Source organism: Macaca thibetana, chromosome 13, assembly GCF_024542745.1.
Source record: "Macaca thibetana thibetana isolate TM-01 chromosome 13, ASM2454274v1, whole genome shotgun sequence".
Taxonomy (NCBI): domain Eukaryota; kingdom Metazoa; phylum Chordata; class Mammalia; order Primates; family Cercopithecidae; genus Macaca; species Macaca thibetana.
Window position 1 is genome coordinate 73,489,627 of NC_065590.1, and position 144,179 is coordinate 73,633,805.

A 144,179-nucleotide genomic window follows, 5' to 3' on the forward strand; every position below is an offset into this window, starting at 1 on the left:
GACTTAAAGCCTGTCACTTGTTATTGCTGATTTTTAATAATAGATTCCAGGTATTCTAGTGATGCTACTGTGCTGCTTACCTACCCTGAACACATTGTTTTTTCACTGTATTAATGGTATTGTAGCAGGAAGAGCCACAGACAAAACTCCTCAGACACTGAGTTAAAGAAGGAAGGGGTTTATTCAGCCGGGAGCATCGGCAAGACTCCTGTCTCAAGAGCCAAGCTCCCCGAGTGAGCAATTCCTGTCCCTTCTAAGGGCTCACAACTCTAAAGGGGTCCATGAGAGGGTCATGATTGATTGAGCAACCAGGGGATACATGACTGGGGGCTGCATGCACCAGTAATCAGAACAGAACAGAAAAGGACAGGGAATTTTACAGTGCTTTTCCATACAATGTCTGGAATCTATAGATAACACAGCAGGTTAAGTCAGGAGTTGATCTTTAACTACCAGGCCCAGGACGCAGCACCAGGCTGTCTGCCTGTGGATTTCATTCCTGCCTTTTAGTTTGTACTTCTTCTTTCTTTGGAGGCAGAAATTGGGCATAAGACAATATGAAGGGTGGTCTCCTCCCTTATTCCCCTCCTTTGAGACGCTCATTTTATTAGTGGGAGTTCTCCCCTTCATCCTCACTACCTATGTCTTCTAGCACGACAGATCGAAAGTGATTCATGTAGTACACCTGTGCTGAAGCATTCTGGTGAACTAGAGTAGCAATGGAACCTTCCACCATTTGAATGAGTACACGTAGTAAACAAGAGATCAGTAAGCAGGTTCCTATTACTACTATAATTTAAAGAGTCTTAAATCCTTCTATTGCTGGGAACCATTTTCAAACATGGCCTCAGGGTCAAATCCGTGCCACACTTGTATAGGCACATGTGCCAGTGTCGTCATGTCTTTAACTATATCTTCGATTACTTGCTCTTGATCATCTATGTGCAGGCAGCAATTGGTAAGGTTAAATTTTCTACAGACTTCTCCTTCAGCTGCTAGCAAGTAGTCGAGAGTTAATCTATTTTGATAGATAGGATTGCTCATCATAGTTTCTTGCTGGGCCGGAACAGTCAAGGCTTTACCGGTTTTATTAGTGATGATCTCCAAGACAGCTTGCAACCGTATGATTCGGTTGAGCATGTAAATGGTGGTCCGGTATCCCCATGAGCCATCTTGTGCCTAAGTAGCAGGCCCATGGTACTGTATAATTTTTTCAGGAGGCTATTCATCATGTTTTTAATTACCTATGGCTATGTTTCACATTTCACGGGAAGCATAGACAGGGAAGCCCAGGAGTTCACCTGATTTTGTGGGCAGTAGGAAGACAGATGGTTTAATAGTGCCAATAACATAACTACCTGTCCACTGGTCAGGCAGCTTAGAGTAAGCTCTACGTCCACATATCCAGTATAGCCCAGTGGGGGCCGCCCAGTCCCAGTGGGATTCTGGATGGGCCCAAATGGTCTGCAACTTTGGAAATTTACTGAATGGATTTTTCTTAGTGTGGTTTGAAGTCCACTAGGTGGCTGTTTCTGTGGTACTATTACACAGTTTCTGTCCCGGACAACTAAGTTGTCCTACAGGATGAGAGAATGTTTTTCTTTAGCTATGCAATATTGTCCAATAATTGAGATTTTTAGAACTCAGAAATTATCAGGGTGATTCTTTTGGGCTGGGAATTCATCAGGCACTGGGCCTATAGGCACTAATTCTCAGGCTTCCTATGGCCACTAATCTCCCATTACAGTTCCTCCACAAACATAACATGAAGTGACATTTAGCGACTGGGCTACATACCTTGGATAGAATAGCATTATATAAACAAGTTTCTTTTAAAGTCCTGGTACACGTATAATAACTATAAAATAATAGGACTGTAGCAATCTTTTGTCCTACCTCAGTGACTTGATGTATGTACTGGGAACAGTTCCCAGTCTGAGGAAGGTCAGTTGAAGTCCTTACTGTACAGGTCCAAATTTTAAGGAAAATGAGTCTCACGATCAGTTTCCTCATGCTTCAGCCATACGTGGACCAGTCAGCTTCCAGGTGTGACTGGAGTAGGGCTTGTCATCTTCTTCAGAGTCACTTTGCAGGAGTTGGAGAAGCTGCTCTCATCCACGTACAGCTCCCAGTCTACTGATGTTTAAGGATAGTCTCAGAGGTTGGGCCCACTAGAATAAACTGAGTCCAATACCTCTACACAGTTATGTTCAACTGGGCTCTCTGATACCGGGAGCAAGGTGGTGGCGTTTAGGGTGTTATAAACTGTAATGGTTATGTGGGGATTTTCACAGAGCAAGCTTTGGTATCTAGTCTAGCATTCATTAGCTAATGATGTCCTTTGGTATTTATTAAAGTCGCCACAGCATGGGGGACTTTATGTTTAGGTTTTGCCCAAGAGTTAGCTTATCTGCTTCTTGTGCTAACAGGGCCATTGCAGCCAGGGCCCTTAGACATGGGGGCCAGCCTTTGGATACCCCATCTAGTTGTGTTGAGAAATAGGCCACTGGCCTTGGCCAGGAACCCACAGTCTGGGTTAAAACTCCAACTGCCTTTTGTTTTTCTTTTTGACACATACAGTGTAAAAGTTTTGTCAGGTTAGGTAGCCCCAGGGCTGGGGCCGACTTGAGTTTTTAACTCATGAAAAGTTCATTGCTATTGGTTGTAATAGATGTAGTTTATCCAATCTACATTTTTATTAATTGTCACCCACTAAAATATTGACTTAAATCCTGTAGCTATTTGATTTCAAGCTTTAAATTGATCTGGTATTCCTTGCAGGGCTCCAACTGCATCTAAATAGATGTGAGAGTCAAAAGACCCATAAGGGGCTTCTCTCGCTTTACAATGTCTTATTTTTCTCTCCCTCTGGTTGATTAAATGCCAGAGTGAAAGGGATAGCCAAATGGACTAAAGTACAAGTGCCACTCCAGTTATTCAGCAGAGTGCTCAGTAAAGGTCCACCACAATACCACCCCACATCCACTTGGGGATGAACAAGGGCTGACTGATAAGTTCTTTGAAATTCTTAAGCTCATCGCATTCCTTCAGGTCTCCAAGGAATGCTAAGTTTCCTCCCTGTTGTGGGAGACATGAAGTGAACTTAGTGTCAGGAGACGGAAGCTGGATGGCCCTTGGGGGCTGACCCACAAGGTGCCGGACTTCGGGATATAGCAGAGAGAGCTTGGCATGACTTATTACTCCAGGCTGTAGAATCCTGGAAAACAGCTACCATGCAGCCTACTCCTGGTCAACTGGCAAACCACCTTAGTGGAAGGGGGACAATCTGGGCCTCTGGCCTGCCATGTACACAAGCATAACAACTGCTTTTGTTTAACGTGCAGATGAAATATTTGATCCATTTTAACCACGCATTTGCATCTTGGTATCCTGTCTTAATTGCTAAAGTTTAAGTCTTTAACTTCTATGATCCTCTAGTAAAATGAACATATGGTTTTAGGAAATTATAGAAACTGGTTGGGGCAGTCCATCCTTGGTCTTTAGTGGTCCACAGACCATTTGACCAACTATGGCATGAAAGCTCTACATCGGGGGGCAAGATTCCTGGTTGGCACTGGGGTCTTTATCGAAATCTCCCCAGATTAAATGGTCCTAGTTTACTAATGCCCAGTCTGAGGAGATTTAAGAGCGACAGAAGTACTTTTCTGAAGTAAAAAGCTGTCTTTGATTTGGCAAGTCTCTACAGGGTATAACAAGGCAGCATTAAATGCAATAGTTTGAGGAGAGATTGACTTGGTTATGTTAATAACTAGACAGTCGGTAATAGAATGAGGAAAGAAGAAAGAGTAATAGAATGGATGAACAGAGTTAAATTTTTCTTAGCTTTAGTTTGGTAGGGTTTTCCCCATGGGACTATGGCCCACGACTCTGGAGGGGGTGGCACTTTCTTGACACGGGTGGGATGAGTTCATCCTTTTTTGCTGTACGAACAGAAGTCTTGGTGGTTAGCAGCACAAGGTAGGGTCTTTCCCAGGCTGGCTCGAGTTTTTCTTCTTTCCACCCTTTGATGAGAATATGATCTTCAGGCTGGTGCTGGTTTACTGGAAATTCTAGGGGTGGTACATGTGCTAAAAGACTTTTAGTTTTGAGGGAAAGGAAAGTAGAAGATAAACTAAGTATATAATTTCTAAGAAACTGACCTTTTGTTTTAAATGTGGGGACATCAACAGTGGACTTTATAGTCTTTGGTGCCTTCTTACTGAGAAATTTCCTTTAGCACCTATTTTTATCAGTTTCTAGACCAAAGAAATCCAAACACCATTTTATATTTAATAATGCTTTTAGTATGATTTTTATACCTGATAAGCTAAATTTTACCTTTACATTAGTGTATTATTGTTAAAACTAATTTTAATAAAACCTTGTAGACATATTTATCTAATTTTTAATGTTTGACCATAAAGTAAGATTTTACAGACTCTTTTTAACCTTTTATAATTTTTGCTAAAGAGCAGGTTGGTGCTTTAAGAAAAACCTATTATAATTTTATTTTAATGTCCAGTTTACAGAAAAACTGGATGATACCTCTTTAACTTTAGCTAATATGTTTACACACAGAATTTACACACAATTAACATTTTAAAACTTGCTTAAACAATTAAAACAATTTTTTAACCTTTTAATGTAGGTAAAAATCCACATTCTTATGCCTCCTTACAATCCCTTTACCAAAGGTATACTTTACTTTCCTTATACACCGTGCACATAAACTGTCTCTTCAATAGTTTTATATTCAGGAGGACTAATTACTTTTAAATTATGCAACATTTCTTGAATAAATTCTTTTTCTAACACACATTTTTTAAATAACTTTTTTTTTCTTTCACAACTTTTATGGGCAATTTTTCGACATGCCTTAACTTTCTGACTTATTACAAACATTTCTTTCTTTAAACAACCAGTTAATTTATTTCAGGACAAGAATTTACCATATAACATTCTTTTTACATAAACTTCCCCCCCCTCTTTTTTTTCCCCCGAAGATAACCATTCTTTTCCAAAGTGAACTTCCTTTGTGTCTGTGGACTAGACTGTCTAAGGCCACAAGATTAGAAGTTACTATAATACATGCTACACTGTTAACTTTCAGCAAATTTTACTTTTGTTGAAAACTTTGTAAGTTTGGGATTTCAATTATCCTTTGCTATTAATAAGACCTTGTTTAGTCTAAATTAACTTAGAATTGGTATAGATGGGTTTTTTTTTTTTTTTCCTTCAGTTACACGGGAGAAAGCACCAATCATCCTGTCCGGAGGGAGTTCCTCCTAGGTCTGGTAGGACCTTTGTATGCTAATTAAGATTTAGATCTCCTGTTAGGAAACCTGCTGGGTTAAGGGAATTTTCAGTGGTTAATGTTAAATCATCTTTTTTTTCCCCCCTTAGGATACTTCTGAACTGGTGAGGTATACTCACAATGAGGTTTCCTCTAAAAGTTATTTTTCTACTTTCTTCTGTTAGCAAAGCAGTTGCTGCTACAGACTGAATGCATTTTGGCCATCCACAGATAGGTTAAGAGTTTTTTGATAGGAAGGCTACAGGTTGTCAGTGACCTCAGTGCTTTCGGGCTATGCCCTTGTTTATGCTGACAACAAAGTGGTACTGGGGTGTTATAGGATTATGGAGAATACCTTTAATTATCAATTATAGGTTTCAAATTTACCCTGGCTTTTAAAGGAATATGGTATACCTTTTTTTAACTACTTGTATATCTCTCTTTCTCTGACTTTGTCTCTATCTTTGACTTTCCTTTTGCCTGTCTCTTTCTCTCTCTCTGCCTCTCTCTTTCTCCCTCTCTTTCTCTCCTTGACTCCTTCTTTGTTTCTCTGTCTCTTCCTCTCTCTCTTTGCCTCTTGTCCTCTCTGTCTCTTTCCTTTCTCTCTCTCTGCTGGTCTTTGCTTGCCTCTGCCAGCCGCTTATGCTGCTGTTCTCTCAACCACTGTGGGATGGAGGGTCTAAAACCAGCTGTAATCAAGTGTCTATGTATGAGAACTGGTCTGGGTGCCCTGGCTTACAGGTTACCTTGTGCCATACCTTTGAAACAAGGGACCAGGCTTCCTTCTGATGGCCAATCTACCTCTAATGCTGGCCAGTCTATCTTACACAAAGTTTTAAGTTTTCCTGGTGTCCCAGTACTCTATAGTCTCCCTTAAATCCTTTTTTGAAAATTTTCAACACCGTTCCTGGTGGGGTGGGCTTACTTTGCACCTGATCCATGCTTCCTCAAGAAAAAACACCACACTCACAACACACACGTACCACAAAACAAAAAACCAGTAAAAAGGGCATACACACACTTTTACAGTTTATACCAAACCAGAATCAAAACCAAAATCAGAGTATCAAGAAATCCAAGCCAGGCCAAAACCCAAAACCAAAGTATCAAGCAATCCAAGTTAAGTCAAAAACAAAAACCAAAGTGCTGCTACAGGCACGTCATGGGTGATCAGGCCACGCTTCCACTCAAATAGAGTGGGCAAGTTCCCAAGACCAGTCCTGTCAAGCAATTCAAACCAAGTCAAAACCAAAACCAAAGTGCCAATAAAGGCACGCCGTGCGTGATCAGGCCACGTTTCCACTCAAATGGAGTGGGTAAGTTCCAAAGACCAGTGTTACCAAGTTTTAGATGTCCGGACTCTAAGTGCCAGTTCCTTTCTAGTGTTCAGTCACTGCGTTGATCCTCCACAGTGGCCAGTCACACACTGCTCTGGCAAGGCATCCCACTGGGGGCAAATGCCTACCCAGGAGTGCTCTCAGGATCCGCGTCACTTGGGCTGGTCGGAGTCCCCTGCAGGGATGTTCCACAGGGCAGGCTTAAGCCGCCTAAGGAGCTATCTCGACCACCCACCAATCACCTCGGTTCCCAGTCAAGGAACGAAGAAATGTAGCAGGAAGAGCCACAGACAAACCCCTCGACACCGAGTTAAAGAAGGAAGGGGTTTATTCAGCCAGGAGCATCAGCAAGACTCCTGTCTCAAGAGCCAAGCTCCCTGAGTGAGCAATTCCTGTCCCTTTTAAAGGCTCACAACTGTAAGGGGGTCCATGTGAGAGGGTCATGATCGATTGAGCAAGCCAGGGGTACCTGACTGGGGACTGCATGCACCAGTAATTAGAACGGAACACAATAGTACAGGGATTTTCACAGTGCTTTTCCATACAATGTCTGGAATCTATAGATAACATAACCGGTTACGTCAGGGGTTGCTCCTTAACTACCAGGCCCAGGGCGCAGCACGGGGCTGTCTGCCTGTAGATTTCATTTCTGCCTTTTAGTTTTTACTTCTTCTTTCTTTGGAGGCAGAAATTGGGCATAAGACAATATAAGGGGTAGTCTCCTCCCTTAGTGTATCATACTTTTTATGGTTAAGTACTTATATGTGAATAAGTATAAGAAAATGATTGCTTATCAGTAGCTTATAAATTCAGAGTCAGGAATTATGATGAGGCCAAACAACCACATATTGTCCAAAAGGGTTGCATTCTGATGGATCAATGCACACAAACTTTGTTTCGTGCACAAAATTATTTAAAATATTATATAAAATTACCTTCAAGATACATATATATGATACATATAAAACATAAATAAACATTAAGTTTAGACTTGGGTCCTGTCCTCAAGATATTGAATTATATTAATACATATGCAAGTAACTGAAACTATCCAAAATCTAAAATACTCTACTCCCAAGCATTTCGGATAAGGGTTATTCAACCTGTATAACAAGTGTGCAGTGGGTTCTTATCTAACTTGCAGATTTCCCCCACTATAACCCAGCATTTGACCCTAAGAAGTGGGATGCTAAGTTCAAGTCAAGTCTACAACTTCCACAATTCTCATGCTTATCTTGTCCCACAAATGGAATGACCAGACTTAGTAGGTAATGATACAGGAAATGCAGTTAAATTTGAATTTCAGACAAACAATTAATGATTTTTTAGTATAAATGTCTCAAATGTTATATTTAGTATATTTAGTTTTATTTAGTATGTCTATACTAAATAAGAATCATGCAACATTTGGCCCATACTTATATTAAAGAAATTATTTGTTTATTTAAATTTAGCTGGGGGTCCTATATTTTATCTGGCAACCCTACTCCCATGAGGTCTGTACTAGGCTGGAAGGCCACCTTCTGGCCTCATATCCCTTATTATGAAGACTTAGTAAGTGCCCATGTTCAACGCACAACCACAGGGTACTGCATATTTATTGACAGATTTCTAACAAAGCCCTGACTCCACTCCAATATGCTCTCCAAAAAAAAAAAAAATGGCCTCAATCCTGAAATCCTACAGCTCTTCCCCTAACTCCCCAAGTAACCTGTATCTGAATTTGTTTTCTATGCACATACTGTCACCCAAGGAATCAGCATCTTTCTGCTCTATGGTAATAAGCAAGCCAGATTAAATCCTTTTACTTAGGAAAGTTCCTGTTGGGAGTGAACCAACTCCATTTGCACCTATTCTATCTGGGTAATATCCACCCTCCATCTCCAGCAATAACTGAGGCAAGGATTTAATGACCAGTATCTGTGGTAAATACAAAAAAAACCAAAAACCTACAAACACATATGAAAATAATGTGAGTACAAAATATACATTAAGTGGCCATTTTTAAGTTTAACTTCAGCCATCAGCTGCGGTTAAAATGTCAATTGCCAAAAACCTATAGTCTCTAATTTTTTTTTTTTTTTTTTTTTTTTTTGCAACAGAGTCTTGCTCTGTTGTCCAGGCCAGAGTGCAGTGGCACAATCTCATGTCACTGCCAGCTCTACCTCCTGGGTTCACGCCATTCTCCTGCCTCAGCCTTCTGAGTAGCTGGGACTGCAGGCGCCCGCCACCATGCCCAGCTAATTTTTTGTATTTTTAGTAAAAACTGGGTTTCACCATGTTAGCCAGGATGGTCTTGATCTCCTGACCTCATGATCTGTCCGCCTTGGCCTCCCAAAGTGTTGGGATTACGGGCATGAGCCACTGCACTGCACCTGGCCAGAATACAGTAAATATTAAACATACAATTATGTAAACATCATAAATCTATCTGGAATTTAATATGCAAAAGCAGCTCATTACTATTCAGTTTGGTATTTTCCCATTCTTTTAGAAACGTTATTCAGTCAGGAGGTTTCTCACCTTTTTAGCAAATGTTTCAACACTGTGAACCTCAGAGACAGGTGAGAATCTGAATTTTACTCAAAGCAAGCAATTGTCTCATGTCAGTCATGGACTACTGGAGTCATAAATTATCCTATTGTTTTTAATCTCAAAAGTATCACTATCAGGACTAGCTACATAATTAGCAGAACCTGGCCCATAATGAAAATGCATTAGCAATTTCAAGATGGTGAGAGCAGAGCATTAAGCCAACCATGGGGAGCTCAGTGTGACTTTGCAGGTAACATGCCCAGGAAGCAGCCATGACCACAGAAATCATAAAAGCTAAACTGAATCAACACTTTGGGAGTGCGATTATTGGCATTCCTCTTTCCCTAAGCCAAGTGTTGAAATCATCAGATAAATTGTACTTATTTTTTCTTGCTCTCATTTGATGGTTTCACCTAATCCCCAAGACCCTACAAAAAGATTGTAAGCACGGTGGCTCACGCCTGTAATCCCAGCACTTTGGGAGGCCAAGGCAGGTGGATCATGAGGTCAGGAGATCAAGACTATCCTGGCTAACACAGTGAAACCCAGTCTCTACTCAAAATACAAAAAAATCAGCTGGGCGTGGTGGCGAGCGCCTGTAGTCCCAGCTACTCAGAAGGCTGAGGCAGGAGAATGGCGTGAACCTGGGAGGCAGAGCTTGCAGTGAGCAGGGATTGTGCCACTGCACTCCAGCCTGGGTGACAGAGCAAGACTCCGTCTCAAAAAAAAAAAAAAAGATTGGGTGACATGGGTTTCCTCTGGCGCAGGAACTGAGTGACTGTGGGGCAGAGATGAGAGGAAGATGTTTACTATATGTCCTTTTGTGCCTTGTGTGTTTTGAAACATGTGATGTGAATATATCATCTAGTCAAAACTGAATACATATATTTAAAGAGAGGTTTGGAGTCTCAGATCACACCCAGATGAACAAACCATAGACATTTTGAACGTGCAGTGGAGGTCACCATTTCTATGTTTTACTTTTCTGTTTTTCATGGAGTATGCCTCAGTGGAAAGATAGTCATAAAATATTCTAGGATTCCTTTAATCATCAACAATCATAAAATATTCCAGGATGCCTTTAGTAAAATTTCAAGGGTAGGCCGAATAAGGTAAAACTATTTCTGTGCTTCACAAATTGCTTTAACCCATAATGCAGGGTTCGTTTTCAGTTCGAGATTATTGTGAATTATGTGACAGAACATTGTTCTCATTTTGATCTAGCAGTTCAGAGCCTAATTCAAGCTCAACATTCGTAACCATTGGGGCCATCTGGGCCACATGTCTGTGTTTCTAAAGCTTTCCCTTAGATTTCAACTCTTATCTTAGTCAGGATTTATTTTTCATGATTCCATTTTGATTTGTCTTTTTATTTTCTTCTTTTATTTTATGATTCTTTTAAATCATAAGAACTACTTCATGGAATGAGGTGGACTATTCTCAGTATTTATTCCAGAAAGTAACCATAAGTATAGGAGAATACACTTGAAAGGTTTTATACTGTTTTCTACAGTATTATCTGGTCCTTTTGGGTCTTAAAGAGTAGCTCACTAAGCAAAGAAGTAGAATACTGAATTAAGAATATGACTACATTCACTAAAAAACTGATTGCTTTGTAATCTTACGAACAAACTTCAAACCAAGCTACATATTAATTATGAGACAAAAGTTAGTCATAATGCACAAACTTCTAACCTTCTACTAACTGTGAGGGGCAGAGCCTGGGCTGGAACCGAGTATGTCCTGAAGTTAAGGAAAGATTTTCCCAGGATGGAGGCAGATGAGAGAAGTGATGTGGGAGCCAGAACCAAAGACAGGCAGGAAAGATAGATTTGGGAGGGGACCAAAATCCAGATTAGGACTAGCATGTTGGAATATTATCCAGATTAGGATTTTGCCATAATCCAGATTAATACCAACATCTTAGAATACTATTAGTAGCATCTATAAATCACACCTGCACTTATTTTCTATTTGTAACATTGTCAATAATTGCAAAAAAACTCAGGAACAATTGAAATGACCAAACATAAGTGATAAATGGTAAACTATCTATCCAAAGAACAGAACGTTATGCAGCCACTAAAAATAACTGTTTCAAAAAGTATGATGAGCCAGGCACAGTGGCTCATGCCTGTAATTTCAGCACTTTGGGAGGCTGAGGCAGGAGGATCATTTGAGGCCAGGTGTTCAACACTAGCCTGAGCAACATAACAAGAGCTTGTCTCAAAAAAAAAATTTTTTTTTTAATTAGCTTGGCATAGTGGCATGCCCCTGTAGTTTCAGCTACTTGGGAGGCTGAGGCAGAAAGATTGCTTGAGCTCAGGAGTTCAAGGCTGCAATGAGCTATGATTGTGCTGCTGCACTCCAGCCTGAGTAACAGGGCAAGACCCAAGACCCAAGACTGCCTCTAAATATACATACATATATATATATATGTATATGAGATACATATATTTGAATATATATATATAAAAGCTGCACAAAGCAGATGCATTATATATATATATATAATGATATAGTTAAACTTTCAAATTTTCAAATACAATGCTGAGTGAGCAAGGAGAATATAATTTTGCTAAATTGACCCAGGGAAGAGGTGTTAAGGGAGGTAATAGTTACATGTGTTTAGTAATAGTTACATGTGTTTACATACACAGTCAGATTGTAATTTTATTTTCTTTTTTATAATTTCTTCTACTTGAAAACATTTTACAATAAATATCTACTATGTTTTAAAGCTAGAAAAATTATTTTGTAAGGTTTTCCACAACAAAGTCCTTGACTACAATAAGTCTGCCAGTGTGCAGGCATCCTTGCTGAATCATAGGTCCATTCTGGTCCCTCAAGGTAGAGCTAAGAACTAAACTCCTAATGCTTGACAATATAATGCACACAGAAGATGTGTCCCAGAGACCTATAGAAACATGACATCCAAATCAATTAAGGCAACATATATGAAAGCACTTCTTAAAATCAGCAATGCAGGTGAATATCAGATACATTTAAAAGAACAAGCAAACTGACCAAATTGAACATTTTACAATTGTCAGTAATGTATTCTCATATATATGTCTTTTAAAGAGAACACTGGCGAATAAGGGCATCTTTTGTAAACTAGGGCCCTCAGATGTTCTCTTTAGTCACTAGATTCCACATAGAAAGGACTGGAAGAGCTTTTTGCAGCAACTTTGCATTATGTGGGTAACACTAGCAGCAGCCTGTCACTTCCTGCAGCACCCAGTGCAGTGACCATATTGAAAGTTTGACCTAGATTTGCTGACCATCAATGAGCAAGAACCTCAGTGGTACAAAAGCAACAAATACAAGTTTACAAACTTTCTTCATCCTTTTGCTCTATGGAAATAACATTTTCTACTTGGGACTTCAAACCCAATGACTCAAATGAAATTCTCACCCCATGTAATCTGGTCACACCTTCAAACAAATAATTTATATTGAGCACGGCTATCTGCCCAATAATGTAATGAATGCAGATGCTCATTTAATGTAAACATACAGTGAAGAGAAGTAGCATGAGCAAGTGTCTGCCATGTGCTGGGCAGAACCTGGACTCTGCAGTCTGGGTGCTGCTGGTATCTCCCAGTACCCCAGTGAGGCAACTGCTCCCACACATGGTTTGGACCGTGAGGGAGTTTCCATGGCATATGTAAACTGTCATGGTGCCTGTGGGAGTGTAGCAGTGAGGACGACCAGGACACTCTCATCACCATCTTGGTTTTGGTGGGTTTTATTTAGCTGGCTTCTTTACTGCTTCCACAGCCTCAAAGAATCAACATGCAGTTTTCTCTGAGATCTTTCTTTCTTTTAAAAACATACTTTCACTCTCAAAACAGCAGAGAATGAAACCATAACTGTTTATATGCTCGAATACAAATTATTTCTGCCTCAGGAAAGAAACTTTTCAGTATATATTTAATTCATAAGTATCGCTTTGAATGAGGAAGTACATAAATGAATGAATTTATGAATGAACAAATGCATGAATATGAAGAACTTTGAAACTGGAGTCTATAAGAGAGCCAGGGCACTTATTCATCCAAGGACAGATGGCCTCAGAGAGCAGAGCTGCACAAAGCAGATGCAAAGAAAGGGTGAAGCTGAATGCATGGCTTCTCAGCCCTCCACTTCCCCACAGCTTGTGGCCCCTAGAGACTAGGCTTTGGGTGTGAACCTCGAAGAATGACAAGCAACAGAATGACTGCAGATTTTCCTGGAGCAAGTCTTGGTCATAGATCAATAATAATAACAACAGCCAGGCATGGTGAGTCTTGCCTGTAATCCCATTGTTACCAGAAAGGGGTGGCGATCTGGACCCCAAGAGAGGGCTCTTGGATCTTGCTCAAGAAATAATTCAAAGAGTCCGTACAGTAAAGTGAAAGCAAGGTGATTAGGAAATTAAAGGAATAAATGTATGGCTACTCCAAAGAAAGCAAGTTGATTAGGAAAGTAAAGGAATAAAAGAATGGCTACTCCATAGAGCAGCCCAGAGGGCTGCTGGTTAACTATTTTTATGGTTTTCTGATTATATGCACAACAAGGGGTGGATTATTCATGTCTCCCCTTTTTAGACCATATAGGGTAACTTACTGAGGTTTCCATGGCATTTGTAAACTGTCATGGCGCTGTTGGGAGTGTGGCAGTGAGGGTGACCAGGACACTTTCATCACCATCTTGGTTTTGGTGGGTTTTGGCCGGCTTCTTTACGGCAACCTGTTTTATCTGCAAGGTCTTTATGACCTATATCTTGTGCTGACGTCCTGTCTCATCCTGTGACTTAGAATGCCTAACCTCTGGGAATGCAGCCCAGTAGGTTTCAGCCTTTTTTTTACCCAGCTCCTATTCAAGATGAAGTTGCTCTGGTTCCAACGCCTCTGACCCCAGCACTTTAGAAAGCTGAGGTAGGTGGATCACTTGAGCCCCGGAGTTCAAGACCAGCCTGGGCAACATGGCGAAACCCCGCTTCTACTAAAAACACAAAAAATTAGCCAGGCAGGTGGTGCCTGTAGTCCCAGCGACCTGGGAGGCTGAAGTGGGAGGATCACCTAAGCCTGGGATGTCAAGGCTGCAGTAAGCCCTGACTGTGCCACTGCACTCCAGCCTGGGCAACAGGGTGAGACACTATCTCAAAAAAACTAAAAATTAAAAATGGTTAGGCTGACTTGAAGCCTTTATAAGGAGGGAGAGCCGGGCCTTGCCAGGCCACCGGCCCCGCAGCGCCGCCCCAGGCCCTGCCGCCACCACCGCCTGCCCCTGGTCCCTGCCGGAGCAGGGTTACCTTCACACACGCGCCCACGCCTACCGCCGGCGTCCACTTCCGCTGGGTTCCCTCCGCCGCAGCCCACACAGGTACTGGAACCAGTGGAAGGAGACGGGCGGGACTTCCCGCGGTCAAGGTGAGGCCTCTTCCGGAGTTGGCGGTGCCCTGTTCCTGTTCCACGGGGTGTCGGGTCCTGGGAGGGAGGAGCCAAGTCCCAGTGAATACTGACGTTGTCTCTCGCTCTCTGGCGCTTTTCCCAGCCTTTTCCAGGTGTGTGACTTAATCCGTTTCCACAGCCAGACCTTTCTCTGTGAGTTCCTCAGCCGGGACTGCCGCCATGCCGGTGACTGTTACCCACCCAACCGTCACAACCACTGTGGGGTCCCCCACCGTCATAGGGTCCCCTAGGGCCCTGACCCAGCCCCTGGGCCTCCTCCGCCTGCTGCAGCTGGTGTCCACCTGCATGGCTTTCTCGCTGGTAGCCAGCGCAGGCGCCTGGAGGGGATATATGGGTAACTGGTCCATGTTCACCTGGTGTTTCTGCTTTGCCGTGACCTTGGTCATACTTCTCGTGGAGCTGGGCGGGTTCCAGGCCCGCTTCCCCTTTTTTTGGCGCAACTTCCCCATCACCATCGCCTGCTATGCGGCCCTCCTGTGCCTCTCGGCCTCCATCATGTACCCCATCACCTACGTGCAGTTCCTATCCCACGGCCCTTCCCGCGACCACGCTGTCGCCGCCACTGTCTTCTCTGGCATCGCGTGTCTGGCTTACGCCACCGAAGTAGCCTGGACCCGGGCCCGGCCCGGCGAGATCACTGGCTACATGGCCTCTGAGCCGGGGCTGCTGAAGGTGCTGGAGACCTTCGTGGCCTGCCTCATCTTCGTGTTCATCAGCAGCCCCTACCTGTACCACAACTGGCTGGCCCTGGAGTGGTGCGTGGCGGTGTACGCCCTCTGCTTCGTCCTGGCAGCCCTCACTATCCTGCTGAACCTGGGACACTGCACCAACATGCTGCCCATCCCCTTCCACAGTTTCCTGTTGGGGCTGGCCTTGCTGTCCGTCCTCCTCTATGCCACTGCCCTTGTCCTCTGGCCCCTCTACCAGTTCAACGAGAATTATGGTGTCCAGTCCTGGCAGGCGAGAGATGTGAGCTGCAGCGACAGAAACCCCTACCTTGTGTGTATCTGGGACCGCCGACTGGCTGTGACCATCCTGACAGCCATCAACTTGCTGGCCTATGTGGGCGACCTGGTGTACTCTGCCCACCTGGTTTTTGTCAAGGTCTAAGACTCCCAAGGGGCCCCATTTGCCTCTCCAACCTCTTCATCCTTCTTTCCCGAGTTTTCTTACTGAGTATTCGTTTCCTGTGTTTTCTTCTTCCCTATCTCCCCTCCTCCCCCTTTTTCTTTCCTTCCCAATTCATCGCACTCTTTCCCAGTTCTCTGATGTATGTTCTTCCCTTTCCTCTGCTGTTTCCTTGCTATTTTGTTCTGTTGCCCACAACCTGTTTTCACCCCTAAGCTGTTTCTCTTTTTCCACTCTCTTCTTTCCTTCCTCATCTCTTTTCTAGGTTTGCTTTTGGTTTTCTCATCTGCCTGTTTCCCAACCATCTTCTCCTATTTCCTTGGAAGCCCTGAGGCTTTTCTTCTCCTGCCCCCATGCACCTCCAGAGGTGATGAGCTCCAGATCTCCACACCCCTTGCAGCTGTCGGTGCCACGTCCTCCCAAGGGGACTTCTGCCCACGCCTGCCCTAGCTGTGCCTTAGTCAATGTGTACCTGTGTGTGTTTGGGGGAGTGGGAATTGGGCCCCCTTTCTCCCAGTGGAGGAAGGTGTGCTGTGCATCTCCCCTTTAAATTAAAAAATATTTGTGTATCTCCGGAGGTCAATAATTTCCAGTGAGCGAGAGGCTTTAAGCACAGACCCTGGGTCCCTAGGCCTTGCCTGGCACTCTGCTTTGCCAGAGATTGGCTCCAGAATTTGTGCCAGACTTATAGAAAACCCATTGCCTAGAGACCATCTTAAAGGAAGCAAGGGATGGATCCCTTTCATCCCTCCTGTTCTTCGTGGTATCAAAAAAAAAAATGTCAGGCAAAGAACCATAGGATCTTGAAGACAACTGTTTGAAGTATTTGTGAGGGACAATAACGTGGCCTTCCAGCCTCAGTGTTAAAAATAACTTTTAACACTGTGTCCTTTTAACTTTTAACACAGTGTCCTTCAGAACATGTGGAAAGAGATAATAAGTAAATAAATGAATAAACAACATGTCCTGCTTTGGCAGAGAGGAGAAAATGGCCACTGCCGGCCTTCAAGGCAGTATCAGCTTGGGGTTTTTTCTTTCTTTCTTTTCTGTTTCCTGGTCATGAGGGCAGAAATTACTGGGTGGCCCTTAAAAAAAAAAAAAAAAAAGAAGTTTCAGTCTGGCAGGGTGGCTCACACCTGTAATCCCAGCACTTTGGGAGGCCGAAGTGGGTGGATCACTTGAGGTCACAAGTTCGAGACCAGCCTGGGCAACATGGCAAAAATTTGTCTCTACTAAAAATACAAAAATTAGCCCGGCATGGTGGAGGGTGCCTGTAGTCCCAGCTACTCGGGAGGCTTAGGCAGGAGACTGACTTGAACCCAGGAGGTGGAGTTGCAGTGAGCCGAGATTGTGCCACTGCACTCCAGCTTGGGCAACAAAGCCAGACTCTGTCTCAAAAAAAAGCTGGTCACAGTGTCTCATACCTGTAATCCCAGCACTTTGGGAGGCCAAGGTGGGTGGATCACCTGATGTCAGGAGTTTGAGATCAGCCTGGCCAACATGGTGAAACCCCATCTCTACTAAAAATACAAGTGGGAGGCATGGTGGCGGACCCCTGTAATCCCGGCTACCTGGGAGGCTGAGGGACAAGAATCGCTTTGTTTGAAAGTGGGAGGTGGAGGTTGCAGTGAGCTGAGATCATGCCATTGCACTCTAGCCTGGGCAACAAGAGCGAAACTCAGTCTCAAAAAAAAAAAGGAAGTTTATTTTTTCTCTATTGTGAGCTGATGTGAAGGTGAGGATTGCTGCTGCCCTAGCCAGAGGAATGGCTTTGCTTGAGTGTGTGGTGCACATACCCAGGTGTTGCTGTGTGCTAGTTGCTTCTTGCTGCTGCTTCCTGCTTCTCTGGGACTCACATGCATAGTGCAGTATATATAAATGTGTGTTTGTGTCTGTGTGTGTATATATATATATGTATATATTTTTTAATCCCCTGGAACTTTTGGTTCCCATCAGCTCCTGCTGTTAATCATAGAAAAGAAAGCTTGCACCTTCTCTGACACCCACATCCATAATGTTTTTTTAAATATCAATATAAAGGTAAAAAACGGAAAAAATAATAATATAACAATAGTGATAGTATAGTTTTAGTAATAATAGGTAACATTTTTGAGTGTTTACCATGTTCCAGGCACTAAATTAAGCTCATTTCCTCAATCATCTCAACTAAGCTTCACTATAATCCAATTAAAAGGTACTATTATTAGCTCCATGTTACAGATCAAAATTCTGGCACAGAGAACACATTTAACTAGCCTAAACTACACAGCTAGTCTTATGCTATACATATGGTAATTAAATTACAAGGTGCCAATTATATTTTACATTTTATAAGAAATTAGATTGTATTAGTGTGGTCAATGTTTCTCAACCCAGCTGCACATTAGCACCACCTAGCATCCTTCACGCTTGGAGTTCTGTGCAATGATTCTTACATGTCAAGTTAAAGGACTTCTATTCAGTAGTGCTCAGATGATTCTGGGTCCTAATCTTAGTGCTGAGGCAGGACTACCCTTGAGGGAGTCAGCCAGGCCCTTGGGTCACAGACACACTGGTCGAGTAACTGACAGGCATTGGAGACCACCCCTCATTTGCATATAGACTCACAGCCCAGCTAACACCAAAAATGCCCTCCTCTCCAGCTCTGTGTTGTTAGAAACCTCAAGTACAAAATTTTGATGTTTATTTCTTCAAATTACCTAAATAATGTTTACATTGAGAAATAAACAAGGGAAATGCCACCAAAAATTTGAATAAAAAGACTGCAGTATAATACAAACTTTCTTCCAGGGAAAACATGCTGAAATAATTCATAGACTGTGAAAGCTGGTAAAACATGTATAGATCATCCAGTCTAATGGTCTCAATCCTGGCTGCACAGTAAAATCATTTTGAGAAGCTATTAAATAATACAATGCCAGCTCCCACCCCACAATGTCTGATTTAATTGATCTGGGGTAGTACCTGAAAAAATGGTACTTTTAAAAGCTCCCAAGGGGATTTTTAATTTTTCAGCCATCATGGGAAAGCACTGATTTAGCCCAGCCCCTCATTACCTGTAAAATGGCTTGCCCAAGGCCACCTAGAATGTCTTAGGCAGTGCCACATATCTCTCTCTAGTCTTCTTTGAATCTATATTGAATCAGAACTATAGTTACTTTCTGAAAATACTCAAGAAATCTTCTTAGAAAAAGTGCTAACTGTAAGACAAAGAAAATCAAAATCAAACATGATTACAAATATATACACTAATACCTAACATATCACAATTGTGACTTTTCAGTGAGTCGGTGTGTTAATTGTAATTGCTCATTAAAGGTGTTCTATTTTCTTTGCTTCAGTTATAGAGAGTGTGAAATGTTTCAGAGAAACCACATGGAAAGGTGATTGTCCAGATGCTGGCTAATGGGCAATGTCTTTGACCACATAGGGTTACATGCTCAGTGTGATGCTCTGAAAACCATTGCAGTTAATGAGCTGATCCTAATTGTGCTCATTTTCCAGCAACCTCAATAGGCTTGTATCCTGGGAGACAGAATGTGTTTCTGGTCACTCATTCTAACCCCAGAAATCAAGGAAAATAACAGACTTCCACAGAAGCTGAACTGACCAGGCGATACTGTGACTAGGCAAGCATGGGCTTTTGACAGTAAATCCCAGAGAGGAACAGAGAGATGCAGATACTTGATCATTCTTTGCCTATAAACACAATGCTTACATACCCCCAAATCTGACTGTGAGTATATGTTTTGGGCAAACAAAATAAATATTTCTGTTTGCAAGCTAAAGAAAATAAAATATCAAAGCTAAATCCTATATGAGCTTAGTATCTTCAGTCAGCCACATAGAAATAGGCCAGTTTTGTGTGGAAAATGTTTCAGACAAATTAAGAATATTAAAAACAGTGAAGTTAAAGGTAATGTTTAATTTTACTTTCCAGACCACAAATTTTTAAGGCCTCTAGCCCAACCATTTATGCAAAGTGCTAATTAAAAATGTTATCTGTATATTAAAGGAGTTTCTTATATAGTGTTAGAATCCAGTGCATTCAGCAAATGTGGATTGAGTGTTTACGACATGACTTATTGAAAATATTATACAGCAGGGTGACCAGCTGGGAAATTAATTTGTGCTTTTTTTTGTTCTCAGTTGCTGCAGAGCCATCTGAAAGGAAGGAATCAAGCCTCTGTGTTCTGGAAGTCAGGTACTTTTCACTCCCAAAAACACAGGTTCATTTGTGGTGGGTCTGAGGCTAGGTGCTCTGGGTTATCCAGTGCTTCCTGAAGCCCTAGTTTTGAAAGAAGAAGCAGGATGAATTTTTCTGTATGGGAGATTGGCAGGGGAGGATTAGGCGTTGCTCCACTTGATAGTGATGCAGAATTGTGAATAAGGACAAGGTTTGCAGATTCTGCAGCAGCTCAGTGGCAGGGTCTTGATGGTGTCAGGCACTTAAAGGGTACAGGGCAGGACATCAGGAGCCCAGTCTGGAGACCTACCCAAGATGCTCTCATGTGGAGTTTCCACAGAACCTGAGCAAGGACCTGGACCTGGAGATGTGGAATAGCAATACTGGGCCCATAAATGGGACAACAAATGGACCCAACATCTGAGCCACAGCATCCTGTGACCATAAGAATAACAGTCATAAATGGATGAGACCAGGGATTTGCCCCACTCAAGAACGGGGAGGCTGCAGGACCACTTTATAAGGATGACACAAGCCTATAGCATGACTGTACAAAACAAGGTTGGACATCTTTTAAAATGATTAATATTGGATTTTTCACTGGTTTGCACATGTGGGAGCTAATACCAGTTCTCATAAAATCCTTCTTAAGAAAGATAAAATTATTCCCTCAATGTCAGGAAAAAAAATTGGTATCTATTACATATGTGTAAGAAGCTTTATTAACAAATAATTTGTGTCACTAAATCACTTGAATGTAATGCAATTATATTTTTTCAGCCATAATCTAATTCAGATGTTTTGTGACAATGCAAGGAAAAAAATGGATGTCTGGGTGGATATCATTAAAGACTCTTCTCCACATAAATCCCTATCTCTCATTGAATTAGAAAAGGATTTCCTGAGATCTTGCTAAAGAAATCTAAAAGGTAGTTAGTTTAAATTTGAACACTCTCTCATACACAATCTCATTTATTTATTCTTTCAATAAATATATGTATTACATTCCCACTGCCTGGCAGGCATATCTGTATTCAACTCTTCTTTGACGCTGGGCTGTACAGGTATTGGGGATACAATAGAGAGAATGAGCAATATGGTTGCTTTCCTCATGGAGTTTTTAGTTAAGTGAAACAACAAGAAAACTTATCAAAAAATAAAATTTGGTAGGTGGCATAACAGGAGAAGTACGTGTTCTGTATTAGCAAATAGCAGAACATAATTTAGATGAGGGTGGTATCTCAAGGAAGTGATAAACTGAGAGTAAAAGGATAGGAAGAGTCAGCCAGGCGACCATTGCATAAGTTACAGCTTCTCACTATCTCTTCCACCACCAAATTGAGAACATGTAGTGAATTTCAACATTATAAGATCCTTCAAATCCAGGTAAGCATCCATATCAAGAATGTATTTGAAACTAGAGAATTGTCCATAGGATAAAAGAGGGGATGCTGCCTCATCCAGAGCCCAAGCTCTCTATTAGCCATGCTGCCCTCTGTGTCACTTCACTCAAGAAAAATCCTCCACTTGAGCTATGAATCCCATCCTCTCTGGCCATCTCAAGGCTTCACTTCTCGAATTTTCCTATCTCTACCACCTCAACAATGCCTCCTCTCTACTGGGTCTTTCCCTTTGGTGGCACACATGTCATAATAACATACCCATATTTGTTTGCTTTTTAAAGAAGAGGAAAAGAAAGCAAAACAACCTCCTTTGTCCATAGGTAGACACACACACACACACACACACACACACACAGTATACCCTGCTACCACCTCACTTCTCTGCCCCCTTTCACAGCAAAACTCCTTGGAAAAGTGCTATATATTTACCACCCACACTTCCTCATTCCTTCTCCAACCACTTTAGTCAGGCTTTCTACTCCTCCACGGAATTTTGCCTCTTACCAAGATCAGCAATTATCTCCTTTTTTCCAAAGCCAGTTGACAGTTCCCAGTCCTCATCTTCCTCATCCTCTTGGCCACATTTGACATGCTTGTCTACACTCTCCTTGAAACACTTTCTGCGTCAAGTTCCGACACCCAAACCCTCCCCTGGTTTGGCACTCTTCGGTCTCACGCTGGCTCTGCCTTCTCTACAAATCTATGAATGCTGGCATATCCCCAGGGCTCAGTCCTCAGGTCTCACCTCCTTTCAATCTAACCTTACTCCCTCAGAGATCTCATACACTTTCTTGGGTGCAAATCACATTCACACACTGATGACTCTCAAGTTTCTGTGTCAGGCTTACTCCTCTCCCACAAACTCCAGATTCCTCAAACCTCCTGCCTCCTTCACAGCCCTTCTGTAAAGTGAGTGGCCAAAACAGAACTGTTGATTTCCACTACCCTGTAAATCTACCCCCCTTTCAACTAACCATCTACATACTCCTAATCTCCTTTGCCTTGCCACACCTTTTATTTTTCCATAGCACTTATCACCGTCTAACATATTGTATGATTTTATTTAACCCATTATTCATTGTCTACCTCCAATAAAATGTAAGTTCCACAAGGGCAGAGATCTTTGTTTCATTAGCTGTTATATCCTAAGAGCCTAAAGAACTGTCTTATATATATTAGACCCTCAAATATTAAGTATATGAACTAATGAGAGATAAGTGACTTGCATAAGGTAGTATGCAGTGCATTATATAAGAATATATCCAGGGATTTCTATATTACAAAGATGTAAATCAACACAAATTTAAGACTCTGACTGAGGCCCTAGAGAAAGCCAGAGATATAAGAAAGGAGTATGAGTCCTTAAAAGCTACCCTCCTGCTGAACAAGAACAACCACATTGCTGTTATATGAATAAAAAATAAAATTCCACTTGGTTAAACCTCTGAAATTTTGGAATTTGTTACAGAAACTAGCTAATATACATTTGAACGTGAAATTTTTTAGCATGAAATGAATTAATGTGCTTTGAGGGAATTTACATTATTCATTCAACAAACATGCTGAGCTCTTGCTGTGGGCCAAGAACTCTGATGGGCATAGGGGGTTCAAAGATGAGTAATAGAAAATCATTTCCCTTCAGGAAACCCAAAATTTACAATATCATGTTGTAAGTTTTATTTCACAGGAAAGGAAAAGGGGCTGTTTCAGCCCAGAGGAAAAAGCCTAATTCTGCCAGGCAGAGAAGAGACGAATCAGAACAGGGGAAGTGACATTTGGACTCAGTTTTGAATTGTGAGTATGATGAAGAATGAAAAAAGAAAATATGTCACTTTTGTAAAATGTTACTTGACAAATTCGATTCCAAATTATTTGACCTTTTCACTCTGTACAACTCTTCTTAGAGTTTCATTAAATACAATTCATATTCACTTCAGAGGTGAAATTGAACTTTAGTGTAGATATATCACTCAAATAGATTGGGATATAATATTTTTCTGTTTGCTAGTACAGTGGTAACATGCAATAGAAAATATCAAAGTGCAAAAGACTGTCCCTCATTATTGATATTTTCCAAATAGTTAATTTACCCCAAAAGATAAATAAAAGCCCTTTTTAATTGTCAAAGACAGCACCACTCAGTATTTCACAATCTTTTACACTGGCTAGGTGATAAGCTGCACTGTTTTATGGGTCTTACAGTATTTGAAATCTATGAACCAGAAAGACCTTTTGTTTGTCTTCCAAATGTCCTATGACATTTGTTTTAATAATATTTATAAAGGTCTTCCTAATGAAGCAGGTATGCTTTCAAGAACTAGTTAATTTCAACATTTATTAAGTAATTGCTTTTACTTAAAGACTGATTGAGATTCAATGTGGACAAATACTACGTAATACACTAAGTAAGGTAGAAGTTTCTGCAAACACATGGGATAATATCTGGAAGTGGTCCAGCAGACATCCCATGGAGTTGTGCGTGTAGCAAAAACAAATCTATCTCATTGTATCTGGCACTGATTAGATCCTTTGCTAACATGTCTTACCTAGTTCTCATTTTTACAAATAAGAGAAATATATGAAACTTAAAGTGAGGGCCAAAGAAAACGTAGGTATAATGATAATAATGACATAAATCCCTTTTGAGAGACCTTTTTCTCACACAAATATTTTTATATTTGCTATCTCATTTGTTTTTCATACAACTTAGAAAAAATATTAGAAGATGGAGGTAAAAATCTTTCCTAAGCCTACTTTTTTTTCTTTTTTTGAGATGGAGTCTCACTCTATTGCCCAGGCTGGAGTGCAGTGGTGCAATCTCGGCTCACTGCAACCTGCGCCTCTTGGGTTCAAGCTATTCCACTGCCTCAGCCTCCTGAGTAGCTGAGATTACAGGCACATGCCACCACGCCCGGCTATTTTTTTGTATTTTTAGTAGAGACAGGGTTTCACTGTGTTAGCCAAGATGGTCTCGATCTCCTGACCTTGTGATCTGCCCACCTTGTCCTCCCAAAGTGCTGGGATTACAGGTGTGAGCCACTGCGCCCAGCCACCTATTTTTTGTTTAAGTCCAACTCTCAGTCATATTCCAGTTTCCAAAATCAGAATCAAGCATTATCTCTTCCTTCCACTGGTATAAACACTGGACTGGACACTTTGAGGACAGGAGGATCTGCAAATACAGAGATGAAGCATATTCTCTCCTTCACCTATGCTTGTAATTTAGTGGGGAGAGTCAGATAAAAGCATATGCAAAACAGCACATTTTGGCTTGCATTATTCTTTTATGTCCTAAAAGAGGAGACAATGTTCTCATTTCAGTGAATCAACATCCACGCCTTTGAACAAGCCAGAAATCCAGGAATCTTCCCCCATTATTCCCTCTCCCTTACCAGCCACATCTAGTCCATCAAGTCCTGTCAATTTTACCTTCTAAATATTTTTCAAACATTCTTTCTATCACCATTGCCATAGCCTGAGTTCGAGCTGTCATTATCTCCCATAGGCATGAATTGCACTGCCCCCTAAATAGCCTCCCTGCTTCCATTCTGAGCCTACCCAGTGTTCTCTGCACACTGCAGGTGGAGTGATGTGGTAAAAATACAAATCTAGTCATAGGTTTTCCCACTCAAACCACTTCAGGAACTTTACGTTAGTCTTATGGTAAGGTGCAAAATTCCTTAAGTTAGACCACAAGGCCTTGCTTGATCTAGCCCCTGCCTAACTCTCCAGTCCCATCATCTGCCACTGTATCTCTTTGCTCTCTGTCACTTTGGTTTTCCTTCGGGTCATTGAACATTCCTCAGTCCTTCACACTTCCTAGTTTTTCCCTTGTTCTTCCCTTTACCAAGAATGCTCCATCCCCTCCCTATCTTCACATTGTAGCCCAAAAGTCACTTGGGCAGGGAAGACTTTGTTCACTTTTTAGACACAATCGTTTCTTCTTAATGCTAATCACAACTCATAGCTATGTATTTATTATGTCATTATTTAAATCTGTCTCCTGCTTCCATCCTGTTCCCACTGCACTGTAAGCTCTGTGAGGGCAGGGACAATGTCTTTGTTGCTTACTTTGTATCCCTGTAGCCTAGCACATTGCCTAGCACATGCTAGGGGCTCCGTAAATATACAGTGAATGAGCAAAAAGATGACTACATGAATGAAGGAATGCTGAAATAAAGATTTCATGAAAGAGGTCACCCTGGAAATGAGCGCTGAGGGGGAAATAAGATTGCAATAGTCAGAAAAGGATAGAGAGGAACTTCCACACTCTAAGAACTGTGAGAAGCAAAGACAAAGAGACAAGAAGTCATAAAGCAGGAGAGGGAATCATGAAGAATCCATACTTATTTATTTGAATGTATACAGTAATGGAATATTAGCCCAGAAAGATGTACATTCATCATGAAGATCCTAGAATGCAGGATAAAAAATAGTATTTAATTACATAGTGATTCATTACCATTTTATGAGCAAAAAGTGACACGTATGAAGTAAAATTTGGACATTATTTCATGCTTGTCCATAAAGAGTGTAAGCCAATTAAAACCATAAACTAATATTACCACAGGTAACAAAGTTATTTTTTAAAGCTATTAACGGCATACATTTGAAAAATAATAAAGATACTGACATGTCCTTGATAGAGAGTACAGACAAGAGATATCTAAGATTGAAATTCATGGATAAAGATGATGGATTGAAGCAACCCAATTTATAACACAGAATCCCCCAAAACCTCAGGAATTGGCAGCACTAGGTACTTCTAGAAACAGAGTTGAAAATAAGAGGAGTGGACCAGCTACAGTGGTTCACACCCATAATCCCAGCACTTTGGGAGGCTAAGGTGGTAGGATCATTTGAACCCAGGAGTTCAGACCAGCCTGGGTAACATAGGGAGACCTCGTCTCTACAAAAATTTAAAAATTTAGCCGGGAATGGTGGTGCACACCTGTAGTACCAGCTACTTGGAAGGCTGAGGTGGAAGGATTGTTTGAGCCCAGGAGTTCCAGGCTGCAGAGAGCTGTGATCATGCCATGGCACTCCAGCCTGGGTGTGAGAGAAAGACCCGTCTCTGGAAAAAAAAAAAAAAATACTGAGTGTGATGGCTCACGCCTGTAATCCCAGCACTTTCAGAGGCTGAGGTGGGCGGGTTGCCTGAACTCAGGAGTTCAAGGCCAGCCTGGGCAACATGCTGAAACTCTATTTCTACTACAATACAAAATATTGTAGACATAGCAGCATGCACCTGTAGTCCCAGCTACTCGGGAGGCTGAGGCAGGAGAATTGCTTGAACCCAGGAGGTGGAGATTGCAGTGAGCCGAGATTATACCACTGCACTCCAGCCTAGGCAACAGAGCGAGACTCTGTCCTCTGTCTCAAAAGAAAAAGACTGGTTGGAAGTCTGTTGTTTGAGAAATAGATCACTAAAACCCCTCCTTCCTTGCAAACAAGAGTTTTATTCTCTAAAAAAATAAAATACAGGGTCTCCACACTGAGGAGTATGTAGTACAGATAAGGATAAGAATGTGCTTTATGGAAAATGAAGGCAGGAATATGAAATTAGGGTTTACATGTCTAATAGTAAGATCTCCAGCTCTCTTCTCCAATTTGGATCCCAGAATTCTAGCAATACACATACATTTTCTAGACGGGAGACGAAAAGATTCTTTTGGGGTAAATTTGACCAGCTCAAAAGGAAAAACTGATACCGGAAGACATGCAAAGTCCCAGCCAAATCATCCTGTGGTGCATCCCATAAATGACAATAAACAACCATCCACTAAGGTCAGTAAGATTTTCTTTTCTTTTCTTTTGAGACAGAGTCTTACTCTGTCACCCAAGCTGGAGTGCAGTGGTGTGATCTGGACTCACTGCAGCCTCCACCTCCTGGGCTCAAGCGATCCTTCCATCTCAGCCTCCCAAGTAGCTGGGACTACAGGCACATGCCACCACACCCAGCTAATTTTTGTATTTTTTGGAAGAGATGGGGGTCTTACTGTGTTGCTCAAACCCCAGGCTTCAGGCAATCCTCCTGCCTTGGCCTCCCAAAGTGCTGGGATTACAGGCATGAGCCACCATGCCAGGCTTCGTGAAGAATTACTATACAAGTCTAATTCCCTACTCTCACACAGAAGAATCACCAGACACATGAGGAAAGTATCTAAGCTGAATGACAGAAACCAAAATTTACTCAACTGATTAAGTAAAGCAACTTGGGGGAGGCCGGGCGCGGTGGCTCACGCCTGTAATCCCAGCACTTTGGGAGGCCGAGGCAGGTGGATCACGAGGTCAGGAGATTGAGACCATCCTGGCTAACACAATGAAACCCCATCTCTACTAAAAATGCAAAAAGTTAGCCGGGTGTGGTGGTGGGCACCTGTAGTCCCAAATACTTGGGAGGCTGAGGCAGGAGAATGGCGTGAACCCAGGAGGCAGAGCTTGCAGTGAGCCGAGATCGTGCCACTGCACTCCAGCCTGGGCAACAGAGCAAGACTCTGTCTCAAAAAAAAGAAAAGAAAAGAAAAGCAACTTGGGGCAATGGACTCTTGAGGGACCATGTGGAATAAAACTAATGATAAACTTAGAGAAATAGAAGGGGGTCTTATATACATGAAACAAAAACAGAATGCTATTAAAACAAAATAAAGAGAAGAGCCAAAATAAAGCATTACAAATCCAAGGGTAGAAAGGAAAAACTCAGTGGACACTTTGGAAAATAACCGTGGAGAAATCTCCCAGAGAGGAGAGCAAAAAGAGAACTGAAAACCAGGAGAGAAACAACAGCAACATTAGAGAGCCAGCCCAGGAGATTCACCAGCCAAATAGTAGAGTTTCCAGCAGAATAGAGAGAACAGAGGGAGGGAACGATTAAAGGAATGATTCAAGAAAATAGCCCAGAGCTAGAGGACATGTTTTTCTAGACTTTAAAGGCCTAATCCATGTGGCCAGCACAAATAATAAAAATAGCTGAGGACTGAGTTCCTATTTTTTATCTTACCCAAATTCCTACCTAAGGGGTATAGGGAGTCATGCCCTATAAACCATAAATTCTCATCAGATGGGTTTTATTTAACCTTATATAGTGTGACTTATATTTTTCAATATGACTCTGGCATAACATTATAAGACAAGGAAAAAAATATTTAACTCCAAAATATGTTCCCTTGCCATACCTTAAAATTGCCCTGCAAAGTCTCTTGTGGGAAAAATCTATATTCTATAGAGAATTCCGTTCCTCCTTTCTTTTCCTTCCTTCCTTCTCAGATCCAGGAGATAATCAACTAAGAGCCCTTTTATGTCCGATAAAAAACAATTTACAACTTGCTCTCTCTAAAGTCGGCTACCTAAGTGCTTCCTCTGCACAATAAAACTTGGTCTCCACAATCCTTTATCTTTAACCTCAACATTCCCATCGATCCCAAGTCTTCAGACAATATCAACCATTTGTCAACCAGGAAATGTTTAAATTTGTCTGTAGCCTGGAAGCCCCCCCTACCTGCCCCGCTTTGAGTTGTCCCACCTTTCTAAACCAAACCATGTATTTCTTTTTTCTTTTCTTTTTCATTGTACTTTAAGTTCTGGGATACATGTGCGGAACATGCAGGTTTGTTACATAGGTATACACATGCCATGGTGGTCTGCTGCACCTATCAACCCATCATCTACATTATGTGTTTCTCTTAATGCTATCCCTTCCCCAGCCACCCACCCCCGAACAGGCCCCAGTGTGTGATGCCCCCACCCCATGTCCATGTGTTCTCATTGTTCAACTCCCACTTATGAGAACATGCAGTGTTTGGTTTTCTGTTCTTGTGTTAGTTTGCTGAGAATGATGGTTTCCAGCTTCATCCATGTCCCTGCAAAGGACATGAACTCATCCTTTTTTATGGCTGCATAGTGTTCCATGGTGTATATGTGCCACATTTTCTTTATCCAGTCTTCCATCCAAAGGTCACCAACATAAAAAACAAACCAATGTATTGCTTAAATATATTTGATTAATGTCTCATGCCTTCCTAAAATACATAAAACCAAGCTATACCTCAACCCCCTTGGGCACATGTCCTTGGGACCTCCTGAGGGCTGTGTCACAGGCCATGGTCACGCATATTTGGCTCAGAATAAATCTCTTGAAATATTTTAGAATTTGACAATTTTTGTCAACATAGATATCACCGTGAAATTTCAGAATATTTAAAGAGAAGAGAAAATCTTACAGGTTTCCAAGTGTGTAGAGGAGAGAAAAACACAGTTTACATACAAAGTTTTGGGAGCCAGAATGACATAGTTTTTTAACATTAACCTTAAAAAGCAGAAAATAAGGCATTTAAAAATCTAGGGGAAAACTATTCTAGAATTCTACCTTCAGCCAAAAGTTATCAATCAAGTATGAGGGTAGAATAAAAACAATCGCTTCTGAAAGTCTCAAAAAATTTGCCTCCAAGAACCTTTCACTGGAATCTTGTGACTCTACCAAAAATGAGAGTGTGGTAAAGAGTCAAACTCAGTAAAATATTTGAAGATGTTTATTCTGAGCTAAATTTGAGTGACCATGGCCTGTGACACAGACTTCAGGAGATGCTGAGAACATTTGCCCAAAATGGTAGGGGTGAAGCTTGCTTCTCTACGTTTTAGGGAGACAGGAGACATCAACCAAATACATTTAAGATATACATTGGTTTGGTCCAGAAAGGTGGGACAACTTGAAGAGCTGCGAGGACTTCCAGGCTATAGGTAGATTTTTAAATGTCTTGATTGACAATTGGTTGAGTTATTATCAATAGAAAGGAATGCCTTGGTTGCATAAAAGTTTTATCATACAGATGAAGCCTCCAGGTAGCAGGCTTCAGAGAGAATAGATTGTAAATGTTTTTTATCAGACTTAAGGTCTGTGTTGCTGCTAAAGGCTGGGGGGCTTTTGCCGAATTTCAAGAGGGAGGAGGGCATAATGAGGTGTGTCCAACCCCCGCCCCCACCCCACCTTCCTATCATGGCTTGAACCAGTCTTTCAAGTTAAATTTAGAGGGCCCTGGCCTAGTGGAGGAAGTCCATTCAGATGGTTGAGGGCCCTTCAAATTTTATTTTTGGTTTATGGAGTCAATCAAGAAAGAAGACATGGGATACAGGAAAAGGTTCTACACAGTAGGCCTAAGAATCAGCAGGGAAAGGAAAATCCCAACATAGGATGTCAGCTGTACACCAGCTACAGAGGCAACCAGTCCAGACTGCAGCAGGCCAGAACAAGCCAAAAGATTCTAGAAGAGCATTTATTCAAGAAGATAATATCGATAAATTATCTGACACACCTAACTAAAGAATTGAGAAGAGACTTGGAAAAATGTAGAAGAGTTTGGGTTTGAATTAATGATGAGTATGTCTATAGGAAACAAAGAAACTACACACACAAACAAAAAGCATAATTATTAAATACAAAAAAAATTAAAATCATGAAGGAAAATGCATACTGTGTGCCTCAATTATAAATAGTCATAATACTATAAGACTGAGTAATGCTTTAGCCTAAATTATAACACAGTGGGAGAAAGGATGAGAAAGGAAGTGAGGAAAGTGGTGAAAGAGAATAAAATCCTTATTTTCCTAGTGATAATTCAATAAATCATGCCTAAATATAAAAAATCAAGACCTAGAAATATGAACCTGCTATGTAGATGTAAGATGATATATACCAAATGGAACAGTGAAAGGAACTTACAGCAGTTGCCTGTAGAGAAAATGAAGGGTGAGGGAGACTTTTGTTTTAACTGTGTGTATGTAGAAGTTTCATAAAAATAAAAGCTAAATAAAAGACTATTTTAATTTAAAAAACCAACAGATCAAGGATGAGGGAGAGACGTGCATGAGAAAAAGAGAAACAGAGACTGATCTATAAATAACTCATAAGTTTCATATTTAAATGTCTAGGAAGATAAGGAAGTCCAAAGGCAAGTTTGAATTTAAAGAGAATAACAATTACAATTTTAAAAGTAAAGCATTTATCACAACAAACAACTATGTAGAGACACAAAATCATGGAGAGCCACTCTCTGTACCTACAGAACTTTAAGGTTGCAAGGGCCCTTAGAGATCAACTTGCTTCTGTTTCCTGAATTTTTTTCTAGGATACCCTTTGCAAGGGCTGTACATGCTCTATTTAAACACCTATAGTGACGGAGTGTTCACCATATACTGAGGCCCCACTCTCTACTTGAGCTTCTCTAATTCTTTTTTTTTTTTTTTTGAGATGGAGTTTTGCTCTTGTCACCCAGGCAGGAGTGCAATGATGCAATCTCGGCTCACTGCAACCTCTGCCTCCCAGGTTCAAGCAATTATCCAGCCTCAGCCTCCCGAGTAGCTGGGATTACAGGTGTGCACTAGCACACCCAGTAAATTTTTGTATTTTTACTAGAGATGGGGTTTTGCCATGTTGGCCAGGCTAGTCTCGAATTCCCAACCTCAAGTGATCTGCCCCATTCAGTCTCCCATAGCGCTGGGATTACAGGCATGAGCCACCGGCCCAGCTAAGCTTCTCAAATTTTTTTTTTTCTTTTTTTTTTTCTTTTTTTTTTTTTTTTGCTCTACGGCCCAGGCTGGGTGCAGTGGCGCAATCTTGGCTCACTGCAACCTCTGCCTCCCAGATTCAAGTGATTCTCCTGCCTCAGCCTTCTGAGTAGCTGGGACTACAGGCGCGCGCCACCATGCCTGGCTAATTTTTGTATTTTCGGTAGAGATGGGGTTTCACCATGTTGGCCAAGATGGTCTTGATCTCTTGACCTCGTGATCCACCCATCTCGGCCTCTCAAAGTGCTGGGATTATAGGCATGAGCCACCGCACCCGTCCTTGAATTCTTTTTTTTTTTGGCTGGAGTACAATGGCATGATCTCGGTTCACCACAACCTCCACCTCCTGGGTTCAAATGATTCACCTGCCTCAGTCTCTCGAGTAGCTGGGCTTACAGGCGTGTGCCACCATGCCCAGCTAATTTTTGTCTTTTAGTGGAGACAGGGTTTCTCCATTTTGGTCAGCCTGGTCTCGAACTCCCGAGAGTGCTGGGATTACAGGCGTGAGCCACCGCGCCCAGCCTGCTTCTCAGATTCTTAAATGGGACTTCCTTAGGTAAAGCAAAATCTGCATACAAGGCATTGTTTCTTGTGCTACCGTGGAGTTCTTGGCTCTGTCTTGTTTTGCTTAAAATGCTGCAGATGGGCCGTAAGTATTATCAGTGCTTTTAATAACTACCAAAATGCTTTCCTGTTTTTCTCCCTGAACTCTTAATTGTACCAGAGGACCCAACATTTTAGTAAAAGAAACTAAATATTTAAATATGAGTAAAAGTGAATATATAATAAATGATATCCATTCATTCCTGGCTAGTGAAAGGAACTGGAATAAATGACTTCCAGAGATTCCTTCCATTCTTCTTAAACATGGGAGTGTTTCATGGACTGGGATCACTATGTAAGGTACAATAGCAGGAATGAAGCAGGCAGGGGAAGGCTAAAGGAAGGGATAAGAAGGGCTCTGCCTCCATGCCTTGCTATCTTCAGGCCCTTCTGAAGTCAGCAGTTGTCATGAGGCTTGACTCAAAATCTGTTTATAAGAGATAGAGTTCAAATTAAAGCCAAGTACAGCAGTGTTGTTTCCAGAATAATATGAGTCTTCAAGCTGTGCTAAGTGCCTTTTTGCCTCTGCACATGAAAATTACTACATTTTTCAGTTTGTTTCTATTTGAAGGAAAATGGTTTAGGTGATTATAGAGGAGTAGCTGGTCAATTCTACCCAAATTCCACTGGTGATTTTTATGTTAAAATTCCAAAAGTCTCTTTAATAGATAATTTATGTTCCTCTAAGATACTTTTTTTTTTAACAATAATAAAAGCTCTCAAACTTCCCAGAGCCAAAAAAAATATATATATATACTCAATGCGAGATCTTAGAGCTTAGCTCTTGCCAGAGGCCTATCCATCTCACATGATCAAGAGATATTCTCCAGTAGTTCTCTGTGGGTGACTGAAAACTGTGAAAGAGTGGTGAGACATATATTCTTTTCCTGGGCTTGATTTTTTTTTTTTTTTTTTTTTTTTTTTTTTGAGACGGAGTTTTGCTCTTGTTGCCCAGGCTAGAGTGCAATGCCACGATCTTGGCTCATTGCAACCTCCACCTCCCAGGTTCAAGCAATTCTCCTGTCTCAGCCTCCTGAGTAGCTGGGATTACAGGTGTGCACCACCACACCCGGCTAATTTTTTTTGTATTTTTAGTGGAGAAGAGGTTTCACCATGTTGGTCAGGCTGGTCTTGAACTCCTAACCTCAGATGATCCGTCCCCCTTAGCCTCCCAAAGTGATTACAGGTGTGAGCCACTGCACCCAGCCTGGACTTGATTTTTACCAGTGTCAAAATCAAAATAATTTCTCAAAATCTCTTATTTGAAAAATTCTAATTTTTCTGGTACCCATTTTCTTAAATTCCATTTTTATTTATTTACTCATCAAATACTGATTGTTCATCTACTATGTGACCAGCCCTGTTCTGCCCACAGGGGATGCAGCAGTGATCAAGACAGAAAAATGTCCCAGGAGCTCATGTTTTAGGGATGGGAGGACAGTTAATGAGATTTATATTTCTTATTCCACTATATAAAGAAAATAAAACAGAATGATGTCCTAGACAGTGACTGTTATGAGTTGTGGCTGATTATACAGGGTAATCAGAAAAGCCTTCTTGGAGGAGATGTTAGAAGTGAAAACCAAGTGTCAAGAAAAAAATCAGCCACATAAAAGGTCTGGGGAAAGAATAGGCAGAGGAAAGAGCAAGTTCAAAGGCCTAAGAGAGTCTGCACGTGAACGTGATTATGAAATAAGAGTGTACTCAGGGGGATTTTAATGTCTTTAGTGATAGTGGATGCCTTCTTGCATCTGACCACTCGGCTGAGTTCTCATAGACTAAAGCTTCATTCCCCCAGTTGCTAGACTATTGCAGCTGATGTCTTTTAGCTGAATCCCACCCCAGGAATTGCCCACAGCCTAAGAAAGTCTCTCTACCTCCCTGGAAGCAGATCATATCCAATAACTGGCCACAGAGTTATAAAAACTCAACCCTTTGCAAGAGCCATCCAAGTACTTAGTGCCCCATGGACTGGCTTGATTCTTCTATCTTGATTGCAGCACAGCCCACCTCCTCTCTGCCCAGTCATGCTTTCTTCACTGCCCTTTTCTGAGAGCATTTTTCCACAGATTTCCATCTCAGCATCTCTTTCCCTGGGGCATCCAGCTTAAAACCAAGGTTGATCAATTTCGTCACTTATAAATATTAAAATATGACAGCAGGCCTAGGCAACAAAGCAAGACCCCATCTCTACTGAAAAAGAAAAAAAAAATTATCTGGGTGTGGTGGCACACACCTATAGTCCGGATACTCAGGAGGCCGAGGCAGGAGGATAACTTGAGCCCAGGAGTTTGAGGCTGCAGTGAGCCATGATTGCATCACTGCACCCCAGGCTGCACAACAGAACAAGACTCTGTATCGTAAAAAGAAAATATAACAGCAACACCATCACCAAATTTAGAAATCATTTAAGAGTGCCAGTGTTTTGGCCAGGTGCAGTGGCTCACACCTGTAATCCCAGCACTTTGGGAGGTCGAGGCGGGCAGATCACAAGGTCAGGAGATCAAGACCATCCCGGCTAACACAGTGAAACCCTGTCTCTACTAAAAATACAAAAATTAGCCGGACATGGTGGTGGGCGCCTGTAGTCCCAGCTATTCGGGAGGCTGAGGCAGGAGAATGGCGTGAACCAGGGAGGCAGAGCTTGCAGTGAGCCTAGATGGTGCCACTGCACTCCAGCCTGGGCAACAGAGCAAGACTCCGTCTCAAAAAGGGCCTTCCCGTCTAGCCCTTCCACTGACCTGATTCAACCCTGGGCCCCTGGCATTTGAGTTATGCTGCTTCACATCCTCTTGCGTGCCGTTGAACCTGTAGTTTTCTCTGCTTAGCAAATCCTTTTTTATTCTTTAAAGCCACCTTTTCTGAAAGCCTTCCTTAGCCCTCATACTCAGAGTTCCTAACACCCTCTTGTGCCTCTACTCTATACTGTGCACTTTTTATTGTTGTACATATCATTGTAAACATCTGCCCATTTCTGCTGCTCAACTGCACTGTTGTTTCCTTGAAGTCAGAGACTATGTTCTATTTAATATCAACCCCTTCAGTGCCAAGCCCTTCAGAGACACTCAAAAAGCCTGCCTCACCCTGATTTCATCAGGAAAATAGTATAGACAAGACACAAAATGTATTTGTAAAATAGATGCCTAACTAGTAACCGTTTTACAATTGTGAAATCCATCTTAGTAGAAAGGTTACCTTTCACTGGGCCCTAATAAAGGAGGGTCTATTAGTCTATTTTCACACTGCTGATAAAGACATACCCAAAACTGGGAACAAGAAAAGATTTAATTGGACTTACAGTTCCATATGGCTGAGGAGGCCTCAGAATCATGGTGGCAGCAAGAGAAAAATGAGGAAGAAGCAAAAGCGGAAACCCCTGATAAACACATCAGCTCTCATGAGACTTACTCACTATCACGAGAATAGCACAGGAAAGACCAGCCCCCATGATTCAATTACCTCTTCCTGGGTCCCTCCTACAATATGTGGGAATTCTGGGAGATACAATTCAAATTGAGATTTGTGTGGGAACACAGCCAAACCATATCAGAGGGGCAGATGTACACTGTTTGTATTGTAAATGTAACTGCCGGGCCCCAGTTTCTGCAAGTATCAGGGGTCTACAATCTTAAGGACTCCCATAGACTACTACATATTCATACTCACCCACTTCAGTTAAACCCTCTAAGTTAGCGGTTTCCACTCTGTTAACAATTTGTCATGAGTATTTATTCGTCTTCCAGTTGACTTGAAATGAGAGAAAAGACAATGGGCAAATCAGAACAACACCCGAGTGAACTGTTCATGTTCACAAGTGTGAAAGCTACCAAAGCCATCCATGAATTGAAGAAGAACACTTGGTTTGCCAATTAACAGAGAACAAGAGTATGCTTCCAGGAACCTTCCTGGGGGGCACTGCATTTTAAAATTGACCATTGATAATAACAATGATGAGCTCAACTAGAAATAGAATCTTACCCTCCCGACAATTCCCGTGTTCAGAAGGGACAGTGTTCTAGCAGAACAGTCAGTCAGTGACTTTCAAGTTAAAATATTGTGTTTCAATTCTTTTAAGAGCATGTGGCCTTCAAGAAGATATTTAACTTTGCTTAGCTCGACTCTCCTCATCTGTAATACAGAATTATCTGTAACTCACATCATCCTTGTGAGAATTAAATAAATAAGGTCATATGTGAGAAAGTGCCTAGTCTAGGCTCTTGCCTGATTAAGGTTTTAATAACTCTTCACTCAAAGCAACAAGTGTTTTCACCAAATGCATTTTCCTTATGTTGTAAAACCCAAGCACAGCAAATCAGAAGAAATTGATTCTTATAGATTAAGATCATCATTCAAACTCACCGGCATGAGTTTAAGATATGTTGATTTTGAATTTCTCATGTCAATCTTCTATACAATCAGAAAATCACTTTAAGAAGCTATGACAAACTGCCAACCATATATATGAGGCTATAATACATTTGATTTTTTTCCCTGAATAAGCTGTTTGAAGAATGATAGCTAGACAGTAAAAAAGAAAATCAATCCCTCTGGAAAGTTAGTAGCTTTATATACCTTTGCATCCCAGAAAATACCTAAGCAGATTACAAGCTTTCTACATTTCTGAAAAGCCCATTTTGGTCTGACCACCTGTGTTCTAAATTGTACAATAATGGAATTTTAAAAGGTCGTGTGATAGTAAATCTCTCCAATCAACATATTATAAAACCAACACCACCAAAAATTTACCTCTCCAGCACAATATGGAAAGACAACTGCTCAGATCTCAGAGATGTAAAATGTTGAGCTTATTTTTTTAAATCATGTTACTCATTGATTGTAAGGTTGGTAATACTTAGACACAATGCTTGAATTGAGAAAAAAAATAATCTGCAAGCTTTTGTGTCTTTTGGTATGCAAAATGATAAGTCCTGTCAAGTAGACTAGAGGATAAAGTAAATCTTTATTAAATAAAAAAACTATTAACCGGCCTTTGGTGTAGCCCTGCTTGATGCAAATTATATTACTTGTCAAGACTTTTGTTTAGTCACAAATAAAAGGTTTAGTGGATAAAAGTTTGGCCTTTCGCTACAGGTTTTCTGCCAAACTGTGACCTGAAATGAATGAATTGGTATTGAGTGGGGCCTCCTGACTCTGTAATTTAATGCTGACAGTAATTAGCTAAGAAGGTGGTGTTATAATGAAAGCCCAGAGCATAGTGTTTATGTGATTTTACACAGCTGCAATAGATGGCACCTCCTTTTTCCGTCTTTTTCATTTACTACCTCTGAAAAAGAAGAAGGTGCAAGTCATAAAAGATACAGGCTGCTTGACTCTCTGATAAATCTCTGGACAGTGAAGACCTTGGCTTTAAATTAGCTGTCAGGCTTCAGCCATCTTACTCACTAGCTCACTCTGGAGTTAGCAACAGTGCAAAGAGATTATAAATGGATGCCTATGTCTTGATTAATGCCCTCTTTAGTAAACAGACTTTACACATAGAGCTGTGGCATAGCAGATGCCCTGTTATAAAGGTTAATCTTCACTTCAATAGCACATTCAAGACACCACGCTTTTTCACAGTTCTTCTCTTTTCTTTCTGAATTTCAAATTCTCTTAGAATAAATGAGAAAGGAAACCTAATAGCAGAATCAGGATCTATTGTTAGAAACTTCCTGTGTAAATAAAGGATCATTCCTGAACCTCTGACGGTTTCATGGAACAAAGGAAATCCTCTGTACCAGTCCAAATTGAAGACTTTCCTCCTTGGCCTTTAAAAAAAACTTTAACAAGGAAGGCCCACACCTAAGTGACCCCTCTGTGCTTCTAGCTCGGGATAATTTGCTTGATGGAATGGAGCATCAGGCTGGAATGGAGGTTTTGCACCAAGTAGTCTAATGTTAGGTGCCAGCAAGTAATCCGACTTTATAACCAAACACTGAGAATCCATTAGGGGGCCTGTCCTTTTCCAACTGCTGCCCGTCTTCGTGTTGCCTGAATGTCACTTGGTTACACAGGAAAAAGATGGGGAGAAATGAGGATGCAAAAAGAGGCAAAAAGAGTGTGCTAATACATTTTTACTTTATCCAAAGTTTTAGTTCCAGAAGAAATGTTGATATGAGATTTTTGTCACATCAATTACTCTCAATGAATTGGAAGCAAATCTTCCTTTCACGTGTTTATTGACATTGTCATTTACTCAGCTTTATAAAGTGTTTTGTTGACATAAATTAGATCTTTGTTTACTCTGTTCCAGACAAGAACAAAAATAAAATTCTCTCATAAAAACGTCTTTAATACTTTGCTATCCTAGAAAGTAAGCAATTCTGCCTAAGATTAGTAGGTTACATTAGTCCATTTCCAAAAGGAAAATAGTAAGAAAGCAAAAAGAATGTACAGAAAATTGGTTAGAAATTCCAATTAATTCTAGTTAGTTTTTCAGTCTTTTTATTCTATATACAGATAGTGTTTGCATAATTTAATTTGGATTTTCAGAACACTAATCCTCTCCATGTTTAAATGAAATAGACAAATACACATCCCCAAAATTGAGGGATTATATGGCCATTTGCCACTGTTCACCTCCAATTACTGCATGTTCTTACTCTGCATCATCTTTCTTCTTCTGAAGTAAAATCCTGCTGTAGTAAAGAGACTTCTAATGTAATCTGAGTGAAATCTATGGTCAGTTGATAGAAAGATTCATGGTGCCCCAACTACCCTCTTGTCTTTATCACTAAGAACTCAGAGAGGAGGCCGGGCGTGGTGGCTCACACCTGTAATCCCAGCACTTTGGGAGGCCGAGGCAGGCAGATCATAAGGTCGAGAGATCGAGACCATTCTGGCCAACATGGTGAAACCCCGTCTCTACTAAAAAATAAAAGATTAACTGGGTGTGGTGGCGTGTGCCTGTAGTCTCAGCTACTCAGGAGGCTAAGGCAGGAGAATCAGTTGAACCCAGGAGGTGGAGGTTGCAGTGAGCCAAGATCATGCCACTGCACTCCAGCCTGGCAACAGAGTGAGACTCCATCTCAAAAAAAAAAAAAAAAAGAACTCAGAGAGGAACCATTATCCCCTGTGAAAGAACCATAAGAACCAGAAACTGGCAAGTAAAAAATACAATGGGAACCCTCCTTCCTTGGGAAAATAGGGACTACTGGGGTTAAGCAAGGTCTAAGAATGTGGAGCAAAAAGAGCATATTTTAGGACCTGGGGAGCAAAAAGTCCAGTCCTGGTTCTAGTCCTCTTACTATAGCAGAGTTGTAGACCCTGCTTAAGCAAACAAAATACCACCTATATGGGATTTGAGAACCAAGATCAACCAAAAGCAGAACAAAGTGTTAAGAAGAAAAAGAGATAATACTTCTTTTGAAGAAAAATTAGGATATGTCTTTTTAAAGAGTTAAGAGTATTTGTGTTGGTTGGTTGGTTGGTTGGTTTAAAGGTATCCATAGCACCAAGATGCTTTATGCCTAGGAAGTTGAAGCACTTTACACCATATAAACAAGCAGCATCCCAGAAAGGGTGACAGTTGCCTGAGTGTCCTTTCTATAAAATTTCAGATCCAAAGTTGGTGATAGGATAAGCCTTGCATTTTGGACAGAAAAGCATTGGCACAAAACAGAAATAAGCTTAAGTGCCTTTGGAAAGAAATGTTTTATATATTGTGATAAACTGAATAATAGCCTACAAAGATATTCAGGTCCTAATTCCTGCAACCTGTTTAAGTTTAGTTAAATGGCAGAAGGAACTTTACAGATATGATTCAGTTAAGAATCTTATGATAGAGGGATTAGCCTGGATTATGCAGGTGGGCCCTAAGTGTAATCATAAATTTACTTATAATAGGAAGTGGAGGGAGATTTGACAACACAAGAGGAGAAGGAAATTCGATGACAGAAGCCAGAGATTGGAATGATGTGAAGAAGAGGTGAAGTCAAGGAATGCAGGCAGCAACCAAAAGCTAGAAAAGCAAGAAAATGTATTCCTCCCTCACTACCACCACTCCAGAACCTCCAGAAAACCCAGCCATGGCCACACTTAGACTTTAGCCCAGTGAAGCTAATCTCAGACTTTTGGCCTCTGCAATGGTAAGAAAATAAATGTGTGTTGCTTTAAGCCACTATGTTTCTGGTAATATGTTACAGCATCAATAAGAAACTAACACAAAAATGTTCTGGGTTCAAGTTAATATGAGGCAGCCAAAGACATAAGAAAGGTAAAATATAAAAATAAGTAAAAATATGGTAGTAAACTCTCTAGTATTTTAAAGAATGAATCTCAACTTCTAAAGCATATTCACCCAAAGCTAAATTTACCAGAAGTGGATGGCTTCATGTAAGAAACCAATACAACATTCCTAGTGTTATTTCATCTGATTTGTAGTTGGTTAAAAACTATGTTTATTTTGATCAGTACTTCTTTTCTTTTTTGAAACAGGATCTCCCTCTGTCACCCAGGCTGGAGTGTGGTAGCATGATCATAGATTACTGCAGCCTTAAACTCCTGGGCACCAGTGATCCTCCTACCTCAGCCTCCTGAGTAGCTAGGACTACAAGCACTCGCCACTACCCCTGGCTCATTTTATTATTATTATTATTTATTTTATTTATTTATTTATTAAAGACAGAGTCTTACTCTGTCGCCCAGGCTGGAGTGCAGTGGCCGGATCTCAGCTCACTGCAAGCTCCGCCTCCCAGCTTCACGCCATTCTCCTGCCTCAGCCTCCCGAGTAGCTGGGACTACAGGTGCCTGCCACCACACCCAGCTAATTTTTTGTATTTTTAGTAGAGACAGGGTTTCACCATGTTAGCCAGGATGATCTCGATCTCCTGACCTTGTGATCCGCCCATCTCGGCCTCCCAAAGGGTCATTTTATTAATTTTTTTTGCTTGAAACAGGATCTTGCTATGTTGCTCAGGCTAGTGTCCAACTCTGTGCCTCAAGCAATCCTCCCTCCTCAGCCTCCCAATATGCTGGGATTATCAGCATGAGCCACCATGCCTGGCCAGTGCTTTGATTTCTAAAGTCATGTTATACTAGCTACTCCTTAGAATTATTTTAGTACTCTCCTGTGTTCTCATACTGCAGGGGCTAGAAGTTTGGGAGCCACATTAACTCAAAATCCCTTGCCGGTAGGATTTCAGTTGAGATTCCACCAAAGTGAAGACTTTCAGGAGATTTAAAAGGCAGAAGGGAATGGAGTCCCTTCTTCCTTCCACAGAAGTTCAGACTTCACAGCAATGGGAGCAGCAGTTTCCATTTTGGGTCTTATGGTCTACAGTCAGGCTTCAGCTGGAATGGGGGCAGCACCTGCCTACAATTTCCTAGTTTGTGGGAGGACCTCTGCTTTCTGCTTTATCTTCTTCTGGTTTTTCCTACAATTTTGTAAGCACCCTGCAAAACATTATTTTCTCCTCAATAATTTATATTTTTCTCATTGAACTCTGATTCTTACAAATGAGAAGTCAGAAAAGAAATTTTTCCTTTTTAAAAATATCTAGAGCTATGTTTCTCAATTAAGATAACTACAAAACATATTGATTTGAAACTCCCAAAATATTTGCTAACATGTAATTCAGAACAACAAAAGTTTTCTTTCATGAATTTTGGGATATACAAAAAGCAGGAAAGAATAGTACAGATAATAATGGAGTTGGGCTGTGTGGGTGGCAGCTGGGTTGAAGGTTCACCTTATAAATACTGTATTACACAGGCCCATTTGTACAAGTTTCTACCACTGGGTAGAAGTAGAGAAAGGCTAAGTTCTGGCATGGGTAAGGGAACAAAGGACACTAGACTGCCATCTTGCAGTTTTCTATTTCTCTTTAGTATTCTTCAAACACGCACAAAGAACTATGGCTGTTTTGTTTGGTTGTTTGTTTTCCAACATACCTAATACTAGAAGAATTAACCTCTTGCCCATATCCTTCACTAAGTCTATATGAAGGTTAGCTGTTATCCTGCTAGTCTAACATTTAGGTCATTTTAAAAAATAACAGGCTGGGTGCGGTGGCTCACACCTGTAATCCCAGCTCTTTGGGAGGGCTAGGGGGGCAGATCACTTGAGGTCAGGGATTCAAAACCAGCCTGGCTAACATGGTGAAACCCCGTCTCTAGTAAAAATGCAAAAAAATTAGCTGGGTGTGGTGGTGGGTGCCTGTAATCCCAGCTACTAGGAAGGCTGAGGCATAAGAATCACTTGAACCCAGGAGGTGGAGGTGGCAGTGAGCTGAAATGGCACCACTGCACTCCAGCCTGGGTTACAGAGCAGGACTCCATCTCAAAAAAGACAAAACAAACAAGCAAACAAAACAAAACAAAACAAAAAACCGTGTTATTAAGAAATAACATAAAAATTTTAAAAATTCACCTTTTTAACGAATATAATTCAGAAGTTGTTAGTATTATTATATTCACAGAATTATGCAACTGTCACACTATCTAATTTCAAAACATCATCACCTTTAAAGGAATTTTGTTGTTCCTTTGATTACACATTAGTAAACATTACCCATTTCACTTTATCTCAGCTCCTGGTAAACACTAATCTACTTTCAATTTTAATGGATTTGCTCTTCTGGGCTTTTTTGTAAATTAAATTATATAATAGGTACACTTTTGTGATTGGCTTCTTTTATTCAGCATAACATTGTAAAAATTAATCCATGATGCAGCAAACCTCAGTGCTTCACTTTTTTTACTGCCAAATAATATTTGGTCATATGGATATACCACATTTTGGTTATTTGTTAATCAATTGATGGATATTTGAGTTGCTTCCATTTTTCAGCTATTGTGAGTAATGCTGCTATGAACATTGGCATTCAGGTTTTTTTGCAGACATGTGTTTTCAGTTCTCTTAGTTATATACCTACATAAGAGTAGATTGCTGAATCATATGTTAGCTGTAAGTTTAACATGTTGAGGAACTGTTAACCTTTTTTCCAGAATGGCTATACCATTGCACAATCCTATCAGCACTATGTGAGGGTTATAATTTCTACAGATCACTGTCAACACTTATGATTTTCTTTTTCTTTCTTTTTTTTTTTTTTTTTTTTGAGATAGGGTCTTGCACTGTCACCCAGGCTGGAGTGCAGTGGCACAATCTCAGCTCACTGCAAGCTCCACCTCCTGGACTCATGCCATTCTCCTGCCTCAGCCTCCCAAGTAGCTGGGACTACAGGCACCTGCTACCACGCCCGGCTAATTTTTTGTACTTTTAGTACAGACAGGGTTTCACCGTGTTAGCCAGGATGGTCTTGATCTCCTGACCTCGTGATCTGCCGGCCTTGGCCTCCCAAAGTGCTGGGATTACAGGTGTGAGCCACTGTGCCTGGCCAACAGTTACTATTTTCAAACTAGTGGGTTGTAAGTATTATCTCATTGTGATTTTGATTTGCATTTCCTTAATGACTAATGATGTTCAACATCTTTTCATGCACTTATGGTCCAGTGTCCTATAGTTTATATAACTTGTAAATATGTTCTTCATTCTATGGGTTGTGGTCAGTTTCTCAATGGTGCCCTTTGAAGCACAAAAGTTTTTAATTTTGATGAAGTTCAATGTGTCTGTTTTTCTCTTTTGTTATTTTTGTTTTGGTGGCATAGCTAAGAAACCATCACATATTCCAAGGACACAAAGATTTACTCCTGTGATTTCTTCTAAGAATTTTATAGTTTTAGCTCTTATATTCAGGTCTTTGATCCATTTTGAATTAATTTTTAAATATGGTGTGATGTGGGGGTACAACTTCATTCTTTTATGTGGATATCCAGTTATCACAGCAGCATTTGTTGAAGACTATTCCTTCTACTACTGAGTTGTATTGGTCGCCTTGTCAAAAATTTGACCATTAAAAATAAAAGTTTATTTCTGGATTCTCAAACTATTTCATTGATCTATCTGTCTATTTAAACATTAGTGCCATGCCACCATGATTATTATAGCATGGTAGTAAATTTTGAAATCAAGTAGTTTGAGTCACCCAATTTAGTTCTTTTTCAAGACTGTTTTGCTTATTCTGAGTCTTTTACATTTTCACATGAAATTTAGGATCATCTTGTCAATTTCTGCACAAGAGCCAGCTGAAATTTTGTTAAGCGTTAAACTGAAACTGTAAATCAGTTTAGGGAGTATTGCCATTTTTAAAAAGTTAAGTCTTTCAATCAATCAGTATTGGATGTCTTTCCATTTATTTAAATCTTCCTTCATTAATTTATTTCAATAATGCTTTTGTGGTTTTCAGCATACAAAGCCTACACTTCTCATATTAAAGTTTTTTCCCAAGTATTTTATTCTTTTTGATGCTAGTTTAAATGGAATTCTTAACTTCATTTTAATATTGTTCATTGTTCGTGTATAGAAATACAATTGATATAGGTAGATTGATATTGTAACTTAAAACCTTGCTAGATTTGTTAATTCTGATAGCATTTTTTTTTTAACTTTTAGGTTCAGGAGTACATATGCAGGTTTTTTATATTTTTAAAATTCTGTATCATGGGGGTTTAGTGTACAAAGTATTTTGTCATACAGGTAATTAGCATAATACCAAACAGGTAGTTTATCAGTCCTCTTCCTCTTCCCATTCTCCACCCCAGGTAGGCTCTGGTGTCTGTTCCCTTCTTTGTGTCCATGTATACTCAATGTTTAGCTCCTACTTATAAGTGAGAACATGTGGTATTTGGTTTTCTGTTCCTGCATTAGTTCACTTAAGATAGTGGCCTCTAGATCCATTCATGTTGAGGCAAAGGATATAATCTTATTCCTTCTTATGGCTGTGTAGTATTCCATGGTATATAGGTACCACTTTTTCTTTATCCAGTCTACTGTTGATGAGCACCCAGGTTGATTTCATGTCTTTGCTATAGTGAATAGTGCTCCAACAAACATATGAGTGCATGTGTCTGTAAGGTAGAATGATTTCTATTCCTTTGGGTATATGTCCAATAATGGGATTCCTGGATCAAATGGTAGTTGTTTTGAGGAATTGCCACACTGCTTTCCACAGTGGCTAAACTAATTTACATTCCCACCAACAGAGTATAAGCATTGTCTTTTCACTGCAACCTCACCAGGGTCTGATATTTTTCAACTTTTTAATAATAGGCATTCTGACTGGTAAAAGTGGTATCTCATTGTGGTTTTGATTTACATTTCTCTAATGATCAACCATATTGAGCTTCTTTAAATATGCTTGTTGGCATTGTGTATGTCTTCTTTTGAAAAGTGTCTGTGTCTGTGTTTTTCATATACTTTTTAATGGAGTTGTTGGGTTTTTGCTGGTTAATTTGTTTAAGTTCCTTAAAGATTCTTGATGTTAGATCTTTGTCAAATGGTAGTTTGGAAATATTTTTCCCTAACCTGTAGGTTGTCTGTTTACTCTGTCGATAGTTTCTTTTGCTGTGCAGAAGCCCTCTAGTTTATTTAGGTCCAATTTGTCAATTCCGTTTTGTTGCAATTACTTTTGGCATCTTCATGATGAAATCTTTGCCAAGGCCTTTGCCAGAATGGTATTCCCTAGGTTTTCTTCTAGAATTTTTACAGTTTTAGGTTTTACATTTAAGTCTTTAATCTATGTTGAGTTTATTTTTGTGTATGGTATGTGGAAGGGGTCCAGCTTCATATCTTCCATATATGGCTAACCAGTTATCCCAGCACAATTTATTGAATAGGGAGTCCTTTTCTCATTGCTTGTTTTTGTCAACTTTATCAAAGATCAGATTGTCATAGGTGTGTGGCCTTATTTCTGGGCTCTCTATTCTGTTCCATTGGTGTATGTGTCTTTTTTTCTACTAGTATTATGCTGTTTGGGTTGCTGTAGATTTGTAGTATAGTTTGAAGTTAAGTAACATGATGTTCCAAGTTTTGTTCTTTTCACTTAGGATTACCTTGGCTATGTGAGCTCATTTTTTGGTTCCATATGAATTTTAAAATCTTTTTCTTTCTAATTCTGGGAAGAATGTCATTGGTAGTTTGATAGGAATAACAGAGTCTGCAAATTGATTTGGGCAGTATAGCCACTTTAATAATATTGATTTTTTCCTATCCATGAGCATGGAATGTTTCTCCATTTGTTTTGTCACTTCTGATTTCTTTGAGCAGTGTTTTGTAATTCTCATTTTACATGTCTTTCAACTCCCTGGTTAGCTGTATTCCTTGGTATTTTCTTCTTTTTGTGGCTATTGTGAATAGGATTGCATTCTTGATTTGGTTCTCAGCTTGGACGTTGTTGATACATAGAAATACTACTGATTTTTTGTACATTAGTTTTGTATCTTGAAACATTGCTAAAGTTGTTTATCAGACCTAGGAGCTTTTGGCCAGGGACTATGGAGTTTTCTAGACATAGAATCATTTTATCTGTAAATAGAGATAGTTTGATTTCTTCTCTTCTTATTTGGATGCCTTTTCTTTCTTTCTCTTGTCTGATTGCTCTGGATAGGACTTCTAGTACTACTTTGAAGAGGAGTGGTGAGAATGGGCATCTTTTTCTTGTTCTATTTCTCAAGGGGAATGCTTTCAGCTTTTGTTCATTCAGCATAATGTTGGCTATGGGTTTGTCATAAATTGCCCTTATTATTCTGAGGTATGTTTCTTCAATGCCTAGTTTGTTGAGAGTTTTAAACATGAAGGGATGTTGAATGTTATTGAAAGCCTTTTCTGCATCTATTAAAATGATTATGTGGGTTTTGTTTTTACTTCTGCTTATGTGATTAATCACATTTATTGATTTATGTATGTTGAACCAACCTTGCATTCCAGGGAAAAAGCCTACTTGATTTTGGTGGATTAGCTTTTCGATGGGCTGCAGGATTTGATTTGCTAGAATCTTGTTGAGGAATGTTGTATTTATATTTATCAAGAATACTGGCCTCTAGTTTACTTTTTTGTGTGTGTTGCAACCAGATTTTGGTGTCAGGATGATGCTATGTTGGCCTCATAGAATGAGTTAGGGAAGAGTCCCTCCTCAATTTTTTGGAATAGTTTCAGTAGGAATAATACCAGCTCTTTTTTATACACCAAGTAGAATTTAGCAGTGAATCCCTCTGGTCCTGGGCTTTATCTGCTTCATAGACCTTTTATTACTGATTCCATTTTGGACCTCATTAATGGTCTGTTCAAGGATTCAACTTTTTCCTGGTCCAATGTTGGGATGTTATATGTTTCCAGGAATTTATCCATTTCTTCTAGGTTTTCTAGTTTGTGTGCATAGAGATATTGTAATAATCTATGAGATTTTTCCTATTTCTGTAAGTTTAGTAGTAATGTCCCCTTTGTCATTCTGATTATGTTTATTTGGATCTTCTCTCTTTTTTCTTTATTGGTCTAGCTAGTGGTCTATCAATATTATTTATTCTTTCAAAAATACAACTCCCAGGATTGTTGATCTTTTGTATGGTTTTTTGCATCTCAGTTTCCTTCAGTTAGCTCTGATTTTGGTTATTTATTGTTGTCTGCTAGATTTAGGGTTGGTTTTCTCTTGTTTCTCTCTGTGTGATATTAGGTTGTTAATTTGCAATCTTTCTAACTTTTGGATGTGGGCATTTAGCACTATAAACTTCCGTCATAACACTGCTTTAGCTGTGTCTCAGAGATTCTGGTATGTTGTATCTTTTTCTCACTTGTTTCAAAGTATTTCTTGATTTCCACCTTAATTTCTTTGTTTGCCCAAAAGTCATTCAGGAGGAGGTTGTTTAATTTCCATGTAATTGTAGGGGTTTGAGCAATTTTCCTAGTATTGATTTCTATTTTTATTGTGCTGTGGTCCAAGAGTATGTTTGGTATGATTTTTTTTTTTTAATTTGCTGAGGATTGTTTTATGGCTGATTTGTGGACAATTGTACAGATATTCCATGTGCAATGAGAAGAATGTATGTGCTATTGTTTTGGGGTGGAGGGTTCTCTAGATGTCTATTAGGCCCATTTGGTCAAGTGTCGAGTTTAGGTCCCAAATATCTCTGTTGGTTTTCTGCCTTGATAATCTGTATAATATTGTCTGCGGGGTGTTGAAATCTCCCACTATTATTGTGTGGTTGTATAAGTTTCTTTATAGGTCTCTAAGAACTTGCTTTATGAATCTGGATGCTCCTGTGTTGGGTACATATATATTTAGGATAGTTAGGTCTTCTTTTTGAATTGAACCTTTTACCATTATGTAGTACCCTACTTTGTCTTTTTTGACTGTGGTTGGTTTAAAAATCTATTTTGTCTGAAATTAGAAAAGCAACCTCTGCTCTTTTCTGATCTCTGTTTACTTGGTAGATTTTTCTCCATCCCTTTACTTTGAGCCTATGGGTGTTATTGTATGTGTGACATCATACAGTTGTGTCTTGCTTCTTTATCCAACTTCCCACTTTAATTGGGATATTTAGCCTGTTTACATTCAAGGTTAATACTGATATGTGCAGATTTGATCCTGTCTTCATGTTATTAGCTGATTGTTATATAGATTTGATGGCATATTTGGTCTGATGGTAACAAATTCCCTTAGCATTTGCTTGTCTGAAAAGGATCTTATTTCTTCCTCACTTATAAAGTTTACTTTGGCTGTAAATGAAATTCTTCAGATGAATTTATTTCCTTTAAGAATGCTGAATATAGGCCCCTACTGTCTTTGGGATTGTAGGATGTCTGTTGAAAGGTCCACTGTTAGCATGATGGGGTTCCCTTTGTATGTGACTTGCCCCTTCTCTCTAGCTGCCTTTAACATTTTTTCTTTCACATCAATCTTGGAGAATCTAGTAACTATGTGTCTGGGGATGGTCATCTTGTATAGTATCTCCCAGGGTTTCTCTGCATTTGCTGAATTTGAATGTTGGCCTCTCAAGCAAGGTTGGGGAAATTTTCATGGACGAGATCCTGAAATATGTTTACCAAGTTGCTTGCTTTCTCTCTTTCTCTTTCAGGGACAGCAATGAATCATAGATTTGATCTCTTTACATAATCCCATATTTCTTAGAGATTTTATTCATTCTACTTTATGGTTTTTGTCTGTATTTTGTCTGACTGAGTTGTTTCGAACAACTGGTCTTCAAGCTCCAAGATTCTTTCCTCAGCTTGGTTGATTCTGCTATTAGCATTTGCAATTGTATGACGAATTTTTTTCTTTTTTTTTTTTGAGACGTAGTCTCGCTCTGTCACCCAGGCTGGAGTACAGTGGCACGATCTTGCCCACTGCAAGCTCTGCCTCCCTGGTTCACGCCATTCTTCTGCCTCAGCCTCCTGAGTAGCTGGGACTACTGGAGCCCACCACCATGCCCGGCTAATTGTTTGTACTTTTAGTAGAGACGGAGTTCCACCATGTTAGCCAGGATGGTCTCGATCTCCTTACCTCGTGATCCACCCGCCCTGGCCTCCCAGAGTGCTGGGATTACAGGCGTGAGCCACTGCACCCCGCCCATATTATGAAATTTTTGAAGTGAGCTTTTCAGCTCGATTATGTCAGTTTGGTTCTTTCTTAAAATGACCATTTCATCTTTCATCACCTTATCATTCCTTAGGTTCCTTGGATTGGGTTTCAACTTTCTCCTGAATGTAGATGCCCTTTGTTCCTGTCCATATTCTGAACTCTATTTCTGTCATTTCAACCATTTCATCCTGATTAAAAACCATTGCTGGGAAATTTGCATGGTTGTTCAGAGACAAGAAGGCACTCTGGCTTTTGGAGTTATTAGAGTTCTTGCACTGGTTCTTTGTCATCTGTGTTGGATTATGTTCCTTCAGTCTTCGAAGTTGCTGTTCTTTGGATGGGTTGTTTTTGGCTTTTATCTTTCTTTGATGCCCTTGGAAGTTTGATTGTGGTATAAGGTGGGTTCAGTTGACTGGGTTCATTTCTGGAAGATTTTAGTAGGCCAAGGTCCAGCTCAGCACTCTTGGTCTGTGTGCTGTAACTCTGTGGGCTCGTACCAGGCCTCCAGATTTGTTCTGTGGCCCCTCATCATTAGTAACCTGCTACACTGGAGGGGCTTAGGTGTTCCTGGTCTGCTAGCCACAATACTATGATGGGTGGTGCCAGCCAAAGCACTTCATCAGGATGGTGGCACTGGCATCCATGCTCACTCACATGTGCCCACAGTCGTGGCAGCATGGCAGGGTGCATGCGCATTGCCAGGGATGGGGAACCAGCAGAAGCAGGACTGTAGTGTTCCTGCATGTGCTTGCACCAGTGACTGGGCACAGGTGGAAGTGATTGCTGGTGTCCATACTTGCACTTGCAATGGCAGTGGTGTCATTCTAGGCAAGGCACTGGTGGGTGCAAGGTTGCTGGCCTCTGTGCGCATGTTCACAGAGGCAGCAGTGGCAGTGTTGATTGGGAACAGATTGCCATTATCCACGACCTCATTCAAGCCAGTGATAGTGTTGGTATAGGACAGCAGGGCTGCTGGCACCTGTGTGTGCATTTACACTAGTGGTGGTGTCATTGCAAGGGCGGCGGGCAGGGACACTGGTGTCTGTGCACTCATTTACACCAACAGCAGTGGTGTGGAGTTGCTGGTGGAGCCGTGGAGTTGCTGACATCCATGAGTGCCCGTGTGTCAGTGGAATGTCAGCAGGTTGCATTCATGGCAGCAGCAGTGGCACAACAGAGTGCATGTGCACGTGTTTGTCAGCGGAGGAGGGAAGAAGAGGTCAGCCTGTGTTCATGCTCCAGCAAAGCAGTAAGGGGTTGGCCATGGGCAAGCATGTGCTGGCAAAGCAGCACAGCGGAGGCTGCAGTGGGAGGAGGGTGCAGGTGGGCTGGTGCATGTTGGTGGGGATTGCTCTGCCCGAGCTCTCTGATTATCAGGCAGAGTCTTCCAGCAAAAGAGCTATAATGAGGGCACCCAGGAAGCACCCTGGTTGGGCAGCTGAGGCTGCGCTTTCTGCGGGCATGACGAGGCTGGGGCCCTGAGAATAGCCTGGGCACTCAGATAGAACTGGACTTATCTCACCAGAGAGCTTGTCCTGCTCTCTCTAGGTCAGACAGTCACCCTGTGGCCAAAGTGTCCTAGAGGAGCATGGCAGCCTTGGAAGATGGGCGTCCCTGGCCATGTTCCACTGCAGACATTCCCTCACCAAACCCTCTGGGCTCCACGCAGCCTGGAGTCCTGCTCCTACCACCTCTTTAAGCAGCTCCCTTTGCCTGCTCAAATGTCCATGGGGCTTATGGGGTTTCCTATCACCTGAATTCCAGAGGTCTGTGGCAAGAGTTGACCGTTCCTCAACTATTCAACTCACCCCTTCCCCAGAAGTTGCTGAGAGCCCAGCATGAATCCCGGTGCTCAGTAGCTCCATGCAGCGTTCCCAGCTTCGTCCTCCTTCAGCCCAGTGTCTGCATCCTCCCTCTGTCCAGTCTCAATGCATTCCCTTCAAAGATCTGCTTAGAGTGTGCCAGTCTTCCCAATGCCCTAGTCTCTCAGTGGCAGATGTTTTTGCTGGCTGTGTCTAGTCCGCCTTCTTGGCTCAAAATTATGATAGTATTTTAGTGGATTCTTTAAGATTATCTATACATGCCTTCTGTGAATAGGGAGAGTTTTACTTCTTCCTTTTCAATCTGATGCCTTTCATTTATTCTTCTTGCCAATTACCCTATCTATAACTGAGAGTCCAATGCTGAATTAAAGTGACAACAGCAGACATTCTTATGCTGTTCCCAGCTGTAGGGGGAATCATTCATCAGTTTGCCATCAAAATATAATGTTTGCCAGGAATAGTGGTGCATGCCTATAGTCATAGCTACAAGGGGGGCTGAGGCAGGAAGATTGCTTGAGCCCAGGAGTTTGAGGCTGTGGTGAGCAATGATCACACTTGTGAATAGCCACTGCACTCCAGCCTGGGCAACATAGACCCATCCTAAAAAGTAAAAAAAAAAAAAAAAAAAAAAAAGACAAAAATACAAAATCAGTATTACTGGGCCAAATCAAGGTGTTAACAGGGCCATGCTTGCTCTAGAGACTCTAGAGGAGAATCATCTGCTGCCTCTTCCAGCTTACGGTGGCTGCCAACATTTTCGTTTTTCTCTTGTGACTGCATCATTCAAATCTCTGCCTCCATGGTCATATTACCTTTTCTCTTCTGTCTGTTTACTGGTCTCTTTTATAAAGACACTTACGATTGCATTTAAGGCCATGCAGATAATCTAGGATCATCTCTCCATGTCAAGATGGTTGACTTAATAACACCTCAAAGACTGCCATGTGAGGTAATATTTACAGGTTCCAGGAATTCCGATGTGAATATTTTTGGGAGGGGCTATTTTTTCACAAATTTTGGAAGAATTTGTTAAGGAGTAGTATGCATTCTTGTTTTTCAACATTTGGTAGAATTCACCAGTGAAGCAATATGGAGAGAGCTCCAGCAAGCTTTTCTTTATGGCAAGTTTTAAAATGACATATCCAATTTCTTTACTTATTACATGTCTTTTCTAGTTTTCAATTTCTTCTTGAGCCAATTCAGTGGATTGTGACTTTTTGGAATTTTGTTCATTGTATCTAAGTTACCTAATTTTGTTATATGGTCATTCGTGTATTCCCTTATAATCTTACGTATGTCCTTAAGATCAAAGTGATTTCCTGTCTTTCATTTCTGATTTTAGTAATTTAAATTTTATTTCTTTTTATCTTGATCAGTCTAGCTAAAGGTTGTCAATTTTCTTGATTGCATAAAAAAATCAAACTTCATTTTCATTAATTTCTGTATTGGTTGTCTGTTTTCTATTCATTTATTTCTACTTTGATTTTTATTATTTATTTTACTGGTGCTTTTTATTTCTTCATACGGATTCAAGTTACTCTGCAATGTCCTTTCATTTCAATTGAAAGACTCCCTTTAGTATTTTTAGTAGGGCAGGTCTGCTAGCAACAAACTCTCTCCATTTTTATTTATTCTTAGAATGCCTATTTCTTCTTCATTTTGAAAGGATAGTTTTGTCAAATATTGTATTCTTGGTTGATAGTCTTTTAATTCCAGTGCTTTGAATACATTAAACCTCTGCCTTCTGGCCTCCCTAGTTTCTGCTGAGAAATTAGCTGTTAACCAAATTGAAATTTTTTTTATGTGATGAGTTGGTTCTCTCTTCTTTCTATATTCTGTCTTCTTGCTTATCCCTCAACAGTTTGATTAGGATGTGTCTAGATATGTATCTCTTTGAGTTTATTTTACTTGGAGTTTGTTAAGCTTTTCAAATGTTATATTAGTCCATTTTCACACTGCTGATAAAGACATACCCAAGACTGGGAAGTTTACAAAGGGAAGAAGTTTAATGGAGAACTCACAGTTCCATGTGGCTGGCAAAGCCTCACAATCATGGTGGAAGGCAAGGAGGAGCAAGTCACGTCTTACATGTATGACAGCAGGCAAAAAGAGAGCGTGTGTAGGAAAACTCCCGTTTTTAACCTTATCAGAACTTGTGAGATCCATTCACTATAATGAGAACAGCATGGGAAAGACCTGCCCCTATGATTCGATCATCCCCAACCGGGTCCCTCCCACAACACGTAGGAATTACAGGAGCTAAAGATGAGATTTGGGTGGGGACACAGAGCCAAACCATATGAAATGTGTAGATTAATTATTTTCAGCCAATATGGGAAGCTTTGAATGTTATTTCCTCAAACATTCTTTTACCCTCTTTCACTTCCTCCCCTCCATCTGGGAATCCCATTATGCATTTGTTGACATACTTCCTGGTGTCCTTCTGTCTCTGAGGCTCATTGTTCTTTTGTTCTTTTTGTCAAACTAGAAAACCTCAATTGATCTATCTTCAAGTGAAAAGAGGCTGAGAATAGAGCAAGTTAAAATACCACAAAGCTCACTGTTTCACCAAGATTTAGTCATTTTTCTTGAATAAATGCTCATCAAATGTTCACATCCTAATTAATTTCCAAATTTCTGAAAATGTTGATTTTGACCATTTTTGCTAGCATCCTCATTGCTTCTATAGAGAAGTCGATTTTCCAGGGTTATTACTCCACTATTCTGGAAGTACAATCTTAGATCATATTCTATTAAAGGAGCATCTGTCTTCTTCCTGATCTTAAGTTACATCACCATGCCCTCTCCTATTCTTTTTGGCATAGGAAGTATCAATCCCTGCTACCCCTTAGCAGATCTCTGACATTTTGGCCTTTAAAAAGTTTTACTGTAACAGGTATGGAAAGAGCAAGTCAAACACACTCAGTTTTTATCTTTCTTTTTTCTCAGCAATGAGAAAGTAAATATAGAGAGAAAAGAAAGAAGGAAAAGCTAAATTCAGATAGTCTTTCTTTGCTATAGACTTGGGATTTTTTTAATGACAGTTTTGTTTGCATTACTGATTTTCTGTTATCAACAGAACTGTAATAGGATCAAACATTGTATCTATAATTATACATAATATATATAACATAAATAGTAAGCATGTGTAGGGTTAAACTGTAACACACCTAAAGACATGATGAAATTGAGGGGAAAATTATAAGATAGATTCCAAAGACACGAAATTTGGGTATTTTACATTTTGCATTAGTTAAAAAATAAACTATAGCAGTAAGCCTAACAGTTCGATGTTGCCTAACTATATCTTATCACATCCATGACAGCATTGTTTAATTTATTGCATACTTGTTTTTATGAAGCTGTATTCTACATAGTATCCTCTTAAACTTGTACAGTATAAAACACTGTGTTTCTCTGTGTGTGAGCACCACCAAGAGCTAGAAAAGACAGCCTTTCCTGACATTTGATTATTCACTAAGACTAATATGGCAAGTGATATGGACAAACAAAGGCAGGCTGAGTTCATTCCACATCACCTTTCAAGACAGAACAAAGAACCTGCCTTTTTTTAATCAGCTGAGGAAATATGGTATGATCATTACTAAGGAATATGAATGAAGCAAAATGATGCTATCTTAGCATTCTGAATCTTTACCTAGATGAATACATGACTATAGCTGCCAGGAGGAAACAGATACCAACTTTGTAGTTAAACCTAACTACATGTTAAAATTAAAGATATCTTGGATAAACAATATAAAACATGGCTAATGATTGCTTATTACAATCATTTATACAACTTTAAGATGTTCATAGAAAATATTAACTGTCCTCTCATTTGTGCTTCTATCTGCTAAATATATGGCTTATTTGTCATTAGGTCTTCTACTTATTCACAGTTTTTTTCCATTTATAGCTGATGTGTTACTTTTTGAAATTTCAAATCATAAATTTATTTGAACACTGTAAGGTGTACAATACTCTGCTAGATGGTCCACAAAGGAAAATATAAGTTAGAGTTTCTCTCATCAAGCAAACTAAAATCTCAATGCAGAGGGAGGATAGTGGCAGTGGGAAATAAGAAACATTTGTTCTGTGTTTTAACACTTACACAAAAATCTTAGGATATTGATTCAGGACATTTGTGGACCCTCCCCCTCAAAAAAGAAAAAAAAAAAAAAACGTTGGCATGTTTCTCTCCCTAATCTCTAAGCATGACCTTTCGTCTGATTTTCTTTTTTTTTTTTTTTTTTTTTTTTTTTTTTTTTTTGAGACGGAGTCTCGCTCTGTGGCCCAGGCTGGAGTGCAGTGGCCGGATCTCAGCTCACTGCAAGCTCCGCCTCCCAGGTTCCCGCCATTCTCCTGCCTCAGCCTCCCGAGTAGCTGGGACTACAGGCGCCCGCCACCTCACCCGGCTAGTTTTTTGTATTTTTTAGTAGAAACGGGGTTTCACCGTGTTAGCCAGGATGGTCTTGATCTCCTGACCTCGTGATCCGCCCGTCTCGGCCTCCCAAAGTGCTGGGATTACAGGCTTGAGCCACCGCGCCCGGCCTGATTTTCAAATATAGTCATGGTAAGTTAATCATTCTTCAATATATATTTTAGATAACACTAATTAAAATACATGTGTTTAGTTTCTAAAGATAACATTCCCTCAAGTACTCTCAGAAAGTACTTATGAAGTCACTAAAAAAATTAAAAACTCCAGGCCCAAGGAGGACATTTCTGAAAGCAGTGGCACAAAGATGAAAAGTCTTTTGTAAATGTTGATTGGTAGAGTGAAATTTCACTTATAATATGAATGTTTTTCCTGGTACCTAAGAAAGCTAAAGAAATATTTACATGCAGATAAGTAAGATCTTTAGAATCAGATATTATTTAAATAAAGTGTACCAAAATACAAAACATTTTATTTGCTTATTGGCATATTAGGTAACTATAATGACATAAGAGAACCAGAATAATGTTAAGATGAAAAAGAAATAAAAGATGACAACAAAAAATATTTATAGAGGAGGGGACATCAGCAAGAGGGCATAGTAGGGAGCCCTACACCCTCCTTCCCGCAACAAACATACTGACTCAGCAACAAATTCACTTTCTGAAAAGTTTACAAATTTCCTTTCTGAAAAATTCAAAAACTAATTTAAAGGCTACTGTACCCCAGGTAAATGCAAAACCAGACTCTAAAGTTTGTAGGGAGGTTTGGGACACCCTCTCACCAGAATCCCTAACCCTGGATCAGTGCTATGTGATCTGGAAGAGACTACCTAGCCCCAGCTTCTCTCAGAGTAAAAAAAGAAATCGTATAACTGAAGAACACAATAACTGAACTGAAAATTTTACTAGAAGGATTCAACATCAGATTAGATCAAGCAGAAGAAATGATAGCAAACTCACATACAGGTAATTGGAAATAGCTTAGTCAAAGGAACAAAAAGAAGAAGGAATTTAACAACTATCAGAAACTACTATGAACACCTCTATACACACAAACTAGAAAATGTAGAAGAGAAGGATAAATTCCTGGACACATACACCCTCCCAAGAGTGACCCAGGAAGAAACTGATTCTTGAACAGACCAAAAATGAGCTCCAAAATTGAGTCAGTAATAAATAGCCTACCAAACAAAAAAAGAAAGCCCAGGACAGGTGGATTCACAGCTGATTTCTATTAGATGTACAAAGAAGAGCTGGTACCACTCCTACTGAAACTATTCCAAAAAATTGAGGAAGAGGGACTCCTCCCCAACTCATTCGGTGAGGCCGGCATTATTCTGATACCAAAATCTGGCAGAGACACAACAAATACAGAAAACTTCAGGACAATATCCTTGATAAACATTGATGCCATAATCCTCAACAAAATACTTGTAAACAGAATCTAGCAACACATCAAAAAGCATATCCACTGTTGATATGGTTTAGCTGTGTGCCCACCCAGATCTCAATTTGAATTGTATCTCCCAGAATTTCCACATGTCGTGCGAGGGACCCAGGGAAAGGTAATTGAATCATGGGGGTTGGTCTTTCCTGTGATACTCTTGTGATAGTGAATAAGTCTCATGAGATCTGATGGGTTTATCAGGGGTTTCCACTTTTGCTTCTTCCTCATTTTCTCTTGCTGCCACCATGTAAGAAGTATCTTTCACCTCCCACCATGATTCTGAGGCCTCCCCAGCCATGTGGAACTGTAAGTCCAATTAAACTTCTTTTTCTTCCCAGTCTCAGGTATGTCTTTATCAGCAGCATGAAGACAGATTAATACAGTAAATTGGTACCAGTAGAGTGGGGCATTGGTGAAAGATACCCAAAAATGTGGAAGCAACTTTGGAATTGGGTAACAGGCAGAAGATGGAACAGTTTGGGGGGCTTAGAAGAAAACAGGAAAATGTGGGAAAGTTTGGAACCTCCTAGAGACTTGTTGAATGGCTTTAACAAAAATGTTCATAGTGATATGAACAATAAGGTCCAGGCTGATATGGTCTCAGATGGAGATGAGGAACTTGTTGGGAACTGGAGCAAAGATGACTCTTGTTATGTTTTAGCAAAGAGACTGGCAGCATTTTGCCTCTGCCCTAGAAATTTGTGGAACTCTGAACTTGAGAGAGATGATTTAGGGTATCTAGTGGAAGAAATTTCTAAGCAGCAAAGCATTCAAAAGGTGACTTGGGTGCTGTTAAAAGCATTCCATTTTAAAAGGGAAGCAGAGCATGCAAGTTCAGAAAATTTGCAGCTTGATGCAGTAGAAAAGAAAACCCCATTTTTTGAGGAGAAATTCAAGCTGGCTGCAGAAATTTATATAAGCAGCAAGGAGCCTAATGTTAATCCCCAAGACCATAGGGAAAATGTCTCCAGGCCATGTCAGAGACCTTCTTGGTAGCTCCCACCATAACAGGCCTGGAAGCCTGGGAGGAAAAAGTGGTTTCATGGACCAGGCCCAGGGTCCTGGTGCTGTGTGCACCCTAGGGACTTGATGCTCTGTGTCTCAGCCGCTCCAGCCATGGCTGAAAGGGGCCAACATGGAGCTCGGGCTGTGGCTTCAGAGGTGGGAGCCCCAAGCCTTGGCAGCTTCCATGTGGTGTTGAGCCTGCGGGTACACACAAGTCAATAACTGATATTTGGGAACCTCTCCCTAGGTTTCAGAAGATGTATGGAAACACTTGGATGCCCAGGTAGAAATTTGCTGCAGGGGCAGGGACCTCGTGAAGAACCTCTGCTAGGGCAGTGTGGAAGGGAAATGTGGGGCCAGAGTCCCCACACAGAGTCCCTACTGGGGCACTGCTTAGTGGAACTGTGAGAAGAGGGCCACCGTCTTCCAGAACCCAGAATGGTAGCTCCATTGACTGCACTGTACAACTGGAAAAGTCACAGACACTCAATGCCAACCCATGCAAGCAGCCAGGAGGGAGGTTGTACACTGCAAAGCCACAAGGGCGGAGCTGCCCAAGACCATGGGAGCCCACTTTTTGCATCAGCATGACCTGGATGTGAGACCTGAGTCAATGGTCATTTTGGAGCTCTAAAATTTGACATCTCTGCTGGATTTTGGACTTGCATGGGGCCTATAATCCCTTTGTTTTGACCAATTTCTCCCATTTGGAATGGCCATATTTACCTAATACCTGTACCCCCATTGTATCTAAGAAGTAATTAACTTGCTTTCGATTTCACAGTCTCATAGGCAGAAGGGACTTGCCTTGTCTCAGATGAGACTTTGGACTGTGGACTTTTGGGTTAATGCTAAATGAGTTAAGACTTTGGGTGACTGTTGGGAAGGCATGATTGGTTTCGAAATATGAGGACATGAGATTTGGAGGGTCCAGGGGTGGAATGATATGGTTTGGCTGTGTCCCCACCAAAATCTCAACTTGAATTGTATCTCCCAGAATTTTCACATGTTGTGGGAGAGACCCAAGGGGAGGTAATTGAATCATGGCGGATGGTCTTTCCCATGCTATTCTCGTGATAGCGAATAAGCCTCTTGAGATCTGATGGGTTTATCAGGGGTTTCCGTTTTTACTTCTTCCTCATTTTCTCTTGCTGCCACCATGTGAGAAGTGCTTTTCACCTCCCACCATGATTCTGAGGTCTCCCCAGCCATGTGGATCTGTAAGTCCAATTAAACCTCTTCCCAGTCTCGGGTATGTCTTTATCAGCAGCATAACAACAGACAGATACAACTGTGATCAAGTAGACTTCATTCCTGTGATGCAAGACTGTTTCAACATATGCAAATTAATAAATGGATAAAAAGAACTAAAGACAAAACCACATGATTATCCAATAGATGCGGAAAAGGCCTTCAATAAAATTCAACATCCCTTTATGTTAAAAATCTCAATAATCTAGGTATTGAAGGAACATACTGCAAAACAATAACAGTCATCTATGACACACTCATAGCCACCATTACACTGAATGGGGAAAAGCTGGAAGCATTCCCCCAGAATACCAGCACATGACAAGGATGCCCTCTCTCACCACTCCTATTCAACATAGTATTAGAAGTCCTGGCCAGAGAAATCAGGCAAGAGAAAGAAATAAAGTATGTCCAAATAGGAAGAGAGGAAGTCAAAATATCCCTGTTTGCAGATGACGTAATTCTATATCTAGAAAACCTCATAGTCTCGACCCAAACCTCCTTCAGCTGATAAACAACTTCAGCAAAGTTTCAGGATAAAAAAAATCAATGGACAAAAATCACTAGCATTCCTATACATCAATAACAGCCAAGCCAAGGACCAAATCAGGAACACAATCCCATTCAAAATTGCCACGAAAAGAATAAAATACCTAGAAATACAGCTAATTAGAGAGGTAAAAGAGCTCTACAATAAGAATTATAAAATACTGCTCAGAGAAATCAGAGAAGACACAAACAAATGGAAAAACATGTCATGCTCATGGATAGGAAGAATCAATATCATTAAAATGGCCATACTGCCCAAAGCAATTTACAGATTCAATGCTATTCTTATCAAACTACCAATGACATTCTTCACAGAACTAGAAAAACTATTTAAAAATTCATATGGAACCATAAAAAGATAGCCAAGGCAATCCTAAGCAAAAAGAAGAAAGCTGGAGGCATCACATTACCTGACTTCATGCTGTACTATGGGGCTACAGTAACCAAAACACCATGGTACTGGTACAATACAGACACATACATCAGTGGAACAGAATAGAGAGCCCAGAAATAAAGCCAAACATGTACAACTATCTAGATTTTGACAAAACTGACAAAAACAAGCAACAAGGAAAGGACTCTCTATTCAATAAATGGTGCTGGGACAACATATGCAGAAGATTGAAACTGTACCCCTTCCTTACATCATATACAAAAATCAACTCAAGATAGATTAAAGACTTAAATGTAAAACCCAAAACTATAAAAACCCTGGAAGCCAACCAAGGCAATACCATCCTGAACATAAAGACAGGCAAACATCTTATGATGAAGATGCCAAAAGCAATCGCAACAAAAGCAAACATTGACAAATGTGATCTAATTAAACTTAAAACCTGTCCATGCATGGTGGCTCACGCTTGTAATCCCAACACTTTGGGAGGCAGAGGTGGGTGGATCATGAGGTCAGGAGTTCGAGACCAGCCTGATCAACATGGAGAAACCCGTCTCTACCAAAAATACAAAATTAGCTGGGTATGGTGGCACATGCTTGTAATCCCAGCTGCTCAGGAGGCTGAGGCAGGAGACTCATTTCAACTCAGGTGGTGGAGGTTGCAGTGAGCCAAGATCGTGCCATTGCACTCTAGCCTGGGCAACAAGAGTGAAACTTCGTCTCAAACAAACACACACACACACACACACACACACACACACACAAAAACAACGTAAAAGCTTCTGCACAGCAAAGTAAACTATCAACAGAGTAGACAGCCTACAGAATGGGAAAAAATATTTGCAAACTATGCATCCAACAAAGATCAGCACCTATCCAGCATCTATGAGGAACTTAAGCAAATTTACAAAGAAAAACAAATAAACCCATTAAAAAGTAGGCAAAAGACATGAACAGACACCTTTCTAAAGAAAACATACATGTGGTCAGCAAGCATATGAAAGAAAAAGCTCAATGCCACTGATCATTAGAGAAACACAAATCAAAACCACAATGGCTCACACCAATCTCACACCAATCAGAATGGCTATTACTAAAATGTCAAAAAATAACAGATGCTGGTGAGGTTGCAGAGAAAAAGGAACACCTACACACTGTTCTTGGGAGTATAAATTAGTTCAATCATTGTGAAAAGCAGTGTGGCAAATTCTTGAAGAGCTAAAAACAGAACTACCATTTGACCCAGCAATCTGATTACTGGGTATACACCCAGAGGAATATAAATCATTCTACCATAAAGACACATGCATTTGAATATTCACTGTAGCACTATTTACAATAGCAAAGAAATGGAATCAACCTAAATGCCCATCAATAACAGATTGGATAAAGAAAATATGGTACATATACACCATGCAATACTATGCAGCCACAAAAAAGAATGAGATAATGTCTTTTGCAGGAACATGGATGGAGTTGGAGGCCATCATCCTCAGCAAACTAATGACTGGAACAGAAAACCAAATACTGCATGTTATCATTTATATGTGGGAGCTAAATTATGAGAACACATGGACACAAAGAAGGGAACAACAGATACTGGGGCCTACTTGAGGATGGATGCTGGGAAGAGGGAGACGAGCAGAAAAGATAACTTTTGGGTAATAGACTTAGTACTTGGGTGACCAAATAATCTGTATATCAAACCTTCTAACATGAGTTTACCTATATAAAAACTCGCACATGTATCCTTGAACCTAAAATAAATATTAAAAAAAAAAGGAAAAATGAATTTAAAAGAGTAAAGAAAACTTAAGGCACTTGTAGTACAGCATCAAGCAGACTAATATACACATTATGGAAATTTAAGGAGAACAGAGAAAGTGTATTTAAAAAATAATGGTTGAATACTTCCCAAATCTGAGGAAGAAATGAGCACCCAGATCCAAGGACCCCAAAGGACACCAAATAAGAGAAACCCAAAAACTTCACACCAAGACATTTTAATCAAATTGTTAAACGTCTAAGACAAAGAGAAATTTTTGAAAGCAGCTAGAGAAAAGATCTTGTCACATACTAGGAAATTCCCAAAAGACTATCAGTGGCTTTTTCATAGAAACCTTGCAAGCCAGACAAAAGTGGAGTGATGTATTCAAAGTGTTAAAAGAAGAAAACCTGCCAGCTGGGTTCAATAGCACACACCTGTAGTTCCAGCTACATGGGAGACCTAGGTGGGAGAATTGTTTAAGCCCAGGAGTTAAAGACCAATCTGGGCAATATAGCAAGACAGCATCTCATAAATAAATAAATAAATACCATCTGCCAACCAAGAATACTATACCCAGCAAAACTATAATTCAAAATTGAAGGAGAGGCCAGGCACAGTGACTCATGCTTATAATCTCAGCACTTTGGGAGGCTGAGGTGGGCAGATCACTTGAGGTCAGGAGTTTTGATTAGCCTGGTCAACATGGTGAGATCCCGTCTCTACTAAAAATACAAAAATTAGCCGGGCATGGTGTTGTGCACCTGTAATATCCCAGCTACTCAGGAGGCTGAGGTAGGAGAATTGCTTCAATCTGGGAGGTGGAGGTTGTAGTGAGCCAAGATTGTGCCACTGCACTCCACCCTGGCAACAAAGCGAGACCTTGTCTCAAAGGAAAAAAAAAAAAAAAAAAGAGGGAGAGATGAAGACTTTCTTAGGCAAACAGAATCTGTAAATGTCTATCACCAATAGACTGCCTTGCAAGAAATTCTAATGGGAGTTCTTCAAGTTAAAATGTAAGAATACTAAACAGCAACATAATAGCATAACAAAGAATAAGACTCTTTGGTAAAGGTAAACATATAGACAAATAAAGAATACTGTATTACTGTAATGGTGGTAGGTAAATCCTGTCTAATTCTACTGTACAAGTTAAAAGACAAAACTGTTTAAAATATATATAACTAGAATTATGTTAAAAGATGCACAATGTGAATAGATGTAAATTATAACTACAATAACATAAAATGAGGAGGGAGACATTAAAGCGTAGAATTTTTATATGCAATTGCATTTGTTATTAGCTTAAAATAGACTATTATAACTAATAGAATGTTATTAGCTTAAAATAGACTGTGGTTACCCCAAGGTAACCACAAAGTCTGTAGAAGTTACACAAAAGAAAAAGAGAATACAATAAAAGCATTTCAACACGAAATTCAACACAACACAAAGGAAGACAACAAAAGATAAAAAGACAGACCAAAGAACTATAAGATTAACAGAAAACTAACAAAAGCAAAACCAAACCCTTCCCTTTCATAATTATTTTAAATGTAGATAGATTAAACTTCTCAATAAAAATACATAAAATGACTAAATTAATTTAAAAACAAGACCCCAAAAATATTTGGAAACTAAAAACACACTCTTGAACAGTCATTTGGACAAAGAAAAATTTTTTTTAATTACAAAATACTTCAAGAGAAATGCAAACAAAAATACAACATACCCAATGTTATGAAATTCAGAAAAGTTGTACTAAGAGGGAAGTTTATTGCAATAAACACCTACATTTAAAAAGAAGAAATATCTCAAATGAACAACCTAACTTTCCACCTAAAGGAGTTAGAAAAAGTAGAACAAACTAAACCTGAAGTTAGCAGAAGGAAAGAAATAATAACAATTAGAGCAGACATAAACAAAATAGAAAATGGAGGAAAACAAATTTTAAAAATCGACAAAGCAAATATTTGGTCTTCTAAAAAGGTAAAATTAACAAACCATTAGCAAAACTAAGTAAGGAAAAAGAGTGAAAACTCAAATAAAATTGGGAACAAAGGAGGAGACATTACAACTGATGCCACAAAATGAAAAGGATCATAAGAGACTACTGTCAACAATTACATGCTAGCAAACTGGATAACCTAGAAAAAAAGTATAAATTTTTAAAAACACACCTTACCTAACCTAACCTAAGACTTAATCTTAAAGAAGTACAAAGAGAACAGACTTGTAACTAACATGGAAATTAAACAGTAATCAATAATCTACCAACAAAAACAGGCCAGGACCAAATGGCTTTACTAGTGAATTCTACCAAACATTTAAAGAAGAATTAATGTCAATTCTTCCCAAATTCTTCCAAAAAATTGAAGAGGAGGGAACACTTCTAAATTTACCTTAAGGGGCCATTATTACTTTGATAGCAAAGTCAGACAAAAATATCCCAAGAAAATAAAACTGCAGATCAATATCCCTGATGGTTATAGTTGCAAAAATCCTCAACAAAATACTAACAAGCCAAATCCATCAGAACATCAAAAGGATCATACACTATGACCAAGTGAGATTTATCCACAAAATGCAAGGATGACTCAACATACAAAAATTAGTTAATGTGATATACCATAATCACAGAATAAGGAATGAAAGTTACACGATAATCTCAATAGATACAGAATAAGCATTTGACAAAATCTGATATCTTTTATTGATTACAAAAAGAAAAGTCTCAGCAAACTAGGAACAGAAAAAAGGGCCTCAACGTAATAAAGGCCATATATGACAAGACCATGGCTGACATTATATTCAACAGTGAAAGCCTGAAAGCTCTTTCTTTATGATAAGGAACAATGCAAGAATGCCCATTCTTGCCACTTATTACTGGAAGGTCTAGACAAAGCAACTGGAAAAAAATAATAAAAGGTATACAAATCAGAATGAAGGAATAAAATTGTCCCTATTGCAGATGGGATATTCTTTTACCTAGAAAATCCTAAAGACTACATAAAATTTTGTTAGAACTCATAAATGAATTCAGTAAAGTTGCAGGATATAAAACCAACATACAAAAATCAGTTGTGTGTCTATTCACTAACAATGAACTATCTGAAAAATAAATTAGGAAAACAATCTCATTTACAATAGCATCAAAAAGAATAAAATAGTTAGAAATAAGTTTAGAGAAACAGGTTGAAGACTTGTAAACCAAAAACTAAAAAACACTGATGGAAGAAATTAAAGAAGACACAAATAAATGGAAGGATATCCTGTGTTCATTAATTGGAACCTTTAGAATTTTTTAAATGTCTCTATTTCCTAAAGCTTTCCAAAGACTCAATGCAATTTCTATCAAATTTCATATAGCATTTTTACAGAAACAGAGAAAGAGATTCTTTTTTTTTTTTGAGACAGAGTCTCGCTCTGTCGCCCAGGCTGGAGTCCAGTGGCGCAATCTCGGCTCACTGCAAGCTCTGCCTCCTGGGTTCATGCCATTCTCCTGCCTCAGCGTCCACAGTAGCTGGGCATGCCCACCACCATGCCCAGCTAATTTTTTAGTAGAGACAGGATTTCACTGCATTAGCCAGAATGGTCTTGATCTCCTGATCTCATGATCTACCCGCCTCAGCCTCCCAAAGTGCTGGGATTACAGGTGTGAGCCACCACACCTGGCAGAAAAAGATACTCTAAAATTCATGTGGAACCACAAAATACAATGAATAGCCAGACGAATCCTGAGAATGAAGAACAAAATTGGAGGCATCACATGTACTAATTTTAAAATATATTACAAAGCTACAGTAATCAAAACAGTATGTTACTGGCATAAAGACAGATAGGTTAATGAAACAGAAAGGGACCAAAAATATACCTACTCATATACAGTCAAGCAATCTTCAACAACCCAATAATGAATAATGAGATTGAAGTCACAATTAAAATCTTCCATCAAAGAAAATCCCAGGGCCTGATGGCTTCACTGCCAAATGTTACCAAACATTTAAAGAAGAACTGATACCAATCCTACTCAAACTCTTCAAAAAATCTGAAGAGGAGAGAATATTGCCAGACTCTTGCTACAAGGCCAGCATTACTCTGATACCAAAACCAGATAAGGGCAAAAAAAAAAAAAAAAAAAAAAAAAAGAAAAGAAAAGAAAACTAAAGGCCAATATCACTGATGAACATAGATACAAAACTCCTCAACAAAATACTAGCAAATGAAATTCAACAACACATTAAAAAGATCAATCACCAGGGTCAAGTGGGATTCATTCCATCGATGCAAGGCTAGTTCAATGTATGTAAATCAATATAATCAATAAACATGATACATCACTTAACAGAATCTACAAGAAACACCATATGATTGTTTTAATAGATGCTGAAAAAGCATTTGATATAATTTAACGTCCCTCTATGACAAAAACCCTCATCAAAATGAGTATAGAATAAACATACCTCAAAATAACAAAGACCACATATGACAAACCCACACCTAACATCATATGAATGGGGGAAAATGAAGGTCCTTCTACTAAGAGCTAGAATAAAGGGTGCTCACTCTCACCACTGTTACTCAACATAATAATGGAAGTCCTGACCAGAGCAATTAGATAAAAGAAAAAAAAGAGGGGGCATCCAAATTGGAAAGAAAGAAGTGAAATTAGCCTTGTTTGAAGACAATATGATCTTATACCTAGAAAAACTAGAAACTCTACCAAAAAACTCTTAGAGCTGATAAACAAATTCAGAAAAGTAGCAGGATACAAAATCAGCATACAAGAATCAGTAGCATTAAATACACCAACAGTGAACAATCTACAAAAGAAATTAAGAAAGCAATTAGATTTCCAATAGCTACCAAAAGATAAATTACCTATGAATCAATATAATAAAAAAGTAAAAGATCTATACAGTAAGAACTATAAAACAGATTTTAAAAATGAAGAAGAAAAAAATTGAAAGATACTCCATTCTCATGGGAGGGGAAGAATTAATATTGACAAGTGACAATACTACCCAAAGCCATTTACAGATTCAATGCTGTCCCTATGAAAATACCAATGACATTCTTCACAGAAATAGAAATCAAAGCTGTATAATTTATGTGAAACCACAAAACACCTCGAATTGCCACAATTCTGAGCAGAAAGAACAAAGCTGGAGGCATCACACTACCTTACTTCAAAATTTATTATAAAGTGAAAGTAACCAAAACAGCATGTTTCTGGTATAAAACAGGCACATAGACCAATGGAACAAAACAGAGAACCCAGACATAAATCCATGCATTTACAGCCAGCTCTTCTTCAACAAAAGCACCAAGAACATACAATGGGGCAAAGATAGTCTTCTCAATAGTGATGGAAAAACTGGAGAATTATATGCAGAAGAAAGAAACTAGACCCCATTTCTCATCATACACAAAAATCAAAATGGATTAAAGACTTAAACCTGAGACCTGAAACTATGAAACTACTAGAAGAAAACATTGGGGAAACACTCCAGGACATTGGCCTGGGCAAAGATTTTTTGTATAAGACTTCAAAAGCATAGGTAACAAAAGCAAAAGTAAACAAATAGGATTATATTAAATTAAAACTTCTGCATTGCAAAGGAAACGTTGCAAATCAACAGAGTGAAAAGACAACCCACAAAATGGGAGAAGATATTTACGAATGATCCATCTGACAAGAAACTAGTAACCAGAGTATATATGGAGCTCAAACAAGTCAATCACAAAAAAACAAATAATCTAATTTTAAAATAGGCAAAAGATCTGAACAGACATTTCTTAAAAGAAGATATACAAATGGCCAACAGGTATATGAAAAATGTTCAACATCACTAACCATCAAATGCAAATCAAAACCGCAATAAGATATCTTACCCCAGTTAAAATGGCTTATATAAAAAACAAACAAAAAAAAACAGGCAATAACAGATGCTGGCAAGGATGTGGAGAAGGAGAATCCTCATACATTGTTGGTGGAAATGTAAATTAATACAGCCACTATGGAGAACAGTATGGAAGTTTCTCAAAAAACTAAAAATAGAACTACCACATGAACCAGCAATTCCACTGCTCGGTATATACTCAAAAGAAAGGAAGTCAGTATATTGAAGGAATATCTGCAGTCCCATGTTTATTGTAGCATGATTCACAATAGCCAAGATATGGAATCAACTTAAGTGCCCAGCAACAGGTGAACGAATAAAGAAAATGTGGTGTATGTACATCCATGTGACAACATGGATGAACCCAGAGAATATTATGTTAAATGAAATCAGCCAAGCACAGAGAGACAAACATTGCATGTTCTTAGTCATATGTGGGAGCTGAAAAAGGGGATCTCATGAAGACAAAGAGTAGAATGGTGGTTACCGAAGTCTAGGAAGGGTATGGAGGAGGGAGGAATTAAGGGAATTTTTTAAAAAGAACATAAATACATTTATTACCATTGAACTGTATACTTAAAACAATAAAGATGGTGAATTTTATATATATTTTGACCTCAATAAAAAGTCCAGTTTTTAAAAAATCATGTGCATTATACATTCATCCATTTATTCATTTTGCAAATACTTATTGAGCACCTCCTCTGTGCCATGTACAGTTCTGCATTCTAGCGACAGACTCACAGGGCAAAATCACTGTGTGCAGGATGATGCTTACATTTCAGTGGAGGGAACAGATTAAAAGCAAATAAATACACACCATAAGGCCAGATGGTGGGGAAAAAAAAAACGCAAAGGAATGTCAGAAGAGCAAGTGGTGCTATTTGCCAGGAAAGACCTCTAGTTTTTTTGCCATCTGAGTCTAACCCAACCCTTTATTTGGAAAGTGCCAAGGTCAAACAATATAACTCCTTCTCAATTCATTACTATTAACCTTGCCACAAGGGTACAAAAAAAAAATCTCCCAAACTTCCCAACTGAGTATAACCAACGAAATCTTGAATACTTAGCCTTGCCAGTTAAAGCCGGCCAATTTTTGCAAAATATGCAATCTTTATCCCAAAGCCAGGTTGGGGAACCAAGAAGAAAGATTAAAGACACGGTCACACCCTTTGAGTATCATCAGCTGTTGCCCAGCATACTCCTGACTCCTATATGACACTTTTTATTTCTCCAGCTAGTTCAGAAGACTAGGTGGCTTTTATATAGATACAGAATAGAGGTAGAAAAACAGCCTGCGATTCCATATATGTCTTATAAACTATTCTGTTGTTTTGTCTTATCTGTTTACAATACACTATTTATTTATTTATATTTGTACAAGACATCCCGTTATACACTTTAGTTCAGGCTTTCCTGGTATGAGAACTTAATATACAGAAACATAACTCAATATTTTAATAAGTTATATAGAAATGTTTTCACCCCCCAAAACATGCCCTGGGAGAAACACCAGATTCTGCGAGCTACACTGTTTATATCTTTGTCAGAGCCACTTGTAAGCTGCAAAATCGTCCTTACTCTTTCCTTGCTATCTCTTAACATGGATGAAAATCTAGCATATGACGTTTATCTTCCACCAAGGTACAAATAATCCCAGAGGGCAGAAAGCCTTTGATTCTATTTGCATCTATCTAAATTGACTTATGCAGAATTTGTGTTCCCTCCCACCATAACATTTTAATAAGTGTTTACATACTACCACTCCCCAAAGACTCAGCTGATAAAATTCTGTCTTGGAACTAATTATACTTCAAGACAGTCCTACTCTCCACGGACATACTCGAGACAGAAACATCCAATCCTGATATTTAAAATGAATGCAGAGCTCCGCCTTGTGGATTCCATATGTAAATGCTACTACTTCCTAAACAATGCTGAATTCACTAGGGAAAAATAACCTAAGTGGTACCTTCCTTTGTAAAAATATTCTCCGATTTAGGAAACATAAGTGTGTAAAATTGGCATCTCTGCCTAGTGTATAAACTTTACTGGATAAATGAATGCTCATTCATGTATTTAATTTCAGATTCGATCCTGTTGGGTTGTTGTCTTGCTGTTTCAATATTCAATGAATACTTTCGCATATGCTACCGCCTTGAATACTGTGGGGTTCTGAGACTTAATGAATATGCAGCACCGCCACTCGTGAAGAGTAACATAATGTGTTATGGTATCGTCCCTACTTTTTATTTGAAAGGATTTTCTATCTTGGTGTGAAATGCAGTACATAACAACCAGGACTTAGGGATGCAGGCAGGGCTGCTTCCTGGGCCAGTCGCCAGTGCAGCCGCCCAGGGACTCCCATTCATAACAGCCTCTTGTTTGGGGTTTAATGCGCTGCAATCTTTGTCTTAAAATTCTTACCAATGTTATCTTCAAATTTGTTTTTGTAAGTAAAGTCTGATGGGACAATGGAGCATATGCCAGAGGACTTGAAGTCTTGGCTCTGAGCAGTCCTGCCTCCCACTGCCTTTCTGGAACAGGCTCCGGGTTGCCAGGCTCCTATCTCCAGGGTGCTCTGAACTCGATCCAACCCTCCATTTCCACTCCCCACCACCACTCAGCTAATGCTGCCACCCTCCACCTGTGGTGGAGACCTGGGTATGGGCACGAGGGGCCCTTGGAGTCATGCATATGAGAATGCACGTGCCCCTATCTCCGGGAGGGACATGGCAGTGGCCAGGTCCTCTTTCTGGGCTGGCAGCTCCACAGCATGCTTAGTAGGAGATGTGGTGAGGGGCTAGGCTTTTGCCTAACCCAAACCAGGTACCTTATGTATCACGGTGAGGAGGTTGCAATCCCTTGGGGATCACCTGTCCACTGTTGGTTAAAGCAAAAGTTCCAAAGGAAAGGGAAACAGATTTCTCTCAGTGGTTTGGTGCTAGCAGGAGGGGGACCCCCAGCAGCTGGTGGGCACAAGCATAAGTCACAGGATGGGGTCCCACAAATGTCCCCATGCCTGAGGCAGTATAACATGAAGTAGCAAATAAAAGACACTGTGACAGACCAAGACAGATTGTGGAAGAAAAGGGAAAGTTTTTAATTTTTAAACAAGGGCGCTACATTTTCATATTACACTGGGTTCAGCAAGTTGTGTAACCAGTCTTGATTATATGCTTTCGCCAAAATGCTTTCAAACTTTTCTCAAAATTCTGTATCTTTTTCCTGTCAAATTATTTGTCTAATTGGATGTAGAGAAGCTGTTATAGATAAAGAATGTATGAAAAGAATGATTCATTACTGGCCAGTCCAGAGGATGTGGTCTATAACTCAACCCCACAAGATAAAACTCCAGCTTCTGAGATCACCTTTGTAGCTTTGATAAAATATATCATGGGCTAGAATCAGTTGCACATAAAGAACCCACCATGTGAGCACATGTAGGTGCCTTAATTCTTTTTCAAGATATTTGCAATCGTGAATCCTCATCTGTATGTAACAGAAGTGTTAGCACTGACTGGGGATGCGCCAGTTGGTTGAGGCTTAGTAGCCCACATTTTCTAAATAATTAAGAATGAGGCAGGGCACAGTGGCTCACGCCTGTAATCCCAGGACTTTGGGAGGCTGAGGTAGGTGGATCACCTGAGGTCAGGAGTTCGAGACCGGCCTGACCAACATGGAGAAACCCCATCTCTACTAAAAATACAACATTAATGGGTGTAGTGGCACATGCCTGTAGTCCCAGCTACTCGGGAGGCTGAGGCAGGAGAATTGCTTAAACTTGGGAGGGGGAGGTTGCGGTGAGCCGAGATCGTGCCATTGCACTCCAGCCTGGGCAACAAGAACAAAACTCTGTCTCAAAAAAAAAAAAGAAAAAAAGAATGAGCTGTAAAAGGTATGGAATAAAATCCAGGATATGAGGTGATGTTTCTAAAGTATTAAGAAAGGGAAATAGTGGAGAAAGTTTGAAGCATGGCTTTCAGATGAAATAAGGAACAAACTTCCAGGAGGTGCAGAGAGAACAAGAAAGTGTATCTTGGGATATGATAACAAAATTATACTGACAAAATGCTGACTGCATCTGAAGCATTTGATGAAGAGGAAAATAGAGAGGCACTGACAGATTCAAAGGATTAAAATGACATAATCTCAGTGACGAGTTGGCTGACATTGTGTTTAGTATTGAATTAAAAGAATAAAGATTAATGAGAAAATGGTGAGTGGCACAACTCTAACCTAATGTGAAAAGATAGAACATTTAACTCATAATAGAAAATTAGTTTAATGGTCTATAGCCATAGATAGATCGATAGATAGATAGATAGATAGAGAGAGAGAGAGAGAGAGAGAGAGAGAGAGAGAGAGAGATAGATAGATAGATAGATAGATAGAGAGAGAGATAGATAGATAGAAAGAAAGAACCAGGGACTAGATAACTAACTTGGAAAGGTACTAACTTGGCAATACAGAATAAGAGACGGAAAACTCTTTTCTGATCAATGTAATGCAGAATTTTAAGGACTGAGCAAGAAGAGTGGAGTAAATATGTTACCAGTAACTCTGAGGTGCATTATTAGAAGAATAAGTGTCTCAGAGACTGAGGAGAGAAGCTGCAAAGAGAAATAAAGGAAATGCTTGAAGGGGCAGAAACATGCCCAGAGCATGAGCCATTGGCTGAGCAGGAGAGAGTTCAGGGCCTTAGCAGGAAACCTGGTGATTTTCCACAAACAAATGAACCATGGTTCACAGGAGGCCCCTACATTACAATACACTCAAGCTTGCCCTAAATGTTCATGCCTGGATTTCTCCAGCAATAAATCCTTCTGGATGAAGGGCACTGACCCCACACCCAGAAGCTCTAACTTTCCTACTGATGAACTGTACAAAATGAGAACTTGGCACCATAAGCCTTTTTTTTGAACACAGAGACAATCACATTTAACTAATAAATAAATTATAAATGCCCTTACAAGATCAAGAAAAAGTAACACAGTGTTTTCTACCAAGTAGACAAACCATAAAGCTTCCTTCTTTCCTCCATCAACTCCCCTAAGTTTTTAAATTTCCATTTAAATACATTGTTCAATCTAAACTGGCATTTTTAGCAAGAAAGAGAGAGAACCAGGAGAACACACTGATCACAGAAATCTTTGCCGAGGTTCATAGTTAAATCAGAATGAGATGTGGGCAATGTGTAATGAAACACATATTTAAAGTTTTAGTCACAGATGATTGTTGCCACGTCTATCAGGAGGGTGTCTACCAATACAGTATTTACTGATGATTCTACAACATTCCAGTAATTTGAAGTTAATAGTGTAATTGATCATGGCCTGGTTTTCTCAGTGTTTTTTTATGTTTTTATGATATTGTCTTATATGATCATGCATTGCTTATCAACAGCGATATGTTTTGAGAACTGTGTTATTAGGCTGTTTCATCATTGTGTGAACATCGTAGAATGTAACAAACCTAGACGGGATAGCCTACTACACACTTGGGCTATGTGGTACAGACTATCGCTCCTAGGTTACATACCTGTACAGCATGTTACTCTACTGAATGCTGTAAGTATTTGTAACACATTGGCAAGTATTTGTGTATCTAAATATATCTAAACATAGAAAAGGTGCCGTATAAATTATAAAATTTTTAAAAATACTACCCCTGTGTAGGGCACTTAGCACACATGGAGCTTGTAGGACTGGAAGTTGTTCTGGGTGAGTCAGTGACTGGAGAATGAATGTGAAGCCCGAGGACATTACTGTACACTACCATAGACTTTAAAACACTGTTTACTTAGGCTACACTCAAATTATTTATTTATTTATTTATTTATTTATTTTTGAGACAGAGTTTCGCTCTTGTTGCCCAGGCTGGAGTGCAATGGTGCAATCTTGGCTCAGCTCAACCTCTACCTCCTGGGTTCAAGCAATTCTCCTGCCTCAGGCTCCCGAGTAGCTGGGATTACAGGCATGTGCCACCACTCAGGGCTAATTCCGTATTTTTAGTAGAGAAGGGATTTCTCCGTGTTGGTCAGGCTGATCTCGAACTCCCGACCTCAAGTGATCTGCCCGCCTCAGCCTCCCAAAGTCCTGGGATTACAGGCGTGAGCCACCACACCCGGCTGCTACACTGAATTTTTAAAAATATTTTTTCAATAAATTAACCTTAGTGTACTGTAACTTTTTAACTTTATAAAATTTTTATTTTTTATAACTTTTTGACTCCTTTGTAATAACAGCTTAAAATACAAACATATTGTACAGCCATATTCTATAAGTGTTTTTGTATTCAAGAAAAAAAAATTTACTTTTAAAATCTTTTCTTAAAAAATCAGCTGGGCATGGTGGCTCACACCTGTAATCCCAGCACTTTGGGAGGCTGAAGCAAGAGGATCACCTGATGTTGGGAGTTTGAGACCAGCCTGGCCAACATGGTGAAACCCCATCTCTACTAAAAATACAAAAATTAGCTGGGTGTGAAAGTGGGCACCTGTAATCCCAGCTACTCGGGAGGCTGAGGCATGAGAATCGCTTGAAAGTAGGAGGCAGAGATTGCAGTGAGCCAAGATCACACCACTGCACTCCAGCCTGGGTGACAAAGTGAGACTCTGTCTCAAGAAAAATAAAAACATAAAAATAAATAAATTTTTTTCTTAAAACAATAAAATACAAGCTCACACATTAGTCTAGGCCTGTCATCACTAGGCAATAGTAATGCTTCAGCTCCATCATAATCTTACGAGACCACCATCATATATGTGGTCCATTGATGACTGAAACATCTTTATGCAGGGCATGACTGTATTTTACTTCACAAACTTTTGACTTTATTTCTGGTAGAAATTTTTTTTGATGTTTCTTAAATATTTCTTAACTTCTTGAAGTTACCCGGACCTGTGAGTTAATGGAGAGGTTAACTTCAGTCTAGCCCCACAAACTTCGAATTGCTTTAGGGGAAGTGAATACTAAGAAATAAGATTCCTGCCTTTTAAATTCAATTCTCAATCTCATTTGCTACAGAAAGTTGAAAGTCAACTGCTCTGCATTTAAAAAGCTTTATTTTGCTGATAAATTTAGAAATCCTGAATATTGTCTTATTTGAAATAATCACCTCCTAAATTCACTCCTGTAGCTAAACGGGAGAATCATCATAGATTCTATTCAAGGTCATCTACCCTCTAGGTCAGTCATGCCCTTGGATGGCACCTTCTAAAGGATGCTACATTTTTTTTAAGGAAGAGAAGCAATGCTTAGCTTAGCCAGAATGTCCTATCTCAAAATATGACTTAGAGCAAATTTTCTGAACATTTTTCTGTTATGTATCTCTATGGTGGTTTGGTGTGAAACTTATGAACCCTTGTCAGAATGATATTTTCAATTGCATAAGGTCATGTACAAGATTAGAAAGAAAACAATTACACTGAAATATGGTAGTCAAATCATTTCTAAACTATTATAGAATAATGCATTTTTAATTTATTAACATATTAATAAGAAAATTCAGCAAAGAACCATACCATCATAACTTTAAAGTGTGATTAACAAGAAAGACATTTCAAGATGCTGCAAGAAATGTGATATATCACGTAAATATCTATGATTTCTGTTGATGTTAAAAGCACTGGTACTAATAACACTTCCATGGTATATTGTCTACATTCACAACCAAAGGAAATGCTGGATATCAATTAGATGTAATTCTTCCACTCAAAGTTGCTAGACCCCTGTTTCTATCCGTGAACACTCACGGGATTCATGGACTAGGTTAAGAACTCCTGAGTTAGGGGAATTTAACAGCTTCAAGAAAGGGGCTTGCGTGTGGTGCTTTGGGAAGCCAAAGCAGGAAAATTGCTTGACCCCAGGAGTTTGAGGCTTCAATGAGTTATGATCACATCACTGCACTGCAGCCTGGGCAACAGAGCAAGACCCTGTATCTAAAAATATAAAAATAAAAAGAGTTTAAAGAAAAAAAATGCAATACTAGCTCGTCACTAGGTTACATTTCCTTGGTGCTGATATGTATAATTGCTGCTTTTAATACAAGTATAGAATTATCCTTTACATTCAAGCCTCTAAATTCTCCATATGTTCACTACTTTAGTGATTTGTAGATTCTGTTATAATGAAAGTAAATTCTATTCTTTTTTTCACCCAGGCTGGAGGGCAGTGGTGTGATCTTGGCTCACTGCAGCCTCCATCTCCTGGGCTCGAGTGATCCTCCCACCTCAGCCTCCCAAAGTGCTGGGATTACAGGTGTGAGCCATTGCACCTGACCCGAAGAGAATTCTATATGTAGCATGTTCATCTTGACTTAGTTCCAAGGATTCTTCCAAGGATATTCCAAGGTAGATCTAGAACATGATACTGATGAAAATATGACAAGGAGGCTTCCATGTTGCTGCTCCAGTAAGCCAAATCTTCTCCTAATTGCATAATGTGTAATGTTTAGACTTTCCCAGATTAGTGGTTGATTTCCTGGAAAAACTTTGTAAACACTAAATAGTCAATAAATTGTCATCTACAAAGCAGGAAATTTCAAATCCACGCCAAATACAATTTCCTTCTCATAAACACCAAAGAGTTTTTTCTGAAAGGAGCTCAGTTTTCAAATATAACATGTTGTAGTTCACAATTGTTTATGCACATAAGCTACTAGATGACTGCTAATTGATTGCTTTACTCATTTATTTTGCAAGGAGTTTATCATAAATCTTAATAATGACAATTTACTTCCTCACACTAGACCAAGTTACATCATTAATCAAGCTGCTACAGTTTGAAATGAAAAACAAAATATTTCAGTAAGCAGTTGTTTAACAGAGAAGAAAATTTCAGTGTATTGTTTTCATTATGATCACTTATGTAATAGTACCATCTAGTGGATTCTAAGCCATAACACAGGAAACTAATAAATACTAAGCTCTGATTTAGGAAAAGTGTATGTTTCTTTTAAAAAGGTTTTGTTGTATGTATATTTAGTAGACTTCTTACATCCTCACCAAAAGTATCTAGGCCAGGGGCAGTGGCACATGCCTGTAATCGTAAGACTTTGGGAGGTCAAGGTGGGTGGATTGCTTGAGCTCAGAAGTTCAAGACCAGCTTGGCCAATATGGTGAAACCTTGTCTCTATAAAAATTATCTGGATGTGGTGGCACACTCCTGTAGTCCCAGCTACTCAAGATGCTGAGGTGGGAGGATCTCTTGAGCTTGGGAGGCAGAGGTTGCAGTGAGCCAAGATTGCACCACTGCACTCCAGCCTGGGTGACATAGCAGGACGCTGTCTAAAAAAAAAAAAAAAAAAGAAAAGGAAAAAAAGTATGTGGGTATACATAACCGACAAAAGACCTGAAAGTAACTAGAAAACACATTGCTTACCACACCATGAAGTTTTATTTTTAAGACCGAGATGGCTTATCTGAGGAATACAAAGTAAATATATAGTTATTAAGTCTTATTAAATTTCTGTTGTCCACATTACAGCATGGATATTCCAAAAGAGTAACATGCTAACAGTGATGACTGCATAACACTAGCCAGATAAGGCTACAGATATATTCAGGGGACAGTAAGTTATTGAGCAACCAGTATGACATGTATAGTCCTAGGAAGATAAATACAAATAAGATAAACTTTATGACCTCAAGGATTTCAAAATATCATTGGAATGCCAAATAAAAAATTATAAACAAGTATGACCAAAGAGGTATAGAAAAGCTATAGTGTTAGCATAGAGGATGATATATAGTTAGCTCCCTAGCAGAGGATCAAGTAAAGCCTCCTAGAGGAGTAACAGAAAACTTGACTCAAAGTGGCTTTAGCAATAACACTTCACATAACAAGAAGTCCCAACATACAAAAGCCCCAGGCTAGGCTAATCTGGCAATTAATTCAGCATTAATTTTGTGATGTTATCAAAAGCGAGGTATGAAGGAAGATGCCAGTAGGTGCTGTCCACCCTGGTGGAAAATGGTATTTTTATCACTGACATGGTTCAGAATGTCTGGTGCACAGTGATCATCAAAAGCAGATAGACTTCAGTCAATTTTATTATTGTTTTTAAATTCTCTACAGACAATCCAGTCTTTTTTTTGCCTTTATTGTGTAGTATCCCATAGTAAGGAAGAAAATGCACAAAAGTAATTTTTCTTTTAACTAAAGGAAGAGAGAGAGGGAACAGAGTACACTAATCACTAATTGATGGTGCCTGTTTTATATATCCTGCTGGACAGAAATGCAAGGAAACCTTATCATAGCAACAGAGAGAGCCCTCCTTTGGTGACCCAACTGTCACTCCGCGAGTCTGTTGCCTGGGAGGATCTCTCTTGTCCCCTGTCCACCTGGACTTCTGGTTTTACTCTCCAAGATGATATCTTTATCCACTGTCCTCATGACTACATGCAACAGGGTGAGATGAATGCCTTCTTGAGCACTGCACATCTTTAGCAGATTAATTGATTCAATTACTGGTCAAGAAACGTAATTGATAATGTTTGGTTTAATGAAACAGATGGCCATTTAGAGCAATGCGTATAACACCTCACAAGTTGGAATTTAATAGAATGGGGAAAAGAATAAGAAATGGGTGACAGGTAGGCAAATAAATAAATAGTGTCTGCTACCGTCATTCTGTGGAGGATATTTTAAGGGTAAGCTTGTATTTTTTATGCACAGATTCATGGAAACCAAGTAGGGTTTATTCTAGAAATGCATAGTGTGTTACAACTCACCATATTAAAATATCTAAGCAGGAAACTTATATGACAACTATCCTAAATACTGAAATAGAAATAGGTAGATATTTCCTGAATATATTATATATTGATGTATTTATATTTATTTTATGCTATGCTATTTAAATATTATATTTATTTATATTATATTAATTATATATGCATAGTTCTATTTCAATCCCAAAGCCAACATAGCAGGACTAAAGGCAATCCTATTAAAGTTAGGAGTAACACCAGAAAGCCCTAATAGTGTGAAACAAAAACAAAAAGAAAACAAAAGTAAGACAAGGAGGGTACCTGTCCAGGAATCTATCAAAATGTAACAAGGTTCACTTGGGGGACTGTTTCTCCAGGGTGACCACAGTGCTCATTTCTACCCATTGAACAGATTGTAGATTCCAACTAGAGATGCAAGGATTTATTTTTGATGCTGTACAGGTTTGGCAACCCCTTGTATATGAACTGCCTTTAACTTAGCTGATGCATCTACAACCAGAACCAGGTATCCTCAGGAACCCAGGGGTATGGAAGCCATCAGGAAAGCTGAGTCCTTGCCTCTAAAACATGCAAAGAAAGGGTGATTAGATGCTTTTCCCTTTACCTCTGAGATGCCTTTAATACCTGGTTTATTTCTTCCATGCATATACCACTTTCACTTAAAAATGGACGTTTCTTGAGCAACCCACTTTGTTGGGGTTCTCATTTGGGATTCATCAAATGATAAGAAAAACAAAACTTAAGCACACATGACCTGCCTATGTTACTCTGTGTCTACCAGCACCCAGGCCGAGGTGAGCGGATCATGATGTCAGGAGATCGAGACCATCCTGGCTAACACAGTGAAATCCCGTCTCTACTAAAAATACAAAAACAAAAATTAGACGGACGTGGTGGCTGGCACCTGTAGTTCCAGCTACTCGAGAGGCTGAGGCAGGAGAATGGCGTGAACCCAGGAGGCGGAGCTTGCAGTGAGCTGAGATCCAGCCACTGCACTCCAGCCTGGGCGAAAGAGCGAGACTCTGTCTCAAAAAAAAGAAAAAGAAAAAAAGAAAAAAGAAAAAAAAAAAAGCAAAGAATACTCTCTGAAATGAGACGGTGGTGCCATGAAAGTGCTACTAACAAATTCCAAAGGGCATCATTGCCTCATGGTCACATCTTTTTTCCCATGGGTTCTGTTCTATAAAATGTCATCACTGAAACATGCTGTCCAGGTGACTGGCCACAGTCTGAAGGAGTCTGTACTGATTGTTAGAGAGCTTCTAAGGCATGTTGCTGGTCAAAGTGGATGCCTTTCCAGCAATCTAATGGCTGGGCTGAGGAGAATCCCTATATGAGATAAGAAGCACATCCAATACTGAACAAGTTTACCATAGGCACTGCAAAACTTGGGTTTTGGGAGGCTTTTAGACCAAAACTCAGATAGTTGTCTATTTATCTAGGACAGACAGTATGCTGTCCCTATCTCTAACAATAAGAATAATGCCATTCTTGTAGTGGTAGTAAGACAGCTCTGGTAAGGTTTCATTGTTTCCTGTGTCTCAGCCTATCCAATGGTGAAAAATCGAGAGAGATTTAAAGTTGTTTTAAGGCAGCATATTGAATATGAGTGTAATCCAAGTCCCATGAAGTCAAACAGTGTCTGATCGTAAGGATGCAGTAGAATCTGAAGAAAACATTAGCACGTCCACCAGCATGAGCCAGGCTCCCCAGTCCACCCAATGGACTCTGTGATTATTATATCTGGCAGTGCAGGGGCAAGGAGGACTGCTGCAGCAAAGAGCTTGCAGCAGCAACCCACAATGAGGCATCAAATACCAATGGCTTTGTCACCAGCCACCTAGTGGTGCTAGTAGGGTGGAAGAAGTCTCTTTAAGCATGCCTGCCTCTGCTAGTTTCTTGATCAGTGTATGAACCTCTTTTCATCCTTTGGCCCAACCTGGTATCCTACACTGCTTTACTGATACCTCATAGCTGAGCTGGGAAAGCCCTGGTGAGTCTCCGGTTGCCCATTTGTTCTACTACCACTGTTCTAATCATAGCATTTCCTTATTAGGAGCATCCCTTACAATCAAGAGAAGATTTACGTAAACTTAAAACAAATCCAACCACAATCTACTTAGGAAAAGGAAAAAATGGATAAGACAAGGATTTTCACTATGCTCATTAGTTTTTAATATTGTTCTAGTAGGTATTAGCCAATTCAATTAGACAGGAGAGGAAGTAAAAGAATCATTAATTATAAATGATATAATTGTATATTTGGAGAACCAAAAAAGATAAAAGAAACATCACAAACAATAAAATAATTCTCTAAAGTGGGTAGGCTCAAAACTAATGTATAGTTATTAATAGCCTTCAGTGGTCAAACGGCCAATTAGCAGATATATTGGAAAGAAAGAGATCATTTAAAACAATAACAGAAGAGATTATTTATGTTGAAACAAATTTAAGAACTGCATTGGGCTGGGAGCAGTGGCTCATGCTTGTAATCCCAGCACTATGGGAGGCCGAGGTGGGTAGATTGCTTGAGGTCAGGAGTTCGAGACCAGACTGGCCAACATGGTGAAACCCCATCTCTACTAAAATACAAAAATTAGCAGGGCGAGATGGCTAGTGCCTGTAATCCCAGCTACTGGGGAGACTGAGGCAGGAGAACTACTTGAACCCAGCAAGTGGAGGTTGCAGTGAGCCAAGATAGCATCCCTGCACTCCAGCCTGGGTAACACAGTGAGACTCTCGCCACAAAAAAAAAAAAAATGTATTAAGAATATAAAAACACTATAACATGTTCATTGAGGTTAAAAAGACTTAAACATATGGAAAAATATCATGTGCTTGGCTTAGAAGACACAGCATCACAAAGATGTCAAATATTTATACATTAATCTAAATTTAGCATACTCTCAATTTTAAATTCCAAAAGGATTTTTTTAATTAAACAAGCAGATTCTAAACCACATTGAAAAGTAAGAAAATGAAAACAGATGAGCAAAAACTTGCCCTATCAAGCTGGAATACTATGCAACCATAAAAAGAATGCAAGAAGCTATTTATGTACTCATATGGAGTTATCTTCCAAGATACATCGTTAAGAAGGAAAAACAGGGGTCAAAACAGCATCATATTATGCTGCCAGGGGAATATAGAGAAACTATTCTATTAAAACATATCAAAAAATGATGAGCTTTTAGGAGAGGAACTAGGTATCTGAGGAGTAAAATTGAAGTGTGACTGTGAACATTGCGAATATTCTGTTTGTTTAATGGAGCATTATCTGTCTTTTTAGTTTCAAAGCATAGTCCAACAATGTTTGAGTAAAGGCAAAATAACTTGGTCTCACCTCTTTTTTTTATCTATTTATTTTTTATTTTTATTTTATTTATTTAGTTAGTTAGTTTTTTTTGTTTGTTGGTTGTTTTTTTTTTTTTTTTTTGAGACGGAGTCTCGCTATGTCGCCCAGGGTGGAGTGCAGTGGCCGGATCTCAGCTCACTGCAAGCTCCGCCTCCCGGGTTTTTACGCCATTCTCCTGCCTCAGCCTCCCGAGTAGCTGGGACTACAGGCGCCCACCACCTCGCCCGGCTAGTTTTTTGTATTTTTTAGTAGAGACGGGGTTTCACCGTGTTAGCCAGGATGGTCTCGAACTCCTGACCTCGTGATCCGCCCGTCTTGGCCTCCCAAAGTGCTGGGATTACAGGCTTGAGCCACCGCGCCCGGCCAGTTTGTTTTTTTTTTTTTTTTTTGAGATGGAGTCTCGCTCTGTCACCCAGGCTGGAGTACAGTGGCGCGATCTCGGCTTACTGCAAGCTCCACTTCCCGGGTTCATGCCATTCTCCTGCCTCAGCCTCCCGAGTAACTGAGACTGCAAGCACCCACCACCATGCCCAGCTAATTTTTTGTATTTTTAGTAGAGACAGGGTTTCACCATGTTAGCCAGGATGGTCTCGATCTCCTGACCTCGTGATCCACCTACCCTGGCCTCCCAAAGTGCTGGGATTGCAAGCATGAGCCACCACCCCCAGCCCTCACCTCTTTTTTTAACAGCAACAAAAACAAATCTGGATCATTAAAAACAGATTATTTATTTATTTGTTTGTTTGTTTATTTATTTATTTATTATACTTTAAGTTCTAGGGTTCATGTGCACAGCGTGCAGGTTTGTTACATACATATACATGTGCCATGTTGGTGTGCTGCACCCGTTAAGTCATTACTTACATTAGGTATATCATCTATTTAATTAAAGACAGGCGATCATCTAGATCATTAAAGACAGATCACTTATTTCATTCAAAATTCTCAAATTACACATAACTCCAAAAATCATATCTTCCCTTTGAATACAGTCATCTGGCACTCCTGCAGATATAGTATTTTTATGTATGAATAGTCAGGGAAGGCAAAAAAAAATTATTTGTTAAACAAATCAAGTCCTAAAGTGTTTCAAGGAACACATTTTTGCTTTGTAAAAACTAATACATTATCCTAGTTTTCACAGTTGCTTTATTGTTTTTTCCTAGTTTCTTGAATATCTAACTTATTTATTTTGATTTTTCCAAGCATTTGATACTATGAATTTTCTCCTGTGTGCAGCTTTAGACATACTCCCTAACATTATTTTTTTATAGAGATAGGGTCTCACTGTATTGCAGGCTAGTGTCAAACTCCTGGGCTCAAGTGATCATCCCACCTCAGCCTCCCAAAGTGCTGGGATAATAGGAGAGAAACACCACACCCAGCCAATTCCCTAACTTCTGATGTTAGTTTTCTCATAGTTTAAATATGTAGGTTATAATAGAAGTTTGAATATTTCTTTGACCCAAGCTCAAAAACTTACTTTATGACATAAAATAGTCTTATTTAACACTTCCTTTGAATTAATTATAATATTAGATTTATACTTGTAATGCAGGTCTGAAGAACAAGGGATGTATGTATGGATCATCAAATCTTACCTTATTGAAAAAGTTTCTGATCACTGCTGATTCGTCATCATCTTCATCTATCTAATAAAGTCAGTTTGGGCTGGGTGTGGTGGCTCACACCTGTAATCCCAAAATTTTGGGAGGCTGAGGCAGGAAGTCACTTGAGTTCAGGAGTTCACAATCAGCCAGGACAACATGGAGAGCCCTCATCTCTACAAAATTAAAAAGGTAAAAAAATTAGCCAGGCATGATGATGTTCACCTGTGGTCCCAGATACTCTGGAGGCTGAGGTGAGAGGATCATTTGAACCTAGGAGATTGAGGCTGCAGTGAGCCATGTTCACACCACTGCACTCCAGCCTAAGAAACAGAGACAGACCATGTCTCAAAAAAAAGTCAGTTTTGACATATAGGGGGCTGAATCTCTAGGGTGGCGTAACATGGCTGATTTCTGCGAAATGAATTACTAAATAAAAGAACAAAACAATTATATCCTGAGTAACGATCCTACCCCTCAGGCAATCTTCTTTACTGCTCTGGTTTTCACAGTTTTTGACCTGACAGAATCATTATAAACATCTATTATTTATAAATCATTCACACAATGGACCACAGAGGATTCTTTGTCACAGCCTCTCACTTTTTATCTTCACTGCATCTAGCTTATTGATGGAGTGCAAAGAAGAAGTAGCCCTAACCATTCCAGGAATCTATGCAGTGGTGTTCTGCATGAATACTTACTCCAAAAGCTTTTTATTCTTTTATCAACAGAGGATGACTTTTCACAGAGATGACACTTAAACAAAATAGCCTCCAGATTTCACTTAATAAATGAACTTTAACATAACTCCATAGGCAAGAAAATAATTTAGATTTTATTTCTAATATTACATTGCCATGCTGGGCTGCATTTCTGAATTAACTTCTTTTTAAATAGCATATCAGAGTCCAAATAATACTGATGCAGAATTTTTCTCGGCCCTTTTGCCAGGCTTGCAGCAGGGGGCACCCTGTCTACTCGGCCCACTGGGCCACCTTTGGCTTGTACTATGGCCCATGGCTCCCATGGCTGCTGTGACTGCACAGTCAGTCCCTGCATTCAGTGGTCTCCAATTCTTGTCCAACATCCAAGAAGAATGAGGTCACACTGACAATTGAAGGGTGATGAGGGGAGAGAATTTTATTGAGTGATGAAACAGCTCTCAGTGGAGAGGAGAGGGGAAGTTTGGGTTGTCTCTGTCTCCTGCCTGAAGGTAGGCAGTCCCCACTCCTGCCCAAAGGTGGACAGTTTCAAAGTGTGGCTGAGTTCAGGGTTTTCACAGGCACAGAATGGGGAGGGCATACTGATTGTTTTGTGAGTAAGTAAAAAATGTTAAAACAAAGGCACCACTCAAAGGTGGTCGCAATAGTGTAAAAAAATTATGGAAGGTTAGGTATATGTAAAATAGATGAAAGCAGGGATCAATAAGAGGAAAGTGCACCAAATAGGAAGATAGGTTCTCAATCCAATCTGTGGATTTAACTTGTAGCATGACTTTCAGGCTTTAAACTGTCTTTGACTTGGAGATGGGGTTTCACTGGGGACTCACTCCTCTCTGCCTAAGCATTTTTCTTCTTTCTACCTCTATCATTCCCCACTCTGAAGAAGTACATTTAACTTCCATTAGGATAAGAACGATGACCAATTTTAACTACTTCATGCAGACAGGGCCTGTTATTTTGGGAAAACAGCAGTCAGATCTCCCTCAGAGGCCTATCTAAGGGTCCCTGGTAAAAAGAAGTCATCATCCAAGGCTCTGGTTGCATGAACATTGGAGTTCGATGGCCTGAAGCGAGAAGAGAAAAAGACGGTTATTAGAAGACATGGATTAAAATGGAACAAGGGGATAAGGACAGCTCAAAAATCCCCAGGCTGCTGACATGCCCAAAAACTGGTGGCTGTATTAATAGTTATGCCTGCCAAGATTTGGGTGCATAGGGCTTGGTTTTGTTTAGTTAGCTCCTTTGGTCTTATTTTCCCAAAAAACAAACCTCCTGTTATGGGCACCCTATTTACTCCTATCACCTGGCAAGATTTGCAAGATAATTGCCCAGAACTAGAATATTTGATCCAGATTTTTACATTACCTATTCCTTTTGTTCCTTCTGAGCTGCAGCTGGAGATCACTGGTTGGTTCACAGGAATAAGCAGGGTTAGTCTAACACATACATGAAAACTTAAAAAGCAACTGACGTGACTAGAATTTAATGACAAAAGTTTAAGTTTTGAAACATAATTTTCTCTCTCTAGTCCTCATTTTTGTTAAAAAAAAAATCATGATAGGACTGATTTTTTTGCAAAATAAACTTTAGTCTTATACTTGGCCTGAGTATTTGCATAAAGTGCAGCAAAAATAATTATTTTCATATACTCTTTTTAAGTGGGCTCTGATGGAACTCTGTTCCATAAGGAATCTCAGACAAGACTTTTTAAAGCCAAGCCCAGACATGGGTTTGTATCCTCAAATACTTTTGAGTTTCCAAATTCCTCTCTTGTTGGGGTCCCAAGATAACTTGGGGCTCCTGAGCCTGTTAGAAAATGACATTCTTTACTCAACACAGGTTAGCAACCCTGTACAGGAACTTTGTAGAGGAGATATGAGGCCAGTTTTCCCAAGGGGGTTTTATTGGCTCTGCAAGTAAAGCTTGGTTCCTTAAAGGGAAGCACATCCTTCCAGTGGAAGCCTTGGTAAAGCAACCAGTCTCTCCAATTGCATCCTGTTGCAAGAGAAAATGGATTCTTATTGCACTTATGCAAACATATTGCCATAAGTTAAGAATACTCACAAATAGCTTCCAAATTCTAGAGAAACCAGGCAGAGAGAAACAAATATGCTCCAAATTTTGTTCACAGGAGTAGACGTTACTCAATTGTCAAATACTGTAGCTAGCTCAAAAGAAAAGTTTCCTTGACTCTCAAAAACAAAACAAGGATCAGCAATGTTTTAAGCAAAAAGTTAAAAAAAGATTACTTCAGTTCTCTGTCGGTTTAGTTCATTCAATTAACTCTTTTCTGCTTGATACTCATGAACATTTCATCTCTTCATGAGTCTTGAATATTTTTCCTTTATTCCAATGTCACAATCTCCAAAGACATCAGGAACCATCTTTTGAAAAGGAACAAAACAAGACAAAAAAAAAAAAAAAACATGATTGACAAATTTGGTTATTTCTATAGTTTACAATAACTTAACATAGTAACCTTAATTATAATTGACACATATACTTAGACATTAGAATTTTAGAAATCCATACAATTTTGGAACACATATTATTATTCACTAAAATATAACCTGAACAAGATTAAACATTATTTTTATTCTGACAATCCCATGTAACTAAATATGTCAGATAATCCTGTTTACCTCTCTTTTGGATGCTTCAGGAGCCCTCTGTAGCATTCAAAATTCAGGAGTCAGAAAAGACTATTCCAAAGCTGAAATTTGATTTTGGGAAGCCTATGAAATATGTTGAAGGTATAAAACACTTGATATTATGAAATAGAATTCCAGGTTACTGTAAGTCATTTATTTAGCCAAAATGACGACTCAAAAAAAAATTTTTTGCAGTTGCAAGATTTAATAGAGTGAAAACAGAGCTCCCATAAAATGGGAGGGGACCCAAGGGGGGTTGCTGTTGCCAGCTCGAATGCCTGGGTTTATATCCCAATCATTGTCCCTCCCCCTGTGCTCTCAGGTGATAGATGATTGGCTATTTCTTTACCTCCTGTTTTAGCCTAATTGGCATTTTAGTGAGCTCTGTTTACTACCTGACTGGTCAGGTGTGAGCTAACTAGCAAGCCCTGTGTTTAAAGGTGGATGTGCTCACCTTCCCAGCTAGGCTTAGGGATTCTTAGTCGGCCTAGGAAATCCAGCTAATCCTGTCTCTCAGGCCCCCTCTCAACAGGAAAACCCAAGTGCTGTTGGGGAGGTTGGCCGACAGCTGTTCTAACTGCTTCTTGCTGAATTGGGGCGTAGGAGGGGTCGTGCAGTTGAGATTTCCTCAGAAGGGGTGCCTTCGATGTCATCAACATCAGAGCATGGGCTAGCAGGCTGGTCCAGGGGTCTGTGGTAGATCTTAGTCATGGACTGCATCTGGGGCTCCATTTGAAAAACCATTTGTAGTTTTATAGCTTCAATTCTGGAAGAGACAAACTTAACAAAGAAGTTAAAGATACAGGGATTGAAATGCAGTGCAGGAGATTATTTCTTTGGCACACTTCACAGGCCCTGACTATCTGCTTGATAGTTTTGAAAAGGCCTGGTCCCAGGCCGGGCGCCGTGGCTCAAGCCTATAATCCCAGCACTTTGGGAGGCCGAGACAGGCGGATCACGAGGTCAGGAGATCAAGACCATCCTGGCTAACATGGTGAAACCCTGTCTCTACTAAAAAATACAAAAAAAAAAAAAAAACTAACTGGGCGAGGTGGCAGGCGCCTGTAGTCCCAGCTACTCAGGAGGCTGAGGCAGGAGAATGGCGTAATCCTGGGAGGCAGAGCTTGCAGTGAGCTGAGATCCAGCCACTGCACTCCAGCCCGGGCGAGAGAGCAAGACTCCATCTCAAAAAAAAAGAAAAAAAAGAAAAAAAAAAGAAAAGGCCTGGTCCCAAAAATAATGATTTGGCCATCTGATGGGTGCTATCAATGCCTATGTGAAAGGTTTGGTGAAGGGTTTTAAGTAATTTCCATTGGTTATCTGCAGGCAAAAGTATTTTCCCTTCTTTGGTGGCTAGCCATCCTGGGGGGGAGGAAACTATGTCCTCGTGAGGTTCTCCATTGTCTTTCTTCAGCTGAGTACTGGGGCTTGGTTTCCCATGGGGGATTACCCCATACTAGGGGTCCTTCTATAAGCATTTCTAATGGAGGGTCCCACCTTGCGGCTCTTTTGGCTTCAATATCCGCTTGGCAGTTCTCTTCTATTTCCCTTTCCTTTCCTTTCTGATGACCCCGGCAGTGTAAGACTGACACCTCTTTAGATTTCTGTATAGCCGATAATAATCTCCTAATGGCTTCCTGATGTTTGATAGGTGTTCTCTCAGAAGTTAGGAATTCCCTTTCTCTCCATATTGCTGCGTGGGCATGGAGGACTAGGTAAGCATACTTAGAGTCTCTCTATATGTTTACCCTTTTTCCTTCTCCTAATTCTAGTGCCTGAGTGAGGGATATTAGTTCTTCCAGCTAAGAACTAGTTCCTCGAGTGAGGGGATTAGTTTAAAGTATTCCATTATCACTGACCACTGCATACCCCGCTTTTTGAAGTCCATTTTCTACAAAGGAACTTCCATCAGTATACAAGTTGAGGTTGGGATCAGTCAAGAGAACCTCTAGAATGTCCCCTCGAGCAGTGCAGGTTTGAGCAATTACTTGTTGACAGTTATGTTCTACTTTTTCTTCATTGTCTGGAAGAGATGTGGCTGGATTAAGAGTTGCAGAAGTGTGCAGTTGCAGCACTGGTCCTTCAAGTAATAGTGCCTGATATTTAAGCAAACGGTTGTCTGACAGCCACAAGTCTCCTTTAGCAGTGAGTATGCCGTTCACATCATGAGATGTCCACACAGTAAGATCTCTTCCTTGTATCATTTTAACTGCTTCAGATACTAAGACTGCTACTGCCACCACTACCCGTAAACAATGAGGCCAACTCTGTCACTACATCAGTTTCCTTACTCAGGTATGCCACAGGTTGCAAGCTGGTCCCTCGGACCTGTGTAAGGACTCATAGAGCTATTCCTATTTTTTCTGTGACATATAAAGAAAAGTCTTGCCCTGTTGGCAAGCTTAACACTGGGGCTTGGGTTAGGGCCTTCTTCAGGACCTGGAAAGCCACTTCTGCTTCAGGTGTCCATCTTACTAAATAGGTATTGGCTTTCTGAGTTTTCTTAATTAGTGTATATAATGGGCTGGCTATTTCGCCGTACCTGGGAATCCATATTTGGCAGAAGCCTTTTATGCCAAGGAATCCTCTTAGTTGCTTTAGTGTTTTGGGATGAGGATAAGTCAGTATAGGCTGGATACCTTTCTCACTGAGGGCCCTGGTGCCTTTGGATAATTTTAGCCCTAAGTATTTAGCCTGCTGTGAGCAGAGCTGAGCCTTTGGTTTGGAGACCTTGTAGCCACAGGTGCGAGGAAATTTAAGAGTGCTTGGGTGGGGCTGGGCGCGGTGGCTCACGCCTATAATCCCAGCACTTTGGGAGGCCGATACAGGCAGATCACAAGGTCAGGAGATGGAGACCATCCTGGCTAACGTGGTGAAACCCCGTCTCTACTAAAAATACAAAAAATTAGCTGGACGTGGTGGCAGGTGCCTGTAGTCCCAGCTACTTGGGAGGCTGAGGCAGGAGAATGGCGTGAACCCAGGAGGCAGAACTTGCAGTGAGCTGAGATTGTGCCACTGCACTCCAGCCTGGATGACAGAGTGAGACTCTGTCCCCCACCAAAAAAAAAAAAAAAAAGAGCACTTGGGTGGCTTGATGGCACAAGGTTTCTGAACAACGGGTGGCTAAAAGTATATCCTCCACTTACTGAAGGACAAGAGTGTCCAGGTATGAGAACTGGCTCAAGCCTTGGGCTAATGCGTGGTCAAATAGATGGGGGCTACCTGTGAACCCTTGGGGTAAAACAGTCCAGGTGAGTTGAGACATTGGGTTTGAAGGATCTTCAAAGGCAAACAAGAATTGAGAGTCAGAATGTACAGGGATGCAGAAAAAGGCATCCTTAAGGTCCAGGACTGTAAACCACTCTGCTTCCTCTGGTATTTGGGAAAGCAGAGTGTAAGGGTTAGGTACCGCTGGGTATAGAGGGAAAACAGCCTCATTGATAATCCTGAGATTTTGCACTAACCTCCACTGTCCACTGGGTTTCTGTACTCCTAAAACTGGAGTATTGCAGGGGCTATTCCATGGTTTACTAGGCCTTGGGCTTTTAGGTCCTTAACAATCGGAGGGGACTCGGGTCTAAGGGGGTACTGCCTTTGGTAGGGAAAGGAGGCGGAATCCTTTAGTTTAACTTGAACAGGACGAGCATTCTTTGCTCATCCATAGTGTCCTTCTGTTGCCCAGACTTCAGGATTAATTCCTTCCTCAAGCAGGGGACAACAAATGGGTGTTCCTTCTCCTATGTTCAGGTGTATAATGGCCCCTGCTTTTGCTAGAATGTCTCTCCCTCACAAGAGTGGGGCTTTCAGGCATAATTAGAAAATCATGTGATAAGAGTAAAGTTCCCCAGTCACAACTTAGTGGCTGAGGATCTAGTGACTGGCTGTCCTAGGACCCCTCGTATATTGACAGATCAGGAGGACAGTTGTCCGGGACAGGAGAGTAAGAATGAGAAGGCCGCGCCAGTGTCCAGGAGACAGTTAACATCCTGGCTGTCAATGCTCAAGCATACCTGGAGCTCTGTGAGGTGATGGCATGGGCTGGTGCTTGCCCCAGGCACCCTCAGTCCTGCTGCTGGATCATCTGGTTAGTGGCTTCTGACTCATAGGACCTTCATCCCCTGGGGCAGCGGGTCTTCCAGTGATTCCCTTGACATAGGGGGCAAGGACGAGGGGGCGGCTTATTTCTATTCGGACAATCTTTTTTAAAGTGTCCTTGTAGAACGCACTGGAAGCAAGCCCTGTTAGACATTTGATTTGCTCAGTCTTTCCGTGTTCCAGAGCCTCCCAAGTCTGCTTGCCTGAGGGTCATGACTAAAGCAATGGCCTTTTTATCTGTTTGTCCTGTTCTGCCTGCTACTCCTTATCTCTATTACAAAAAACTGAGGTTGCCAAGTTCAATAGGATTTCTAAGTTTTGCTCCGGGCCTAAGGCGGACTTTTGAAGTTTTTTTCTAATGTCTGCAGCTGACTGAGTGATAAACTTATCCTTTAAGATTAGTTGGCCTTCAACAGAGTCAGGTGACAAGGAGGTATGCTTCCTCAATGCCTCCCTTAGTCTCTCCAGAAAGGCAGTAGGATTTTCTTCCTTTCCCTGTGTTATAGTGGACATCATTGAATAATTCATAGGCTTCTTCCTAGTGTTCCTTAGTTCTTCTAGCACGCAAGTTAGCAAATGTCTGCAGCACCAAGCTCCATGTTCTGATTCTGTGTCCCAGTGAGGGTCTACACTGGGAACTGCCTGCTGGCCTGTGGGGAATTGTTCTCTTTCCTCTGTTGCCATCCTATCATTGACCTGACTGAGATAGCAGAGATCACCAAACTCTCGGGCTGCAGTTATGGCAGCACTTCTCTCATTTGGAGTTACTGTCTGATTTAGAAGTAACATTATGTGTCTCCATGTCAGATCAAAGGATCGTCCTAACCCTTGTGAAACACCAATATAGCCATCAGGGTTATCTGAGAATTCACCTAGGTCTATTTTAATTTGCTTCAAGTCTGAGAGGGAAAAAGGTACATACACTCTGGGCCGAATTCTCCAGAATACATCTTAGGGGCGTTTTTGCCTTGGGGGGGGAACATTTCCCATCTGAAAAAAGAACATAGGGATGCCAGTACCCCTAGTCATTTTCTGATGAGCATTAGTCTTAGAGCATCCTCTATGGTCCTAATGCTTATTCCTTTCCAGGGTTCGTAACCACCCATGGACCTCTGCTTATCAGATTAGTTATGGTCACCGATGTAGCAGTCCTGCACCTGTATTCCCACCTTTCTTGACCACAAAGAAAGGGGTCCTGGCTGCTGGATTCTAGTGGTCCTTTACCAGCATGCCCGACATTGCCTTTGCACTCAGGGGTGAGTTCCAGGGCTGGGCGGGGTTCCTAAGTATTTCATAATAACCCAGTTGCCCCATCAAGATGCATTCCTACAAACAACAGTTCTTATGCAAATTCATTTCAGAGAGGGTGTGGGTAACCTTTTGAGTCAGGATTGAGATAGAGGTTTTGATTCTGTAAGTACTCTAAGCTTGGCTGAGTGCAAACAGCTTGCACATTTGAGCAGATTGATTATTGGGCAATTTTCTTAACTCTGCTTCTACAGGAGTTTCCCTCAATTATTGAATACCCATTGTGTTTTTTTCTCTATCACCTGGGAGGAACTATCTATTGTCCTGTCCTGAAGGGAGTTCCTCCAAGGTCTGGTCGGACCTTTGTATGGTAATTAAGATTTAAATCCCCTCTTAGGAAATCTGCTGGGTTAAGGGAATTTTCAGTGGTTAATGTTAAATTATCTTTCTCTAACAGAATAGCCCCATACTTTAAGATTTTTGAGTTAGTAAGCTACCTTTTCGCTTTTTTGACTTTGGATAGTTCTGAACTGGTGAGTTGTGCTCACAGTAAGGTTTCCTCTAAAGGCTAATTTTCTACTTTCTTCTGTTAGCAAAGCAGTTGCCACTACAGATTGAATGCATTTGGGCCACCCACCAGTTCCTGGGTTAAGGATTTTTGATAGGAAGTCTACTGGTTGTCAATGACTTCAGTGCTTTCGGGCTACGCCCTTATTTACACTGACAACAAAGTGGTATTGTGGAGTGTTACAGGGTCATGGAGAAAACCTTCAGTTATCAATTATAGGTTTTAAATTTGCCCTGGCTTTTACAGAAATAGGGTAAACTGTTTTTTCTTTACTACTTCTATCTTTCTCTTTCTCTCTTACCTTCTCCTTTCTGTCTTTGTAGATGGATTTTTGGAAACACAGTGGAAGAACGTTCGCTTGTTGCCCCCATTTGCCACTATAGGAATATGCACTTCCCTTTTATTTACTCAATTTGCTTTCATCCTGATGTATTATGTTGTTGTAGACCCAGTTCCAGTTGTTAAAGTGCTAGTACTGGGTTATCAGTTCTAAGGCCCTGGCAAGGGTGGTGGGGAATGGATCCCACATAACTGCCCGCGTTGAGAGCTGTATGCCTAAATTGGGAGGGACACCAGGGATAAGGCTCCCTGGGTTCTTGGCCTAGGCACCTAAGGATGCAGCATAGAACTTCCTTAGATCCCTTTGGAGATACAACCTGCTCTAAAACTTGGAAGAGGAAGTGAAAGTCTGAAGTATTAGTATCTAGGAGGCAGGGATCCGAGGAAGTAGATTTAGAGGTAAGGAGAATTTGGGGGCTACACCTTCAAGAAATTCATGGTCAGGACCCAGAAGGTATGGGTCAGAAGGAAAGGCAGGGGCGCACACAGGGGCAACTGTTGAGTAGGGACTGGCTGCCCCATAATCTCAACCGGCTAATGCCAGGAGTTCAGGATGACAGGTTTCTGCCTCTAGCCCTCAGGTTCCCCAGGAAAATTGAAAGCAGAAACTGGTTCCAGGCAGACCACGCTCCCAACCCAAAAGGGTTGGGGTTGTTAGAAAGCCCTTTCCCAGACAGCCTCACACCTGAGTCTGAAGTCCAGCGGCCACGCTAATTGTTTTTAACCGGCCAACAGGTGCCCGGTATTTTCCTCCAATTCTAAGGAAGGATAGGACAGGATAGCAAGGGAAAGTGGTCCAATATTACTCACTGCTTTGGAGGGCCCTTTGTGGTCGCCAAAATGTCACCAGGGGTGTCCTTGTTCTTAGAGCTCCCAAGATGGTGGCGGCTGCTCTCAAGATGGCAGCAAGCCTCTTATTCTTTGACCTGGGGTTCTTGGCCTCATGGATTCCAAGGAATGGAATCTGGGCCATGTGGTGAGTGTTATAGCTCTCTTAGAAGCCGTGGGTCATGGAAGAGAACCGTGGAACCCAGCGACTAGTGTTCAGCTCGATTAGGATGAACCCAGGCACTTAGCCATGCAGAAACAATGGTGAACCTTTAGTCCGATCAGGGCAGCAATGGGTGCCTCGCTGGATCAGGAGCACAGCGGACACCGTGCGGGATCCATAGAGGTGAAAGTCAATGGCGGATCTGCAACAGCAGCGTTCAGCAGTGGTGGAGGGCGAGCAAAAGCTCAGCTCGAGCCCTAACAAACATGGACCAGTAGAGTGTGCAGTTGCAAGACTTAATAGAGTGAAAACAGAGCTCCCATAAAATGGGAGGGGACCCAAAGGGGGTTGCCCTAATTAAGCTGACTTTTAACCATAACACTCTCTCAAAAAAAAATCCTTTTAAATCCCTTATTACCCAACTTCAGCCACACCAAGTGGCCAATATTTCTAGCTTTTAAACTTTACCAAAAGTAAATAGGTGAAACCAACAAGCCTCAACTAAGGTTATGACTTAACCGTGAGTGTACAAGATATTTTCAAACAGGTGGTAAGCAGCTTTTACAAAATCTAGAATCTTTAAAGGTAACTCACAGAAAGGAAGATTTAAGAAAGGAAGCTATTATGGAAGTTGTTCATGGAGGGGAAGAGAATCAGCAAATGGTAAAAGTCACACAGATATTAACCAGAAAGTACTCATTCCCTAAGCCAGGATTGAACCTGGGTCACCATTGTAAAATGGCGGAGACCAAAAAAGTACTGCCACGTGGTTACAAGGTCAAGCTCCCAAGTACCTAAAACAAAACGGAGACCTCATCCCATTTTTTTTCTTCAGAGACCTATAGCAAAGTTAGTTACTGACCAGTTTGCCAGGCTGGCTTGAACAATGGGCTTATGGGGTCCTAGACCCACATTTTGTCGTAAGGTACCCCTGTTTCTGATAGAAAGATACAGAAAGACAAATTCTTAGCACAAAGTACAACAGATTCTCTACAGCTTAAGACTCATCTCACAAATCCTTTTTCCATTAATCAAAACATTTCAGAGGATATAAACAGTGATTTTTATCATTCATTCAAACAGTTTGCACAGAGAGAGAGAAAAACCAGAAGTCTGACTGGTAAATAACTTTTACTCTTTTGCCAGCATATCAGGCTTCTGGGTTCCCTTCCCCCAAGCTATGAAGCCCTTTGACCCTGGAGTTCTGCAAAGGGGGAGCAGACAAATAGGTTATTTGCGTACTGTAAACGTTGTCCTTCCTCAAGAGATTGCTCAGAGTTTTCCAAGTTCATTTTTTAAGTCAAGTGGTTTAAGGTTTGTGGAAATTAAACTTTTCACAGAGGGGAATGTCCTGTGGTATGGAGATACGATTATTCATCCATGAAGAGAAGACAGAGGAGGAAACAGGAAAAAGAAGGTTGATTTTCTCTTTTCAAAGGAATCCCAGTGATTCAGGATTAATTCAGGAGACATACAGACTGAAGATGGTTGGTTACCCATCTGGAAAGAGGGGAAAAAGGGATCCCTTAGTTGCTTTCTCTTCCTAGCAGATACCCGGGGTATGTAAGGGAGAGAAAAAAAGGTATCCCTTTTTTCTTCTGTCCTTATATCCCCAAGTCCCAGCAACCTTGGCAGGTGTTTCCCATTGAGTACCAATGTGGCTTTCATCCATGTAACAGGGAGGTCTAGAGGGTAGGAATTATCTGCACCCACCTACGTGCTAGCCTATCCTCCCTGCTGTCAGTAACTTCATCTATGCCATGGATACAGGCATGACCTCCATCCATGAAATGAGGGGTGCCTAATTGGCAGTAATTAGTCATGCTCACCTATGCTGTGCCCCTTAACGTCCATTGTTGCCTGCCTCTGTATCCCTCAGATCCAAATTTTCCTTTCTAAGGCTTCAACCTGAAGCTTGGAATTGAGTTTGAGACAAAAAGATGCCTCAGGAGGATGCATGGACTCATAAAATTAAGTCCCAGGTGGCCCTCTCCAAACTTGCAGCCAGCAGCCAGTGGGAGCACTCCTCTGTTGCTTCCTTATTATAAGTAGAGTGGTAAGGTGAAGCTGTGGAACCAGGTTCTCCTCAAACAAGAGAGAGAAAAGGGACCTGGCCTAATAAGATGGCTTCTAAAAGGAAAAAAAAAATCCCTTGCATAGAAAAACTCCCTGTATCCACAGGTCTATGTTAACTCCTGACATGGTGGAGAAAAGAAACAAAACAGCTTAGGCGCAAGGAGGGGAAGGTGCCTGGGGGAATAAGCCTCTTACTCTTATGCAAATGGACTCCTTCAACAGGGAAAAAGCTCTTAATTGCTGCCTCCTCCCTGTTTCTAAGAATGAACAGAAACTCTGTTGTTCTGAATTACATTTTTGACGACTGGGCTAAGTGCCCAGTCTACCCAGTAATATTTCTGTAGTTTGCAACAACACACTTAACATTATAAAAGAGAGGTAGGGGCCATTATGACCATGAAAGGAAGAAGGAATATATCATAGAAAAGACTAGAGGTCTTGGCTAACAACCTGTTAGGTGGTCGGAGACTGGAGTGAATCCAGGGACCTTTGGATAACATTGAGGTGTAACCTCAACCAGATGCCCTCAGTTTTCCCAGGACTTCCTTCCATTCATGTGCAATGGTTAGACCTCCGTGAAAGGAAACAAAGCCACCATTCCCAACACCTGGGAGTGACAGGTTGGTATCCTTCCAACAAATCCCAGACAAGCCCCCAGATACAATGCAGGACTTTTCTCTGCCTTTTTGCCAAGCTGACAGCAGGGGGTGCCCCATCTATTCAGCCTTCTGGGTCGCGTCTGGCTTGCACTCCAGCCCACAGCTCCTGTGGCCATCACAACTAAGCACTCAGCACCCATGTTTAGTGGATCTCAAATTTTTGTCCCGCATCCAAGAATGAGGTCACACTGACAACTGAAGGGTGATGAGAGTGGCGAATTTTATTGAGGAATGAAACAGCTCTCAGCGGAGACGGGATGGGAAGGTCAGGCCATCTCTCTTGCCCGCCTGAAGGTGGGCAGTTCCCGCACCACCCAGAGGTGGGCAGTTTCACAGTGTGACTGAGTTTGGGGTTTTTATAGGCACAGAATGGGGAGTGTGTGCTGATTGGTTTGTGAGTATGGAGAAACGGTTAAAACAAAGGCATCACTCAAAGATGGGCACAACAGTGTAAAAAAACAATTAGGGAAGGGTAGGAATATGTAAAATAAGTGAAGGATGGAGATCAATCTGAAGAAAGTGCACCAAACAGGAAAACAGGTTCTCAATCCAGTTCGTGGATTTAACTTGTAGCTTGGCTTTCAGGCTCTAAACTGTATTTGACTTGAAGGTGGGGTTTCACTGGGGACCCGCCCCTATCTGCCTAGGCATTTGTCTGCCTCCTGTGTCTATCAATACCTCGACTTATGGGTTAAGTTGATGAGGTAACACTGACGGGCAAAACAGTGACAGATAAATAAGGATTGGGCCAGGCATGATAGTTCACACCCGTAAGCCCAGCACTTTGGGATGCCAAGGCTAGAGGATCACTTGAGCCTAGGAGTTCAAGACAAGCCTGAGCAACATAGCAAGATCCCCATTTCTAAAAAATAAAAAATAAAAAAATGAGCCTGTCATGGTAACATGCACCTGTAGTCCCAGCTACTAGGGAAGCTGGGGCAAGAGGTGTTTCACGCATCCGTATGAAGAGATCACCAAACAGGCTTTATGTGAGTAACATGGCTGTTTATTTCACCTGGCGCAGGCGGGCTGAGTCCAAAAAAGGAATCAGCAAAGGGTGGTAGGATTATCATTAGTTCTTACAGGTTTTGGAATAGGCGGTGGATCTCACAAAGTACATTCTCAAGGGTGGGGAGAATTACAAAGAAACTTCTTAAGGGTGCGGGAGATTATAAAGAACATTGATCAGTTAGGATGGGGCAGAAACAAATCACAATGGTGGAATGTCAGTTAAGCTATTTTCACTTCTGTGGACCTTCAGTTGCTTCAGGCCATCTGGATGTATACATGCAAGTCACTGGGGATATGATGACTTAGCTTGGGCTCAGAGGCCTGACAAGAGGATCGCTTGAGCCCAGAGGTTCAAAGTTGCAGTGAGCTATGATCACAACACTGCACTCCAGCCTGGGAAATAGAGTGAGACACTGTCTCAAAAATGAATAAATAAATATTGATTGAATGGGGAGACAGAAAGAGAGAGAAATTAGATCAGATAGATAGATAGATAGATAGATAGATAGATAGATAGATAGATAGACAGACAGACAGACAGACAGACAGACAAGTTATTACCGGATCCCAGCAGGGTATCTTCTCACTGCGCTCTGAAACTGTTTAGCATGGAACAGCTTTGAAATCCTCAGATCAGCCTGTGGCTCTCAATTCTCATCAGAGTTCCAAAAATACTTCTTCCTCTATTAAAGTATTAGCTTACTCTAAGTAGTAGCTACACATATGGTTATAATTTCCAACTACTAAAATTTGCATTTGTAAAAGGGCATTCTTGGCACCCTGAGCACCTCCTTTGCCTCACTTCTGTGCCAGCGCTGTTGCTGGGCTACAAAGGGATTAGGTGAAGATCAGAACTGTAATAACACGGACATTAACAAATTTCCCACCTGGTATTCACAGTCCAGTGAAGTCTGCTCATGTCAGTTACATTTTATAGAAATATATAAAATTAATGCATGTAAAAGTAGTCAAATCCTTTCAAAGCCCTTTAATTATCTGCAAGTCTCACCAACTAGGCCCCGGATTGCCAGCCACTGTTCAGCATTAAAAATGATGTGTAAGAAAAAACTCAAAAGAATATTATCTGCAGCTCTGTGTTTTGCTGAAAACTTCTTGGTAGCTGCATCTAGTATTCAAATTTAGGTTTTGCTTCAAAATAGTAAAGTCTCACAAGAATATAAACAAAATAAACTAAGTAGCTCAGAAGATAATATTTCCTCACAAAGTAGCTCAAAAATAGTCATTTTCTATGGAATTACTTTTCCCCTAGGACTGTGAGTATGCTCTGATATTATCAGAAGGAGTTTCAACTTAGCTGAATAGGGGATGATACTATTAATAAGGATAACAGCATCGGCCGGGCGCGGTGGCTCAAGCCTGTAATCCCATCACTTTGGGAGGCTGAGGCGGGTGGATCACGAGGTCAGGAGATCGAGACTATCCTGGCTAACATGGTGAAACCCCGTCTCTACTAAAAATATAAAAAACTAGCCGGGCGTGGTGGCGGGCGCCTGTAGTCCCAGCTACTTGGGAGGCTGAGGCAGGAGAATGGCGTGAACCCGGGAGGCGGAGCTTGCAGTGAGCCGAGATCATGCCACTGCACTCCAGCCTGGGAGACACAGTGAGACTCCATCTCAAAAAAAAAAAAAAAAGATAACAGCATCATATTCAGTATCTACATTTTTTTAAACAAATGCACTTAACAATGTATGTTTATTGTCTCTTACCCTCCTGATAACCTTGTAAGGAAGTTAATATTCCCTTTTCACAGCTGAGGAAGCTGATGCCTAGGAAGGTTAAGTGACCTGCCAAAGGAGACAGAATTAGAAAATGGCAGCACTATCATCACATTGAGTTGTGTCCAGTACCAAAGCTCTGTCAATTTTGTTACACCTTCCAGTCTGGTAAAGGCAGGGACCCTACAGTTCTTGTCCAAGGTGTCTCCTATGACAGATGGACACATCCCCATGGGGCTTTTAAGAATTTGAAGAAACACCAAAATATTTGCAGGAAAGTGAAACAAATAGTGCCAGAGGCAACACACATACAAGTGATCATGTTTCTTGCCACACTTCTCCATGATAGATCATCATCAGTCAAATTATTCCAGGCCATAACTGAAATTTGATATGACATAGATTATAATTAACTTGAAACGCCTTACCTAATAACCTGCACCTTTCTCGCACTCAAATATGCATCACAGAATACAGAAGAATGAAAGTGACTGTGGTACAGGTACAACATTGAATGCATTCTAAATTATCATTAATGTTAAAACAAATCATTTGTAAGCTTTAATAGTTTATTTCTAGAAATCAATTTCTTGTGACATACTTCGCAGCTAGTTGTGATAGATCTCTCTGTCAACACCGCAGTTAGGAACCACTCATGTGGCATATAGTAGGCACTCAAATTTTAATTTTTTTGGATGAAAGCTATAATTTTCCTTAAATTAATGTAAGTATTGAGATCAAGCATGTGAGTAGCAAAGATTGCCTCCTTGACCAAACCATAGTCAAGCTCCTCTGAGCAATCTTTTTTACTAGGTGCAATTTTGGGTTCTTTTGAACTTCTTTGTGGAGTCCAGTTCTAGTAAAAATCCTGTGAAGTCTATCCAGAATCCTCCATTCATGATATCTGATGATCCTCAATATCTATCAAGTTTCTCACCCTCTATCAATCACCATGTGATGTCTGATCATCCTGGCCTGTCTTCAGCAAGAATCCTGTTAGGTTGATTTAGCCATAAACCTTCTTCCCCTTGGTGTTTCCTCTTAGTAATTTTCCATCCAATGGACTCCACCCTGCTCCTTCACTCCAAATTCTCACTTTTCCTTTCTATATTCAAAGGTGAGCCCAGTCTCTCTACCATACTGCGAAACCTGATTGAAATGGTCCCTGTACCTATCTTGATGGTCTTGTATAAAGTCTACTTCACCATGTTTTAACAAGTGTCATGAATAATTTTTTAAACTTTTAAGTAATGGGGTACATGTACAGGATGCACAGGTTTGTTACATAGGTAAACGCGTGTCATAGGGGTTTGTTATACAGATTATTTCATCACCCAGGTATTAATCCTAGTATCTGTCAGTTATGTATTTTTCTTCTTTAACATGAGAAAGGGAGAAATCAAAAAAGGGAGTAAATAAGTGACTCTGTCATCTGGTCAATGACTCAACAGCTCCCAGGACAGGGAATTTACTACGTCTTTAGGTGGCTCATTATAATATTAGAAACTTACTTAGATTTTGAGCCGAAAGCTTTTTCCCTAAAACTGCCACCCACTCATTGGTGCATGTTCTATTTCCTGCAACCGCACAGAACTACTTCACTCCAACTTACATGTGACAGTCCTAAAAATATTTGAAGAAAGTTATCACATTCCTTCTCTCTAGGCTAAACATTGTCATTTCTTTCAACCATATCTCCCACAGTGTAATTTCTAAAATCTCATTATCCTGGTTACTCTCTATTTGTCTTGCTCTTGTTTCCTTTCCTTCCATGCTTCCTCCACATTTCTTCGAATTCTTCCTGCGAGTGTTGATTCTGTATCCTTGACTACTCAATAAGAGTGTCTTTTTCATTCTATGGAGCAAAACAACTCATAAGTCTGTTCTAGTGTTATCGTTCGCCTGTTGGCTTTTGATATTGCTGCTGTCACCCTAAAGTGGTGATTTTCAATCTGTGTTCCTGGAAACCGGAGAGCTCAGCAGAAGCACCTCCAGGTAGTTGAGGAGGAGCTAAGAGCTGGGAGTGGAAACCTCCCACATCTCTGCTTCAGCTAGAGCAACTATACTTTTATCCATCTCTATATCCAGCTTCTGCATGGAATTGCATTTGAAAAGATTGTTCTGAAAAAAAAAATTAAAGTTTTCACAGCATCACCTCACAATAGAGGTTGGAATAGTACAGGAATGTGCAGAAGACAGCGGGAATCCTTGGAGCCAAAGAGGTTACCATAGATTTATTTGGGCAGGAATACTTTGTCCTAGGAACTCAGCTTCTTCTAAACAGTCTACCAACTTGAGATCAAAGTATCAATTGCATTCAGAGGGGGTTGCTTCTGTTCTTAATAGCACAGACACTTTCATCTTCCCCACTAAAATGAGCTCCTGCCTGGCATGACTGTGTGTAGCCAGCTCAATCCACTTAATTGTCACTGGGGACACAAAATGGGGCAATTCCATGGTATATGGGAATGGAATATCCTCAAATTCAGAATATGTGATGCTGTATTTCCATTCCCAAAGGATGGGATGAAGGTCAATGGCCAGTTTCTCCTAGGTAAGGATAGGGTCATTATTTGGAGGCATAATTAAGAACCATTTCCATGCAAGGGTTTAGGAAATTGGTCCTCAATTTTAACCACACATTAGAGTCTCCAAGGGAATTTAGATAATACCAGTGCCTAGGCATTATGCTGAGAGGCTCTAATTTAATTAGTTTTGGGTAGGACTCTGGCATCAGTATTTTTTAATCTCCCCAGGTGATTTTGACACATAGGCAGAGCTGAGAACCTCTCATTTAAGATAAAACTAATTGAACATGATTTAAACAAGAAACCATTTGTTCAGGTATGGAAAGGCAGTAGAACTAATGGTTGAAGTGACTGAGGGATTTAATGAGACTAAAGAGATTATTCTGTGGTGAGCAGGAAGGGAAGAAGGTACCAGGAAGTAATTGTTTCATTTAGCATTTCTCTTGGGCTTCAGAATGATACATTTGCATATTGGAAGGGTACATTTATGGTACTCTCAATATGCACCTCAGAAAGATTTTTAAACCATCTCTTACAGGCATAGACAAAAGGCTAGCCACAACCAGAAAGCTTGCTAGCCAATTGTTGTCTTAAGTATAGTAGAATCAGGGAAGGATTTGAGTCCAGGGAACTGAGACAAGGGAAAGCAGAATAAACTACATCAAACTTCTCTCTCTCTCTCTTTTTTTTTTTTTTTAATAGAGACAAGATCTCACTCTGCTACCCAGCTGGAGTGCAGTGGTGCAATCATAGTTCACTACAGCCTTGAACTTCTGGGCTCAAGCAATCCTACCACCTCAGCCTCCCAAATAGCTAGGACTTCAGGCACGGAGTGCTGCACTCAGCTAATTTTTTTATTTTTGTGGAGACAGGGTCTCCCTATGTTGCTCAGGCTGATCTTAAGCTCCTGGGCTCAAGCAATCTTCCCACCTCAGCTTCCCAAGATGCTGGGATTACAACTGTGTGTCACCACACAGAGCCCAAACTTCTCTCTTGTTTGCACTCTCAACTCCCTGGTCCCTTATCTTTCCTTTTTTTTAACTGTATTTGTTGAGTTCCTCTGTATCAGGCCAGATGTATTGAGTACAGAAAATAAAAAAGTGAAGACATTAACTTAGGGCTTGATTGCCAGTATGAGAGCTTATGGTCTAGCTTTTCCTTCCTTCTCATTCAAGTTTTTTAAGCAGCATGGTACATTCCATCTGTCAGCTTTCCCACCTCCAATTCAGATCAATCTTCCTTCCTTTCCATTGCCCTATAACTTGCAAAGCTATAATCACCCAATGGGTTTTCCTGCCCACTGCACAGAAAAAATCAACTCACTGAGACCAAGGCATTGCAGTAAAGAGTTTAATTAATTCAAGTGCACCCATGTGGCAGATGGAGTTATTACTCAAACTAGTCTCCCCAAAGGCTTGGAGGTTAGGATTTTTATGGCAATTTTGTGAACAGAGGGCTAGGGAATGGATACTTCTGATTGGTTGGGGATGAAATAATAAGGGTGTGGAAAATGGTCCTAATGCACTGGGTCCACCTCTGGGTGGGGACACAGTACAGTTGAGTCCGGGTGGAGTCAGTCTGAAAAACGTCTTTAAAAAAACCAATCAGGCCTGGCGCAGTAGCTCATACTTGTAATTCCAGCACTTTGGGAGGCCGAGGCAGGTGGATCACCTGAGGTCGGGAGCCTAACCAACATGGAGAAACCAGCTTAACCAACATGGAGAAACCCCGTCTCTACTAAAAATACAAAATTAGCCAGATGTGGTGGCACATGCCTGTATTCCCAGCTACTTGGGAGGCTGAGGCAGGAGAATCGCTTGAACCCAGGAGGTGGAGGTTGTAGTGAGCCGAGATCGTGCCATTGCACTCCAGCCCGGGCAACAAGAGCAAAACTCCATCTCAGAAAAAAGAAAAAAAAAAAAAAAAAAAAAAAGGGAAAAAACGATCTTAGGTTCTACAATAGTGATATTATCTATAAGAACAATTGGGGAAGTCACAAATCTTGTGACCTCCTGCCACAACTCCTGAGCATTTAGGGATTATAGAAACTACACCTACATTGAATGTGTCAATCAAATTCAAATTAAAATACATGTAATTGTTGAAGAAATGGTTTTCCAGAAAAAAAAATGTAAAATATTTTATATCTTTTTTTTTTGAGACAGGGTCTCACTCTGTTACCCAGGCTGGAGTGCAGTGGTGTGATCGTAGCTTATTGCAGCCTTGAACTCCTGGACTCAAGCAATCCTCCTACCTCAGCCTCCCAAGTAATTGGAACTACAAGCATGCACCACCATATCCAGCTAATTTGTGTTATTTTTTGTAGAGATGGGATCTCACTATGTTGCCCAGGCTAGTCTCAAACTCCCAGGCTCAAGCAATCCTCCCACTTTGGCCTCCCAAAGTGCTGAGATTACAGGCATGAGCCACTGTGCCTGGCCTTGTTTTATATCTTTTTAATGAGAAAAAGAATTACAGGTCAATGAGATGCTTAAGACAGAGTTTGAATCTCTTCCATTTTTCCTGAGTCTGATATAACAATTAACATCCTTTATAGTCAGTACTCCTGGGAGAAACCTAAAAAAGAAGCAGGAAGAGAGGATATTTAGAATTTATTTTTTTAAGATATAATAAGAACAAGAGCTATACATAGAGCAGTCTCTATGTGTATTTGCATAGAGATGTATGGCTCATCAGCTGAAAGAAACTCAGACAGTGTAACAAACTTTCCTTGCATTTCTCAAGGTACATGATAGAAAATCCAGTCATAACTCAAAACAAAATTTCTTAAATCCTTTTTCTCTTTTTATTCTTCCCAATTTTTTCACGCCTCCCCACCAAGAAAACTGTCTGTCTCCAGCAGCTAGCTAGGTACATCCCCCTACACATCTTCATCGCTTCCTACCACTCATCTCTTAGTTTCCCAACTTAAGTATTTTCCCTTTCCTCTAACCTTTCTTGTCTTATACCTATCCACTGGTTTTTCAGATTCCAGAGGCCTTTTTTTTTTAGACACAGGGTCCCCCTATGTTGCTCAGGCTGCTCTCAAACTCCTGGGCTCAAGCGATCCTCCCACCTTGGCTTCCCAAAGTGCTGGGATTACAGGTGTGTGCCATCACACCCAGCCCCAGATTATTTTAAGATCCTGGAATCACGCTGGTAGAGACAGAACTCTCCTTAGACGCTAAAAAGAGGAGAGAATCTGTGTAAATGAATACAAAATTACCTTTAGTTAGTAAAAGGGTAGGAGAACTCTCTTTATGAATAAATCTTGTTTCCACCACATTCATCTATATAGTATGTAGCTGAATGGGAACTCATCCACACCATCTGCCCACTGACTTCTAAGTCTGGAGGGAGGCAAAGCAACTCAGATTCAGAGTTCTCTGTTTCCTCCATAAAAGTAAACTGCCTCTAACGTGTCTCTTCCACAGCACATATAGCACCAAGAACACTCTAAGAAGTCCGTTCAACGTTTCCATCAGAAGTCAAAACAGAGGATGACTTACGGAATGCCAGTGGGGTGAGGATTTTTTCAGGACTACTCCCCCCAAAAACCAAACATTATAAGCATGCAACAATTTAATGTCTCTTCAAATTCCCTAAGGAAGAGCATACAGCAAATGAAGAAATATACTAAATATTGGTAAGAACAGCAAGAATCTGTGGGATTTAACCCATGACCCAGTCCCTCCCTCACCCCCTGAGCTCAACATAAGGAAAGTTTCGATCTGGGTAGGTGAGGCTAAGAACACAGGGCTCCCTGTCTCTCCAGTTCCCAGTCAGAAGCTATGAAATCTCACCAGGAGAGGCGTGTTGCTAGCATTGCTCACCCCCCAACTCTGAGCTTCCTGTGGCAGAGACTAAATTCTAGGTGAATATAGCCAAGACGGTGAGGGCTCCCTGCCTCCACCCAGCTTCCACACATAGGGTGGAGGCTCTACCCGAGTCTGGTATAGCAGGCCAAAAATCCTGGAGGCCTCATAACCTTCACTGATATGGTTTGGCTGTATCCCCACCCAAATTTCACCTTGAATTGTAATAATACCCAAGTGTCAAGAGGAGGGCCACGTGAGATAATTGAATCATGGCAGCAGTTTCCCCCATGCTGTTCTCATGGTATTGAATAAGTCTCAGAAGATCTGACGGTTTTATAAATGGAAGTTCCCCCTGCATAAAGGTGGCACCAGTCTGGGGTTGGATAGGTAGTTGCTGGGTAGGTATACTTGCAGAATTATTATTTTGTGTTTAAGATTATCATGACCTTTGTACAAGGTTATGGTTTTTGCAGGGTCTTTTGTAATAGTTTTTATCAAGCATTTATGCATGAGAACCATCCCTTCATGGCATTCCTCAGCTCTATTTGTCAGATTGTTTGTTTCATTTTGTTTTTAACACAAGGAATTCATTCCATTTTTATTCTAATAACCTTCACATGTAACTCACACACAGGGAAAAAAAAGGCAGGCAGCAAAAAAAATGCCTGTGAAAGAGTTCAGATATAGTAGATAAGGACTTCATATGAGCCATTATAAATATGTTCAAAGAACTGAAGAAAACTATGCTTCAGCCAGTGATGGAAGGTATGATGGCATTGTCTCATGAAATAAAAAATATCAATAAAGAGATAGAAATTATTTTCAAAGGACCAAATGGAACATCTGGAGTTGAAGAATGCAATAACTGATATAAAAAATTCACCAATGAAGCTCCACAATAGATCCAAACTAGCAGAAGAAACAGTGAATGTGTAGATAGATCAATAGAGATGTTGCAGATCAATAGAGATGTTGCAGTCAAAAAAAAGAGAGATTATAAATGGTGAAAAATGAACAGAGCCTCAGAGAAATATAGGACATTATTAAGAGCAACAAATACACATAATGAGAGAGACAGAGGAGAAGAGCAAGAAAAAGGAGCAGAAAAAATATGTGAAGAAATAATGGCTGAAATCTTCTCAAAATTGATTAAAAAACAGAAATCTGCATATCCAAAAAGTTCAAAACCTCCAACAATAAATGCAAAGAATAAATGCAAAGAGATATACTTCATAGTAAAATGTTGACAGCCAGAGATAAAGGGTACATCTTGAAAGCAGAAAGAAAAAACTACTTATAAAGCAGTGCTCTCCAACCTTTTCAGCACCAGAGACCAGTTTCATGGAAGACAATTTTTCCACAGACTGGGAGTGGGGGTTGTGGGTGGGAGCGGCAGGGGTGGTTTTGGGATGAAACTGTTCCACCTGTGATCATCAGGTATTAGATTCTCATAAAGAGTGCACAACCTAGATCCCGCACATGCATGGTTCACAATAGGGTTCGTGCTCCAATGAGAATCTAATGCCACCACTGATCTGACGAGAGGTGGAGCTCAGGCGGTCATGCTTACTCACCTGCCACTCACTTCCTGCTGTACAGGCTGATTCTTAACGGGCCATGGACGGATCCCTGTTTTAAGTACAAGGGAACCCTAATAAGATTAACAGCTGACTCCTCATCAGGAAAAATGGAGGCCAGAAACAATCACTTGATACATTTAAATTGCTAAAAGAATAAAACTTTTAATAAGGATCGTATATCCCACAAAACTGTCTTTTAAAAATAAAGGCAAAAGAGGCCAGGTGCAGTGGCTCACACCTGTAATCCCAGCACTTTGGGAGGCTGAGGTGGGCAGATTACCTGAGGTCAGGAGTTCGAGACCAGCCTGACCAACATGGAGAAACTCCATCTCTACTAAAAATACAAAGAATTAGCTGGGGGTGGTGGCACATGCCTGTATTCCCAGCTACTTGCGAGGCTGAGGAAGGAGAATCGCTTGAACCCGGGAGGCGGAGCTTGCGGTGAGCCGAGATTGAGTGCCATTGCACTCCAGCCTGGGTAACAGGAGCAAAACTCCCTCTCAATAAATAAATAAATAAATAAAATAAAAAATAAACAAATAAAGGCAAAATAAAGACATTCTGAAGAAAACAAAACTGAAATAACTTGTTGCTAGTAGACTCACTTTACAAGAAATACTAAAGGAAGCTCTTCAGGCTGAAAGCAAGTGATCTCAGACAATAATTAGAATACACAGAAATAAACAAAGAGCACCAGTAAAGGTAATTATGTAATTATAGAAGATAGCAAAATGCATTTTTTTCTCCTTTCATCTCTTAACTTATTGGAAAAACAAATGTACAAAACAGTATGTATCTTTTTGCATAATCAGGCCTGCAACACATACCAATGTAAACTATCTTAAAATTACAGAACAAAGGAAGGAATGGAAGAGAAGCTGTATTGGAAAAAGGAAATAATACCAGATGGTAACTTGAATCAACAGGAACAAAGAAAGAGACCAGAAATGGTAAGAAAGGTAATATAGCACCATTTATAAATATATTATTGCTCTCCTTTACTCTAGCAGCTTCTTTAAAATACATAAAATTATACAAAGTAATAATTATAACAATGTATTCTTGGTCTTGTAACATATAACTAAAATATGTATAACAATAATACCGCAAACAAGAGAAGTAGGACTAGAAATATATAGGAGCAATGTTTCAATATCTCACTGGACTTTAGTATAAATCTAAAGTACAATTGACCCTTGAACAACACAGGTTTGAACTACACAGGTCAACTTATATGTGGATTTTCCTACACCTCTGCTTCCTCCACTTTCAACCTGAAGACAACAAGAATGAAGACCTTTATGATGAGCCACTCAATGAATAGCAAATATATTTTCTCTTCCTTATGATTTTCTTAATAACATTTTCTTTCACCTAGCTTACTTTATTATAAGAATACAGTATATAATAAAAGTAACATACAAAATATATGTTAATTGACTGTTTATGTTATCCATGAAGCTTCAGTTCAACAGTAAGCTCTTAGTTGAATCTGGGGGGAGTCAAAAGTTATACACAGATTTTCAACTGCATTGTGGGGGTGGTTCCCCAAACCCCACATCATTCAAGGTCAACTGTAGATACCATTAAGTTATGAGGTGTATGGTAAGCCCTAGAGCAACCACTGAGAAAATAAATGTAGTGAAAACAAATCATTAAAGGAATTAAGTTTTTCCACTAGAAAATATTCACTTAGTACAAATGAAAGCAATAAAGGGTAGAAGAACAAAACAGTCATGAGACATATAGAAAACAAAGAGTTAAATGACAGACATTAATTTAAATGTATCAATATAACATTAAATGTAAATGATGAAACAATCCAACTAAAAGAAATTATCACACTGGATTAAAAAAATAAGATCCTATCATATGCTGTCTACAGATGCAAACTTTTGAATTAAAGATACAAATGGGTTGAAAATAAAAAGATAAAATGGATATATCATGGAAAGGGCGTGTAAAAACTCTTGAACACGGCCGGGTGTGGTGGCTCACACCTGTAATCCCAGCATTTTGGAAGGCTGAGGTGGGCGGATCACTTGAGGTCAGGAGTTCCAGACCAGCCTAGCCAACATGGTGAAACCCTGTCTGTACTAAAAATACAAAAAATTAGCCAGGCATGGCAGTGCATGCCTATAGTCCCAGCTACTCAGGAGGCTGAGGTGAGAGGATCGCTTGAGCCTAGGAGACAGAGGTTGCAGGAAGCCAAGATTTCTCCACTGCACTCCATCCTGGGCAACAGAATGAGACTCTGTCTCAACAACAACAGCAACAACAACAACAAAACAACTCTTGAACAAGGAGATTTGATGAGTTTCACAGGGAGGTGCTGGAGGTGGCCTGTCCAGAGAACATGGAAACTCAGTGTTCGTCTCCCCTACACCTTGCATCTCTTCCATCTGATTGGTCCTGAGTTTTATCCTTTATAATAAACCAGTCAATGTAAGCAAAGCATTTCTCTGAGTTCAGTAAATGTAAAGTATTTCCCTAAGCCATTCTATCAAACATAGAAGTGGGTCATGGGAGCCCTTAATTCATAGCTAGTAAGCTCTCAAGTTGTGGAATCTGATGCTAACTGCAAGTATATAGAGTCAGAATTAAATTAAATTGTAAGACACCCAATTGATGTTCAGAGAGTTGGAGAATTGCTTGGTGCAGAAAAAAAATTCGCACATCTGGTATCCAAAGTGTTGGCTGAAAGTATAGAGAAACAGAGTGTGTTTTGCTCAACCACTGGTAATTGGAGACAAATACTGCACCTTCAGCACTACATAGAGCAATTAGGCAGAAGACGAACAAGAAAACAGAAGACTTGAACAACACTGTAAACCAACTAGACCTGAGAGACATCTATTCAACACTTCACCCCAAAACGGCAGAATGCACATTCTCCTGAAACACAGAACATTCTCCAGAGGAGACCACATGTTAGGTTATAAAACACATTCCAATAAATTGAATAGGACTGGAATCATATATGTTATCAGACCACAATGGAATGAAATTAGAAGTTAGTAACAGAAAAAAAAATTGGCAAATTTATAAATATGCGAAAATTACACAAGATATACTAAATAATCAATGAGACAAAGAAGAAACCACAAGCAAAATTAGATAATAAAATGAATGAACAAAAAGACATAATACACCAAAACTAATGCAATGCAGCTAAATCAATTGTGGGAGCCAAGAGAAAAACTTCCCTTTCACCCTCTGAAGTTTTGCTGAAAAGTCAACTCATGAAAGGCAGATTAATTAGAGAAAAGGCATACAAATGTATTAACATGTTTACAGAAAGAACCACAGGATGACCACCCATTCACCAACAGAGTTCAGAAGCTTATATACCATTTCGAAGTTACAGAATAAATGGGGCTTGGATCCTGGCAAAACAGATTATGGGAGAGAGGAGAAGCAGAATTCTGTTGAGGGGCAATAAAGAGGAACAGAGATTAACTGATACATAATTTCCTTTGGATTTGAATGACCCTGGGAGAAAGACATTATCTTGTGAAATGAATTGTCAGCGGTTCAGATCTGCCTTCATGCTTGGTCTTACGGGAGAAGAAAAAACTAGTTTTTTGTTTGTTTGTTTGTTTGTTTGTTTGTGTGTTTGAGATGGAGTCTCACTCTGTCACCCAGGCTACATTGCAGTCACATGAACACAGCTAACTGCAGCCTTGGCCCCCTGAACTCAAGTGATCCTCCCTCCTCAGCCTCCCAAGTAGCTGAGACCACAGGTGTGACTAATTTTAAAACTTTTTCTGTAGATTCAGGGTCTCACTATGTTGCTTGGACTGGTCTTGAACTCCTGGGCTATAGCAATCCCTCTCACCTTAGGGATTGGGATTACAGGTGCGAGCCACCACATCCAGCCAAAACCATTGCTTTTTGTTGTTGTTGTTCTTGGTCAGGATTTGGGGCAGATAAACGAGCTTCGGAGAACAACTTCCTCAAGGCTTTGTGAAAGTAGGTGGTAGGGGGAGGTCAGAGAGACCATAAGGCTTCTTCTTCAGTTCAGCATGTCAAAGCACCACATTTTAGGGCCTCAGTTTTTGAGCCCCAACACAACACTCAAAGGGAAATTTTAAGCCATAGACATCTATATTAACAGAGAGGAATAATAACCTAAACTTGCAGCTTAAGACATTGGAAGAAGGTCAGGCATGGTGGCTCTCGCCTGTAATCCTAGCACTTTGGGAGGCCGAGACAAGTGAATCAGCTGAGGTCAGGAGTTCGAAACCAGCCTGGCCAATATGGTGAAACCCCCTCTCTACTAAAAATAAAAAAATTAGCCTGTAGTCCCAGCTACTTGGGAGGCTGAGGCAGGAGAATAGCTTGAACCCGGGAGGCAGAGGTTGCAGTGAGTTGGGGTTGCACCACTGCACTCCAGCCTGGCAACAGAGTGAGACTCCATCTCAAAAAAATAAAATAAAATAAAATAAAATAAAATAAAATAAAATAAATTAACACTTGGAAGAAGAAGAATAAATTAAACTGGGAGCGAACAGAAGAAAGACAATGCTAAAGGTGAGCGCAAAATAAAAAAAAAAAAAAAAGGAAAACAATCAAAGAAGCCAAAAATTGGTTCTTTGAAAAGATAAAGAAAATTGAATTTTAGATGCACTGACCAAAAATTAAGAGAGAGGAAACACTCAAAAATTTTCAATCAACAATAAGAGAGGGAACATAACGATCACCTTATAGAAATCATAAGAGTTATAGGTGACTACCATAAACAACAGTATGTCAACAAATTAGATAACGTGGAAGAAATAAAATTTTCTTTATATATATATATATATATAATTTTTTTTTTTTTTTTTTTTTTGTAAAGACAGGGTCTCACTATGCCACCCAGGCTGGTCTCAAAGTCCTGACCTCAAGCAATCCTCCTGCCTCAGCTTCCCAAAGCACTGGGATTATGAAAAATTCTTAAAAAGACACAAGTTGTTGCGGCCAGGCACAGTGGCTCACGCCTGTAATCCCAGCACTTTGGGAGGCCAAGGTGGGTGGATCATTTGAGGTCAGGAGTTCTAGACCAGCCTGACCAACATGGTGAAACCCCATCTGTACCAAAAATATGAAAATTAGCCGGGTGTTGTGATGGGCACCGGTAATCCCAGCTACTCGGGAGGCTGAGGGATGAGAATCGATTGAACCCAGAAGGTAGAGGTTGCAGTGAGCCAAGATTGTGCTCTGAAGCACAAATCCCATTCTGCCTTGAGACCAGGGCCCAGTCTTTTGCATGAAGGCTTAGTCAGTTGTTGTCTGTGTGCTGTCTGCAGGAGGAAGTAGGGGCTAAGTGGGCCAAGGCAATGCTCTGCCAAGTCCATGTTCTGGAGAAAGCGAGTAGCAGTGAGCACTAAGCAGCCAGCACTCAGTGTAGCAGGGGCTTGGGTGGGCATGGTTAAAGGGTACTGCGCTATTTGTACAGGACTTAACATCTCTTAAGAAATGGCTGCCACTCTTTCAGTGATTACGTACCAAGCACTGTACTCAAAAATGGGCTTAGATTTTCTCATTTAATCCCCACAACACTATGGAGAGATAAACAACTTTTTTCCCCCTTCTGCAGATGAAGAAACTAAGGCTAAGTAACATTAAATAATGTTTGAAATTACGGATAACAAGCCAGGGGAGATGGTTCACGCCTGTAATCCCAGCACTTTGGGAGGCCGAGGTGGGAGGATCACTTGAGGTCAGGAGTTCAAGACCAACCTGGCCAACATGGTGAAACTGCGTCCCTACTAAAAATACAAAAATTAGCCAAGTGCAGTGGCAGGCACCTGTAATCCCAGCTACTTGGGAGGCTGAGGCAGGAGAATCATTTGAACCTGGGAGGCAGAGGTTGTAGTGAACTGAGATCATGCCACTGCACTCCAGGCCTGGGAGACAGAGTGAGACTCCGTCTCAAAAAAAAAAAAAAAAAAAAGAAATTACAGATAATAAGAGGCAGAGAGAACCTGGATCAGAATCTAAGAAAAAAAGAAAAAAAGACGCATTTATTCAGTGCCATGATCAGACTGTTACATTTAGCAACCAACAGCATGGATGCAAAAAAAAAAAAACAAAACAAAAAAACACACATTAAAACCCTTTGTTGGAATGCTTTACACTTTCCACACAACAGAAACTAAAATAACCTGTTATACAATTAGTCACAAACACAGTCCTCGAGTTTTTTGCCCATACACATGAGTATTTGTCTAAAACATGTCTTCTTTGTAGCAGCTAGGTCCTGCCACCACTGTGTTTGGCTGAGTTCACAATCTGTTGTAACCTGCAGCTTCCTTGTCACTTCTCTAGCTCTCCTCTTCTCACACTGCCATAGCTACTACTGCTACTAGAATGGCCACATCCACCTTGGTTTCGTGGTTTGGCACATAATTGGCCTCCACCACCGTAGGGGCCAGAGCTTCTGCTTGCAAAGTGTCCTCCCTTCATGGGTCCAAAATTTGAAGACTGATTGTTATAATTGCCAAATAACTGTAGCTTTTACCACCTCCAAAATTGCTTCCATTATTACCAAATCCATTATAGCTATCCCCACTGCCACCATATCCAACACCACTGCGGCTGCCACCAAAGCCACCGCAACCCCTGAAGTTTCCTCCATGACCAAAACCACCTCCACAACCACCACAAAAGTTTCCAAAACCACTTTGACCTCTTTGGCTGGATGAAGCACCAGCCGTCTCTTGCTTTGACAGGGCTTTCCTGACTTTGCAGCTGTGGTCATTCACAGTATGGTATTTTTGAATGACAACCTTATCTACAGACTCATGGTTGTCAAAGGTTGCAAAGGCAAAGCCCCTTTTCTTGCCACTGCCTTGGTCAGTGATGATTTCAATCACTTCAATTTTTCCATACTACTCAAAATAATTTCTTAGGGGATTCCTTCAGTGTCTTCTTTAACACCGCCAGCATATATCTGTTTCACAGTTAAGTGGGCACCTGATCTTTGATAATCTTCTCTTGAGATAGGTCTCTTTGGTTCCACAACTCTTTCATCCACCTTGTGTAGCCTTGCATTCATGGCGCATCCACCTCCTCCACAGTGGCATATGTGACAAACCCAAAGCCCCTGGAGCGCTTGATGTTTGGATCTCTCATGACCACACAGTCCATGAGCGTTCCCCACTGCTCACAACGGCTCCTCAGGCTCTCATCAGTGGTTTCAGAGCTCAGCCCTCCAATGAAGAGCTTCTGCAGCTGTTCGGGCTCTTTTGGAGACTCTGACTCAGACATGAGGGCAGTGGGAAGACAGACTTTAATGATGCTTCCTCAGTGGCGTCCACAGGCAGAAAGCTAAGCTTCCTTTTTAAGGTAAGAAACACTTTCCCAGAACCTCCCAGCAGATTTCCCCTGTGTTAGTAATTAGAATTATACCACATGATTATTTCTAACACAGTCACTAGCAAGGGAAACAGAATTATTGCAATTGGCTTAAATCAGTCAAGATTCAGTCCCTAGGTCCAGGAAGAGGCCCCTGCCACCTCTGATGCATGGCACCATTAAAAATATCAGAGTGTTGTTAAGTGGAAAGAAGAGAGGATATGGGTAGGCAGCTGAGGTCTGCCATGGTGTGAAACAAGGAAGAGGCCCTAGATAAGGCAATCCTTGAGTTAAATTTTAGCATGCTAGTAGAGATATGCCAGATTAAGTGAACATAGGAAGGAGTGGCTTGAAGAGCAGGCAGGGCAGAGAGAGAGGCATTCTAGATAAGGAGACAACATGAACAGAAGTATAAAGGCTAAGGAGAGAATGAAAAACTATAAGCTATTTGCTGAGTTATAAAATGATAAAAGATGAGATTATTGAGCTAGCAACTGAAGTCAACTAGGTTTGTCTGTCTGCAAGCACAAGTGTATGAAACTAGAAGAGATAGGTCAAACCTTCTTTGGATTTCTATCAGACAGATTTTCAACAAATGGCCAGTTTCCCTAAGAGATCAAAATGAAAAATTAAAAAACTCACAAGTTCAGGTAATAGCTTTAAACCAACCCTCCTGTTTTTCCAAAGCACCTCCTTTTACCCATCTAGTAGCCAAATTTCCACATTCTCCCTCTCTTTCTCTCCTTTAGGCAGCACAGGTCTGCAAGACAGGGGCCAGATCTTTCAATAACCTGTGAACACTAGACTGACCACTTCATGGAGTGGCTTGTGATAAAGTGGAAGGTCTTGCCATCAAACATCCCATTATGTGTGAGCCTCTTTTCCTTGAAAGCGTTTTTCATGTAAGGTTTCCTGACATATCTGTATGTTCTCTTACTTTCACTGAATATATTTGACTGGAAAATTGGAAATAGCTTAGAGAAATTGAAAAGGGAGACATGAGGCTGCCTACTAGTAGAATCGAGGCCCCTTCCTAATTGACTTTCTCCTCCAACTGGGCAACCTTTGGACTCATGGTGCTCTTATGGAATCATACTTGCCCTAAAATTCGTGACTTCAAGAGTGATCTCCAACTGCCCTCCCCACAACACCTATGTAATCTAATAATTTGGGCTTTGACTGTAATCACAAATTCTCTCCCTCTATTGGGACCCGCTATGGTCTGAATGTTTCTCCAAAAATTCATGTTGAAACTTCACTGCCAAAAGAAGTGGGGCTGGCCGGGCATGGCATCTCACGCCTATAATCCCAACACTTTGGGAGGATGAGGTGGGTGGATTACTTGAGGTCAGGAATTCAAGACCAGGCTGGCCAACATGGCAAAACTCCATCTCCACTAAAAATACAAAAATTAGCCAGGGGTGGTGTGGGTGCCTGTAATCCCAGCTACTCGGGGGCTGAGGCAGGAGAATCACCTGAACTTGGGAGATGGAGGTTGCATTAAGCTGAGATTATGCCACTGCACTCCAGCATGGGTGACAGAGCAAGACTCCCTCTAAAAAGAAAAGAAAAGAAAAGAAAAGAAGTGGGGCCTCTAGGAGGTGATTAAGGCATGACAGCAGAGCCCTCGTGGATCATATTAGGACCCTTATTTTAAAAACCTTGAGGAAGTGGATTTGCTGTCTTCCATTCTTTGACCATGTAAGGACACCTAGGCAGGGTCATTTTGAGGAATGAGCCCTCACCAGACACCAAACCTGCTAGCGCCTTGATCTTAGACTTCCCAGCCTCCAGGACTGTGAGAAAATAAATTTCTGTTCTTTGTAAATTACCCAGTCTCAATCATTTTGTTGTAGAAGTACACATGGACTAAGACAGGACCATAGCTATGAACACCATTCCATAAACTGCCTGATAGAAAACTGCATGATTCTCACATCAGGATCTATGAAGACAGAGTGCAGTCAGGGTCCACAAATGCATATCCTCTGTGTTCCTGCTCCTTAACCTGGGGAGGAGTCTCTAACCAACTGTAGATGGTGAAAGATCTGTTTAATATTGAGTCTACATGTCACCTTATCATCTTATGTAGGTTCAATGCTCCACAAAGCCAAAAACTACTTATCAGACATGGTATGAAAAAGATCAATTTTCTGTCCTATTCTAGTTAGGCAGTCCCATCTGTAGGGATAAAAGAGACGAAGGGCCTGGGAATCAGCCATGTGATTACACAAGGTGCCCAAATAAAAGGAACATTGTTTATGAAGTGCTGACAAGAAGTGACTGAGTATCACCAAGACGGAAGAGCTCTTTTCTGGTTGAGGTGATCAGGAATCACTGTTTTGGCTACGGTGAGGATGACTCATCTTGGGATTCCGAGCCAAAATGCCATTTACACCAATAATAACAATATGCTGAAACTAATTAATACTTTATTCCAAATCACTCCAGGCATCTAAATAATAGGAAAGATCAATTTTTAAAATTATTTCCAAATTCCCCACAAGAGAAGTAAAAACCTATAATCACTGAAAATGTCTAATTTAATAAGAACAGAAAGCAGATGAAAACATGTTTATAATTCATGTCTGCCAAAGAGAATGAACTACTATGCACTTTAAAACTCCTCTTTCACTGGGAGATTAGCTGTAATAAAGCCCAGCACATCTTGTCTCAACCATGAAATAAAATGATCATCTGCTTATCTATCATTTACCTCACACAGAGGGCTCACACCAATAAAACTGCAATTTTATAGAGCTATGAAGGAAGACAAAATCCATAAAACATTCCGTACACTTTTATAGCTTAAAGACATGTTTCTCAGAAAGGTGAACCACATATTTACAAACAAGCCTATCTCATTGTCCTTTCTTTCTTCAGACTGCCTTTCTTCACAATATAGTAATTCCTCAGGTATTCGGAGGTCAGATTCCAGCAGCTCTTTACGTATCTGAGCATGATCATTGTGACTGGAATTTCCTTATTAGGAGGAAAATATTCTCAGCACTGCTGTCTAATGTCTGCTGAGTAGAGGCAGTCCTGAGCTGAGAGGAGGTAAAATAGTCACCACTGAGGAATCTCTTTGAATCTGCTGTGATTCTGGAGGCTGCCTGATTCAAAAAAATAAAAATAAAAATGTTTTAAATTGCCAAACCCCCTACTCACTGAAGCAGGAGAAAAAGAGATAGGACCAGAGATCATAAGTAAGAGTTAGGAGGTTTTCCTTTTCAAACAGACAAACAGCCTCTCTTCTGGAATCAACACACACTTTGGGGCCTTCTTTTGCTGAATCTTTGATCTTTTGGCCTCTGAACTGCGTCTGTTGAATTCCATGGAAATTTATTTAACAACACTATAATCCAGGCATTGGAGAGATAATGAGGCCCCTCAGGAGCTTATTGAGTGGAAGAGAAACCGACAAGCAAACAGATGATTCCAATGCAGTCTATTATGAGTCAAATAGAAGCAGGCACCAGCTGTGGTGGAGGAGGGGGACGAGCTTAACCCTGTTAGAGAGTGATGGGGTTGTAGAGACATTATGGAAGGGTTCCCAGAAGAGCTGATGCTTCAACACAATTGAATTGATGTATTATGATCTGTTAAATACTAACATTTCATATCTATTAATGAAATTAAAAAATATATATAGACTACTTAATTTAAAAAACATAATGCCTGTTTTCTCATAAAATCATATAAGAAAATACTACCTACAAGAAACCACACACCTTGACCCTGTTGTCACCAGGGACAGGTCTCTGATTACTTCTCCTTTTATCTCTCCAAAGGATTCCTGCCCTGGATGGGAGAGAGATCAGAAAATGTGATTAGAATAATGTGGGAGATAAAATAAAATAAAGTGCCAGGTAACAAGAAGAAAAGAAGCAGAATATACTTTTTCCTGACTCCACACTTTCCATCTGCAGCAGCATAAATTGGAGAAAGACAGATGATTTCACTTAAAATCAAGATGAAATATTTGACTATGACATGGAACTGGAAAGCATCTTTGGTTATCTGAAAATGATGAGAAAAGCTAGGGGAATGGCATTAGATTTTATACAAGGGCAAGGAAAGGACTAGCTCCTGACTGGGTAGAGTGGCTCATGTCTGTAATTCCATCACTTTGTGAGGCCGAAGGGGGAGGATTGTTCGAGGCCAGGAGTTCCAGATAGGCCTGGTCAACATAATGAGACCCTGTCTTATTTTTTTTTTATTTTTTTTTTTTGTGACGGAGTCTCGCTCTCTCGCCCAGGCTGGAGTGCAGTGGTGCCATCTCGGCTCTCTGCAAGCTCCACCTCCTGGGTTCACGCCATTCTCCTGCCTCAGCCTCCCGAGTAGCTGGGACTACAGGCACCCGCCACCATGCCCGGCTACTTTTTTTGTATTTTTCGGAGACGGTTTCACTGTGTTAGCCGGGATGGTCTCAATCTCCTGACCTCGTGATCCGCCCACCTCGGCCTCCCAAAGTGCTGGGATTACAGGAGTGAACCACCACGCCCGACTGAGACCCTGTCTTTATTTAAAAATAAAAATTAAAAGAACTAGTGCCACAGAATAATAAAAGGGGAATAGTAAACATGATTAAATTGCCTCATGATTTAACTCCAAAGCAGTGCTTGTTCAACATAAGAAATGCTGGCTAAGTCAAGGAGAAGGAGAAGGTGAAGGAGGGGAAGAGGGAAGAAGAAGGAGGAGGAGGAGGTGGAGGAGGAGAAGGACGTGGAGGAGGAGGGGGAGTAGGAGAAGAAGGAGAAGGAGAAGAAAGAAGACATAACATAATGACATTATGCTAAGTAAAATAAGCCAGATGCAAAAGGAGAAATAGTATATAATTCCACTTATGTGAGTATGATGGTTAAATATTTTGTTTACCTTTTGTTTTTGTAGAGACGGGTCTCACTATTATTGCCCAGGCTGGTCTCAAACTCCTGGCCTCAAGCAATCCTTCTCCCTCAGCCTCCTGAGTCACAGGGATTACAGGATAAGGATGATTAATTGTATATGTTGACATCAGTTCTTCCCTGGTTCTCCAGCCTGCTGGCCTTGCCATTCCTGAAAATAAATCAGTCTCTCTCTCACTCAATCTCTGTCTCTATATGTGTATGTGTGTGTGTATAATGTATGTGTACACACACATGCACACACACACACACACATCCTATTGGTTCTGTTTCTCTAGAAAACCCTAACTACTATAATGGGATACCTAGAATGGTCAAAATCAAGGAGACAGAATGTTAAATGCCAATGGCTAGGGGAACAGGGAATACAAAGTTATTGTTTAATGGTCAGAGTTTCAGTTTTGCAAAATGAAAAGAGTTCTGGGGATGCATAGTAGTGATGGCAGCAGAACAATATGAATGTACCTAATGCCACTGAACTGTACACTTAAAAATGGTTAAGGCAGTAAATTTTATATTACATGCATTTTACTACAATTTAAAAAACAAACAAAAGACCAAAAAAAAAAAAAAACAGGTGAGAGGACATTGTTACACTTAAGTACATGAAGCCAAAGACTGGAAAAGACTATCACAAGCAGAGGAGGGAATGAGAAAAGACCCACAACCCAGTCATATAATTATGAAATTCCAGAACACCAAGGTTACAGAGGATGGTATGAAAACTTTCAGAAAGAAAAAAACATAAACATGGAAAAGGTCATTTATAAAGGTTTGAAAAACACAGAAAGAAAACAGAGAAACAGAGAGACTTAGTATCCATGAAACACAGATCCAAAGGTGTGACAAAAAAATATTCCCAGAGGATGGCTGTCCAACAGGCTGAGAAGGCCCACTTTCACCACTGTTATTCAACAAAGTACTGGAAGTCCTCGCTAGAGCAATCAGACAAGAGAAAGAAAGAAAGGGCATCCAAATTGGAAAGGAAGAAGTCAAATTATCCTTGTTTACAAAGGACATAATCGTATATTTGGAAAAACCTAAGGACTCCACCAAAAAACTTAGAACTGATAAATAAATTCAGTAAAGTTACAAGATACAAAATCAACATACAAAAATCAGTATCATTTCTATATGCCAACAGTGAACAATCTGAAAAAGAATCAAAAAAGCAATCTTATTTCCAATAGCCACAAACAAAATTAATACCTAGGAAGCAAGCAAAGAAATGAAAGATTTCTACAATGAAATTCATAAAACATTGACGAAAGAAATTGAAGAGGACACAAAAAAATGAAAGATATTCTATGTTCATGGATTGGAAGAATCAATATTGTTAAAATGTCCATACCACCCAAAGCAATCTACAGATTCAATATAATCCCTATCAAAATACCAATGACATTCTCCACAGAAATAGAAAAAACAATCCTAAACTCTAGCCAGGAACCCACCCTTCTCCTTCCAACACTTCCTGCCCCCTCCCATATCATTTTACCACAAAAAAAAGTGCAAAAATAAAATGTGCACAAATTCAGATTACTATTATAACATATGAATATAATAATCTAATTTAAAAAGCATATCATAAAAGGAAATTACATAGAAACTACTCTAACAGTAGTCTACATGTAGTGAAACATAAGCAAGTAGAGGTAATATGGAATCACAGAAAAAACACAGACATGGGGAGTTCTGGTTCCAGCTTTGAGTCTGCATCTGAGTGATCCTGGACATGTCAATAAGCTCTTATGGGTTCCATTTTCTTCCACGGAATCACTAAGGAGTTATGCTAGATCATCACTTGCTCAAGAATGATGAAACATGAGCCCCACAAAATTATATATTGGGGAAAAAATGAATTTGTGGTCCAATCATCTTGGGAAGCAAAACATTGCCTCTTTGACACTGCAATCTAATATAGATATGGCATTTTAAATGCCATATGGATATGTGAAATTTTATAGTAAATAAAACTTTATGTGTTTAACCTGCCTCATAAATCTATTGAGCCAGGTTTTCTCCTCATCATTTTTTTCCTTTGAACCGATTGGCAGTTCTCTGAATCATTGTTTTGTGGAAAACGTAGGTTATTAGTCCGTTCTAGCACTGCTATAAAGAAGTTCCTGAAACTGGGTAATTTATTTTTTTAAAATAGGTTTAATTGGCTCACCATTCTGTGGGCTGTACAGGCTTCTGCTTCTGGGGAGGCCTTAGGAAACTTACGATCATGGCAGAAGGCAAAGGGGAAGCTGGCATGTCTAATATGGCAGGAGCGAGAGGAAAACAGAGCGAAGGGGAAGGCGCTACACACTTTCACACAACCAGATCTCATGAGTACTCTATCACAGGACAGCACTAGGGGGATGGTGCTTAACCATTAGACACCACCTCCCGATTCAATCACCTCCCAGGCACCTCTTTCAACGCTGAGGATTACAATTCAACATGAGATTTGGGTGGGGACAGAGAGCTAAGGTATATCAATAGGGAAACACTAACCTAAAATAATTTTTAAGACAAACATTCTAAGATTCTTTCATTATACAAGACTCCACAGCAATACCCATACAATGGCCCTTGGATCAAACAGTGATAGATTTGGGAAATGTGTATATTTACATCATTTATTTCCATGATTCCTTTTTTCAGTGCTGTGAAATAACTTCACAAGAAGTCATTTAATATGAGATTATGAATGTCATTTCAGAAATAAAATCCTCATAAAATGAAATGATAGTTTCAAAGCACAGCTTGGATCTATTTCTAAGTAGAAATAATTCTAAAATAGAATTATTGTATCTACAACTTTTTCTATGACATAAACAACATAACAGATAAATGTCTTCTTATCTTCTTATAAAGTGAATAAACACACACATAGAGACACTAACTCAACCCACCCTTACTAAGCAAATAGCAAATCTTCCTCTTTTGACAGAAGCAAATCTGAACAAGGAAAACGTAACGTATTATTTCATAACTATAAACTAATTTTCTTATAAATTTATGAACAGAGCTGATGAGAGCCTCTGTATGTCAATGCCACAACACGGAAAACACTTCTCCTTAGGAGCAGACAAGAAAGAACCTGATTAAAATGCAGTTGATAAGAACTGTCCATCATACATCATACAGAGCTGAGAGGAGCTCTCACTTTAATGGCCTGGCAAACTGTGGGAACAGATGCTGTCATTGGCTCAGGGGAGTCATCAAGGAAACATAAATATAAAAGAGCAGTTTTGCAGGAATGTTTAGAGGCCTTGTTGTAGCAGAGGGAGAATGGGTCTTCAAAGCGTATCTACCAAGATAAGACACGAGGGAGAAGTCTAAATTTATAACAGTCATCAGCCGTACAAGAAGCCGGAGACCTTGACATCATTAGCAACAACTCTGTGTAGATTTTCCTCTGTGGGACGTATTTATGGGTGAATTTTCAGTCATTATTCCCAGTTCTTCCAATTAAGGTTACATGAAAAATCTAACCTGCCAGTATTAACATTCTATGGAGGCTTGTCTTCCTGAAATCAGCACCATAGCCAAGGTAGGAAAAAAAAGTATTTCTGTCCAGGCCAATTTAAAAATAAATTGCCATCTGCCACCAGCAGGAAAACTTCACTGGCCACATAACAAAGACACTATTCCAAGGCCATTGTTGAGTATCTGCTGCAATATGGAATAAAAAACTAAGTGTCCCTATAGGCTGTGGGACTCGTAGTTATTTAAACAAAATACAGATATTTTCCACTTCATTAGGGCTTAGTCAACTAATCTTTTGTCTTCTCTAGATTCATAGGCACACAATTTACTTGAAAATGATACTTTCTCTAAATTTTATCTTTCTAGTTAAAAATAACAATAATGTAATCCAGTTTTCAGTGGTTATTAGAATAAACCAATCTGGGCTGGGCCTGGTGGCTCTTGCCTGTAATCCCAACACCTTGGGAGGCCGAGGTGGGCAGATCATCTGAGGTCAGGAGTATGAGACCAACCTGGCCAACATGGTGAAATCTCATCTCTACTAAAAATACAAAAATTAGCTGGGTTTGGTGGCACGGGCTTGTAGTACCAGTTACTCGGGAGGCTGAGGCAGGAGAATCACTTGAACCCAGGAGGTAGGGGTTGCAGTAAGCCAAGATCACACCTGGGCAACAGAGTGAGACTCCATCTCAAAAAAAGAAAAAAAAAAAAAAGGATAAACCTATCTGATGAGGCATCATGCAGCTACAAACACGTCAAGCAGGAAAGAAAATTGTTAAGATTTTAGCAAGTAAACACTAAAATCTAAAGATCAGAAAAATTAAAAGAATGAAGCAAGCCTTCTTCATGTGAGTTAATTGCATTTTCCCATCTTATACCAATGTACCACATGGGCCACCAGTCCTCTCTCCCATCCCATGCTAGGAGGCACCATGGAACTGACCAATGAGAGACACCAGTCAAGGTACATTGACATAAGAATTTAATACTGCTATTGGCTGAGGCTTCAAAGTAAAGGGAATTCCAAGATCACAAAGCTCCTTTGTCCAAGATCTAATTGGAATGAGCATACATGTAGGGTTAAAATTACTTGTGATTAGCTATCTAGGGAGATTGGGGGTATTTAGATTTTTTTAATTGAATTTTCTTAAAGTGAATTATATGTCAAAAGAAACAGGAGATAAACTATTTTCTGTATATTTTTAGAATTTGTTGTATTTTATAATGTTCAAATAATGTGGTCCTTTTTGAAGGTGATCAAAATATGACACTTCAAAATATGCCACTGTGTCATAAAAATTATTTTGAGATGAAGGTATTTTAACTCTGGAAATCCCTTATCTGCCCAAAAGTAGAGCCTCCCAAAAGAACTAATTGCCATGAATCCTGTCTCCAGAAGCAACTTTAATCTCAAAGACTAGGAGTGAGTTTGGCACCACATCTAAACAGACATTGACACAAGATTCAAATCTCCTATCTATTCTCCATAGAGCTCATTTATGCTTTTAAAAAGTTGTTTGTTTTCCCATAGTGCTTTTCTATTCCTCCCCTTTATCTATTAAAACGGTATATAAGCCCCAAATTCTAACCACCCCTTTGAGTTACTCATCACTGAACACTCTCATGTGTATGTACTTTGCAAGCATAAATAAACTCTTGTTTTTTTCTCTTGGTAATCTGTCTTTTGTCAGTTTCATTCACAAGCCCCCAGTTGCCAACCCTGAGTGAGTAAAGGAAAAGTTTTTTCCTCCTCTATAGTTCTCAGACAGAGGCCTAATTTGTTTTGGTACACACAGAGGTTTCTACTCAACAATATGAACACAAACATATCTAAAAGCCCATAACTTCTTTCGTATGTCCAGGCCTCAAATCCTTCCTTCTGTTGGCCTTACTATTGGTAGCATATGGCCTTCAATAGGTGTTTAGAGTCTCCGATTTTAAAAATTCAAAATTATGATAGCTGCCTCTGGTGCCAAAGTTGAGGCACAATTTGCCTAGGAATAGATTGTCTTGTTATGTGAGCTATCTCTTGAATGGCAGCTCCTTTAGTGATGCAGGTATAAGGCAGACATACAGCCCTTGTCCTCGCAGAAGATGTAACAGAGTCCTGTGGTCTTGATAAAGGAGCTCCCACCTAAGACCCCTTTGAATGCACTACTCAAAAGAAGAAATTGACCATTTTGCTTAAGGATCCCAAGACCCAAGGGGTGGGGGGAGGTGTGGATACTGAAGTCCCATTTGACCCAGGTGAACCTGGGTGGCTTAGACAGTAGTCCACTGGTTTAAGAAGATGTCATGAGCCTCAAAGTGGAACAACTGCAAGGAAACAGGGAGTTTCAGCTGGTAGCATGGGCTCAACTGAAAGGCAAAGTGTGGAGGTTGACCCTGGTACAGAGTGGAGCTGAGTCTGGAGCCCATGTAGATCTGCAGCCACACAATGTCAGGAGAAGGAGTTGAGCATGTAAATGTAACCTTGGAGGCCAACTCCAGGTCATCAATAGCAGTTTTTGCCAAGATCTGTGCCAGGAAGGGTAGCAGTGAAATAATGCCCAAGAGTTCATCAGGCTGTCCAAGATATTCAACAGCGTAACTGAGTGACAGCATCCAAAGCAACCATCAACTAATGGACTGATTGGACTTCCCACCTTGCACTCAGCCTGATGTGTGGAAGCACTAAGGCTTCAGTCCAAAGATTCTTGGGCAACTGGGAAGAGCAGAAGAAAACCAAAGTGGGAGAAATTTAAGTTCTTGCCAAGTAAGGTGTGTGGAGATGAAAATATGAAGTGATTTTCCCAAGCTGGTGAAACAGGTCATATCAAATACACAAAGAAAATCAGTTAAGTCATTTGAGCTAATAAAAGTATATCTCACAATTGTTTATTTAAATAAGATTGTTAATCATTTTTGAATGATGAAGTCTAGCAGTCAGACAACTCCCCCCCTCCATTCACACCAAAGGGGGAAAAGGTTAACTGATTTAAGAAAAACATCTCATAAATGTATTTTTTCTTTTTAGGAATATGGAGATGTCAATTTCAACATTATTATCAGAGCAAAAGAAAACAAGTAAGAAAACTAATCAGAATTACATGTTTCTCTTTGAAGGTTATTTTCATGGGATATAGCACCATTTTCTAAAGTCTCTGCAATTTTACAAGTTCTCTTTGTTTAAATTTTGCTTTCAAGGGCAGATTAATATAAGCAAGAAACAAGTTAGAAACAGTTACAAATATTCATAGGAATCTCTTTTATTGCACAGAAAAGCAAGACTGGGAGTCTAATGAATGTTTCTAGTGCTTTATCAAATTAGATTATTCAAATGCTTTCAATGATACAGAAAGCACTGTCACCCAAAAGTTGAAAAACAGAGAACTCTCTTTCTCTTCATCCTGAGCCTCTTTCCTTAAATAGAAATATTTGTACTCACTAGAAATGTAAGCAAAAAGAAGGTTGTAGAGGTCAATTTTGTTGTTAGAAAGGGGGTGAGAAATGAATGTTTTACTTGGTAACGATGAAATAAAGGGAATACAGTGTAGGGGAGAAAAAAAACTTTCCTCTACCTCCTTAGGTTTAGTAACTGACATCCGTAAATTAAACTGACAAAATACGAGTTAATAGGAGAAAAGGTATAAAAATGTTATTGATCTTAATATTTTTATGTGCACAGGGTCTTCACAGAGAAGAAGTGAAAACCCAAAGAAGGAATTAAGACTCAAGGTTTATATACCATTTTAGCCAAGGGCAATAAATTATGGAGAAATGATGAGACAAAGGAAAAGAGGTTTGGGCTTCTAGGGCCAATAAATGTGGAAAAGTGACTAGGAAATATATGGGGGAGACTAGTGGAAGATAAGGGTTATTTTAGTAAGGTTTGTTTATGCAGACTCAGTGCCAGCTGTCTTATCTTCAGTGATAAGGGCTGCTCCCCTCAATCTGGTACAAGAGATGGGGGACATTTATGCCCCACTTTTGGGCAGTAAAAGGGAGGGCAGAGAGTTCTTTTTGTGTTTGCTGTATCTCAACTGCCTTCAGCTCAAAATAATCAATATGCCAAAGTGTCATATTTAGGGTGGCATATTCTGATACCTTTCAATACCATTGATCTTTCAATTTAGTAGGCTAGAAATCTTAAAATTACTTTAGGTGACATGCAAATTAGATAACCCATAAAAATATGGGTACATGGCCTCTAAGTATTTTGAGTGAAAGATCATAGGCAGAGACCGAGAATCCGCCACTGGGATTTTATTTCCATAGTACTATCCAAGTTATTGTTGCTTTTTTTTTTACTTTTATATGAAGAGAAAGATTATAAGAGAAAGTTGTGAATATAATTCACCTTTATTAGCTCTGCATAATAACCAGAACTATCACAAAAGACTCTACAAATACCACAACCTTGTGCAAAAAAATACTTCTGCAGGCTGGGCATACTGGCTCATGCCTATAATCCCAGCACTTTGGGAGGCCAAAGAGGATGGATCACCTGAGGTCAAGAGTTCGAGACCAGCCTGGCCAACATGGTGAAACCCTGTGTCTACTAAAAATACAAAAATTAGCTGGGTGTGGTGGTGGGTACCTGTAATCCCAGTGCCACTTGGGAGGCTGAGGCAGGAGAATTGCTTGAACCTGGGGGGGCAGAGGTTGCAGCAAACTGAGATTGCACCACTGCACTCCAGCCTGGCAACAAGAGCAAAACTCCATCTTTCTCTCTCTCTCTCTCTCTCTCTCTCTCTCTCTCACACACACACACACACACACACACACACACACACACGAAAAAAAAAAATTCTGCGAGAACATCTGCCCAGCAATGGCCTGCCAACTTCAGACTGGCCCCACCCTTGTTACTGATCATTGTAACCAATAATCAATGTTAATTATCACAAAACAATCATTTAATCCTTCTCACTTTTCCTTTAAAATTTTATCTTCCTTTACTTCCCTGAATATGCACAGTTTCCTAAAGCACACATATTCCCATTACAATGCCCATTCGTAAATGAATATCATTTTCTTTTTTATTATTTATTTATTTATTTATTTATTTATTTATTTATTGAGATGGAGACTCGCTCTGTCGCCCAGGCTAGAGTGCAGTGGCCCGATCTCAGCTTACTGCAAGCTCCACCTCCCGGGTTCACGCCATTCTCCTGCCTCAGCCTCCAGAGTAGCTGGGACTACAGGTGCCCGCCACCACGCCTGGCTATTTTTTTTTTTTTTTTTTTTTTGTATTTTTAGTAGAGACAGGTTTCACCGTGTTAGCCAGGATAGTCTCAATCTCCTGACTTCACAATCTGCCCACCTTGGCCTCCCAAAGTGCTGGGTTTACAGGCATGAGCCACCATGCCTGGCCAATATCATTTTTTTTTAGAGTCTTTCTATGTTTGTTATTTAGGTTGACACCCCCATTATCAACATTCCGTACTAGAGTAGCACATTTATTACAATTGATAAACCTATTCAAAGAACTTTTTAATTGGCACATTTCTTTAACAAGTAATTGACCAACTGAATTATCCATGTTATTCAAGAGGAGTAACTCCTACTACAAATTTCCGTTTTAGGAAGGGTTAGTAATGGCACCCTGAGTAAATATAAAACAATAACTCTGGCCGGGCGTGGTAGCTCACGCCTGTAATCCCAGCACTTGGGGAGGCCGAGGAGGGCAGATCATGAGGTCAGGAGATGAGATTCCTGGCTAACACGGTGAAACCCCGTCTCTACTAAAAATACAAAAATAAAGTTAGTCGGGCGTGGTGGCGGGCGCCTGTAGTACCAGCTACTTGGGAGGCTGAGGCGGGAGAATGGCATGAACCCCGGAGGCGGAGCTTGCAGAGAGCCAAGATCCTGCCACTGCACTCCAGCCTGGGCAACAGAGCGAGACTCCACCTCTAACAAACAAACAAAACAAAAACCAATAACTCTTTGAGCTTCAATTTCTTAACTGTAAAAAGGAGCCATGTTTTTGTTACTCATATGCACAGTTTATAGAAAAGAATTGTAAGCTTTTTTTAAACATATCTGGAAAATAATAAAAACTAACATTTACTGAGAGCTTACTACATGCCAGGCACTGTTCTAAACACATTGCTTAGATTGCCTCACTCAATCCTCAAAACAACACTATGAAGTAGATTCTATTATGGCAGCAATTGTACAGATGAGGAGGCTGAGGCTCGAAACAATTTTCTGAATTTCCTAAAATCACACATATAATAAATGAGACAGCCAAGGAGTCTGTTGCTAGAACCTAGTCTTTTAACTGCTCTATTATGCATAAAAAGAGAACAGTTAATACTGCTCTGCTTTTAGGAACTTCACATGTAGAAATAAAGAAAAGTCGTATTTGCATACTGCTATTAATTGTGGTTTAGAGCTTGGTACATACTTAATAAAAGGTATAATGTTGAAATTCCTGATATTTAATTCCCTTGTTCATTAAACAAATATCTATTGAATGCTAACATTGTGCCTGACCCTGTTCTAAGTATTTAGAATGGTGAACAGGCACTTGATATTATAAGCTATCAGGGAAGTAAAAATTAAAGCCACAATGAGATAAAATCATGACCACCTACCAGAATGGCAAACATGAAGAATACAATTACAAGAGTTGACAAGTATGTAGAACAACTGGAATTTTCATTTACTCCTGGTAGGGGTGTAAAATGCTACAACTTCTTTAGGAAATTCAGTAGTCAAAAAATGAAACAGGGCCAGGTGTGGTGGCTCAAACCTGTAATTCCAGCACTTTAAGGCAGGAGGATCGCTTGAGTCCAAGAGTTTGAGATCAGCCTAAGCAACATAGGGAGACACTATAGCTCCAAAAATAAAAAAATTAGCTGGGCATGGTAGTGTGCATCTGTAGTCCCAGCTGCTTGGGAAGCTGAAGTGGGAGGATTGCTTGTGCCCAGGAGGTCAAGCAGTGAGCTGAGATGGTGCTACTGACAGCACTTCAGTCTAGGTGACAGAGTGAAACCCTGTCTCAAAAAAAAAAATTTAAACATATCTTATGACCTTATAGCCCTACTTACAGGTAATTATCTAAAAGAAATGAAGATATAGAAATAATATATATAGATATACCCACAAAGACTTATACAAAAATATTAATAGTATAGCATACATACCAAAAAGTGCACAAGTCCTAAGTGTACAGATTGATGCATTTTCAGAGAATAACAATGTAAACAACACTAAGATCAAGAGAAAGAATATTACAGCCATTCTCAGAAACCCCATATTTCTTCCCTTCTCAATTACTAGCCCCACAATGGTTACCTATCTTGACTTCCATGATGATAAACTAGTTATTATATAAATGGAATCATACACTATGTACTCTTTTGTATCTTGCTTTTGTTATTCAACTTTATGTTTGTGTAACTCAACAATATTGTTGTGTGAAGTTGTAGTTTGTTCATCCTCATTTATGTAGAGCATTATTCCAATGTATAGGTGCATATTTGGCTGTTTTCCAGAATAACTGTTCACAGAGCAGAGGGAATACTCATGTCTGTGAGATACAGAGTCTGAGCTGACACAGATATTAAGGGAACCAAAATGCCATCATGCCTACCACACTTTAGCACTTCAAGAATAAATGAAGTTATAAATCAAGTCCATCTCACCGTTAGTCACATAGACATACTCTCTGCTCATTTCCCCAGCCCCTAAGTGTATGATAGCCACCCCTAAGGATGGCTATGCTCAGTAGCTGAAAAAATGCCTCCCATTGGCTCTCTGACCATTAAGGTCTTTCTGGTGGAAAGGCACAGAATAAGCCTCTGAAACTGCCACCTTGACCTTTGGCTTCACCCTCTGGGAGGTTCTTCCTTTTCCATCACCCTCCTTAGCCACACTTGAAGTGGAATTAGATAGAAGCTCCTCCTTAGTACTGAGAAGTTTCTCAGGCTACTTCCTGCCCATAGCAGGTTGATGACCCAGGGTCATTGTTAGGTCTCAGTTAGTCATGGGCTTCTTGTTGACCATGTGGTTCCTTTGCCAGATCACTACTTTATTTTTTAAATTTTTTATGTATTTCGTTTTTTTTTTTTTTTTTTTTTTTTTTGAGATGAAGTCGTTCTTGTTGCCCAGGCTGGAGTGCAATGGCACTATCTCGGCTCACTGCAACCTCTGCCTCCCAGGTTCAAGCGATTCTCCTCCTTTAAACAGGCCCCTTATGTTCTGACTCCTGTCAGTTCTATATCCCTAGTTTTTACTTTTCTCCTTAGGGTACTCAGAATGCCTATGTATTTGCTCTCTTACATTCAAAATGCTCTCTCACAAATTAATTGTGCATACCTGCTCTTTATAAGGCTGCAGAGGGATTGCCTTATATTTAATCTCTTTTTTCTGAGTCACTAAAGGTATTTACTTACTGGGCTGGACAAATGTGGCCGGATGCTTACTCTGAAACATCTTATTTCATTCAGTTGTTTTAGTATCAGCGAGTTTGACCCTTGACACAAAGCTTAGTTTTAATCAGCTTTCGTTATTCAGAAGCCTTCTTAATATTAGCTTTTTCAAGTTGAAGTTGAAAAGCCATTGCTTCTTCGAAGAATAAGTCCCTGAATTTCAGCATTTTCTGTCCTCCTTTTCATTCCTGATTCCAAACACAGTAATTATTTTCTGAGTTCATCTTTTCCTAATAATGTCTGGCAAATACATCCAGTAGGAACCCTCATAAGCTTCTAATATTCTATTTTTCTGTCTTGTCGTCTAAAGCTAAACTTTATTAGATATATGATACTTCTCCCAAGTTTTTGCAGAAAGTAGTTTTATCTACTGTTTCACCACTGCATAACATGGATTACCATCGTTCCAGCCTCTAAACCTTATCCATACCCTAATACTTTGGATCCTCTCCACTGCCAAACTTTATTAAATATCATTTTATGATGTTAAGTCCCACCCTACAGAGGTAACTCACAGATTTACAGACCTTGCCACTCAATTCCAGACTTTTATCCAATGGCTTTTTTTTTTCTTTGAGACAGGGTCTTTCTCTGTCACCCAAGCTGGAGTGCCATGGCACGATTTTGGCTCACTGCAACCTCACCTCCCGGGCCCATTCTCCCACCTCAGCCTCTTGAGTGTGTGCCACCACACTCAGCTAATTTTTGCATTTTTTGTGGAGATAGGGTTTCTTCATGTTGCCCAAGCTGGTCTCAAACTCCTGGGCTCAAGCAATCCACCTGCCTTAGCTTCCCAAAGTGCTTGGATTACAGGCGTGCTTGGATAGCTCCATTTGAATTTCTCAAAGAAATGTTTCAAAATGCTTCCACATATCCAAAACTCATCTCATGATCTTGTTCCACAAATCTGTTCCATGGCTCCATATAGCAACTGAAAGACATCACCCTCCATTCAGTCACATAAAAGTCATCCTAGGGGGTCATTCTTCATACCCAATCTTGCTCAGCCATCATATCTTGTGATGTCAGTGTCACCGTGATGTTGTGCAAGCTTATCCATGACAAAAAGTGACCTAGAAGAATCTTTAGACTATAAATGTATAAAAGTATTAAATGCAAACCTTAATTGTGATCCTGTAGTACACAGTATTTTTTAAATGTGAAAGAGAAATGTACATGCATGTCATGCAGTATTTTTCTTTCCCCAAAATCTGTTATTATGTTGATAAAATATCTTATGATCAATTGTACAACCAATTCAATGCAATCAAAACAAATAAGTATTTTTACATACAAAAACCCACTTGATAAAAAGCAATAAACAACAACAATAATGCACACACAAAAAATTGAGAATCAGAAACTATGGATTCAGGTGTTGAAAACAGCCCAATTGTCCCATAGAAATGATATTTAAGGCTTTTTGAATAAACATATAAATTGACCCTCCTGGTCCTTAAACCTTGAAACTTACATTTGTCACATCTGAGTTTGTTCCTCAGGAACTGAAATCCATCAGCTCACTACATCCAGACAATGAGGCACCAGATTCTTCACTCATCATGATTGCTTCCTAACCCTCTCTAATTCCTCCCGCCATATAGCTACATCACTTCCTCCACTATATAAAGGCCCCCAATTTTAGTCAGAGAGACAGATTTAAGAATGATCTTCCATCTCCTTGGCTACAGCAACCGATTAAAGCCTTCTTCCCTGTCAATACTTGTTGTCTCAGTGAGTGACTTTCTGTGTGGCAAGTAATGGGACCTAGATTGAACCCCTGGCTTTTCAATAACAGTGTCAGTTCATCACCTCTCATGGGCTGGAGCAGGTCAGTTCACACAAACCAGAAACTCTCTTTCCTAAGTAACTATACTGCCCAAGACATATTAGCCTGATGAACAATTACAGATGGTGAATTACCCCAAACAAATTATCAGTCTTCAGACAGTCCTCATTAGTGAATCCTGGAGTCAATCTGTTCCCGTCTCTTAGCATGGCTCCTGACATCACTTCTGGAGTAACTGTGGTGCCCATCCTACTGACATTTTCCTTTTTTTTTTTTTTTTGTTTTTGAGACGGAGTCTCGCTCTGTCGCCCAGGCTGGAGCGCAGTGGCCGGATCTCAGCTCACTGCAAGCTCCGCCTCCCGGGTTTAAGCCATTCTCCTGCCTCAGACTCCCGAGTAACTGGGACTACAGGCGCCCGCCACCTCGCCCGGCTAGTTTTTTGTATTTTTTAGTAGAGACGGGGTTTCACCGTGTTAGCCAGGATGGTCTCGATCTCCTGACCTCGTGATCCGCCCGTCTCGGCATCTCATTTCCAAGTCCACTACAATAACATGAGCCTTTTCTCCCTGATTACCACCTTCCCCTACCCCCTTCCAAGACTTTGGGTCATTAAACAGGCTTCCTTGTAGTCTAAATGTCTGTCATACACCTACAGTGGTAATTTTTTTTCCCTACAGTTCTTTATCCTCAATTTTCCTTCTTTATGAATCAGGCCCAGTTTTCCTTTGAACTAGGCTGAAAGTCCACTTGCATGTTATTACCTTATAATATGCTCAGAATCCTTCCTCTGTAAAAATAAGTCATTTAAAATCTAAGCTGTTGGAACTTTAAAATATCTGAGCCTTAAGGGAATGTGATTGTGGTACCTGAGTCAACATAAGTAGGCAGTGTGATTTTTGTTTCTCTGTTGTAGATTAACTTTTTTTCTTACCTACATTGTTTTGTAAAAGACAGTAATTAACTGAAGGGCACCAGAGAAGACCCCTATTGATCTTCATTATGAATTATCTTTTCTTCTTCTTTTCTCACACAAAGACTTCATGGTTATCACATTGTCTAAGATGGAGTGTTACACACATTCTTTTAAATTAGAAAGGGAAAGAAAAACAAACAATACAGAAAAGAAAACAAACTGTAACTAATTAAATTGTTTTAGTGATGGTAGGTGTTGACCCCAAGGGGAGGAGAGTAGAACTGCTTTGCAACTGTCCAGGCATACTCATGGAGGCCTAGCTGGGGTTCCAAGGCTTGCATGACAAAGGTGTCAGTATTGTTATCTACACTAATGCCTTTCAGTACAGCATTTAAGTGGACAGTGTCCTACAAAGTCAATAATGAGTTCTAGGATAAAAAAAGTGCAATTCCCAGTTTTAAAAGTAAAGATTTGAAAACATTAGTTTAGGGAACTGTAGCCCACAAAAAAATCAGGATTTAGTCTAAATTGCAGAAAAAAAGAAAAACTTAAGAACATCTAACAACAAGTATACTATAGTTTTTAAAACATGATTTTTCTCTCTCCAGTTTTTCATTTTTACTAAAGGCAAATCATGGTAAGATCAATTTGCTTTATTATACTTGGCCTGATTATTTGCATAAGTGCAGCAAGAATAATTATTTTTCATATAGGCTTTTTAAACTGGCTTTGATGGAACTCTGTTCCATAAGGAATTTCAGATAAGACTGTTTTCAGATGAGCCCAGCCATGGGTTTGTACACTCAAATACCTACAAGTTGGGTAAATTCCTCTGAAAGTCTCAAGATAACCTGGGGCTCCTGGACCTGTTAGAAAGCGACATTCTTTACTTGCCATAGGTCAGGACAAAACCACTTTTGCAAAGTTATGACTGAGACAGTGAAAGAGACCTAACTTAACCAACTGCATCTTGCTTCTAACTCCAAGCTATCCTTGTTTATTCCTGCACTTAGGCTGAACTAACTTTGGCAAAAACTTATAATTTATAGTTTAAACAAAGATGGTAATAGCCCTTTCCCAAAGCAAACCTTCTTCTTGCCTGGGGACTACATTGCTTTTGTAGGACTAACATTAGTCACAAGATTAGAAATTGTGGTTTAGGAGTCATACAGCTGGAGACTACAAGATTCTGACCCTCCCTAAACTGCTCCTAAGATCAGTGCTTGAGACATTTTTCAGACCCTGCACTTGATGGATCAGTTGGCTCCACCCAGATCAACAAACTGGCTGATCTAATCTGTGACTCCAACCCAGGAACTGACTGAACACAAGAAGACAGCTTTGACTCCCTGTGATTTCACCTCTGACCAATAAGCGCTCTTGGCTCACTGGCTTCCCCCCACCCACCAAGTTATCCTTAAATGCTCTGGGAGACTGATTTGAGCAATAATAAAACTCCAGTCTCCTGCACAGCTGGCTCTGCGTGAATTACTCTTTCTCTATTGAAATTATCGTGTCTTGATGAATCGACTCTGTCTAGGCAGTGGGCAAGGTGGTTACAACCCCTTGGGTGGTTACAAGAGTTCCTGTACAGGGACTGTGCAGACAAGGTATGAGACCAGGTTTCCCAAGGAGCTTTTATTGGCTCTATAAGTCAAGTTTGATTTCTTAAAGGAAAGCATGCCATTCCAGTAAAAGCCTTGGTGAAACAACCAGTTTCTTCAAAAGAAAACATTCTTAATACACTTATGCAAATAACTATATTGCCATAAGTTAAGAATACTCACAAATAGTTTCAAATTCTGGAGAAATCAGATAGAGCGAAACAAATGTGCCCCAAATTTTATTCACAGGAGTATGTTTTACTCAATTGTCAAAAGCAGTAAATAGCTCAAAAGTCTTCTTGGCTCTAGAGAACAAAAAGGATCAGCAATGTTTTAAGCAAAAAGTCAAAAAAAATATTACTTCAGTTTTTTATTAGCTTAGTCCATTCAGTTAACTCGTGTTGTGTTTGATATTCATGATCACTTCACCTCTCCATGAGAGTCCTGAAAGTTTCTTATTTTATTCTAATGTCATAATCTCCAAAGTTACCAGAAACTTGCATTCAAGAGCACCTGCAAAAGTTTTATACCTGATTATAAAACTATCTGTAAAGAGAACCAAATAAGACAACAATTGTCTGTGGATGACAAAAACATTTCAGGGCAGCCACAAAGACACAATTGACAAGGAAATGTATTACCTCTGTGGCACACAAGAATTTAACATAAAAATTATCATTATTACTGATAACACATACTGAGGCATACCAGAATTATAGGAATCTTATACAATTCTGAAACAGATACTAATAACATTTGTATCAACATAACCCAAAATTAAACACCTTTTTATATTTGACAGTTTCCTGCATGATTTTAATACATTAAATAAAATGAATAGGTCTTTTTGGACTTAGGGGACCCAATTATTATTATTATTATTATGTTAATAACTTAGAATTTGATCTCTGAAGGTTTGTCAAATATCAAAGGTTTAAAACACTGGATATCACAAAATAGAATCCCAGGTCACTGTAAGTCATTTATTTAGCCAAAATGATAATTCAAAAGTTTTAAAAGAGAAAACCCTTTACTCTGCTAGATGGCAGACTCAGTTTTCCAAACAAGACCCAATAAGATAGCATAAGGCTAACTGAGTCTGTCTCTTCTCTCTCCAATTCCCACTTTTTTTTGTAATTTACTTAAAAGGCAAACAAAAATCTTTCAGCATTTCTTAGTATTACTTAAAAATCATTTTTTTTTAAAAAAGAAGAAACAAAATTTTATGTTTACCTTAGTGCATCTTAAATGCTAAAGCTAGTTTTAAAAACATATTTTATAATCTATCCAGTTTTAATTAGTTTGACCATAAGGTAAGATTTTCGTAAACTTTTTTTTAGAATACTTTGTAATTTTTTTATTAACCAGCAAATTAATTTTCTAAGAAAACCCTGTTATTTGGACACACGGGCCCAGATTCTGGCCCTGTATCAGTGTGCTTTTATTCTAATGTTTAACCTACAGAAAAAAAAAATTAATCACCATTATATCTTAGCCAACTTGCTTATACCCACAGAACTTTTTTTACAAGAGCAGTCCTTCATGAAACCTGTTCAATTCGCTTAAGCCTTAAGTTTTGTCCCATTACTCTTTTACGGTAAGATAATCTTTAAAACCCTCTGACAAAATTACATTTCCTTTAACAAAAACTATCTTTCCATGCCCTCTTATACTTTTTTTTTTTACCAAAAACACATTTTACTTTTCTTATACACCTTGTATGTAAAACTGGTTTTCTTAGTAGTCTTAATGACTTGTTACAATGTTAGCTCTTAGCAAATTTTATTTTTGGTGAAATACCTGATAAGTAAGCAATTTTTCTCCACACGTCCCCAGGCCTTATCTAGAAATTAATGCTTCAAAGTAGATAAATTGAACAATTTTCAAAAGTCAAAGAAGCAGTTTATGACCTTCAAGCATTTAGCAAATTTGGTATTTTACCTTAATTTAAGTCAAATGTCCAAATTTTGAAGATATTTTTATTTTACCAGTCATCTTTAATGCTGTCTTTATTTCCAAATGATTACTAAAGTCACGTGAACAAAAAGGCATTGTTCTAAAGTTTCTATTTTTCTGAAAAAATATTATTTAAGTGCTTATTTTTCTAAGCCAATTAATCAGATTTCTTCTATATAAACATCACACACACTCAACACATATAAATACACAGACAGATAGACAGAAGATCCAGCAGTTTTAAGATTTTCCATTTGCCAGTTTCTTAATTGGATTACTGACTTCAGGGTGGAGCCCTTGGAGGAACAGAACCAGGAAAGCTTGCAATTTCTAGAACCTAATAAGCAGGCACAGCTGGAAGGCAAAAACAACTCCCCCAAATTAAGGGTGCCATTTTATACTGGATCATGGATCCCCAAAAAGGAGGGGAATACTAAGGGAGAAGATAGTGCTGTGCTTCTACCATGCATTTTATTGCAAGGCAATTCAAAGATAATCAGCCCATTTTGTAATCACCCCATCCCCCATGGGAGTCTTATCTCTCATTTGGGGTGGTTGGGATGTTACCATATCTTCCAGGTGGCCAAGAGCATGCTTCTCTGATCCAAATATGCAAAGAGCCAAGTATTTCTCCATAACTGCCTCAGCCATCCCTTAAAGTATACACACAAAAGGCTAAAATGCAAAGTAATTTGATATCCCCAAATGTCAAAATCATCAGCTAACGCAATGCAAAGTAATTTTTGATACCCCCCAAAAGTCAAAACCATCAGCTAACACAGTGCAAAAGAGAACAGAGCCTTAGATTTTGAGAGGGATTTATTTTCTTTCAATTCCTGGGGTTCCATGGGAAAACAGAAGTTTTTCCCAGATGGGGTCCATGGTACCTCCTATTTTTCCCCAGGTAGCCCAGGCTGTTAGTAATTATCTTACGTTTTCTCATGTGGGCATCAACAGTGGCAAGAAGACAAAATGAAGAAAAACAGGTTGGTTGACTGAGAAGAAAAACTTCTTTTTTTTTTCATTTTTTTAGAAGAAAAACATGATTCAAGAAAAGAAACAATAAAGGTCTTTTAAATATATATAGCTTGAATATCTATTTTTAATCAAGCCAGTTTTAACCACAGAGTTTTTTTGTTAAAATAAAATCTTTTTTAAATGTCTTATTACTAGACTCTAGCTAGGACAGCCGATATTTCCGGCCTTTGAATTCTACCCCAGGTAACCTCCCACATGAAATAGTAAGTCTTAACTAAGGAACTAAGATTATAACTTAACCATTAACGCATAAGGTGTTTTAGAGAGATGGTAAGCAGTTTCTTTTTTTATTTTTTCTTTTCTTTCTTTCTTTCTTTTTGTTTTTTAACAAGATTTTGAATCTTCCCAAGGTTAGTTCAGAGAAAGGAAAATTCAAGACCGGAAATCAGAAGCTATCCATGGGGAGAGGGAGGGAACCTCAATACATGACAAAGTTACACAAATAACCAGAAAGGAATCATTCAGAAGCCAAGAATTGAACCTGGGCCACCGTTGTCAAAAGCTAAAGCCTTAGCTACTAAACTACACAGCATTGAGCAGTTTATATTGTTTTTCCCAGAAGAAGTCTAGAGCAGCCAATTTCAAGCTCGCAAAGACTTAACTGCTCAAGGTAATTTTTAGGGCTGTGACATGAACCCCAATATTCCCGTCCTCTGGATAGTGGAGACCAAGATAAAGTATCCCCACATGGTCACAAGGTTAACTTCTTAAGGACACAAAACAAGACAAAAATTTCATCTGGTATTCGTTTCAGGGACTCACAGCAAAGTCTGTAACAGACCAGCCTACCAGGCTGACTTGAAAAGCCGGCTTACAGGGATCCTAAGCCCACGTTCTATCCTGTGATACCCTCCTCTCCATTACAGAAAGACAAATTCTTAGCACAAAGTGCACCAGATTTGCTGTAGCTTAAGACTAGTCTCGCAAATCCTTTTTTTACTATTAATCAAACCCTTGCAGAGGAGACACAGTGATGTTTATCATTTACCATCACCCAACATGCAGAGAAAGAGAGAGAAAGAGAGGCAGGCCAGAAACTTGACTGGTAAGAATTTCTTACTCTTTTTGCTGGTATACCAGGTTTCTGGGTCCCCTTTCTCTGCAGTTTCCAGAATAATGGAGAGGCTTTTGATGGCCCCATTCAGCATGCCATAGCTGTCGGTGACCAAGCTCCATTACGAAGGAAAATCATCCTTTTTGGTTTTGTGAAACTATAGGCAAAAGCTTCTCAATTATGCAAGATGCTGCCCGATGAGCTGCATAGGGAACCAAATTAACATTTCCCATCCCAGCGCAAGCAAAATACACATAACACAATGGACACTGGTCACCTCGCTCAGCACCCAACATCAACCTGGCAAGGCTGAAACTTTTTCCCATTGGTCCCTGTTGTCTTTCATCCACTCAAGGTGGGGAGAGGTGACCTCCATCTGGTAATTCAATGGGTGGTCTCTGGGCGAGATGAAGAGCTGTCACTCTCAATCAGGCCTGTTAAACTTCTTTCAGGACTCACTGAATGTGACCAGATAGATAAGGAGGGTTCTCTGAGTTAGGCCTGTTAGACTTCCATCGGCAATTCCTTCAGAGATATTCTCCACATATACAAATACATACACAAACACAAGATGGACAGAAGGCCTTCCAAATCAAGATCCCTAACAAAGAATTCCAGAGTATACCTTCCCAACTATCCTCCTATTCTCCATGTGAGAAATCTCCCCGAAATCTACCTGATTGAGGAGAAGTCTCCCGAACCAATATCCTTCTTATAATTTAGGGAGAGCCAACCAAGGCCTCTCAGGAGCCAAACCGGGACAGACACCCCATGGTGGAGCTACAGACACCCTGTGCAGTGAGGCTACAGACAGACACTCCACCATGGGGTGAGAGAACTAGTCAGGAGAAGGAAGGAGGCATTGGCAGTGCCTAGGATACTCACCCACCCAGACACCCTCCGATGGACCTGCAGACAGACACCCTGTGTTGGGTATACAATTACAGGATGTCTCCCCAGGACTATTTCTCTTTTGCAATTAGATCCTTGCGTGTTGGGTTGGCAGCACCCCACCAGTAGAAACAGTACAGGAGTTAGCCCCCAGTCCAAGAGAACTAGGCAGCTGCTTGGGCTGGCCTCTGTATCCATCGATGGGGGCAGGTAGGGCTACTGAACCATGGGCAGAGCCACAGGGGTAATCCCAGATGAGCCCCCAAATTTGTAACTGCCCAATGGGTTCACCTTGCCTGCTGCCTAGACACTAGCAATTTATCAAGACGGGGGAATTGCAATAGAGAAAGAGTAATTCACGCAGAACTGACTGTGCAGGAGACAGGAATTTTATTATTACTTAGTCCCCCCAAAAACTCTGGGATCAGGGTTTAAAAGGATAATTTGGTGGGTAGAGGGCCAATGAATTGGGAGTGCTGATTGGTTGGCTCGGGGATGAAGTCATAGGGAGTCAAAGCTGTTCTCTTATGCTGAGTTGAGAGACAGGACTAACTGGATTTCCTAGGCCGACTAAGAATTCCTAAGCCTAGCTGAGAAAGGTGACCGCACCTACCTTTAACACAGGACTTGTAACTCAGCTCACACCTGACCAATAAGGTAGTAAACAGGGCTCACTAAAATACAAATTAGGATAAAAGCAGGAGGTAAAGAAATTGTCAAATCATATATCGCCTGAGAGCACAGAGGGTGGGACAATGATCAAGATATAAACCCTGGCATTGGAGCAGGGAGGAGCAACCCACTTTGTGTCCCCTCTCATCGTATGGGAGCTCTGTTTTCACTCTATTAAATCTTGCAACTGCACACTCTTCTGGTCTGTGTTTGTTCCAGCTCGAGCTCAGCTTTCGCTCATCCTCCACCACTGCTGTTCGCCGCTGTCGCAGACTCGCCTTTGACTTCCACCCCTCTGGATCCGGCAAGGTGTCTGCTGAGTTGCTGATCCAGTGAGGCGCCCACTGCTGCTCCCGATCGGCCTAAAGGTTCGCCATTGTTCGTGCACAGCTAAGTGCCCGGATTCGTTCTAATCAAGTTGAACACTAGTCGCTGGGTTCCACGGTTCTCTTCTGTGACCCGTGGCTTCTAATAGAGCTATAACACTCACTGCATGGCCGAAGGTTCCATTCCTTGGAATCCATGAGGCCAAGAACCCGAGGTCAGCGAACAAAAGGCCTGCCCCGTCTTGGGAGCAGCTGCCATCGTCTTGGGAGCAGCTGCCATCGTCTTGGGAGTGGCCCACCACCATCTTGGGAGCTCGAAGAACAAAGGCTATCCCATAACAGAGTCAGTACGTGGGTGGGGGCCACAGAACTGGTTGGCAGGTCCAGGTGGGACCATCTGGCTGTTAGAAATGCAGAACCTTGAAAAGACATCTCAAAAGGTGATATTAGGTTCACAACAGTGATGTTACCTTTAAGAGTAATTGGCGAAGTTGTGAATCTTATGGCCTCTGGAGTAATGGGTGATAATGTTTAGAATTCCAGCCCCTCTCATTCTAACTTGGTGGCTGATGGCCTTTCATTCATTTTACAAGAACAGTTTAGCTTTGGAAAGGGTTATTACTTAAACTATAAACTAAATTCCTTCCCAAGGCTAGTTTGGCCTACACCCAGGAATGGACAAGGACAGTTTAAAGGTTACAAGCAAGATGAAGTTGGTTAGCCCTGATGTCTCTCACTGTCATAATTTCCTTAATTATAATTTTGCAAAGGCAGTTTCAAAACTGTTTCAGGGGTGTGTGTGTGTGTGTGTGTTGTGTGTGTGTGCTCCTAAGTGTACTGAGACATGATGTAAAATGAGTTTCTTATTGATTGGCATGACCTTTGTAAGCAATGTAAGAATTGGTCTAGATCAGTGGTTCCTAAATTATGGTCCCTGGCCCAGCAGCATTAGAAATACTTGGGACCTAGTGATCATTAGAATTGCAAATTTGGGGGCTTTATCCCGGACCTACTGAACAGGGACAGGGCCTGGAAATCTATGTTTTAAAAAACGTCCAGGTAATCCTGATGCACACCAATGTTAGCAAACCACTGGAATCTAGGTAATTTAGCTTTTCTCAATCACAGGAGAGATTGGAGCTTTAGAGAAAATTATTTCAGTGACTCTTGCTATTTTTCCCAAGTAGAAAGCTGGCATTTTAGAAGATACTGGGAAATAAGTTAGTTATTACATACAGTGGATGCCTTAGGGCAGGAGGGCTTAATTCTCTCTTACGAGTGGTTGAGAAGGGAGAAATCTAGAATGATCCCCCAAGGTTTTCTTCAGAGTAAATTTGAATGATGTCAAAAAAATAGTCAAACGCTGTAAAATATTTGAAGAAATTTATTCTGAGCCAAATAGGAGTGACCATGGCCTATGATACTGAGAACATGAGATCCTGAGAACATGTGCCCAAGGTAGTTGGAGTGCAGCTTGATGTTATACATTTTAGGGAGACATGAGACTTCAATCAAATACATTTAAGCTACACATTGGTTTGGTCCACAAAGGTGTGACAATTTGAAGC

At 40.2% G+C, this 144,179-nt stretch overlaps 1 protein-coding gene and 1 long non-coding RNA gene across 8 annotated transcripts; both read left to right on the forward strand.

The window, feature by feature from the left end:
- The first annotated feature begins 14,480 nt into the window (after positions 1 to 14,480).
- On the forward strand, positions 14,481 to 109,612 carry LOC126934232 (uncharacterized). 7 transcript variants are annotated; one of them, XR_007718892.1, is made up of 7 exons: positions 14,481 to 14,716; positions 19,902 to 19,956; positions 20,719 to 20,867; positions 23,029 to 23,135; positions 106,257 to 106,345; positions 109,074 to 109,179; positions 109,430 to 109,612. It is a non-coding gene; the product is annotated as an uncharacterized LOC126934232 (long non-coding RNA). The 7 variants fall into 7 exon arrangements; XR_007718891.1 differs by lacking the exon at positions 20,719 to 20,867 and adding an exon at positions 104,988 to 105,089 and having other exon boundaries at positions 23,016 to 23,135; XR_007718887.1 differs by lacking the exon at positions 20,719 to 20,867 and having other exon boundaries at positions 23,016 to 23,135; positions 106,257 to 106,468.
- LOC126934231 (myeloid-associated differentiation marker-like) lies at positions 14,713 to 16,714 on the forward strand. The gene has a single exon (XM_050754838.1). It carries the CDS (start codon positions 14,784 to 14,786, stop codon positions 15,732 to 15,734), a length of 951 nt encoding a protein of 316 aa, XP_050610795.1. The 5' UTR covers positions 14,713 to 14,783; the 3' UTR covers positions 15,735 to 16,714.
- Positions 109,613 to 144,179: the final 34,567 nt, after the last annotated feature.

What these genes read in the sequence shown, in the direction of transcription:
- LOC126934231 (XM_050754838.1), top strand. Translation starts at nt 14,784, where the DNA reads ATGCCGGTGACTGTTACCCACCCAACCGTCACAACCACTGTGGGGTCC.